General features: G+C 35.3%; 7 protein-coding genes and 1 long non-coding RNA gene across 14 annotated transcripts; 4 read left to right on the forward strand and 4 right to left on the reverse strand.

Moving 5' to 3' along the window:
- Positions 1–16,924: 16,924 nt before the first annotated feature.
- On the forward strand, positions 16,925–39,150 carry LOC127950532 (one cut domain family member 2-like). Its single transcript, XM_052547654.1, has 2 exons — positions 16,925–18,011; positions 38,098–39,150. The coding sequence occupies exons 1-2, from the start codon at positions 16,988–16,990 to the stop codon at positions 38,385–38,387; spliced, it is 1,314 nt and encodes a 437-aa protein (XP_052403614.1). The 5' UTR covers positions 16,925–16,987; the 3' UTR covers positions 38,388–39,150.
- A 10,159-nt stretch (positions 39,151–49,309) lies between these two features.
- Positions 49,310–81,749, reverse strand: LOC127950366 (leucine-rich repeat and immunoglobulin-like domain-containing nogo receptor-interacting protein 3). The gene is made up of 5 exons (XM_052547363.1): positions 81,512–81,749; positions 56,766–57,267; positions 56,253–56,668; positions 55,671–56,034; positions 49,310–54,996 (listed from the first exon to the last, which is right to left on the reverse strand). Exons 2-5 carry the CDS (start codon positions 57,237–57,239, stop codon positions 54,433–54,435), a joined length of 1,818 nt encoding a protein of 605 aa, XP_052403323.1. The 5' UTR covers positions 57,240–57,267; positions 81,512–81,749; the 3' UTR covers positions 49,310–54,432.
- A 16,963-nt stretch (positions 81,750–98,712) lies between these two features.
- On the reverse strand, positions 98,713–103,836 carry LOC127950937 (uncharacterized). 3 transcript variants are annotated; one of them, XR_008152560.1, is made up of 5 exons: positions 103,689–103,836; positions 102,593–102,678; positions 100,279–100,408; positions 99,595–99,627; positions 98,713–99,132 (listed from the first exon to the last, which is right to left on the reverse strand). It is a non-coding gene; the product is annotated as an uncharacterized LOC127950937 (long non-coding RNA). The 3 variants fall into 3 exon arrangements; XR_008152562.1 differs by having other exon boundaries at positions 98,713–99,164; XR_008152561.1 differs by having other exon boundaries at positions 98,713–99,253.
- On the forward strand, positions 100,191–105,310 carry LOC127950934 (uncharacterized). 2 transcript variants are annotated; one of them, XM_052548368.1, is made up of 7 exons: positions 100,191–100,343; positions 101,162–101,274; positions 102,499–102,526; positions 102,603–102,670; positions 103,711–103,848; positions 103,926–104,020; positions 104,734–105,310. In XM_052548368.1, the coding sequence occupies exons 2-7, from the start codon at positions 101,169–101,171 to the stop codon at positions 105,046–105,048; spliced, it is 750 nt and encodes a 249-aa protein (XP_052404328.1). In that variant the 5' UTR covers positions 100,191–100,343; positions 101,162–101,168; the 3' UTR covers positions 105,049–105,310. The 2 variants fall into 2 exon arrangements, with proteins under 2 accessions (XP_052404328.1, XP_052404329.1); XM_052548369.1 differs by having other exon boundaries at positions 100,192–100,343; positions 102,499–102,527; positions 102,607–102,670.
- Positions 105,311–105,694: 384 nt separating this feature from the next.
- On the reverse strand, positions 105,695–113,920 carry LOC127950933 (splicing factor 3A subunit 2). Of its 2 annotated transcripts, XM_052548366.1 has the most exons (10): positions 113,895–113,920; positions 108,647–108,716; positions 108,242–108,285; positions 107,929–108,158; positions 107,795–107,841; positions 107,607–107,716; positions 107,379–107,428; positions 107,145–107,285; positions 106,412–106,480; positions 105,695–106,331 (listed from the first exon to the last, which is right to left on the reverse strand). In XM_052548366.1, the coding sequence occupies exons 4-10, from the start codon at positions 108,124–108,126 to the stop codon at positions 106,083–106,085; spliced, it is 864 nt and encodes a 287-aa protein (XP_052404326.1). In that variant the 5' UTR covers positions 108,127–108,158; positions 108,242–108,285; positions 108,647–108,716; positions 113,895–113,920; the 3' UTR covers positions 105,695–106,082. The 2 variants fall into 2 exon arrangements, with proteins under 2 accessions (XP_052404326.1, XP_052404327.1); XM_052548367.1 differs by lacking the exons at positions 108,242–108,285; positions 113,895–113,920.
- On the forward strand, positions 108,758–113,028 carry LOC127950936 (pleckstrin homology domain-containing family J member 1-like). Its single transcript, XM_052548370.1, has 6 exons — positions 108,758–109,236; positions 110,368–110,435; positions 110,504–110,570; positions 111,565–111,655; positions 111,730–111,793; positions 112,808–113,028. Exons 1-6 carry the CDS (start codon positions 109,143–109,145, stop codon positions 112,883–112,885), a joined length of 462 nt encoding a protein of 153 aa, XP_052404330.1. The 5' UTR covers positions 108,758–109,142; the 3' UTR covers positions 112,886–113,028.
- A 1,006-nt stretch (positions 113,921–114,926) lies between the features above and the next one.
- LOC127950931 (inositol-3-phosphate synthase 1-A-like) lies at positions 114,927–123,452 on the reverse strand. Of its 2 annotated transcripts, XM_052548364.1 has the most exons (11): positions 123,292–123,452; positions 122,627–122,750; positions 122,288–122,449; positions 121,000–121,129; positions 120,727–120,920; positions 118,829–118,978; positions 118,528–118,743; positions 117,052–117,216; positions 116,770–116,883; positions 115,450–115,667; positions 114,927–115,300 (listed from the first exon to the last, which is right to left on the reverse strand). In XM_052548364.1, the coding sequence occupies exons 2-11, from the start codon at positions 122,738–122,740 to the stop codon at positions 115,105–115,107; spliced, it is 1,659 nt and encodes a 552-aa protein (XP_052404324.1). In that variant the 5' UTR covers positions 122,741–122,750; positions 123,292–123,452; the 3' UTR covers positions 114,927–115,104. The 2 variants fall into 2 exon arrangements, with proteins under 2 accessions (XP_052404324.1, XP_052404325.1); XM_052548365.1 differs by lacking the exon at positions 123,292–123,452 and having other exon boundaries at positions 122,627–123,210.
- A 48-nt stretch (positions 123,453–123,500) lies between these two features.
- On the forward strand, positions 123,501–128,698 carry LOC127950938 (ankyrin repeat domain-containing protein 34B). Of its 2 annotated transcripts, XM_052548373.1 has the most exons (5): positions 123,501–123,644; positions 124,612–124,724; positions 124,919–124,977; positions 126,694–127,468; positions 128,032–128,698. In XM_052548373.1, exons 4-5 carry the CDS (start codon positions 126,712–126,714, stop codon positions 128,463–128,465), a joined length of 1,191 nt encoding a protein of 396 aa, XP_052404333.1. In that variant the 5' UTR covers positions 123,501–123,644; positions 124,612–124,724; positions 124,919–124,977; positions 126,694–126,711; the 3' UTR covers positions 128,466–128,698. The 2 variants fall into 2 exon arrangements, with proteins under 2 accessions (XP_052404333.1, XP_052404332.1); XM_052548372.1 differs by lacking the exons at positions 123,501–123,644; positions 124,612–124,724 and having other exon boundaries at positions 124,827–124,977.
- Positions 128,699–139,117: the final 10,419 nt, after the last annotated feature.

The raw sequence follows: 139,117 nt of genomic DNA on the forward strand, positions 1-139,117 counted from the left end.
TAAATCTGGACTCTGACCAGGCCAATACGGCAGTCTGATTTAATTATTATGATTTTTACACTGTTAAAACAAATCCGGTAAATTTACAGTAAGAAAACGGCAGCTGTGGTTGCCAGAATTCTACCGTAAAAAATACAGTAACAACGTTTAAGGTTTTTACGGTTTTACCTTTAATTTACAGTTAAATACTGCAACTGCATTAACTGATATAATTTTACAACCTATTGAAGTACTTTACTCTGTTTTGTACTTTTTTAATACACGGATAACCACCAACGGCAGCAGGTGATGAGAAAGTCACAAATGTGATGAAAAAAATCCCATCACAAACAGCTTTTAAATAACAACATTCAGAGAAGGTGCACAGTGTGATTCACACAAGCACTAAACACCATCATGGTGAGACTCATTAAACTACATTAAACACTAAACAACATGCTATATAACATACAACCCTAATAAACATAACAGAAGAAAAAAAGGAAAAAAAAAACATCAAATTCAAACAAAATTTGTAAAGCAATGCAGAGAATTCTGGGAACGTCAGTTAACGGGTTTTCCTTGTAAATTTTACAGGAAATTACCGCTTTAACAAGTTTGTACTGTAGCATTTTTAATTTTTTTTATAGTGTATAAAATATTATTATATAAGATTATATAAGTGAATTTTAATGTTTCCAGTCTTTTACCAAACACAGCAGCAAAATGTAACAATGACCAACAATACAGTCACCTCAATATAAAGAGGAAAATTAATCTTACTAATTAAACTTACTGTGGCTGCCATAACATCTGAGGACATAATCACGCAGAATCAACAAACATAAATAACATGTTTAGAGTAAAGTTCACAGAAACGCTTGAATACAGTGACAAGTCTTTGATAACCCTCTCAGCTGTGATCATACGTCATCATCAAATCAAAGAGTCACATGACCAGGCACAGGGCTGTGTTCAGCCCCAACGAAAACTGTGCGAAATGTTTTTTAAACGGAAATGGTGGTGCGTTGAAACCCTGTTTTGATGACGCTAGAGTTAAGACTATGGCAGCTGAGAAGGCCATTCTTTGTGTTCTTTGGAAGAATTTTCGGAGCCTGATGATATCTTTATAAATACATGTGTAATACTGCAAAATATGCTCGATGTTACAGTCTCTGCCCTTGTGTCCAGAATAAAAGAGAACATCCCAATCAAGTAAAGGGATTGATGGAAACTGTGGTTCCTAATTATTGTTATACAACACTTGCCTCGCATTTCAGGATGAAAAGACAAACATTTCAGATGAAGGATTGTCCACTTTTTCCCTCGCACTGTGGTATGAATGTCCTTATTATTTTTATTGTGAGTATTATGCTTATCATTATTGCTGATCACTGTTGTTGTGCTATGATGTGTAATATTTTCCATTATGTAATAAAAGTATATGAAAGTGTCACTTTCTGAGCGAGCTGTCTCTGTAATACCACATGGTTTATATACATGTTGCTGCTGATTGTGCTGAGATGTTTGACACAGTCACCAAACAAGAGAAAACTCATCTCAAACCCCGTTGCACACTGTTTCCAGGAAACATGTCGTTCAAAACGGAAACTGTAGCACAACGCTGCACACCAGTTTGACCTTGAACTTGCCCCAGGGTTCAAATAAACGGTTTCCACAAAAACATTTTGGCATTACAGCTGTATTCAATAATAATGATCATTTCAATAATAATAATAATAATAATTGAGCAGTTAATTATCATATTAGAATGATTTCTGAAGATCATGTGACACTGAAGACTGGAGTAATGATGCTGAAAATACAGCTGCGCATCACAGAAATACATTACACTTTAAAATATATTTACATTTATTTTAAATTGTTATAATTTATATTTCACTATTTTACTGCATTTTAAAATTAAATAACTTAATATATTAAAATAAAAATATACCATTTTGTATGAGCAGAAGATTAGGATGAAGTGTTGTATACTGTTACATCACTAGAGGGCCATAACTCACCACGATGATGAATCTGAACACTGCAGATCTCAGCTGAGCAGAAAACTCTGAAGGAAAACACAAAGACATTCATTCACTTGACTTGTTTTTCATGCATTGGAGATGACAGCCTCAATCCTAGATTTCTGGTCTCAAATGAAAGGAAATGACATTAGAAAAGATGGATAGGCCAATGTGGAAACACAGCATTATACACTGTATGGAAAATTTCCTAAATTCTGCTTTAAAATATAAAAATGTCTAGACTGATTTTACATGCAGCAGACTGACACCAGATTGAGGTCATAAGGAACATCCCCAGCAGCTTCGGTTCTCTCTGAGCTGCAGCGCCTGTTTGTTGAGCTCCAGCAGAGGGAGTGGAAGGACTTCTCAGGAACCAGGGGTCGTCTCCATGACTCCCACTGTCTCTCTGTGGCCTGCGTTTCCATGGAGACGACTCTGTCCAGTGCAGTGGCCGGAGAAGGTTGACCTTAGGAGCTGACCTTTGACCTGAGGGTCACTCAGGGGGTCGCGGGGTCAGCAGTGGCCGGAGGGCTGGACAGCACTCACACTGATTGGTCGTCCTTTTAACCAACACAACCTTCATCAGGATGATTAGAATATTGACCAATCAGCTGGACATGTACATCACAGGGAACTATAGTACATACAAAAATACATATAGATTATAAGAATATATCTAAAAATATTGAAACAGGTTCTAGGTTAATTGGTTTAAAATAGTTCCTACTGAAAAAAGATTACAATGCACAAAAATTAAGAAAATTTTCTCTCAAATTCTAATTCTAATATATAATTTGTGCTTAGTATTGTTTTATTTATTTTTATATTATATCACGTGTTATTATGACATTCATTCAATTATTAATAATGATTTAGTCTCATTAGTTAGGTACTGTATAGTATTTTTTGTACAGTGAATATTGCATGTAGACGTAGTATAGTGTTTTTTTATTAAATCAGCATAAAAACAGTAAAACACAGATTCGTACATAAGCACCATTATGTGCAAATGCTTTACAATTTAAATAATATATTATTGTTTTTCCCCTTTTTTACATTACAGTAACAATAACTATGTTTTTATATTTCTGGCATAGTATAGTCATATTTTATTAAGTAAAGTATAGTATAGACTAACCATATAGTATAGTATATTGAAGTAGAGTACAGTATAGTCCTATAATGTAGTATAGCATTGTATAGCATAGTATAGTATAGTCTTATGGTATAGTATATTATAATACAGTATAGTCCTATGTTATAGTATGGTATAGTATAGTACAGTATAGTCCTATAATATAGATTAGTATAATACAGTATAGTCTTATGTTATAATATAGTATAGTTCTATGTTATAGTATAATATAATACAGTATAGTCCTATAATATAGATTAGTATAGTACAGTATAGTCCTATATTATAGTATAGTACAGTATAGTCCTACGGTATAGTACTGTATAGTACCATATAGAATAGTAAAGTATAGTCTTATAGTATAGTACAGTATAGTCCTATGTTTTAGTATAGTATAGTATGGTACAGTACAGTATAGTCCTATGGTATAGTATAGTACAGTATAATCCTAGGTTATAGTATAGTACATTATAGTCCGATGTTATAGTATAGTATAGTATAGTACAGGATAGTCCTATGGTATAGTATAGTACTGTATGGTCCTATAATATGAATTAGTATAGTATAGTACAGTAAAGTATAGTCCTATGTCATGGTATAGTATAGTACAGTACAATACAGTATAGTCCTATGTTATAGTATAGTATAGGACAGTATAGTCCCAAGGTATAGTATAGTACGGTACAGTTCAGTATAGTCCTATAATATAATTTAATATAGTATAGTATAGTACATTAGAGTCCCATGTTATAGTATAGTATGGTACAGTACAGTATAGTTCTATGGTATAGTATAGTACAGTATAATCCTAGGTTATAGTATAGTACATTATATTCCGATGTTATAGTATAGTAAAGTACAGTATAGTCCTATGGTATAGTATAGTACAGTATAGTCCTATAATATGAATTAGTAAAGTATAGTACAGTAAATTATAGTCCTATGTCATGGTATAGTATAGTACAATAATATAATTAATAATAGTATAATATAATAGTATAATATAATTTAATATAGTATAGTATAGTAGATTAGAGTCCTATGTTATATTGTAGTATAGTATAGTCCTATGTTATAGTATAGCACAGGAGAGTCCTAAGGTATAGTATAGTATGGTACAGTACCGTATAGTCCTATGGTATAGTATAGTACAGAATAATCCTATAATATAGATTTGTACAGTATAGTATAGTACAGTATATTCCTATGGCATAGCATGGTATATTATAGAATAGTACAGTACAATACAGTATACAGTACAGTTTAGTCCCATGGTAAAGTATAGTCCTTAGTGTAATATAGTCTAGTATAGTTTCTTTTGATGTTTAAGTGAAGTCTAACCTGAAACGGTTTGCAGAAACTAAAAAACATTGGTGTAGGATTTCAAAGATTTTTACTCAGAAACTGCTAGAAATTTGTGATATGTAGCCTGAAGTAGTGTTTTTTGTAAAACGTATTCCTTTAATCTTGATATAGAATTTAAATATTTTTTTTCAGTGTAAAATTTACGATCACAGTGTTACTTGCATAAATTCAAGTCACTTTGCATAAAAGCATGTGCGAAATGCACCAATGTAAATGTAGATTGTTAACGCGCCTGCTATTGAACACATTTCAAAATGGCACCAGAGGCGTTCCTCCCAGAGGGGGTGTATATGTCTTCATGACACGTGATCAAAGTCTTCTTTCTCCCAATAATTTATGCCCTGCAGCAGATGGCTTGTCAATATCAATATATTAATTTAGAAGCAGCGGCACGATCAGGACAGCTGTTTGTTAGAGTCCTGGGGTCGCTGCAAGAGAACAAGGGCAAAGAAAGGAGAAACACTAGCAGAGATTACAGTGAGAAATAAAGAATCTCCTGCAGATCAAATGAAAATGTAAAGCTATCAGGGGAGGATTCAGTCTGATTAAACTGAACAACATTGACAAAAAAGCTGCAGAGTTTTACATCAATGATCTGTAATGAGAAACACCAGGTTATGAAAAAGCTACATTCCCATTCCCTTCGCTCACAATGATATTTGTAATATTGTTACCATATAAAACAGACGTGCCATTACCTCCATATTCTTCACTTTTCTATTTGATAAAGATTTTTTTTCTCTTCTGCTCACTAAGGCTGGGTGAACAGAGGAGACTCTCTATTTGTAAGTGGTCAGTTTTCCAGTCAGGTGCTTTGAGTTCTCTGTATATCTGGTGGAGTCCGGCTGATTTTGCTGTGAAACTCTCATGCATTTTAAGCACTAGACATGAAGCACATGAGAGTTCTTGATAAGCACCTGTTATTTTAAAGGCGGTTAATGGCATCTGAACTCTCTTGACCTCTGAGCTTCTTCCTTTGAATGCCAATTAAACGTTTCCACCACGTGACACGTCATAAACGCTGCCACGTTACATAACATCTCTCCTGGAGAATTAACACAAACAGCTGACCTTTGACCTTCTCTGAACCCCCTGAACCTTTCTGAAGGAGGCTGAAAGTGAACTGGTTCAGTTCAGCCATTGATTTAGTGAAAAGTCTCTTTAGATTTTTAATAAGTCAATCTTTTTTAATGCTCTGATGTCTGTTTGTGGAAGAGAAAAGCAGGACAGGAAAACCAGACGAACAAACGGACTCCCTCACTGCATTAAATATGGGTAAGACTTGTCCAAAAAATTGTCCAATAAAATCTTCTGTAGATATTCATGCGCCCATAAAACCTGCCGCAGATGCTAAATCATTTGCAAACATGCAACATTGTTTTGCATCTCAGTAAATGTTTCTGGTCACTCAAGTGCCTTTATAGATCTGATTATGGTGATCAGAGCTACTGCACATGAGGGGTCACCTCTGCTGACCTTTGACCTCTGACATATGGCAACGAAGTGCACTAAAAATGTGCTCAGTAAAATTTGACCTGACATAAAGACACACTGACGTCCTTCAGTAAAAAACACATAAACACGTTTTATATGCATGTATTGTATGATAAAGATAGATTGTATACAAAGAAGCTAGTAAATGTATTTTTTAAGAAAACCAGGGTTATTATAATTAACTAAACTAAAACCATAAAAATATTACTTGAAATAAAATTTTTATTTAAATGAATACATTTTAACTGAAATAAACATAGAATATATAAAACAAACAAATATATAAAACCATAGATGTTTAAAAATAATAATAATTGCTATTACAAAACATAAATTAACTAAAACATTAACTGAAATGAAAATGTTAAGAATAAATATAAAAACCTATTCAAAATATTTATAAAAACAATAACAATATCTCAATGGTAAGTGAAAATCACTAAAAACATATCCATTATTTAAACTAAAATATTACCCTGAAATAAATAAATGAACTGAAATAAAAATGAAAACATAAAAACTTACAAAAACAACTTTTCTCATTTACATTTAGTTTAACATGATAAACTAAAAACAACCCAAACATTAAATAAATTACTAATTGCTTAAATTAAAAAAAAAAAATATATATATATATATATATACTCTAGAATCATATCTCAATTATAATAAAATTAGTAAATCATGTAAAACAGTTTGTTTGCATGTCATATGCATTAATTTAGTCTTTATTTTTATCTTTTTTTTTCACAATATTCGGAAAAACCAATAACAATATGCAATTTCCATTAGACCCGCGGTCCATATTACGGTAACCTGACCTTTAAAAGGTCTTCATTGTGTATTTGAGACAAGATTTAGAGGCTTCCACACATCTCATCCCGGAGAGGACAGCTCTCAAATAGTGAAAACAAAGCACACAGGCCTAATAATAGAGCACATTTTTACCACCTAAGTCAAGGATATGGATCAATACTAATAACAATGCAGCGTTGCAGCGTTCAGGGGCTGCGAACACACACACACACACACACACACACACACACCCTCTCTTCTGTAAGGGCTCTCCAATCAGTTTCTCAACTCTCATCCACGGTGTGTTTTTATAGAGCCTGATTGCACTCGTCGCATCGGCGCCGCAAGCCGTGACGAAACACAATGAAGATTTCTAATGCACTTCAGTGCAAAATGCCTGCAAGCAACAAATGCAGAAAACCTGACGAGTCTGTACGAGGAAAAAAGCATGTGTTGCATTTAAAACAATGAGTTGAATAGTATTCCTGTTCATCTCTGGGCTGGTACCTTTTCTAACTGCACAAATATGCATCGTTACTGAACTAATATGTACCTTTAGGGTTGCACGCTTTGGGGGTAAACAAGGTACAAAAGAGTCCCTTTTGAAAGGCAAATGCCTAATTGTTGTGTTAGCAATTTAACGATTTTCTTATTGTTGCTGCAACTTTTAGTAATGTTTTTGCAATATTTAAATAGTCTACATTTAAACACCAAAACAATAATATAAAATATCTGTGGTTTCTAAAATAGTTTATTGACAACAGAAATAGAAAGATAATGCAAACGAGAGCAGCTGTATTGGTAATTTGGCTGTATTAAAAAAGTAATAAGCTGTATAAAAAGGAAACTGATATGAGGAAACTGATATGCTAATTAGGATGTGACATCATCTAATGACGTTTAGCGACAGGCTTTGACTATGGAGGGTGGACAGGGCCAAAAGTGTTTAAACCGAACGTGTGAACTTTTACCCTGTCATCACGCACCGTTTGTCCACATTAATGCATCAGTTTTGAACACGTTTGTTTTGTATGTGTAGACAAGCACAGTCTGGCCATGTTAAATTTTACATGTTTAGTTTGAACACTTTTGGCCCTGTTTGCCTTCCATATTTAGCAACACTGCCCCAGTGACGGCTTTTGTAGATTTGATGTTGTTGTCTGTTTTGTTTTGAGAGTGTAACATCATTCACAAGTCTCTATAAACCACCTGAACATGTGAAAACCAGCTTCACTGTCTCACTGGAAATCAGAGTGTTTTCATGTTGCTTCCAATTCCGAGGATTATTTGTCATCTCCAGAGTAAAGGATTTTTAAAAGTCAACCTGCAGCCCTTCTCTCTCTCTCTCAATCCCCCTGATGCTCTGCGGCTTCGATCGATGCAGTATTGATCAACTCTCTCTATCGCTGGCCAACCAGACTAATCACCCAAACACAAGCTCAACACTCTCACATACAGTAAACCTGAGCAACACACACACACTCAGCATCACACACACTTCATCACGCACTTTCTTCTTCTTTGCATGCTCAGTGTGCAATATGAAGTCTCATAATGCTACTATGCTCATTTAATGTTAAATGTTATGCATAAGATTTATTATAGATGCATCCAGTGTGCTGTTTTCATCTCGATTTGCTTATTGTGAAGCAGAATCTCCGTTCCCAGAATAAATGACATGCTTTCCTCACACTCTATCTCCAGCGTTTTCCATCCTCCTTTGTTCCCTCGCAAAATCAATATTCCTGTGGAAGGGGAAAAATGAGGCTGCCATATTTCTCCTCTGGTTATGATCGGAGGTTTGAAAGGATCCAGGTGCAGATGAGAAGAACTAGGGCATCTTTGAATGCAAGCATCCAGTTTAATATGCTAAATTAATATGCTTTAAATACAGAATTCATCAGATCATTGTTGATATTCGTGGTGCTGATTTCCACTTCCTGATTATAGAAATGACTTCCTTTGGGTAAAAGAATAGTACAAAAGTCTATTCGGATGCATAAAGATATTGAGGACATGCGCGATGATCACTAACTACAATATTATTCACAATTAAATATATTTAGTATAAAAATGTTTTAATAGATTTTCAGGTGCAGAAGTTAATCTGCCACATAAAACAAAATGCAATGAAATTCACCCATGTCAACGTCATTGTGGCATAAAATAGAAATAAATGAAATATTTTATACAATATTTTGTCTGTGGCAACAATTAATCATAGTTCTTCTTTCATGACACTGAGCTCTCTTAATTAAAGTAATATTGCAAAAGCAAGAGCGCTGTTGTACTGAAAATTGTGAATGCTTATTTTTATTAAAAAAACATGCAAAAAAGTAAAATATTTTAATATGAATATTTAAAATATGCAAACAAAAGCTACTCAGAAAAATATTTAAAAAATTAAATAAAATATTAATAATAAGATAAAACATTTTAAAATATCTGATTAAATATAATTGCTGAATACACACACATAAAATAGATTTAAATTCACATACAGCAGAAATAGGATGTTAGTATGCCAGTGGGTTCACTGTAGTAATGCAAAGATTTACTTTGCTGCATCTAAGCACCTGAACTGAACAGAAAGCATTTTTACCAGATAATGATGAAGCTCCTGAACTCTTGACTAATGTTATTCTGATTGACTCACTGCCTCCACGCTCCTCTGTTCTCTGCTCCCATTGGCTGGCGGTGTGTGATGGGAGCCTCTCATTGGTCCACATTCAGGGTTTATCAGATGATATTAAGCGATCAATTAATCCCCGCAGTAATCCAGCTCTGATTACGTACAGCTCTGTCAACACAAGATAAGAGCACCGTATCATCCCTCAAACTGACCGGACCGACCCGACCCGATCAAATCAGCCTCGGGCCTGCAGTGGACACTGAGTGACCCTCGACCTCAGCAGACTTTAACATTCACCTGCTCAAACTTCAGAAAAGATGATTCAAGTTTTTATACTTAGTTCCTGTTTAAAAAAGCTCAACTGGGTTTTTTCTTTTTTCAGTTCTTAAATAATGAAAAGGGAGAGTTGAATGAATGTTGACATTTCATTTAGTGAATTCATCACTATTCATTAGATCATAGTAAAGTTCAAAATGTCTATTAACCTTTTCTTGGTTATATGAACATTCCATTTTACACACATGGGAATGTTACTTTTAAATGTTCCCTGGAAGTTCTGAAACAAGTAACATTTAAAAAAATGTTACAGTGAACATCCAACTAAAACATTTTAAAAGCAAAATGTTCCATGAGCGATGTATCAATAACATTTTGAGAACATTATTAAAGTCCAGATAACACTCTACAAACATGCGTTTAACTGTATGCTTTAAAACTGTTTCTTGGGAACATTCTGTTGTGTCATTTAGCAGACATTGTGGGAACGTTACTTTTGAATGTTCTCTGAACGTTCTGAAACAAATAGTAACATTGTTTTTTAAAGTTAGACAAACGTCAAAATAAAATGTTTCAGAATAAAAACATTCCTTGAGTGATGTATAAATATTTTTTTTTCTAATGTTTTGAGAACATTATTAAAGACCAGAGAACTTTGAACAAATGTTATTTTAACAATACTGGAGGAATGTTGGTTCATAACGTTGAGAGAACGTTGCCAGAACATTCTCTGTTAGCTGAGTGCTTGCCTTTAGTGGCTAATGAATCAAAAGTCTCACACATTTTCAGAAAACATCTTGCTTTGTGTTGCAAAACAAGGTAAGGTCAAGTCAAGTGCATTGCATTGTGGGATACAGTATTCACAGAGTGCTGTATTGATACATCATAAAACCCTGCATGTGCAGAAAGATGCTGCTCTGTGTGAAACTGGGCCAGAGCTTCTGACTTCATTGTGTTCCCAGAGAGATTTCAGATTTCTTTGTCTTAATAAATTCCTTCTCTCCTCTGTCAATGATCGAAACGCATCTCCTCTGCTGGAGGAAGAGAAAAACAGAGAGTTTGGCATTCAGCGCTACTGTAGAGTCCAGCACAGAATAGAGATGAGACAGAGCTGACTGCACGAGGAGATCAATATCTGTTCTTAATATGCTCTGCACAGCCATAACACAATGTATGTGTGTGTGTGTACACATGTGTGGGCTTTTTATTTTGGTGTCGTTTTGTGCAAACTAGTAGTTGTGTTGGCACATGAGAGGTCAAATTCATGATTTATGATTTAAGACAGAATTAAAAATATATCCTGTATCCTGAATCTGAATCATAAATGTTGACCCACTACATGCTCACATAACTATAGTTTGCACAAACAATAGACAATAACATTTCATTTTTATTATACTTTACCTCATTGCTATCGGATCCAGATAAATATCTTTATCTTTTTGGGGATGATGCGGTGTATAGACTATTTAAATGAAAATATTGTGGGGATGTGTATGTGTGTGTAAGGAAATATACAGCCCATAAAAGCATAAATATTAATGTTTAATTAGTAGATGCATAATGAAAAAGTGTGAATCTCTTCGCTTAAATAAATAATATTCATGCAAATATATATATAGCCCATATTTTATACTTATGTATACACACACACACTTTGAAAAAAAGAAAGAAACGAAAAGGGGAAAATAATGCTAAAAAGACCACTCTCTCTCTCTCTCTGTGTAGAATTTATCGACTTCTCCTTTTCAATCCATCTCTCTGTCTGTTTCCTAGCAACCGGTGCTCCAATGAATTTAAGGCCCGAGATGTTTTGTTATTTCATTTATTAATATATATTTTTATTAAAGATGCTTCCTGCATGTGTTAGAGTTGATCTGGTAATAATTATAAACGGAGCATGTTTGGACTCCTGTAGAACAGCTTTAGGTGCAGTTCAGGACAAAGTCATCGATCCCCAAACATACGTCATCATCTGCAGAGGAAAAGCTATCCTGTGTCGTTCTTCATCAGCACCTGTTCGACAGATGTCACACTACTGAAGAGCATCATGACCGAAAATGTAAAATCATATAAAAATACATAACAATCACGTTGCATGCATGCATTGAGCATGTGACAATAACACAAATCAAAACCAACAAACAAAAACACATAGGCATATTTATATGCTGGATCCGTTATATTTAATCTATATGGTGTGTGTGAACGCGTGCATGCATCTTTTAAAATGCAGCAATATACTTTTAGCATACTGCGTGGAAATAATAATTCCTGAGCTCATTCATAATGAAGTATTCTGATGCATGTCATGTGCATATATCCTGCAGGTACAGCTCCTGTGAGAGTTGAAGGCATTTGTCTCATCGATTGCTGCCACAGTCGTGTTTGAATTATGAATTTATCCAGATGCAGATTCGTCTTTAGGCCTGAAGACACATGATGCTGTTTTCATTACGAAAGCACAAGATACGCATACAGTGGAAAACACTTTGCATTTTATTTACAGCTTATAAAATTCATCAGGCCTTGACATAAAATAAAATCACATTCTCAAATGCACGGAACATGCAAAAAAGCAAGCATGCAAATAAATTGCATTTAAATGCAAACCTAATATTTTGACAAATATAAAATAAAAAGTAGGCCTATTAATAATGTATATTTGATTTTTTTTTAGATAAATGATAATAAGTACCTACTATTATTAGGCCTGTTAGTATTATTACACATTCCCGAATTCGATCTGCTGAAACTAACTTTTAGTTTTACTATCAATTATTAGATTTCATGAAGTCCTCTTTGAGAGTTCTACTAGGCCAATAGAAATATTTCGATTGGAGTTCAATTAAAATAGTTAAAGAATATCCTTTTAATGAAAATCGTAGCATGAGCACAGGACTCCTCCGTAGCCTACATGCAGCAAAAAAACAACTATTTTTATAGCCTAAATGTTTTATAATAAATAAAACTTTATTATGTAAAGGAATTAGGGCTGTTCATTTTCCTTTATTCTCCAATAATATAGGCCTGTAGGTTATATATATTTTATGTTTTGCAAATGTTTACATGCAAGGATGGTTTTAAAGCGCTCTTCGTGAAAAACTAAATTAGAGATGGCATCTGTTTAGATTAGCGTTCACACATCAATGCTAATGAGTTACAGGAGAGTGATAAATGTCCTTTATCTTGTGTTTCCGAGAGAAGCGCGCGCTCGCGTCGAGCAGCTTTCGCCTGATTTCGTGTTTCAAGAGCTGCATTTGCAGCGTAGACCCAAAAAGACCCAAATCTGTATATTTCCATTGACCTAAAGGCTATTGATTTCCGATCACATCGATACTTGCACACAGAAGATCTGAAAACACACACATCTGCGGCGCGCGATTCTGACAGAGAGAAAAAAGTGGAATGCGACAACATGAAAATAAAACTTTATCAAAAGCATATCGTCGGAAATATTAACTTCCACAAAATAAATAAATAAATTACTTGAAAATAAATGTGAATTAATTTAACAGAAGCTGAAATAGGCATTAATCAAATATTGTTATAAACATCTGACAAAAAAGCTTTGATTTAATATTTTTTTCACGTGTTCAAACTCGAAAAATATATATTTTGGACAATGTCAAAAACTTCGTAAAACGTTTTTAAAATGTAAATCATGAATAAAAATTAATAATAATGTTTTAAATGAAATAATCATGTCCATCCGACGTCCCTATTAAAATAGTTATTTATTAATAATAATGAAACCAATATTTAGCATTGCTATTTTTTACAATATAATATAGGCTAATAATAATTACTCGAGGTTTACACATAATTACGTTTTGAGCGATTGAAATAAGACTGTGAAAGTCATTCTTTGACTTTCTCTGGTTGTGTGTGTCTCCCGCTGATGTCTGATCAATTTCATCAATAACCGGGATAAACTCTCTTTTATCACATAAAAATAGACAAAGTTCCCTTCAAACAAGATTTGCAACAAAGATCCGATAAAGGAAAAGACAAACTGCAGGAAATTTGGGTCTAACATAACTTTTCTCGGTTAACTCAAACGTTTATTTGATAAATAAACCATTAGGTGTAACATGTAAACCACACAAGATTAAATGAGCAGAAATAGTGCGACGCAATTTAAAGCCACGTCGCTTTACATTTAAAAACAAATATTAAAAGAAAATAAAACTGGGTGTTAATGTTAATCATTTACTAATGGAGTAAATCTGTAAAATGCAAAAGAAAAAATATCCGAAACATGCTTTACATTAGGCTACATTTCTACAAAATATAATAGCAAAGGCTGAAAATCATATTGTAAGTAATTAACTACTAACAACAGACTACATAAAATAGGTTACAGATTGATGCTGATGACTTGCACATTATAGGTTCATAATAACAGACTAATTGTGGTCATATCAAATAAATCTTCAGCAAATAATAAACTTAGGACATTTTGACTTTTTACTGGATTAAAAAACCACATGCATTTAAATGCATGAAAAACTAGTGAAGTTTTACACACTCGTGCAGATAAAGACGCTTTCCTGTTTAGGCATACACATTTTAAAAGTGTGCATTTGCATTTAACATTTTATACATTTGTAAATTCAAACAAATTGCACATAACTGCAGTGCATAAGAGAGTCACACACGGGTGTCCTGTCAGAGTCTGTGCCGGTGCACGGGTGAATTACCGGCGAGCGCTCGCGCATCCATCACGCCGGTGCACAGGCAGCCGATATACTGAAGCTCCAGAGCCGCAGCGCGCGCACAGAAACACATTCACTGCCGGCTGCAGAAGCCTAATTCATTTCCAATAGAAGTGCTCATCAATAGAGGGACATTAAAGCGAGAAGACACAGAGCTCATTTGTGTAACGTTGACTAAGACAGTCTAAAGTGAGGCCATTACTTCTGCAGGCCTCTCTCAAAGATGTGCTCACATTAGAAGCATCCTAAACACAGCAACACCGATGGTGAGAATTAAAATAATGAATAATAATCTAACTACCGCAACTTTCGAAAACGAGGCAACTTTCATGATGTATATCTAATATTATTGGTATTATTTCATGTTTATTCATGCAAGTTAAAAAAAATGTGTTTCGTTTGGTTACATCTAAATAAAATCATATATCAAATATTATTTCATATTAATTAACCTTATGCATAATGTTGAAAAATACTAAAAAACCATATCAGGAAGAAATAACCGCTTAAAATAAATTGCAAATTTTTACAGCATGATAAATTACCGAAGGCCCATAAATAAGCAATTCGGTGACTTTTAGACATCCAAAATATTAAGCTTATATTAGGAGAAATGAAAATTAAACAAGCTATTCTCAAAATCAAGGAAAAAGCTAATAATAAAAATATTAATATGCCACTCCGAAGTGTATTTCTGCAGTTCCTGCAAGTTAAGATATAACAAGATTTTTACATGAATACTATTTTTATATGATATCATAATTATTTTATTTGTAATTATTACAGAAAATACCTGTGTTTTTAGGAAAGCGTCGACTGCGTCTCGCCGAACCTGCTGCTGCTCGCTTTGCGTTCATTCTTCTCTGCACCAAAACTTTCTGACCTATGTGGCCCCCCTCACCCCGGGTCAGAAAACATAATTAATCAGTGTCAGTCGATATATTGATCCGATTTATCAATGACCACCCAAAAGGAACTACATGCATTTCGTGCCAACGCAGGAGAGCTGAACAGTTACGCGACATGAGCATCCTCTCTTATGTTATAAATCTAAAACATGCTTTAGTTTGCATGCACAATTATGCTAGAAAATATCAATATAATATGATATTTTAAATAAAAATTATATTTTGACCAATTATATGTTTGTATATGGTCACGCGAGTGTTTTCAATACAATAATCAAGCATTAAGATATTTGCATTTTCAAAAAGAATAAAACAATTCTTGTTAGAGAAGAAGGCAATTATGCAAGCCTATATTTATGGTTATTAACATATATGAGAGGATAGCAGGCCACATATTTGCTGTTGTAGTAATAATATATTATGAAAGAGGCCACACTCTGTTTGGGTAATACTCTGGTAATGTACAAGCATGTTGTCCTGTAGATAATAATACAAATAATAAGAAAAAAAAACATTCAACCAACATACAAAACTACCAAATTTTGCTATAAATTTGATCGCAATATACAATCATTGCTGTTGATAGTGTTAAATACATGCCATTTACTAAATACCCTTACCGAGTCACCACTGATAAGATGCTCCTAAATATAAGAAGACTTTCACAGTAGTCTATAATTCTTCTGTGAAGCTGCTTTGCAACGATTTGGATCACGAGAGGAGTAACAAATAAACGGGAATTGAATTATGCAGCACAAAAGCAGTCATATACGTCACAGGTATATTTATAGCAATAGCCAACAATAGTATGGGGCAAAATTATACATTTTTCTTTTATGCCAAAAATCATTAAGATAATGTATTGTTACTATATAAAAAATATGATTAGTAAATTACATTGCTAAGAACATAATTTGGACAACTTTAAAAGCGAATTTCTTTATTATTATTATTATTATTATTATTATTATTATTATTATTATTATTATTTTGCACCCTCAGATTCCAGATTTTCAAATAGTTGTACCTCGGCCAAATATTGTCCTGTTATTTATTCATCTTTCAGATGATGTATACATAAAAATAAATAAATAAATAAATAACACCCTTATGACTGGTTTTGTGGTCCAGGGTCACATACATGAACACACACGCATACAGATATATATATATATTATTAATCCGAGATTTTATCATACAATATTAATTTTTTTAAGTATATATAATAGTATTCATAGGCTAAGTATATCCTAAACTAAAATAATTAAACAAAATATTTGTTCTAATTTAGTTGTTTTCTTTCTATAGAGAGAAAGCGAAACCACTCATATACAAAGACAGAACAGGCGAGACTTCAGCACCGCGGACAGCGCACGTCTCTCTCTCTCTCTCTCTCTCACACACACACACACACACACACACACACACACACACACGCTCTCTCTCTCTCTCACACACACACGCTCTCTCTAGTTCAAAGACAGACTCGAGTCCCGCCTCTCGGTAGAAGCGCTGTTGTGCTGCGAGCGAGCTGGACGCGATTTAACCAGGACAGAAGCTTCGGCGCGTCATGTTGGACAGACCAGCTTTGAGATCGATGGATTGGTTTTGAAATCGTTTTGGGGAAAACACGGTCTTTTGGCGCAGCTCTCGCGATGGAACTCACGATGGAGAACATGCACGGCGTTGCGTCGCACGCGGGGGACATGATGAATTCCTCGCACGGCAGACCCTCGTCGGCGTCCCACCGGGGCTTGGTGTCCCACGGGCGCTCGGCGATGGTGTCCAGCATGGCTTCGATCCTGGAGGGAGCCGGTGAGTACCGGAGCGACCCCGCGTTGTCGGGGCACCTGCATCCCGCTATGACCATGTGCGAGTCGGGCATGAGTTTGTCCAATACGTACACCACCCTCACGCCGCTTCAGCACCTGCCACCGATCTCTACAGTCTCAGATAAGTTCCACCACGCGCACACGCACCCGCATCACCACCACGCCGCGCACCAGCGCCTCGCCACCGGGAACGTCAGCGGGAGTTTCACCCTCATGCGCGACGAGCGCGGCCTGGCGTCCATGAGCAACTTATACAGCCACTATCCCAAAGAGATGTCCGGCATGGGCCAGCCGTTAACCCCGCTCTCCAACGGCCTCGGTCCTCTGCACAACTCCCAACAAGCGCTGTCTGCCTACGGCCCCGGCGCGCACCTCCCCAACGACAAGATGCTCTCTCCAAGCGGCTTCGAGTCGCACGCGGCGATGCTTTCCCGGAGCGAGGAGCATCTCGCGCGGAGTTTAGGCGGACACGGGCACGGCATGATCTCTAATCTCAATGGGATGCACCCACACAGCCACCTGCACTCGCAGGGGAACGGATCCATGCTGGCGGACAGAGAGCGGCACGGCGGCGGCGGGAGCGCGCACGCCGGAGGCACGGGGCAGGTGGACGAGATCAACACCAAAGAGGTAGCGCAGAGGATCACGGCCGAGCTCAAGCGATACAGCATACCTCAAGCCATCTTCGCGCAGAGGATCTTGTGTCGGTCCCAGGGAACTCTCTCGGATCTCCTGCGCAACCCGAAGCCCTGGAGTAAACTCAAGTCCGGGCGCGAGACTTTCAGACGCATGTGGAAATGGTTACAGGAACCAGAGTTTCAGAGGATGTCCGCCTTGAGGCTTGCAGGTAAGACATCATCACCTTCACACGGCCTTTAGGACATTTAATCCGGAAAAACAGTCAAAATATACACATTTCACACTCTTAAAACGCATGCGTCTGATGGGGACATGGGATTTTACGCATTCATCAAATTGATCCAAAATAACGCGTTGATTGAAACGTTCCAAACAAACTATAACATGCAAACATGGCAGTTTTCTTAGGAAGCTGAACTGTAAAATGTGCTAAATGTATACATTAAATAAATTTCCACCTGATTTAACACATAAAAATAGTTTTATTGGTGTAAATTAATGTAAAAAGGTCGTTTAAATAATATTTTTGACTTGAATAAAACCAGTTAATTTTAACGTTACCATTTTTAGGTTACATTTTTAAGTCTAGATCTAGAATTACTGTAATCGGTGTAACCTGTTTTATATATACTTCAACCTATCTTATAAATCCACACACACACACACACACACACATAGCTATGTTACAATGTATCATTCCTACTTTAACCTATTTTTGTTTTTATAATAAAGTTTTCAAAAGCGGAGTTTGACAGAAGAGAGACTTTTTGAAATCTTCCAGAGAAGCTTTCTTAAAAGAAAACCCTTAATATAAAGAACCTTTTCATTCTTATAAAAATAAATGCTTCAAAGATGATGTTTTCGCATCGATGAGAACCAGTTTTGTTTCATTAAGATCCTTTCAGTGAACTGTACATTTCAATGAGGTTCCATGGACCCGTTATTTCTAACTGTGCATAACAAAAAGATAAAGTATCTAGAAAAAGCACGAATTAGACTTACTGTAAATGCCATTTTAGAGGCTCCCTTAATCTGTTTTCGAATTTTATTGTAGTTCAATTGATAATCATTCAGTGTGTGTGTGTGTGTGTGTGTGTGTGTGTGTGTGTGTGTGTTGGATTAGGTTCATTACACTTTGGTAAAGGAACCTACAAATGCCATTTAACAGTAAAAGGCCTCTGATTTTAACACAAGACAAAGAGCCCTCGTCTGGTTCGCTTAAGAGCCATTTTTCTTTTAAGAGAGACGCCTTGGATTTAAAGAGTGTTGCGGACTGGATGAGCATCAAACATTACAGAACGATTAGCTGTCAGAGGCTGATAGACGACAGATGGAGGTCGCCGCTCGCGGGATTTCTCGCAAATGCTCATATTTGTGTGTTTTTCTGAGTGTCCCTCGTCCTCGGGGTCCATTTGATGCCCCTCGACTCTCACCGGGGCTCAGAAAGACCACCAGCTGATCGATAGCGCAGTTTCCCAGCGTGCTTTTGAAATGAAGCACCGATCGATGCTCGACCCGGGCCTGAGAGGCGGCTGCGCGCGCTTTGTTCTAACGCGCTGTTTACGCGTCCGTTTCCACGCACGCGCGTGACGCTGCATGCGTCTGATGGGGACCTCGGATTTTACGCACTCAATGTGTAGGCAAATTATCCCACTGATTAGAGTTTTCTTAGTAAACCTAGGGCTAACCTGCAATTATTACTTTAAAAAGCTACATGATTTAACACATAAGAATAGTTGCATTGGTCTAAATTAATATACATAGGTCGGTTAAATAATATTTATGTGCTGAATAAAACCAGTTAATATAAATGTTATTAATTTTAGGTTACCTTTTTAGGTCTAGATCTACTTGGAAATTACTGTAATTGCTGTAACCTGTTATTTTGTAAATCTATATATTAACTATACATTTGAACCTGTTAAACTCATATACACAATATTTATGCCTACTTTAACCTATTTTATGCTTTATAATATAAAAATATCTTCTAATAAAAAATATTAATTAGAAATAAATTTGAAATCTATATATCTATATAGAAATCCATTTGACAGTAGATATATTTCGACAGGTGCATGATCTCTGCAAGATCATCATAAAAATGCATGAAAGTAAACTGGTTACTTAGATTCAATTAAAGAAAACATTGTAGTGTGCACACAAATTTAATTAAATTGCATGAAAAAGCATGTAAACACACACATTACAAGAAACTCTTTCAATACTAAAAAAAAAGAAAAAAAAAAAAGGTAAAGAGCCTAATAAAAGCAAAAGTGTGGTAGCATTAGAGCTGTGAAATACTCGACCGCATCTATTCATCATATTGATATTCCAGATGTATTAGTTTCCTAATCAATATATATTCTCCGCTCAGTTTTAGGGGGTTGTGTGGACAGAGACTCATGAGACGTGTGTGGTTAGAGAGGGCAGCGTTAGTGACCTGCGCCGGACACACGTCCACTCTGTGTGCATCTGAATGTCTAATGGATCACATGACAACTCTGATTAATTACTGCCCAGCACAACTAAGACATCCTCTCTCTCTCTCTCTCTCTCTCTCTGAGGTTATTCTGACCAACACAGCATTCAGATCTGCATCAGAGGCATGTCACTCATCTCTTACTCATCTTTTCACAAAATTATACTTCCTGACACCTACATGCATGAGAAATAAAGACCACACAGTCTTTCTTTAATATCTCAATGATAGAAAATGCCCCGTAATCTCACGTTTCTCCTCTTACTGCAAACTGTAAAAAAATTTTTAAATTGTAGATATAGAAAAAGAAACCGATTTAGTTGCCAAAAGCATAAAAATACAGTAACAATGTTTTAAGTTTTACAGACTGAAATTAAATTTGCATTAAACAAAAAAAAAAAAAAAAACTTAAATCTTACTTAAATAATGTATTCATGTAAACAAATACAATTTAAATATAAATGAAATATATAAACAATATAATAATACAATAAACAATTTCACAACATAAAACCCTACATAACATAATTATTTCAGTGAAAACCATCAAATGTGAAAAGAGGATTCTGGGAATGTCAATTTATGGGTTTTCACTGTTAATTATAATATTTTTATAATATTATGTTTTTCACTTACAAAACTATATTTTGCTGAAAAATTACATTTAATGTCCCATTAGATCTATCACAGTTTACCATTAATCAATTAACATTTACCGTTAAATCAACAATAATTTAGTTTTAGAAGAGAGTGTTATGATGTCTGCAATCAAAAGTCAGAGATCTCAAATATTTCTTATTCATTTTATACCTGGATGACAACTAGTGACTTAAATGTGACATTTCAAATAGTATTATACTGAAAAACTGTAAATACTCTAACAATAAGTTTTATTTACAACTTTTAAATTTAGTATTTTTTTTATTTTGATATAGGAATGTGTAACCAAAAGATAATTGAAACAGGTTTAACGTTTAACTGGACTTATATTTAATGCACAAATATCCTTAATAAATATGAAAATGTTTTATGCTTTATATAGAATAACCTCAGACCATGAATTTGGTCTAGAAATAATTTTTATTCAGAAACTGCTAGCAAATTTCACAAATAGTAACACATAAAACTAAACGCAAATTTTTTAGTTTGGAGTATTTTATTCCAATAAACCTTTTAAGGGATTCAGCTCCATAAAAAACTGAGAACATTAGAGACTAAAAATGAATGGTCTTCCTTATAAACAAGACCATAAACCGCTGAGGTCTATTTAAGTATTTTATGCTCTGCAAACACTTTACAAGCGCAGAGATATTGATGCTCCGGAGGCTCTGGTGAATCCATCTTGAGAATAAGCTTCTAATAGAGCTCTTACACAGACACGAGAGGGTCATTGAGTGGTTTAATAACACGTAATCAACGTGAGGACAGTCTAATAAAGCTCTGTGCTTAAAGACACTGAATCAGAGACACAGCGGGAGACCAGAGCTACACTCAAATCCACAGCAGAAACACATGCATTGCTCACCGTTAGTTAATGCATGAGTCAATGTAAACGAATGAAACCTTACTGTAAAGTGTTACTGATAAGTCATAATGTTGTATAATGCACACTTAATATTTTCATAACTCATAATGCATTGCAATAATTATTTAGAACTTTAAAAAACACACTGAGAGAAAACTAAGCAAGCAAGTCGATTTCACACATAATTACAAAGAAACAGTAATGCATTGAAATAAACCATGCATCTTAAATAAAAGTAATGCATTGATCAGAACATTACATTTTAAAGATACATTTATTGTTGTTGTTTTTTTTTACAGTGTAATGCATGAATAATATAAAACAATGGGCATTAAAGAATGCATTACACATGCATTTTAAAGGTCTTAATTTTTATGTGTAATTTAAGTCATTATGAATACATTTTTAATGCATTATGATAGAAAGTGTTCACTTATGATTTAATTAAATCTTTAACCTGCATTTGAAACAGGAACACAGAGGTTTTCAGGTTTTATACGCAGATAATCAAACACAGCATTAGTGAACGATTCATAAAGAAAGCACAGATGATAAAACTACATACAATAATGTGTTTCATTATAGTCTAGAGAGCACAGAGATGAACCTAAAATCATTTCAGTGATTCCCAAATGAAAGCAGCCGCACATGGACATCGTAAGAACACAAGAATCTGATTTATACAGCATTTATACAAAAATGCTACACAAAGAGTTTATACACAAACAGTGCATCTATATCTATCGACATCTAAATCACAAATGCTACTGTAAGTGTTGATTTCTACAGCACAAGAAACAATCCATAAAAGTGACAGAGCATTAGAGCATTACAACAGCAAACGTCTCGGAAAAATCACAGCAGTCTCTCACAAAGCAGCTGTAAACATTAACGTCATTATTCTACTGGCACTTATGAAGCAAAAGCAGCTCGTCTGATGTTTTTAAAGCAGATTGTAAATGTCCAAAGCTGATGAGGACTGAATACAGTATACTACACACCTTACTGTACACTAGGATGATAATAGTGTACTTCAGTTAGTATGATATTCTGTCTCATTGCATCTCTACATTGAACATTGAATTTAATGGCATTCAGTTATCATTTATAAATAAGCAAAATCAAAAAGGAAGAGCCAAGATGATGCTAATATCTGAAGGTAATTTTATATTTGCAGTATTTTTTCAGTTTATTTATCAAACTAGAAAAGGAAGGTTGAGTCAAGCTATGCAGTGCATTAAAAAATAAATAATAAAATAAAAAATTATTACTTTAAACAAAATGTTTATGTTTATGAAAATGTTTAACTTAAATACTAAAATAAAAAACATATTTTTGTATCTTTGAAATCATATTATAGATTTTAATAAAATTCTTTAAAAAAAATCAATTTTCAAATTAATATATATTTATTAATTTATTTTGCTGGGCATTTCTGTCAGTATTCGTAGTCTAAATACTTTTATTTATTATTATTATTTTTATTTATTTATAATAGTACAAAGTGAATGTATGAAGTGAAACTTAACGAGCTGAAACTGTTTTAATTTACAATTTTCAACTTCAATTAAAATCTATTTTACTTCATGTAATGATTTTTTTTGTTTGTTTAATTTTAGTTTCAGATTAAGTTACTTATCTATAATAACCCTGAAACTGATAAATACAGTTTTATAAAAACTATACAGAACTGTTAAAAATAAACTAACTACAATACAATAAAATTAATAAAATGTAAAGTGAAAAAAAATAATATCAAACAAAATATTAACACAAATAAGTCAAAAGCATTGCATTCTGGGATACAGTACTCCATTTAGCATGCTGTTGCATACTACATATTTTGCTAAGATTGGCGTACTAGTACTTAATGCTATATATATAGCAAAAACAGTAAGCGTACGGTGAAATAATGAACAGTATTTGGCCATTTTGATATTCAGTCAGTGAAAAACCTGTATTGTTCAAACATCAATATTAGTGTTAAGTTCTGATCCATAACCAGTGGTTGGTGAATTCTGCCTAGCAACACATGACCACAGTAACTAGCCAATAAAAAACCTGTGCTATTGCTTGATTTTCCAGCTCTGAATCATCTCCAGACTGAACTGTGAATATCAGCACATGTATGTTTCTCTCGTTCATGTGTTAGATCGATAACACCCCCCCCCCTCCTCTCTTTCTCTGCAACACATCACAAAAAAATTAGCCTTTATTCATCCATTATGACTATTGGATTTTAACATTCACAACAGCAAACTACTCTGATATATCTGTGACCTAAACGTTCAGAGTTTCATCTCTGAGCCTCACAAACCTCTCTGTGCATCCATTATATGTGAGAACATCTACAGCACGAGCGCGGCAAAATCTGCAACTTTTAGTCCATTTTAAATTCAGGACGTAGTTGTAATTAAATACACAATAGCAATACTGTCAGATTTAATATTATGCTGTTTTTTTAAAACCAGTTGCACACATATTATCACACTGACTAAGAAGCAAATCACAGCAATACAAATAATAAACTTGCAATTTTATCTAGGTTTAAACATTTTACAGTTTACAGCCGTTTTATATTCACATCACACACACACACACACACGCTTCAGAAGAATCCAAAACAAACCAGTCTCTTCTTTCCCCGTCTCTCTCCTCAAAAGTGTGGAAATGATGGTTAGCATGTTTTAGAGGAGCATGAGATCTCAGAACATGAAGCAGATGATGTCTGACATGAAAGCAGACGGACATTGATTGAGAGAGCTTTGACTTTGTGAGGAGCGCAGGATGGAGGAGAGCTGCTGAAGTGATCGATCGAGGCTTTAATAATTGAGAAGCGTGAAGGAGGGAGACGTGGAGCTGCGTAACACACTCATTGCCATGAATACACACACAGATATTAACACTGAGGTGAGCAACGGCACAACGAGAAGAGAAGAGAAAGGAAAAACTGGAGCGAGATGCTCCACTGATTATCATTTGTGTCTGTCAGCAAATACAAGCAAGATCTGAAGGTTTGAGATGCACGTGCATTGTGTTCACACAAAATAACAGCATTTATCCAGCATGCATGCATCTGATGAATGAAACCAGCACTCATATATTCACATAAGATGCAATAAAAAAATTAAATAAGTGCATTTAATACAAATTGCATTAAATATATTCACATAACAAGATCATTAGGATATGATAGCTGCAATAAGATACACATGCAAATATTAAGATGCATTTTCATTAGCAAATTCAATTTGTGTAGAACAATGCAAAACAGGTGCATTTCCACTCTACAGCGCTCAGATATTTGGTGTCATTGTTTATGTAGGTGTGACTGTGCATGAAAATATGACGGTCTGGTCGCATGTTTAAACGCTTCTACCTGTGCATATGCAGGAAAACTGTGGTGTGTGTGTGTGTGTGTGTGTGTGTGAGGTTGGGTTACAGTGTGTGTCTGCACTACAAATTGTTAAGGCTTATCTGACTTGCGCTGAAACTGTATTGATTTCCTTTCCCCTGCTCGCTCTTACATCTCTGGGGCTCTCGCCAGCAGCAGGAACCAGCCGTGCAACACACACTCACACACACACACACACACACACGGTCGCGCAGACCCCTTCCCTGCAACACCACCAGCTTTCCCATTAACAGATCTGTCTCTGAAACACACACATGCAGAAACAAATGCACAAACACACACAAACACATGCAGCAACACGAAACAAACATGCACAGACACGCACAAATACACAAAAACATGCACACACACAAACATGAGCAATTACACAAAAACGTGCACAAACACACACGCACAACAAACACTAACATGAACAAAGACACACAAAATCACACGCACAACAAACACGTGCACAAACACACACACACAGACACAAGCATAAACACACACACAAACATGCACATAACAGTGTGTGGGATAGAGCTGAGTTCATAATAATATACTTTTTCTGCAGTATTGTATAAGCATTTTATTTTGCACATTGCACATTTCAGCATGTAAAATATGTATCTTAATTTTTTTTTATAAATGTAAATATTTTTATAATTTTTAAGTCTCATTTTAATTCACATTATAACCTAATACATATTTTTTGTATTTATTTTAATATTTATGAATTATTATTTTATTGTATTAATTACTTACCACTTTATTTTAATAGTTTATGCTATTCTTATATTGTATTATTTGTTAATTTCTATGAAGTTCAATTTACTTTAAGTAGCTAATATTAGAGCAAAACTAACTTATTTTATTTAGTAACTCTGACTGTATAGTTCATGTTACATTTACATGCGCAGTACATACTACTTCCGGTTTACTCATCAAACTGGAAAAAGAAAGTCGAGTCTAGCACATTGCATTTTGGGACACAGTGTTATGTTTAATGTGCTGTTGTAACCTTTCCATTCTAGTTTTCATACTTCATAATGCATTCGGTTCCACAAACTGTTTTTTTTTTATTAAACAGCAAATGATTGCAAACATCCTGGAATATACTCCACATGTCACCTGCTCTCAAACACAATCATGAACACATTTATCAAGATTCATTTCAGTGCAGAAAACATGCTTCACAAGTACTCCACTCTGCCATTGGCTGGACAATCACATAGTCCCGCCCCCAGAGCATGATTGACAGGAGCTCAACCAAACAGATCAATGTTCTGAATGCAACAGTGTTTCACTCTTCAGACATCAAACTAGCAAACTGATGTGAACAAAACATTTCAGCTTTAAATTCACATCTCCGAATACAATAATTATATATATGAAAACAAAGTTTTAATAGGACATATCTATATGGTACGAAATCCTTTAGACGTGTGTGTGTGTGTGTGTGTGAAATGTTCAGCATCAAAAACACACTTGAGAATAACACACAAACATAAAAGAAAGATCTTCAAGTGATGGTTTGCTCTTGCAATGACTTCTCTGCTTCCAGATCAATCAAACGGTCTATGAATGGCGTTTAATTGAGCTGCTGGGGATGGACCTGGTCTGTCAGATGTTTGTCCACTGACAAATTGATTTCGGAGACCAGTTAGGAAAGCCCCAAGACAAAGACGAACTCGTCCTGACCTGGACAAAGAGAAAACCTCGCTTATATTAGACAACAAACTCGCTCGCTGATATAGTTCATATTATCTGATCTAACTATAACCAGATTGGTTGAAGGGCCTTCTAATCTGTGTGAGATTTCATAAAGACATTCTTTCAGCACATTAATGCTAAAATAAAAAATTTAAATAAAAAAAAAAAGAATCTGTGTCTTTTAAAGCCAATATGAACCTCTATAAAGACTTCATAAAATCCCAGTCTCATTAAATAAAGTTGAAAAGTTCTAAATCAAGCTATCTGGAGGTATACATTCAGATTATTTAGAAATAATTCATCATATTATAAAATGCAATTGCCCTAGTAATGCATTTTTTTTGGGAAGTAGTTATTTAAAAAAAGATTTCTGTGCATGATATAGGCTTAATTAGTGGATTGGTTGATTATTTATAATTAGCCTAATTTTTAACTCTCTCTCTCTCTCTCTCTCTCACACACACACACACAGATGAGTAACTGAGGTCAAACTCTGTTTAAGTCGCATAGGATGCTGCACAGTAATAAATTCTCGACATGTTTCTTTGAATTATTCGAGCAGATCCACACGACAGATATTGACTACTGTCTGCATTCGTAAAAGTGCTATTTAATATCTAAACAAGCAATATAAATATGAATTCTTCTGAGGTGTTTGGGACTATGAGGCAGCCTGCATTAAAAAATAATCAATGCTTTATAGGCTAACTCACCTAATAATATTGTGATGCTGTTTTTTATCATTATTATTTGTTGACATAAATCTTACAGTAACAATACATTTTTAAACATAATATTAATTCCTGAAATAGGTCAGATAACCCGCTTTTATTTCATTTCACAGAAAACCGCTGGTCAAATTATTTCTTTCTTTATCGGATACTGTCATTTAATTTCATTATTATTTACTCATCGCGCGCGCTGATATGGATGGACTTTTTATAACAAACACGCAATTCATTAATAAACACATTTTTATGTGAGTGCTGATCGTATTAAAACGTGCATGGAAATTAATTATTAATCTTTTATTTTCACAATGAAAAGTCGTGAAAAAAAAAAGGATTTTAATTTGTGGTGCTTGCAGACAAAACACGAAGAACAGATTTTTTTTTTTTTTTAAACATCACATTAATTTTATTATTTCTTCTTTAGCATACATTACATAAAATGTATCAACAATTCATCTCGAAGAACAGATTTATGTGGCGCGTGCGCACGACATGATGCCAAACACACACACACACACACACACACACAGAAATAAAAATCGAATTAAATTATCCGCTTTAACCTTATTGTTGTCAAACGCTCAGTGCGTCAATGATGAACATTGACATCCTCTCAAAACCAGCACAGCTTCATTTTACCTTCACTCATACTGAACTCTTAAGATAAATATATATACAGTCTTGTTCAAAATAATAGCAGTACAATGTGACTAACCAGAATAATCAAGGTTTTTAGTATATTTTTTATTGCTACGTGGCAAACAAGTTACCAGTAGGTTCAGTAGATTGTCAGAAAACAAACAAGACCCAGCATTCATGATATGCACGCTGTTAAGGCTGTGCAATTGGGCAATTAGTTGAATTAGTTGAAAGGGGTGTGTTCAAAAAAATAGCAGTGTGGCATTCAATCACTGAGGTCATCAATTTTGTGAAGAAACGGGTGTGAATCAGGTGGCCCCTATTTAAGGATGAAGCCAACACTTGTTGAACATGCATTTGAAAGCTGAGGAAAATGGGTCGTTCAAGACATTGTTCAGAAGAACAGCGTACTTTGATTAAAAAGTTGATTAGAGAGGGGAAAACCTATAAAGAGGTGCAAAAAATGATAGGCTGTTCAGCTAAAATGATCTCCAATGCCTTAAAATGGAGAGCAAAACCAGAGAGACGTGGAAGAAAACGGAAGACAACCATCAAAATGGATAGAAGAATAACCAGAATGGCAAAGGCTCAGCCAATGATCACCTCCAGGATGATCAAAGACAGTCTGGAGTTACCTGTAAGTACTGTGACAGTTAGAAGACGTCTGTGTGAAGCTAATCTATTTTCAAGAATCCCCCGCAAAGTCCCTCTGTTAAAAAAAAGGCATGTGCAGAAGAGGTTACAATTTGCCAAAGAACACATCAACTGGCCTAAAGAGAAATGGAGGAACATTTTGTGGACTGATGAGAGTAAAATTGTTCTTTTTGGGTCCAAGGGCCACAGGCAGTTTGTGAGACGACCCCCAAACTCTGAATTCAAGCCACAGTACACAGTGAAGACAGTGAAGCATGGAGGTGCAAGCATCATGATATGGGCATGTTTCTCCTACTATGGTGTTGGGCCTATTTATCGCATACCAGGGATCATGGATCAGTTTGCATATGTTAAAATACTTGAAGAGGTCATGTTGCCCTATGCTGAAGAGGACATGCCCTTGAAATGGTTGTTTCAACAAGACAATGACCCAAAACACACTAGTAAACGGGCAAAGTCTTGGTTCCAAACCAACAAAATTAATGTTATGGAGTGGCCAGCCCAATCTCCAGACCTTAATCCAATTGAGAACTTGTGGGGTGATATCAAAAATGCTGTTTCTGAAGCAAAACCAAGAAATGTGAATGAATTGTGGAATGTTGTTAAAGAATCATGGAGTGGAATAACAGCTGAGAGGTGCCACAAGTTGGTTGACTCCATGCCACACAGATGTCAAGCAGTTTTAAAAAAACTGTGGTCATACAACTAAATATTAGTTTAGTGATTCACAGGATTGCTAAATCCCAGAAAAAAAAAATGTTTGTACAAAATAGTTTTGAGTTTGTACAGTCAAAGGTAGACACTGCTATTTTTTTGAACACACCCCTTTCAACTAATTGCCCAATTGCACAGCCTTAAGAGCGTGCATATCATGAATGCTGGGTCTTGTTTGTTTTCTGACAATCTACTGAACCTACTGGTAACTTGTTTGCCACGTAGCAATAAAAAATATACTAACAACCTTGATTATTCTGGTTAGTCACATTGTACTGCTATTATTTTGAACAAGACTGTATATATATATAATTTATCAAGGTATTCTACAGAATTTTAATATTGCATTTATTTTATTAAATCAAATAGCCTATATTGTTGATAAGATATTGTTGAACTCAGAATTTAAGCCAGTGAACAATTCACTTGAGGACACTTGGTTCCGTATTACGATTTTTTTAAATCAACATTGTTTGGCAAAAAAGAAAGAAAACACCTTTGCAGTGATATTTTAAAGGTGCTGTAGGGAACTTTTGTAAAAATATACTTTTTACATATTTGTTAAACCTGTCATTATGTCCTGACAGTAGAATATGAGACACATAATCTGTGAAAAAAATCAAGCTCCTCTGGTTCCTCCCAGTGTCCTATTGCCATTTGCAGAAACTCCATTGCTCCCGGTAAGAAACAACCAATCAGAGCTGCGGTCCGTGACTTTGTTTGTGTTCAAAATTTATAAAAATGTATATAATAAGCGAGAACACCATGAATCCATTTTCCAAACCGTGTTTTTGGCTTGTCCTGAATCACTAGGGTGCACCTATAATAAGTGTTTATATTCGGACTATTTTAGATTGCTTCGGGGGTACCGCGGCGGAGTAACCCAGTACCTTTGTGATTCTTCATAGACATAAACAGAGAGAAGTAGTTCCGGCTACGATGTTCTTCCGCAAGACGCAAGCAGTTCTGTTTATTAACCGCTAGAGCGTCAAAAGTTCCCTACCGCAGCTTTAAGCAGTAGAAAGGAGCCGCATTGATTAAATAACTGCAGCAACATGTACTGGGTGTGTATTGTTGATCTGGTTTGTGTTGACTGGGCTTTGATTGACATGATGTTTCTCGCCAGCAGTAGCCCGGCCTGCGCGGGAGAGGGTTCGTTTCACCGCTCCCAAAAACAGAACCGCGCCGCTCAAGCCATCGATCCCGAGCCGAGCTGTGAGCGGCCTGGTGCGGTTAGTTATCGACCCCGCCCCCCGCTACGCCCACACGCACACAGACCACACCCACCTCAGCAGACGGCATGCTCACATATGTACAATAACTGCAATGTTCATTTAATTGACCTTTTGAGGTTCAAGCCTACGGAAATAGGATTTATTTTGCACAAATGTTTTATTATTATTATTGTTGTTTACGTACTATTTATATATAGCTACACAGAAATGGACTTTAGCGTGCATTTTACATGCAATGGTTAGGTTTAGGGTATAGGTGCTTATTTGCCAATATACGCCAAAATGCGTATCATATGCACGCCAAAGTCCCCCCCCCCCAAAAAAACACACATTGAACGCACTATTTATGTCTACTGCAGCCTTGTTTTAACTCGTGTCAAAAATTCAATATAACGTCTAAATATATGACTAAAGTTTATTGTAATAAAGTAAATCTAATCCTAATCTGGCACCGTTGCTTTGGTATCAGTTTAAAACTGCCTACACATTAAAATGTACAATGGATCATTTTCTGTAACAATTAGGCTATAATCCAACCATTGCAGAAGCAAAACACCTTTTTAGTCACAAGAAGCATCTTCACAATTTTACACATATTAAACGACTGGTTGAGTCTACACAAACACTCACAGACACACACTAGAAAGTCTGTTTAGAAGAAAAAAATTTTAATTTTTAAATTAAAGAGTTAGCCTAAGCAAAAGAATACGAGATTGTGATGAATAGATTAGATGAATTAATGAATACTGATTTAGGCAACCCTCATATTCTATAAAAAACTGCCATATGAATTCAGAAGAACATAGGAAATATAAATAAAGGACAAACTGCAGCAGTATACTCATCCATCTGAGTGATAAGATATCAATATCAGCGCTTATTGGATTACAAAACTAAACAGACTCTGCCCATTAAAATGTCATCTGCAAACATCACACACACATCCCGAGTTCAATGTCTTTTCTGTGATTATGCGCCTTCCTTCACACGAGTCAACATGGATAATATTCGTATTTTATCAGTGCGGGTTTATATAGTCTTGATGTCACAGACAACCCTTAATATGCTGTCTGATATATTTTGTTTACAAATGGTTCCTTATTCTGGCGCAACTGAGTCTGATTTATTGCAACCGGTATTAAAAGGAATAACAACTAAACTGTTGAAAACCCAAAATGTTCAGCAAACTATGGCAGTATTAAGAGCTGCACACTGTATTATTATTGAGCTGGAGACGCAGAGTTATCAAAGCTGGCACGCGCTGCTGTGAGACACGGGCTATATATTAAATACATGTTTCATGGGAAGGTTTAAAAGCAAAGGTCAATCGATTCCTGGACTATTAACTTGTTAGGAAAAGGGTTAAAATGAAGCAACTGAATGCGGTTCTCATAATAAGCGACAATAAAAGGAATATACTGTCTAAAAGGATTTATGTGAACTCATTTGGACCTGGAGGAGCTAGAGGTCATTTTTTGCATTTACAGATATTAGTTAGCTATGCAACCAGATTCGCTTTAATAAGGTTATTTTGGTTCGTTTGCTGAAATGAAATGCATCTTCATTTGGTGTATAAAATAAAATAAAACAATTGGCAATCGGTTTCAGCTGATTCTTTTCATCTTAACAGATATACTAATAAAAAGTAAGCATTTCCCTGTTCGAGGCATATAGATCAGCATTTTATGGTGTTTTTGGTAATTATTAGCCTATTTTCCCACAGTCTTGCAATGCATTGCGTTCATTCACCAATGCTCCACGCTTGAGATCTGAATAAACTGTGCGTGAAATTATAGTGTTGTGCATTTTCAGTGTTTTAGGCTATATGCATTGTCTACTCGCCTGTTGCAGTTTCTGTTTTCCATAGAGGCACTGTAAGTGATCCGCATGGTTATGCGCAAAGTCCAAAGACATCTGAAGCCAAATGACAGTTTTGCATTAGGGAAACTCCTTCACATTTTCTGAAATCCCACCTGTACTATTCAAAATGGCGCCTGTAGACACGCGCCAATCACATGAAACATTATTGGCTCGTGCGTCTCTACACACGCACGTGGCGACGTGACGTTACACTGAATGCAAGCGACCGAATGAATGCATATTTAATTGCATCCTCATTTCTGTAGTGTTTTGCACGTGCACTTGCTCTGGCATTTTTATTATTCTTGCAGCTGCTTTTTTTAAAAAGCTTCTTGTAGTCTATTTTATATGCATTTGCTAAATGAACATGTGGCTAAATATTGAGTGAATAATATCAATTTTAGTACGATCATATTAGCTTATTATTCTTGCGGTATATCTCCTGAATGGTGATTCTGAATACATTCGGGTTCAAAATAATAGCCTATTTTTTTATCTTTAAGACCAACATTTGAGTGCAACCATGTTAGGCTATTATCATGGATGTATAAATAAATAAAGCAAGGTAGGACTGTACGGGCTGCTCGGTGTTTTGAACGGATCTGCTGGTTTTTGAATGTTAAAGTGCGTCTAATGTGCGTCTTTCTTCTTTCTGTCTGCGCTCTGCTGTTGCCCTAAAAGCTGCAATGATCGATTTTCCTCTGTTTTCTCTTGCGCACGTGGTCCAGTAATCAGGGCCCCTTCCCGGGCGATCGATCCGTATTGATCCCCCACGGAGCGCGTGACACCGGGAGGAGGCTGGTGGGGAAGAGCCGAGATGATGCTCGATACAGAAACAGCAGACAATCGGACAAAAGAGCTGTACATATTGGTCAGAGAAAAGGAGAGTCTATATCTTATTCTCCATCATTCTCCATGTATGATTTTGTTTTGTCTTCACATCTGTCCAGCAAAGACAGCTACGATGTTCTTATGAATCAAAATACCGAACAAACCCTAACCTAAAATATTCAGAATGTTCCTAAACGTCTCTCAATAAAGTTTAAGTGATGTATATAGCCTACATCTCTAAAATAATTTAAATAATATAGTGTATTAGTCAAGGGTGGTTCTAGGGTGAGTGGAGATTCGGGGCTTAGCCCAGAAAAATCCATGTATGTGACTTTTTATTTTAATAAATCAGAAAGATTTACCTTGTTTAAAATATACAAAAGCAATAAAACAAATTTAAAACATTTTATTTAAAGTATTGAGAAAATAAATTTGCTTTTTGCTAACAAAAATTAAGAATTGCAAAACAAATGAAACAGAGGAAAGCAATGATTTTGCAATATATATTTTCCATGGTCATATCTATTAATTTATTTGCAAGGCTGCTTTTATTTTGCATGTCAGTCTAGTTTGAGCATGCTATACCATTTTTCCTTTGCGCTTCACTTTTCTGCACGTCTCTCTTTGTGGCAATGTTTTGACGTGGGGGCGGAGTTAATGGACGGGGGGCGTGTACAACATGCCTCCATGGAAGTGACGTCATCGGCCGGAGACGGCCCGAGATCCAGGTCCTGTCATGAGCAGAGACTTTCCAGTGGATCGTTTATTTTTATTCAGTAGCATTATGTTCATGTTTTCGTTTTATTTACTTTATTAACAAATGTATGTGTATTAGCAGCGTTTGCTCAAGTTAAATAAGTTGTTAACATGAACATCTGCTGTTTATTTCTCTCCATGTGCACACTTTTATAGCATTATGTGTATTAAGATCGCAAATCTTTTGAGTCAGTTCGGGAGTTCGGATCAGGATCGCGAATCATTTGAGTCAGTTCGGGAGTTCGGAGCGGGATCGCGAATCATTTTAGTCAATTTGGAGATCGCGAATCATTTGAATAAGTTCGGGAGTTCGTAGCGGGATCGCGAGTCAGTTTGGGGTTTGCAAATCATTTGAAGCAGTTCGGGAGTTCGTAGCGGGATCGCGAATCATTTGAGTCATCTGACTCCAGTTTGGGAGTTGGAGCGGGATCGCGAATCATTTGAATCCATTTGGGGATCGCGAATCATTTGAATCAGTTCGGGAGTTCGTAGCGGGATCGCGAATCAATTGAGTCAATTTGGGGATCGCGAATCATTTGAATCAGTTCGGGAGTTCGTAGCGGGATCGCGAATCATTTGAATAAGTTCGGGAGTTCGTGGCGGGATCGCGAATCATTTGAGTCATCTGACTCCAGTTTGGGAGTTGGAGCGGGATCGCGAATCATTTGAGTCAGTTTGGGGATCGCAAATCATTTGAATCAGTTCGGGAGTTCGTAGGGGTTTCGCGAATAATTTGAGTCAGTTTGGGGTTCGCAAATCATAGCTGTATATGGATTGGCATTTTTAACTAATTTAGTAGCTAGTTTAGTATTTATTTAGTAATACGTTTTCCACGCTTATTAAGGTGTGAAATGTGAACTCGTATTTTGGTTTTAATGATGTGCCTTTTAACAGTATCAAGTATATTCTAAAACTAAACAAATCGTGCCTAAAAAGTGCATGCATCTAGGCTAATGTAAAGTTACATGATTAAATCATACTAGTGCGCGTGTGCATTTTGAGTGCGTTCTTTCACTGCATTATTCGGTGTATTCAAATGCATTTATGAATGCATGTGAATGATCACAAAATTCAAGATATGAACCCTTTGTGCTAAAAGGGTTCTTTCAATTAAATGATTGGTGCATGGATGGATAGATAAAATGATGGATAGATAGATAGATGCATGAACTGCTGTAGAGTCAGTATTCTGATTGAGTGATTCTGCATGTGTGTATGTGTATGGTATAGTAGTGTGTGTGTGTGTGTGGTGGTATGAATATGATGGATGAGTGAGCTGCAGCTTTAGAAGGCAGCAGTAAACAGATTTGACTGTGTAGGGTAGATCGATTGGCTCATGGCTCTCTGTAATTAGACATACAGCGCTTGGCCTGGCATCAGCCTCCTCAGCACAATCTCACCGGGAGAACCCTCACACCGCAAGAGTGTGTGTGTGTGTGTGTGTGTGTGAGAGAGAAATACAGACACATGCAAGAGAAGGAATATCAGAATTCTACAGTAAGAAACAGAGAGGGATGTTCCGTGCATTAGCAGACGATTAGGTTATGTTTTAATGAATGATAAGATGCAGGACTGTGAAACGCTGACATCATGGATTGTGTTGCACGGACAGATCCTGCTCTCTGTGGTGCTTGATGCTAAAAAGTGGAAATTGCTTGGGATTTGGCAGTGTTTTATAGAATCAGCTGTGAGCACGAACACATGAATAAAAATCCTCTGGATGACTGCAAACAGCTCACAGAGGAAGAGTGGATTTTGCCTGAGGGTCCTCAAACATGAGTCCCACACTAAACACACACACACAAACACACACACACAGAGTCACTGAATGTACTGGTTTGTGCTTAACTACAACAAATATTGGTCAAATATACGTCAAAAGCAAATTAAATGCATAGACCTGCAAAATGCACACTCTTAAAAATAAACATATTTATTGGCATCAATAGTTCCATGAGGAACCATTGATTTTTAGAACTGTTCACTGAAAGCTTCTTTGGGGAACCAAAATATTTTAGTTTATTTTCTTTTAAGTTAAACACAAAACAGAATTATCTGATTGCAATGAGACCCTTAGGGACTTTTTCTCAGACAGAATAGCCTCAAGAGGTGAAAGAGGAAGTGTAGATAAACGAACATCTTGCTGGGTCTGAATGTGATAATGTCTAATTTAAAGATAAATGTAGTGGGAAGGATGTTTGAATGCCTCGACCATTGTTCATCTATGCCATCTTCGAGAGCAGGGAGTAGAGAAGGACAGCAATAAAAAGCACTAAATAGTTTTTCTATAAAACCACATTTGCAAACTTTATTTTATAAAGTGTAACATGGATTTTATGCAGTAATTTGGCCTTCACTGTCTGATTTGTGTTATTATTGGTTGTGTATTGCACATTTAAACATATCTGGGGACAGTATGCATGCAATATACTCCAGGAATTATAATCATTACAAATAACTATTCTGTAAGTAGCAGAAATTATTTCCTGTGCATTATATCATTTAATGTGGGTGTTCTATTCTTCTGGGGTTTACAAGCTCAGAGACATAAACTGTTTTGATAAATAAAAATTATATATATATATAGATTTAAATATGAATCAGATGTCTGACTTTGAAACCGAGTATGTTTCCTGTAAAGATAACTGGCTTATACTAATAGTGGAATGTTTATTTTTACCCAGGAGCTTGACTTTTTGAAGCTCCGCCCTTTTCTGAAAAAGGGGCTGGAGCACCAGCTCATTTGCATTTAAAGGAACAAACTCCGAAACAGTGCGTTTTGGGTCATTCCCTAAAGTGGCAAATTTAACAAGCTAAACAAAACTTCATGTATACACTCTGGGGACAACAGAGACTTCTTTTACATCTTCTAAAATACATTCCCTTTAATGTTATGATCAAATGTTCTTCCAGTAATATTCAAAAGAACATTTATTCAAAGGTCTCTGGTCTGTAATAAAGTTCTCAAAACGTTAGCATAAAATGATCATGTATACATCGTTCATATAACTTTTTTTTTACTTTTGATGCTTGTCTGACATTTTTTTGTTAGTCTACTACTTGTTACAGAACGTTCCAAAAACATTCAAAAGTAACATTTCGATAATGTTTGCAAAACGATAAAATGGAATGTTCCGTTAACACTCAAATATCCAAGAAAAACATTAACGGAATGTTTGTTTAAAAAGTTCTCTTGACTTTAACAACATTCTCAAAACGTCAGCACAAAAACATTATTTATACTGTACATCACTCATGGAACGTTTTTCTTCGAATATTTTAGTTGGACGTTCATCACTTTTTTTTATTATTATTACGTGTTTCAAAATGTTCAGGTAACATTCAAAAGCAACTTTACTATATAAAATCATAAAATGCAATCTTCGCTAACAATTTTTTATGTTTTTTTTACATTTTAAAAACTGGATGATTTAAATTTTTCGAGAACATTCCAAGAGAGACAAAAAAATTCCCAACATATTTTTGTGAGCTGGATATAAATGTATTAAATATAAATTGAAATCTAAATCACACTATCACGGTGTTAGATATTTTTAACTAGTATTTCTGACTAGCTATATGCATATAGTGCTTTAAACCCATTTTTTGTTTACCACGTTTGCAATCAATTCTGAAAACTAGCAGACAGAAATCACACTCTATTGAATTTCTTCATCAGTTTTCTACTGGATGCATGATTTTCTGGACGTTGACTTCTTGTATTTTCACTCGTCTCTTTCTCTGTTTCTCCTCCTGGCAGCCTGCAAAAGAAAGGAACAGGAGCAGCACAAAGACAGAAACATGGTTCCCAAGAAGCAGCGCCTGGTCTTCACCGACCTCCAGCGGCGAACGCTCATCGCCATCTTCAAGGAGAACAAGCGTCCCAGCAAAGAGATGCAGATCACCATCTCGCAGCAGCTGGGGCTGGAGCTCTCCACCGTCAGCAACTTCTTCATGAACGCTCGCCGCAGATGCGTGGACCGCTGGCAGGACGAGCACGCGGTCAGTCCCGGGCCCGGCCCCTCGGGGAACACTTTCTCCAAGGCTTGAGCGTCTCGGATGCGGAGAAACCCGGTCCAGATGCAACATCTGAGCAGCAGCTGATGATGATGATCTACGGCGCACATCAAATCTCACAAACCTCTTCGGTGCACGGCGGATGTGGATGAATCATTTGCATTACTTATTTTAATTCATTAGTCCTGTGTCTTTCTCCTCGTGGATACTTCAGTCGTTCCCCACCTGTGCTTGATATTTGAGCTAAGACATCTCTCATCTCAGTCTCTGGATTGGCCGAGCAGAATATTCTCTCTCTCATAGAGCAGCAGAAAGAAGGAAAAGAAGGCAATACGTATTTTAGCACACGACCCTTGGTTCTCGACTCCTTGACCTTTGACCTGTCCTTGACACATCAGGATGTTTAAACATGTATCGCGGTAGCTCCTCGCCGTCTCAGTCTGTACTTTCACTGCCAGCGTGGCGCCTTGTTCTTGCTCCAGCACAATGATAAAGGGATGCAAAAATCAATCAGTCCTCTGTTTCGGCCCCTAAAGAATCATGTTACCGTGGGGGTCCTACAGAGGGCTTCATCTGCACAGAGCAATGGCGCCACCTCCTGGAAGACCCCAGAAACACACGCTTCGTCTGCTGCAGGACATGCTTGCTGCCTTCAAGTCTGCTGTTTTAGCATTACTCATATACTATTATAGTTTTTTATTTAAATTAGTTTTTAAAACTAAAGTTCTGTTTTAAAATTTGTTGTGGTTTTGCTATTTTAATTATTTTTAAAACGTATGCGTATATAGTTTTTATTAATTTTATTTCAGTTTGTTTAAGTATCATTGCTATCATTTTATTTATATTTTAAATATTTTTATTTTTATATAGGTTTAAGCAATTTTGTTGCATTGTAATTGTATTCCTTTAAAAAAATATCTAAATATTAGTTATTTAAATATTTAAAGTTGAAATGTTGCCTTGGCGAGTAAGTTTTAATATTTAATTTCCATTAAAATTTATTAATTTATTTAAAGTGCTGAATTTTTATTTTTATGTATATGTATAGTTTTTAGTTTTAGTTACCATTAATAACCCTGAATCAAGTCAATTTACAATGATACCATTTACCATTTTCCCATTATTTTTATTGCAATTTGCACAATCTCAAGGAGGAACGACCCAGAAAGACTTGAAGGCAGCATGAATCTGTCTTTTTCTCATACATTTGCTTTTTTTATCCATTCATGTCTTACATCCAAAAGGTATTTTCCGTTACCAAAGATGAAACAATCAGTAACCAAACAAACGCAGAGTAAAAGCTGTTGATTATTTTCCTCCTGTTCGTGGAGACCTGCAGCTTTAGTGGCCAAACCTAAAGGTAAAATGTCACTGTATGATAACTGAGTGCCAACGACAGATGCCTTAACGATAATCATAAAGGAAGACTCCCTTCTTTCCCATGAGTCTGTGCGGGAGAATCTGACAAATCATGTGAAATCCTTCCCACAGCGGCTGAGAAACACTCATCCACTCAAGCCAAATCGTTCCATATACCAATACATACTGATAATGAAACTGTAAATATCTTTCCTCCTTGTTTTCCTTCCCTCTCTCTCTCTCTCTCTCTGTTCCTCTATAATAACGATGCGGGTAAAAATAGTTACATAGACACAAAGTTTGTATTAAACCTCTTGACTCTTTGTGCTCTGTTGTGCATAAACTAAGTGTAAAGAAGCACCTTGTGACGACGGGAAATGAAGAAAAAAAGGGATTGTTGTGAATAACGAACAGACTCCTGAACTCTGGACTCTCGCAGCTGTAGAGATGTCTTCAATCCAAAGGCTCCTGCTGGAGAAAAAGACCGTTCGCCAAGTGATGGTCATCTTTGCTCACTTTCTGTCTCGCTGTCCGGACAGGTAAGACAGCAGACGTCTGTAGCATTTCCACAGAGAGCTTTGAGCCACGGCCAGGCGAAGAGCGAGGTTTTCTTAAACGGTGTCATTGCAAACTCTGATGTGAAGCAAAAATGTGGAAAGAAGCGAACACACACCTCGTTTGTAGTGAGAATCAATGTGGCTACCTCACAGAAACACAGTGGTGTGTGTGAAACAGCCACTGATACCAAAGATTCTTCTTCAGCCTGCCAGTGTAACCATCATCATCATCATCATCATCATCATCAGCCAACTATTGCTTACAAACACACAATCACATATGCATAGCTGTCTAATTGGGGACATGCAGGAATAGTTCAACCAAAAATTTAAATTTGAGAATTATGTGCTCACACTACAGCCATCTGAGATGTGGATGAGTTTGTGTCTTCATCAGATTTGGAGAAATGCATCAGTGTCTCATCAATGGATGCTCTGCAGTGAATGGGTGCCGTCAGAATGAGAGTCTGATAAAAACATCACAATAATCCACAGCACTCCAGTCCATCAGTGAACATCTGGAGAAGACAAAAGATGAAACACATCCAGCATTAAGATGATTTTAACTCAAACACATAGAGTCTATAATCCAGAATAACATTTCCTCCAGTGAAAAAGTGTTCTGGTCTGAATCAGGAGAGAAATCTGCACAGATCGAGCAGTGTTTAAACAGGAGATGCACAATATTTGGCCAGAAGTGAAGGTTTGACGTCTCTTGTCTTCTCCAGATGTTCACTGATGGACTGGAGTGCTGTAGATTATTGGGATGTTTTTATCAGACTCTCATTCTGACGGCACCCATTCACTGCAGAGCATCCATTGATGAGACTCTGATGCATTTCTCCAAACCTGATGAAGAAACAAACTCATCCTTATCTTAGATGCCCTTAGTGTGAGTGCCTTTTCTACACATTTTCACTTTTGGTGAACTGTTCATAACCTAAACTCACAAGCTAAACACACACACACACACACACACACACACACACACACACACACACAGAGTAGTCAGACTGCATTATGCCACGGTGAAGGATGTGGCAACTATGCAGGACAAGTTGAGTGCCTTTTTCCTTCAACCACGGGTGGAATTGCTCTGGACACACTCTCAAACACACACACACACACACACACACACTTTTTAAAACATGTATTTTGCATAGCTGCATATCTTGCATAAAAACAAGGGACTTCGTTTCCATTCAGACAAAGAAGCACTTTGTTTTTTATTTTAATGAAAGTAGTTGTTTTTCTATTTGCTGCATTTATTTAAGTGTATTTATTCATCTATGAAGTGTGCAGGAGTCACAGACGAGCAGTTAGTGATGCTTAACACGTGATATTACTGTAAACGTGTGCCGTCGCCTCTGGATTCACACACACACACACACACACACACACACTTCCAACAGAGCTATTTTTGTGTAACTTACAGTATTCTGGAAGTGTGTGCTTGAGATAATCGTGTAAAACTGAGGTACACCCGCACTGTCAGAGGTCGTCCAATCATATGCCTCCATCGATCATGCACACAGACATTCGACCAATCACGTCATCTCACGCTGGCAGGCACGTGTTGACAATGAGAATTCTGATATACCTCAAACACTTGTAATGTAAAGGTAACCTGATGAAACAATAACGATGATAGTAGAAGATAATGTTGCTAAACAATAGTTTTGGAAATATTGTGACTTGAAGCTTTTTATTACTGTTCTGTACTGTCTTGTTGAGTTGAGTAACTTCCCTGTTCGTTTTTGGCATGCTCCCTCAAAATCAGCCATTTTTAAGTGCGAACTTAACATTTAAGTGGCGTCAGATCAACTAGAAAACATTCTTGCGTCGCCACATGAAACCTTTGACCACGGGAGTCAAGATTGCCTGAAATTATCCAAAGCTTGTGTAGTAGTTAGTTCTTTTGAATGATGAGAAACACCAAAATGAGCTTTAGAGACCAAAGTTATATCATGGGACAAATTGCTGTATACTTTTTTGTTTCATTTTAATGTTCTGTTTCTTTTTCTCTCTCTTATTTAGTTTATTGACCAATGTTTCTGTCCACAGGGAAAAGCATTTCAGTTGAATTCGTGTTTGTTGTGCGTGTTCAAGTGATCCTGATATTTAAAGACACACACACTAAAAAAAGAAAAGAAAAGAAAAAAAAAGATAATGAAACCAGCTCTTCTGTCGCTGGTGATTGTTTTATGCATGGCTATTAATCTAACTGTTCAGAGACGAGACGACTCTTACGTCAAGGTCTGGGAGAGGCAGGAGGAACGTGGATTTGTCCAACGGGGGGACGGAAGTGGAACGATTCAATTTTTTATTCTATTATTTATTTATTTGCTTTGACAATATTGTGTTCTCCTTCCATCCCACCTATATAAATTAAATTTCAATGAAGTTAAATCAAGGTTTGGGGGGTTTTAACTAGACTGTCTGTTATATATATATGGTGCATCTCAATTAATTAGAATGTTGTGGAAAAGTTCATTTATTTCCGTAACTATTAAATAAATTAAATGCACACAGAATGAAGTAGTTTAATTGTGATGATTTTGGCTCACATTTAACAAAACCCACCAAATCACGATCTCAACAAATCAGAATACTTTACAAGACCAATAAAAAATATTTTCCTTTTAGTGAATTGTTGGCCTTCTGGAAAGTATGTTCATTTACTGTACATGTACTCAATATTTGGTAGGGTCTCCTTTTGCTTTAATTACTGCCTCAATTCGGCTTGGCATGGAGGTGATCAGTTTGTGGCTCTGCTGAGATAGAAGACCAGGTTTCTTTGACAGTGGTCTTCAGCTCATCTGCATTGTTTGGTCTCTTGTTTCTCATCTTCCTCTTGACGATAGCCCATAGATTCTCTCTGGGGTTCAGGTCTGGTGAGTTTGCTGGTCAGTCAAGCACACCAACACCATGGTCATTTAACCAACTTTTGGTGCTTTTGGCAGTGTGGGCAGGTGCCAAATCCTGCTGGAAAATGAAATCGGTATCTTCAGAAAGCTGATCCGCAGAAGGAAGCATGAAGTGCTCCAAGATTTCTTGGTAAATGGCTGCAGTGACTTTGGTTTTCAAAAAACACAATGGACCAACACCAGCAGATGACATTGACCCCAAATCATCACAGACTGTGGAAACTTAACACTGGACTTCAAGCAACTTTGGCTATGAGCTTCTCCACCCTTCCTCCAGACTCTAGGACCTTGGTTTCCAAATGAAATACAAAACTTGCTCTCATCTGAAAAGAAGACTTTGGACCACTGAGGAACAATCCAGTTCTTCTCTTAGCCCAGGTTAGACGCCTCTGATGTTGTCTGTTGTTCAGCAAATTCCTCAACACGTCTGTGTGTAGTGACTCTTGATGCCTTGACCCCAGCATCAGTCCATTCCTTGTGAAGTTCACTCAAATTCTTGAATCGATTTTGCTTGACAATCCTCATAAGCCTGTTGTTCTCTCGGTTGGTTGTGCATCTTTTTCTTCTACACTTTTTCCTTCCTGTCAACTTTCTGTTAACATGCTTGGATACAGCACTCTGTGAACAGCCAGCTTCTTTGGCAATGAATGTTTGTGTCTTCCCCTCCTTGTGAATGGTGTCAATGATTGTCTTTTGCACAACTGTCAGATCAGCAGTCTTCCCCATGATTGTGTAGCCTAATGAAACAAACTGAGAGACCATTCTGAAGGCTCAGGAAACCTTTGCAGGTGTTTTGAGTCGATTAACTGATTTTCATGTCACCATATTCAAATTTTATATTGGTCTTATGAAGTATTCTAATTTCTTGAGAAATAATTGGTGGGTTTTTGTTAAATGTGAGCCAAAAGCATAAAAATTTAAAGTACAAAAGACTTAAACTACTTCAGTCTGTTTGCATTGAATTTATTTAATATACGAGTTTCACAATTTGAGTTGAATTACGGTAATAAATGAAGTTGTCCACGACATTCTAATTTATAGAGAAGCACATGTATACAAACACAAACACTTGTACATATGGCCATTTTCATGTCAGGTTTTGTGAGTATCACTCTTTCGTCGTATGAACAATAGTCTGTTTCCAGTCTCGCTGTGTGTTTAGCTCCGAGCCCCCTGCGGACGAATCCTCCTCCTTCCTCTGCTACCAGAGAATCAATCAGAACCATGTGTCTTTGTGATGGTAGAAGACAATCAATTTCCAATAAGGAGAAGAACAAAAGACGAGAAAGAACGCTTGAGAGATAGTCGCTGTTAAGACTGGAGACTGGGAAAGAAACGCTGTGAGCGATGAGTGCAGCTGTGCGTTTAAACCATCCACCCATCAAGAAGGCATAATATAGATTTTTTAGAAGATTGCCATGGTAACTGTATTTCAGAACAGCTCTAATTTTAGTCATTTTCCAGAGAGGCTTTTAGACAGAAGATCTTATGTTTTTCAGCTGCTTTTCACCACAATATGTCATCATTTACTCTCCCTCGCGTCCTTCCAAATGCTTATGATTCCTTTCATTGTGTGAAAAAGAACATTCTAAATGTTTTTAATGGAAGAGAGAAACAGGTTTTGACTGACATGAGGATAAGAGTCCATTTAACAGGGAACTTTGGCTTTTTTTTCTTTTTTTACATTTTAGTGCCTCTGATGTTTTTCAGAATGTTTAGAGAACATTTAAAAGTAATGTTTGCGAAAAATGTTTCTATAACATTATTTGTAAACATTTTAGATCCCTTAGTGAAAAGCCACATTCATTTCACGTTAAAATCACATGTGAAATTCATGGGAAATGTGATTTTAGAACATTTTAATTTGTGAAAAGCAAATTCCTTTCGGATCTCACACGTTGGTTTTCTGTAATTGTTCATAACTCAATGGGAACAATTAGCAAAACATTTTGGAAGACTTCTTGTTAGCTATTTGGATGAACTGTCCCTTTAAAATAAGATTCTGTGTTCGGATAAAAGTGTGAACAATTTTACATGTGAGACGGTGAGATATTATTTACCTGCCGTTTCTAAAAGATTACGATCCATCTGGACAGATATTTGATGAAGAGCTCTGGACTGAAAGCTATGCAAGAACCTTCTCAAAACCCGCCATTTCTCTCTCATATTCCCGCCAACTTCCCCTCGATTGACGTCATCCTCACGTGACTCAGGGTATTGTTATTGAATGCCCGATGAGGACACACAGAACACACGAATCCCATATCAAATATAGTATCTCTACGATTCTCCAAAAAAGTGCCTACGCTCAACTCACCAGTAAACTGTTCTTCTGCCCTGATTTTTGTTCATGTGTATCCTTCTAAATACTCTATACCTGATCTCATGAAAGTGCGTATCGATGGCACGATTTTCTTTTTATGCACAGAAACTGATTTTGTCATGCATTCGCAATGGTTAGGTTTGAGGTGTGGGGTGTGTGCGTATTATATGTAATCCAAAATGCGCATCATATGCACGCAAAAACTGCGTAGGCTATTATATGCACGTTAAACACATGCATATCAAATTCACGCCAAAGTCTGTATCTGCCTATAAATAGCACACAATAAATAAATAAAAATTAGGACGAAATCATGCATCTTTATTATTACTAAGGGAGCTGTGAGAATAAAGAAGCGGTAGGCTACCATTCAGGCAAAATTCCAACATTCCAACAAATTCGAATTCCAACCAATCGAATTCCAAAATCCGACTGTGAATGCAGCGCTGAATCACTTTAGTTTTACATTAGGGATTTAGTCAAACATAATTTCAAATGATGGCATTAAAGCCGTTTCATCTACCGCATATTCAGATTTGGACCTGTTCGGTCTCCGTCATTCTCTGAGCGTTTTGTTTCCCAGTCTTGATCTCGATGGTTATGAACGCCTGTGACTTACCTACAGTATGTTCATATGTTGAGTCGTTTAAAGATGGTTAAATCTGAGTGAGAAATGTTACAGAACATCAGTGGACTAAAAAGACCAGTATGGGTAAATACAATTGTGTGTTTTGAATAATTAAGAAAATAAAAAATAAAAAAATGGAAAGAAAACACTTGTTTCATCTTTTGAGTGGATCAACAGAAACATTGTGGTGCTACAGTGAAACCTAGCGGTGAAACCGCCACAGTACACACACACACACACACACACACACACACACACACACACACACACCATCACGTTCAGGACATGGAACGTCTTTATACAAAGTGACACAATTTTTTATAAGGGGGAAACATGCATCACATTGGGAAATTAAGCAATTGTCTTTTTTTCAATTATCTTTTTAATTAAATCAATGTTTATGGCTCTTACAAACTCAAATGAATTCAACTATTACTTATATTTTATTGGTCTAGAAATCAAATCACTAATTGTTACTTAATTATTATGTGCACATAAACATATTATAAATGTTTATATTACTATAAACACTTCGAAATAAACAAAAGCAGTAACTGAAAATCTCCAGTAATGAAATGCATTAATGCAATTCCATTGTGGTACAAAATTGCATTCATATCTTTAACTCATCAAAAATCCTGATGTAGCAGAAAAGTACAGACGCGGAAGCTCGATTTGAACACTTCAGAATGTGGAGAAGTGAAGAAAAGAATGTAATTTTGCTTTAAAACACATTATTGACTTTAAAATCTATCCCTTTAAAAGCACACATTTTAGAATAGTGAGACAAAAAGGAAAGAAGGAAAGAAAAGGATATTGCTATAGGGCCAAACCTTACAGGTTAAAGATGAATAACTGTCCTCTTTATTAATGTACTGTGGAACAGATATATGAGCAGAAACATACGCTAACAGACAAGAAACACTCAAGACAGTGAACAGGGAACAGCATGCTTTTATGAATAAAAGTTCTTTGCTCTCTCTCTCTTTTTACAAGACAAACAGTATTAAACAAACACATGCATAAAAATAACAAACATCATCCATACTCGGTATAATGGACGAGACGGGTGCTGTGAGATTGGATGGAAAAAGACAAATCGAGTGTAAAACTGCACTTTCATTCATCATGTGTAATTATGAACCTCCCGGATGATTTAGCAAAGGTTAAACAAGCAAATAAAAGTGACGTGCATAAAAATGGCACACCAGAAGCTCAATCGTTTCACATGAAATATCAATGATATGCCAATGATATCTAGGGCTGAGCTCAATAGCTCTTCATTAATGCCACTGAATGCCCACAAATCTTGAAGACAAACGTCCCTCTGCCACTAAACCATAGACAGATGAAGAGAAATCACATCTCACTGCAAAATACAATAATATATTCCTTTACATTAAAAAACTATGCATGATTAGGCTTCGTATACGTCTTCCATGTAATACGTGAAATATTCACAAACTCAGTCTGAATGTTGTGAAACGTCTCTAGATTATGGCTCATCTTCAGACAGTGAGTTCAAATGATCCAAATAGTGTTTTCATCCAATCTCACTGCGAACAATAAAGACATCCGATGGATTTTCCTCAAGTACAGGGATGCATTCGGCACATTCAAGGATCAAAAGGTCATAAAATGTAAAGAAGGCATGCAGAAATCCCAAATGGATTCTTTCTGAAGAACACCATTCCTGAACCTAATTAATTGCGAAAGAAACATTAACATTTGGTGTGTTTAAGACAGGACCCCTTTTCCTTTACACACAAATTTAACTAGTCAGATTGAATCTTATTCAACTCTAAAAAAGGCTGCATTGTACACCACAAACACTAATTTAGTTTTCTGTGTACCAACACATATTTTGACAAATCTTATCTCAATACAGAGCCACAGAAATATAGATCATGAGAGTTTTATGACCATAAAAGGTAGAAAAACACTTTCTGTCATGTATTATGAGACTAACAGTCATGCTAATATCGGCTTAAACTTATTCTTGATCATACGGCAGGTGAAGAGCTTCAAAACTGAGAACCTGAGAAAAACGTGGATGGATTCTCAATGGTTTGGCTTCAGCACTAGATGGCAGTGAAGTCACATGACAAAATCACCTCAGCTCACATCTGTTCATATTATCCAAAATCCGTTCAGAGCAAATCAAATACCAATATTTCGAGTTACAATAGGCTACAGCTCTCTTATGCGCGTTTTAGGGGAGTCTTACAAGTTGATGGTTTAATAGTAGCTTTGTAGTGGGAAACATTTTAATTTTCTGCAACAGTTCTATTGTTTGTTTTTTTTAGCAGGGTTTTCATTTGACACGTGGGAAATGTTTCAAGTACGATGTTAAAACTGAACCTTAAAACCTCCATTCCAGACGAACATATCAATAGCTCTCTTCAGCATAACACAGATATTTTCATCAGCAGCTGTCGAGTACAACTTATAGTGTAGGCTACATAATATGACTTTTTAGGTAAATGCTAAAATAAAATAAAATTTATATCATTTTAATAAACAAATAGGCTACTAAACACGCGTCCTTGATTTAGCCGCGATTAGCATAAACATGTTTATGCTAATCGCCAGGACGTCCGAGTAGTTGTTTATTTTAATAGGCTAATGTGGTGACATGGCAAACACTACTAATAATTACAAAATAATAATAAAAAAGAGAAATGTCCTCATGAAATGGATACCAAACAGCAACGTCTTAGCGCAAACCTTTTTTTTTACTTTAACTCGTGTTAACAGTACTAATTATGATAGCCTACAAGAGAAATGTTGTCATGTAATGGATACACACGTGGGTTATGTGGGTCAGAACTATTGCTGTAATGAGAGCATGAAACATTTTGTGAACTTCAGATGTTTTATTAAAAGGAGCGTTTTTCCACAAGAGACACTCTAAATTAGAGTGTAATGGGGTCCGGTGGATGTGAATGAGGATTTTCTGTAATATAAAGCATGTGTGATAAGCGTTTGTGTGCGAGAATCAATAGGAGACGGTGGAGGAGACCAAACTGACGAGGGGCCCAGGGACCATAAGACCTAGTTTCTAGAAAAGAGAAGGGCATTTGCTCCGTCGCTTGGGCTAATGAGAGAACAGACTCTCGGCTTGAACACCACAACATGAATGAATCACAAAGAAGATCATGTTTGTGAGCTGCTGAGCTTTTATTGGACATGCTATCTCTGTTATGAAGAGATGACATGATGCTAGAGGATGTGTGAAAGCGGCAGTGTTCAGAATGACATACTACTCTATATACAGTATTTCTGCAGTAGGCTATACAACACTGTTTCTCAAATACAAAGAACCCAGACGACCTACTGCATTTACTCAAATGTACAGCTAAGCACACAGTGCAAAGATGCATCCCACATTGACAATGTAGCACCATTTAAAACGTTTATCATTGCACACTGCATACATTTCCATATACTATTCAAATAGCGCAGTATGCTAAGATTTCATTCTGAACACAGCCAGTATAACTGACCACAAACTGGTTTAGAGAAAATTAAACCTCCTGATAAAAGAAGACCATTTGCCAGCGTCTCCATTTATCTTGGTGCTTGAATGTTGGCAGATGGGAGGAAAGATGGAAGAGATTGTGATCTGTTGCTGTTCTCACTGCTTCAGAATCATCAGACTGAATAAAAGCACATAACTGAATCACACACAATCATAGATTCTTAAGGAAATGCCTGATGCTGTGAGTTTCTTGTATTGGATTGAGATGCTTTAATAACCAAACCCAATTCCTGAATTTGAACTGCTGTTGCAAACAGGATGCAAAATTGTAATGTAGAATTCAATGTTTAAAAGTTTCAGCATGAATTAACATCATAAACATCATATGAACAACATACAGTTTATTTTCTGAAACATCAGATGAACAATGTTTCAAATGCCACAAATTATTTTTTAATTTTCATTTACAGTCAATATGTTTAAAAATGGACTTTCATTTTATTGCAGGGTATTATTAAAAGCTAAAAATAAATATAAACCCATTACTTAAAAATAAAAGAAACATTAACTTAGAAATAAATAGCTTATTTTATTTCAGCTAGTTGCCGAAATACATTTCTAATTGCATTTGGTTTAAACTGAAGTAAAACATGATAAAGAAAATCACTCAAAAGTAATAAATACATATGAAAAAATAACACACATATATATATATAGCCTATATTAAAAAATATCAACACATGATGCTATGATTTACTAAATAAATAATATATTCTAATTAGTTTAGATGGTTTTCTTCCAGCATTTTCTACATATTAAATAGACTTAATAATTCAAACCTGGTGAATTTCTTTGAAATGCAATTCAAGTTGCAAATAAATCAAGGTAAATTCAAAATTCCAATTCAGCATCCTGTGATGCAATTCAACTCAAATTCACACCCGATTCCTAAAAATCTGAAGTTTGCTCAACCTGCATCAGGCATTTTGCAAACAATGTTGATTAAATTCAGAAAAGTGGACGAATGCATTGAATGTGCTCCGGGACACTTTACAAATCCTCTCTGACTGAAACAGCAGAGAATAATCCAGTTCATGAACAGTGTCTGCAGTTCATTTCAGTTCATGAAGGAATAAGAGGAGGAAAGGAAAGTTTTATTTGTGGGATGGATCCCAGCTGAGTCTTCGATCTCTCGTTCTATCATCACCACACATAAACACAGAGACTGACTGCACGGCTAGAGGCTAACGCTAAAAGAAAGAGCTAACTGTTCAACCCATCAACAACATCCAATCACAGGCCACTTTAGACAACATCTACTGTATTCACCCGACCACGACTCCAGCCTTCGGACTGTGGAGGATGTCAGTGAGGACAGCGAGCGAACGAAACAGTGAAGGGTCACAAAACATGATGTGTTCGCTTGTCCCTGTTTCAAAAGATGAAACCCAGTCAAACCGGCTGGACGTCACACTCCATTTATCACATGAGTGGGAACACTGCTCTTATTTCACTTAACTGATGAGATAATGTTATAATGCTCAGTCCTTACAAGATGAAATTAAGCACTTACTGTTATCAGAGATTACACTAATAATTAGAGAGTGATGAGTCTGTTCCAGTCAACCTACTGACTACATAGACAGCCCTTATTAGGGAACATCAGAAATGGAATCTCATTAAGGGTATGATGATTTAAAACGCTCTATTAAAAGTAAATATCAATGCACTCTAAAGAGATGTTACCAAAACATATTGAAATTACATTTACATTTCCATATTAAATATGATATGTTGATGATATGTGAGGGTTATTCTCATGAACTGGGCTAAAACCAAAATTATTTTATTTTTATAATGAAATGAAACAATCAAAAAATGTACTGATTTCATTGCATTTGCAAACGTTTCTCTTTTACAATTTAGTGTATTTGATGTACTATAATAACATTAACCTAGATAAAAATGGATTAAAATAAATAAATACATAAAAAGACAAAAAAATATAAAATTACTAAAACTTTCAAATGAAAAGTTTAATATATATTAAATTTCAGAATCCCAATTTTATGTGTATTAAAATCAGCAAATCATGTATATATATATATATATATAAACTAGCCTTGGCAGCTAATTAAATTTTTTTTAAAAATGTAATTCATGTTTATTTTAAGTAACAAAATGATTTTTAATGGTTTCAGTTTATAATATACCAGTGGCGACTAGTTAATGGCCTCATGAAGGTGATATCCAGCAGATTTGACTCTATTTGTCTTATTGCACACACACACATACTCCAGGACAGGTGAGTTTAGGTTAGAACATTCTTCATTTATGGCTCTTGTTGCTTATTGGTTAACTAATCTGTTTTCAACACCAGCGGCCGTGCAATAGACGTGCATGATGCACAGAACAAGTGTGTCCCAATCATTCTGGTTCTCAGTCTGATCAATTTAACAATGCATCCTCTCAGAAACACGTTGAGCGGCTGTGGCGTTGAGAACAGATTCTGTTGTTTCTGTTTAAAACTTTAAAGAAAGAAACGATTAAAAGAAGTACAAAAACACATTATAAACAAATGATGCAAATATCATGAACACAGAATACCCTCTACAGTCAAAGACACGAGGAGTACATGATTTCATGTCCATCTGTGGTCACCAGCCAGGAACCCTCCCTCATTGAGACCCAGTCGAGGGGGGGGGGGGGGATGGGAAATGACATGGGGGTTTGGACTGGGCAGGAGAAGCAGAGACGTTCACACACTGGCCGCAAAAAGCAAAGAGCATCAGGACGAGAGAAAACCATGCATCATATCAGTGTGTGCATTAATGATATCAATGATAATGTGCAGTTCCACTGTATAGCAATTAATGCATGTGAAATTTTTTTATTAATTCACAGTGAAGCCAATGAATAAACAAATGCATCTTAATTGTGCATAAATGAGTAGAAAAATTAAACATGCAGTTATTGCAAAACAAAGATGATGCACTATTGCTGTAAACCTCGTGTAAATTTATGGCTCTAGTTAGTGTGTGTGTGTGTGTGTGTGTTTCTCAGCGTTTCTGACGTCTAGCAGATCCGACACTGATGCAGCCTCCCCCCATGAAGGCCAGCGGGTTGTCGGCGTGTGCATGGACCGAGGCTGACCAGGGGGATTGTGGGTAAGCGACCCCTCGTCAGTCCGGTCCTGGCTCGTTAAACACAGAAAGCGTTTCTGACGGCGGTGCGGCCGGTGCATTTGTCCCAACTCACACAGCTGCTCATCGCAGATCCAGTAATGCTGGAATGACTCGTTTTATGGTGCATGTTTGTTTGATCGATGCAGAACAAATGGAATTTGGTGGAAGTGGTCTTTGCATTAAAATGCATTATGGAAATCTAAATTATTATGCTGATTAGCAACTCTAAAGAGCAAATTTACATGCCATTAATTTTTATAAGTCATCCGAAGATGACATTATGTCTGTATCTCGAATTGTACCTCGGTTTTCTGTGAACCAGTCGACTGTGCATAAACCTATTGAAAGGTAAATAATTATTAAATACAGATCTGAGATTTCTTAATTGACGAAAAGTGCAAGAAAGTCCTTATTTGTTACTGTATTGTTCAAGCAGCAGCTGCAGCAGAAAGGTTGTGAGAACAAAGTCGCAGTGTTATTATCCTTAACTACGATTATTTAATGAAGTACATTAACTGAAACAAACATTTCTCATTTTTGTTTACTTCAAGTGAAAATAAACTAAAAATTAAATACACATATTTAAAAAAGAAAAATACAAATAAAAAGCATTAAATAGAACTTGAAAATTACTAAAATGAACAAAAAATCTATATAATTGTTGTTGTTGTTTTTAATAATAATAATATTGATAATAAAGAGATACAATATAGACAACAGTGATAACTAACTCACTATATTAATAATAAAAAAACATTAAAAAGCGGGTTTATTAAATCTTGAACTAAAATCAAAATTCCAATTCAGTTTAAGCAGTTTAATAATTTCAACTGGAAAAAAATATATCAAAATAATAATCAAAATTTTGTCCAGTTGAAACCTAAACTTAAAAAAAAATTACTTGAGTGAAAAATATGTATAATGGAAATAAAAAATAATTCTCTCTCTCTCTCTCTCTCTTTAATATTAATAATAGAAAACTGATTAATAAATAAATAAAACTGAAAAAAACGTAAAGCAAAATCACTATGACAAAAATTAATATAAAACAAAAATATAAAAATCAAGTAAAAAGCAAAATGAAAACAGAATAATAAAAAAACTGTTCATGAATATATAAAATTCTATATTACCATATTTTTCTGACTATAAGTCGCACCTAAATACAAGTCGCATCAGTCCAAAAATACGTCATGACGAGGAAAAAGCATATATAAGTCGCACTGGACTATAAGTCGCATTTATTTAGAACCAAGAAGCAAGAGAAAACATTACCGTCTCCAGCCACAGGGGGCGCTCTATGTCTTCAGTGTAGACTACAGGAGCAGAGCAGCATAGAGCGCCCTCTGGCGGCTGGAGACGGTAATGTTTTCTCTTGGTTCATTTCAAATTAATTTTGATAAATAAGTCGCACCTGACTATAAGTCGCAGGACCAGCCAAACTATGAAAAAAATTGCGACTTATAGTCCGGAAAATACGGTAATAGTAGAGAAATAACACTGCAAGGTCGTCACGTATCTGCAGTCATACGGTGTGTGTATTTCTGCGATTCAGCACTGTGTGTGTGTTAGTGTTGGGTGTCTATGCTTCTCCCCGAGGGCACCTGGCTGCGTGGTTTCATATCATCTTCATGTTGAACTTGCGCGTGGCTCCGGATGCACTGGTGGTCACGGGTCCCTCGGTCTTCCTGAAGGAGTACTCCATGGTGAAGTTGTTCTTGCGCTGTCCTCGTCCTCGGCTCCACACGAACAGCAGCAGGAAGCAGAAGAGCACCACGCCCAGGAACGTGATGCAGCCCATGGCCGTGGACATGATGATGGTGGTTAAATCCAGCGTGAACTTGAGGAAAACACGGGTGCTGTTGAGCCCGGTGTCGTTGAAGTCCACCGCGTACAGCGAGCGGTTGGCGAGGAGCGCCGGGTCCGAAGGCTGGCTCTTGACGGTCAGTGTGGCGAAGTAGGTGTCGTTTCCACCGGCGTTGCTGGCGATGCAGATGTACGTGCCGCTGTCCGTGACCTGCGCGTAACGGATCTCTAGCGTCCCGCCGGGGAGGACCGTAATCCTGCCGTGGCTTTTGGAAGTGATCCTCCGTCTCTGTGGGGAAATCCAGATGATGGCCGGCGTCGGTTCACCTTCGGCGCGGCACAGGAACGACACCAGCTGGCCTTCGTGAGCCGTCACCTGTAGGTATGGGTACCAAAACCGGTATTACCGTTTTTTTTTTCAACTGTTTACATGCAAGTCCTGCACAATAAATCGCCATTGCAAAACTTTTTGGTTCTTCAGATTTGGTGTGTGCTAAACTGTGGGTCCTGGGTTTAAATTATGAAAGACCGGTGTATATTGATAAACTCGGATGTTAAAGGGGTCATCAGATGCAAAATTCACTTTTACATGTTGTTTGGACATGTGTGTTGGCAGTGTTTGTACACAACCACCCTGTAATCATAAAAAACATCCACCGTGTTTTTTTAAATCCTCAAAAATAATAACCCATTTCTCATTCACAGATTCTGGCCTGATGTACATCACACAGAACCAGGCCCCGCCCACTTCTGTTGATTGACAGTGGCGTTTTAGCATAGATCCGCCCTGAGTGCACTGTAAGCAGTCCACCATTGTTTCAATGTCAAGTAAATGCATCTTGATTCAATAATGTTTAGATAATTAAAGTGTTCCTGTAGCTCAAGTGGTAGAGCATTGCGTTAACAAGCGCAATGTTGGGGGTTCAAATCCCAGGGAACACATGATATAAGAAAATTGTTAGCCTGAATGCAATGCAAGTTGCATCTGCTAAATGCAAAAAATTTAATTACATTTTAATTTAAACCTTAATGATACTCATCACTGCTCACCTGCTGCAGCTTCCGGTTGCGGATCTTAGGCTTCTGGCAGGTGAAGTAGTCGAATAACGCCGAATCGGTGAACATGCTAATCAGGTATCCCTGCACCTCCGGGGGTCCGGCACACACCGGCATCTTCCCGTCGAAGTTTAAGGTGCGCCTGCGCTGCAGGATCCACAGCAGACGACAGTCGCAGGACAGCGGGTTCCCGTCCACACGGAGCGTCTCCAGGCTGTTGACCGAGTGGAAGGAGCTCTCCTCCAGAGTCACCAGGTCATTGTTGGACAAGTTCAGGACTCGAATCTGACGCAGACCCCCCAGAGCATGAGGCTCCACGGTGAGCAGGTTGGTGCTGACCATGTGCAGCTCCTTCAGTCTGAAGAACAAGGACAGAATTATCACGATTTACAAACCATACATCAATGGAAAGTTAATTCAGACCGGAACTAACTGTTGATGAATTTGACACGTTAAAGTTATGTAATCCTGACAAACACTCTTTCCCCATTTAAGCAGATGAAGCCGTACTTGCATCTTTAGAGATTTGCAAACTCTAAAGATGCAGTTAAACAAATAAACCAGACGTAAACCGGCCTGATGAGGTCGTGAAAGGCCCAGGACTCGAGCGTGGAGATAGGGTTGTAAGAGAGGTTCAGGGCCGTCAGGTAAGCCAGGTTCCTGAAGGAGGCCGACGGCACCGAGCTGATGTTGGTGTTGGTGATGAAGAGCCAGGACAGATTGAGACCCTGGAAGCTCAGCGGAGAGATGTACTCCAGGTACGGCCAGCTGTCGATCTCCAGGCCTCTCAGCGCAGACAGCTTGCGGAAGTTCTGGTCCTCGAGGGCCGAGATGCTGAGGTGCCGCAGTCGCAGGGTCACGAGGTTACGCAGGTAAGACAGAGTCTGGCCGGATACAGACGTCAGGTTGCATCTCTCGATGGTCAGATCTTCCAGACCGATCAGTCCGGAGAAAGCCTTGTGAGAGATGTAGACCAGATCATTGTCACCCACCTGGAAAACGAAGACAGAATCATTGTTATGACTGCAATCAATAGGATTTATATTTTAGATTTCTACTTGGGGGAAGTATCCCTTTAAAGGTACTAACCTCTAAGTTCTTGAGACTGCGCAGATCCTGGAAGGTGTAGTCCAGCAGGATGACGATCTTGTTCTCACTCAGGTCCAGTGTGGTGAGGTTGGCCAGCCGTGCGAAGGCTCCCATGGGCACGAGCTTCAGCTGGTTTCCTCTGAGTCTCAGCGTCCGCAGGGCTTGCAGGCTGGCGAAAGCGTTGGGCTCCAGCGTGTTGATCAGGTTCTCGCTCAGATCCAGCTCCTCCAGATGCGGGTACGGAGCCAGGTCTCCCGGAGCCACCCAACGCAAGCGGTTCCGGCTCAGATCCAGCTGTCTGGTCTCTGTCGGGATGCCCTCTGGGACGCCGGATAGACGCTTGCGCTGGCAGGACACGGAGCGGAGCTGTGCTGCACAGTCACAGCGAGGAGGGCAGCCTGCGCACAGGACGGCCGTCAGGGCCAGAACCAGAACCAGCCACTGAAGCCGGCCCAGGCCCCATAATGAAGCCATGAGCCTCCCTCCACTTCACTCTACACACCTGACAATGAGAGAGAGAGAGAGAGAGAGAGAGAGAGAGAGAGAGAGAGAAAATAAGGACAGAGAGAGACAGAGAGAGAGAGATTGTTATTTTTATTTAATTAAATTAAATAATTTAATTTATTTATAACTAAATAACTTTCTCCTTTGTTACATTAGTGGTGTAATTTTATTGTGTATTTTACACGTCTAAAATGCTTTGGCAATAATGTAACACAAATGCATGCCAATAAAGCAAGTAGAGAGAGTGAGAAAGATGAAAATGCTATAACAACTAACAGTAACAACATGCTAATCATGTTATAAATAGGCTAGCAGCACGCTAATCATGGCAAAAACATCCTAATCATCCTTCCAACATGTAAAAAATTGATAGCCTGAATGCATTGTAAGTCGCTTTGGATAAAACATCTGCTAAATGCATAGATTTAATTTAACAACATGCTTATCATGCTAGCAACTTGCTAATCATGCCAAAAACATCCTTATCATGCTACCAACATATTAACAACATGCTTATCATGCTAACAATGCACTAATCATGCTACCAACATGTTAACAACATGTTTATCATGCTAACAACACACTAATCATGACAAAAACATCCTAATCATGCTACCAACATGTTAACAACATGTTTATCATGCTAACAATGCGCTAATCATGCTACCAACATGTTAACAACATGTTTATCATGCTAACAACATGTTTATCATGCTAACAACACACTAATCATGACAAAAACATCCTAATCATTCTACCAACATGTTAACAACATGCTAATCATGCTAACAATGCACTAATCATGCTACCAACATGTTAACAACATGTTTATCATGCTAACAACACACTAATCATGACAAAAACATCCTAATCATGCTACCAACATATTAACAACATGCTTATCATGCTAACAATGCACTAATCATGCTAACAACATGTTAACAACATGTTTATCATGCTAACAACACACTAATCATGACAAAAACATCCTAATCATGCTACCAACATGTTAACAACATGCTAATCATGCTAACAATGCGCTAATCATTCTACCAACATGTTAACAACATGTTTATCATGTTAACAATGCACTAATCATGACAAAAACAAACTAATGATGCTACCAACATGTTAACAACATGCTAATCATGCCAAAGACATCCTAATCATGCTACCAATATTTACAAAATGCTTATTATGCTAGCAACGCGTTTATAATGTAAAAAATAATTCTAATCATGCTAGCAACATGTTAACAACATGCTCATCATGCTAGCCACATGCTTATCACGTTAAAACATGCTGGCAACATGGTAACAACATGTTAAATCATGGTAGTAATATCTAAACCTCCTTCAACCCTTCAAGCTAGGCTTTCTCAAGGCAACGACAAAGTTTGTTCACAAACTTTACTCATCTACAGTAGTTGCATATGACTGTCTAATGCAATGACATTCAGACTTTTTTAATAAGTACGCCTGAAGTGTCTAAATGATTTCCAATGATGCCAACCTAAAAACACACAAATGTTGTTTTGAATAGCCTCAAGTTGTGTTGTGCACAACATGCTAATTTCTCGGCTTGCTGCACTCGTTCGTTAATCTGATCACATAATCGCAGCAGGCCTGAGGATGTGCCTAGAAACCCGTCCCTGAAATGCCCATAAAAACTCAGTGAGGCCAAGCACCAACTGAATGCAAGTGGATGATTATACATGACCTCGATTACATAAAAGTGGTTAATATATGGCATGCCAGCAGTTTTTCATTTCCATATAGAGACGAATTGACGCAACTGACTGTAAAAGCCAACAGCGCATACTAATACAGTGTTTATAATCCTCACTTGTTCTGATAATAGGACAGACTGCTGATGAACTGCACTTGGCTAGTTATATAACACTAATGCAAGGGTGAAAAACGCCACAAGAAGAAGTAAGTAAAGACTCACAACAATGACTGTGTCACAGGTTAGTATAAACGGAGTCATTCAGATCCCAATACAGTCTGGAACATGTTTCTTATTTTCTAGGTCGCACAGTGTCAGTTTCAGGCACAGGCTTCAAAATCAAAACTTAGTTCATTTACATCCTGGTCTTTTATTTCCTATGAATCACTTACAGTATGTTCGCTTTCATAGTTCACCTCTAAAATGACCTTCCTTTTAGATGAAATCATCAAAACCTCTCCGTCTTCAAAACTCAGTTCTGTGATATTCACATCTTTCATGAGTGCATCGACACAGCAAATCAAAAACATTCATAAAATGCATTCATAAATCAAACACATTTATAAATCAATATATATATTTACTTTATGAGTTACATGACTTGAGACATTAAGTTTTGTTTTAATGAAAAAAAGAGATTGAAATTAATTGGCTTTACACATAGAAGAAGAAATAAATACCAGTGGGGTCAGAAAATATCATCTTAATTTAAAGCAAAATATTACTTTTTCTTGTTTTAACCATAAACTAGGAACATTATTCAGAAAGCAAGACTTAACATTTTCATTCATTTTGCTTTTGAATTAAATCCAACATCATTTTTTTATCATAACATAAACGTCAACTGAAATACACACACACACACACACACACTTAAATTTTACTATATTTTACAAAAGCACAAACATTTCACCTTTAGTTAAAATTAAAACAGAAAATATAGAAATAAAACTGATTCAAAATATTAATATAAATTAGTACCCCTCTATTGAAAAGACTGATTTTGCTGTAAGTGAGATAAATTCCCGAGTGAACAAGGTGTATATATCAGCTGTCTGTATTTCATCAGGTTATTTGGTATCAGCCGGAGTGTGTGCTAATAAATGACATGACTGCAGTTTGTTTTTCGGCACTGGCATGCACTTAAAGGTTGAGTCAGTGGGCGCAGAGCCACTGCGCTTGGATTACGAAGTCAGGATTTCAGCCAAGAACATCTCATCTTCACGCCGGCCAAAGACAAACAGTGTGTGGGTCTGGACGGAGCTCAGCAGGTCTTTCAATCGCATTAAACCTCCATCTGATGCACTTACAGAGGATACAGGGCGGAGGGAGATATTCCTCTGATGCCATAATAGATGTTAACAAAATCATAAATCAAATAATGGAAAAGAAAATCTAGTATTTACAGTAACTGGTTGTTTGGAATGAAATACCGGCTTTAGACGTACCTGGAAAAAATTAAGCCCGCTCCAAATTGTATTTACTTTTTGTACGTAATAATGATTTATTTCTACATTCAATAATGATTTTGTCAGTGTATATGAAAGATTAAGCATTAGATGCATGCATAATTCAATGCAATTATTATTTGAGAAATAATGTTCGGATTTTTTTATTTAATTGTGTTGGGGGGGGGGGATTGTCACATTTTTAACAGTTAAAAAGTACAAAAAAACACTCAAGGTTTATTTTTCAGACTGGAACAGAAGGTCAAATCAAGCTCGCTGCATCGTGGGATGAAATACTGCAGCAAAAAAAAAAAAAAAATATATATATATATATATATATATATATATATATATATATATATCTTATACAAAATCAATGCAGGGTTATAAAGATATGTCTTCTAATGCAAACACACACAGAGCAGCTGATGGTGGTTTTATCAATGACACAAATGCAGATCTAATGCATTGCATTATCAGCGCTTTGATTTATTTTTTATAGAAAACCAAACCACCAATCCATCTGATGCCTTTAATTCAGCAGTATATTAAACTCATGTATATATATAGACATAGATACACACACACACACGCACACACACACACATTCATATATACATATACATAATAATAGAGTCATAAATGCTAATTCAATAATATAATAATTTTACATTACTAATTAAATTTTTTTACATTAAGATCAAGTTCAGCCAAAAATGTTTCCTTAAAAAAAAAAAAAAAAAAATTGAGAAGTCTGTTATGTGATGACTGCCCACATGCACGACTTCTGACCAGAGCAAAGTCTTGGAGAAACAGATGGAAAAGCGTTCGTGAAAGAAACGCTGATCCTGTCGGTGGAGTTCAGTTCTCTGGACGTTTAGAGAAATGTTTTTCTTAACTCTGTTCACGTCCTAAGAATAGAGCGGTTTATCAGAGTCTCGCAGCTTCAGCGAATGTGTTTACAAGCCCAGAAACACACGCTTCAGTTTGTTCATTAGTCGAACTCAGAACAAAGTCTCACGACTAATGAATTCACTGCAGACAATGGGGAGGAGTTTGTGTTAACAGAGGAGATAATAAAGCTTAGTTAGATCGAGAAACACTAACTTTGGACTGACATGGAACTGAATGTTTGCATTGAGAGGGATTTTCTGGACGTATGAAGGACTTTTGGTGTGATGTGACTGATATCTGAGTGAGTGGGGTCAAAGGTTAAAGAGCTTTAGAGAGTGAGACAGTACATTCAGTGTTGAGGCAATAAAAAAAAAAAGATAAAATAAATATAAACCAAATAGAATAAATAAAACAAATGTAAATAACACACACACACACACACACACATATATATATTTATATAAAATAAATAAAAAATACAATAAATGAAAATAAAAAAAAAACATTTATAAAATATAATTTTAAAATAAATATAAAAAACAAATAAAATCAAAATTAATATCAAACAATGAAAATTAACTAATTAAAACAAAACAATTACTTTACAAATATGAATGAAAATAAAAATAAAAAATGAATAAAAATATAACAACATAATAAAAAAACAATTATATAGAAAATATAAAAATAAATAAATATAATACATATTGTTATAATAAGTTAAACACACCATTAGTGTAATGAGAGAACACATTTCAGTGTTTTTCAGTGATTTCAGAGCTGGCCATTAAGTGTTTTTCACAGGACTTCACAACCTGATATACAGCTCAAGCAATATGAACATCTGTTATGATCCACAATATGTTTCTCACAATAAATCGCTGGTTTAAATGATTTTAGGGTGAGCATGTGACTGAATTTCGTAGTTTTGTTCCTAAAAAACTGATCCGAAAGCAGTCCTCTTCCTCAGACGGTGGATCAGCGGAGGAGAGTGTGTCTCACCGCTCATAACACACGGCCCCGGGGCCCGGAGCCCATGACCACACACACAGAGAGCCATCAGTCTCAGAGAAACACGAGATGCCAAACAAGCAGAAACAGAGTGAGCCGTGTTTCTGCTGACATTACCATAGCTCTGATGCTGATATAATGAAAAAATAATAAACAAATAAATAATAAAATATTCAAAAAGTAAAGAAAATAATAATTTAAAATTAACAAATAAATCATAAAATATTAACAAATTTAAACATAAAATGAAAAAATATATTTAATGAAAAAATAATAAACAAATAAATCATAAAATATTAACAAATAAAAAAAAACATATATATAATTTAAAAATAATAAACAAAGTTAAAAATAAAAATGAAAAATATAAATATAATTTAAAAATAATAAACAAATAAATAATAAAATATTTAAAAAGTAAAAAAAATTATTTAAAATTAACAAATAAATCATAAAATATTAACAAAGTTAAAAATAAAAATGAAAAATAGATATAATTTTAAAATAATAAACAAATAAAACAAAATATTAACAGTTAAAATAAAAATAAAAAAGTATATACAATTTCAATAGAATAAACAGATAAATTATAAAATATTAACAAAAGTTTAAAATAAAAATGAAAAAGTATACATAATTTAAAAATAATAAACCAATAAATTATAAAATATTAAAATAGATAACAATAAATACATACAGATATTTAAAAATAATAATAAATAAATAATGATAAATAATGTCATCATTTAAATAGTGTAATAATAATAATAATAAATGTAAAAAATTTAAACCATTTGAAAATAAAAATTATGGGATAAAACAATAGAAAAATACATATAAATACATATAAATATAAAATAAAAATTAATGTCCAGAAATTTTTTTCCCCACAAAAATATTGAGCAGCACAACTGTGTTCAACACTGATGATAATAATAAATGTTTCTTGAGCAGTAAATCATCATATTTTCATGATTTCTGAAGATCATGTGACACTGAAGACTGGAGGAATGATGCTGAAAATACAGCGGAGCATCACAGAAATACATTACACTTTAACACAGATTCACACAGAAAACAGCAAGTTTAAGTATGTATAATATGAAACATTTTGTCCTGTATTTTTTCCACTCATCTTTCTCTGTTAAAGATTTCTATCCAGCTCGTGTCACAGATACTGAATCTCTCTGAGCAGAGTCACTATTGCAGCACAAGATGAATAAAATAATAATCCGGCAGAAGCAAACAGAATCTGTAACCATCTGAACACAGTCTTCACGAGACGGCACGACTGAGCTCGCTCTGTTTGGGGGAAATAAATCGCGTTCAGATCCAGTTTCTCCTGCAGGTCTCTAATGGATTGTGACAAGCTCTTCCCTGAGAGCGTCCTGTGCTCCCTAAAGAGACAAATAACCCTCTGTGTGTTCACTGTGCAGGTTAGTGCACTTCAAAGGGAACATGATGTCCTTACGGGACCTTACCACACACACACACACACACACACACACACACACACACACACACACACCTGTCCTTGGTTTAGTCAAACAAACCTAATTTCACAGAAGGAATTTTTCTTTCACTTCAGTTCATGAAGTGATACTAGAATAAACAACTATTTTAAATAAAAGTCATATTTTGTACTGAATATAGGTCTGTGATAGATTAATACTCAATCAGTTTAAATAAAAAATAAATGCATGCACTATATAATAATTATAATTAAATTAATTATCAATAAAAATATTAAATAAAAAAATTAAGTATTCCAAAGTTACAAATTAATAATAAATATATAAAAAAAGAAATGACACGTAAAAATTGCAAACTAATAAAAAAAAATATTTTTAAAATACAACAAATTTTTGTATAAATTAACTGTTATTAATTAAATATTAATAACAATACAATTAGCATAAAAAAAATGTATATACCTTTTTCATGTAATAATTAGGCAATTAAAAAAAGTAATAATTAGAAATTAATAATCAATAAGAATATTTTAACTGCAAATATTAAAAATAATAAAAAATTATATATATACGTTGTAAAAACTGCAAATACAAAACAAATATTTTTAAATAACAATTTGTACAAAATAAACACACTAATATTAAATAAAAAAATGTAATATTAATAAAAATACAAAATATTAATACCCCCAAACACCCCCCCCCCCCCCACACACACACACAAACACACAAATGACATATCATACCATTTTTTGTTTTGTTGTTTTATTTGATTGCACATTAGGCATTCAGGACTCGGTTCTGTTGTTAGTTTTGTGTATGGTATTTGTATGAATTAGACTAGACTGTGAAAACACACTCTTCTTAATTATGAATCTGTGTATGTGCGTCAGACATACTGTGCTGCTGCAAAAGACTACAAGTGTTTCGTCAGTAGTCTCAGTAGAAAATGCACACACACACACACACACACACACTTTCACATGTTTCACTGCAGGCCTCCTGCGCTCTGCATGGTTTGTGAAGATGTTTGAATGGATTCATTGATTCTGGACTGCAGCGTTTCTACAGTCACTTCCTGTCTGTGTGGAATCAGCAGCACGCTCACTTCACATTCACTCCACAGATTCATAAACGCTCGTCCTCTGCTGACCTGCTTCGATTAGTGCGCATGTGTGCAAACAACACAACATCTGTGCATCATTAGGATGGGAACTTTAGCACCTTACATTACAGTTCTGGGGAACACAAGTCACCACCCAAATGTAAAACAATTCTCGATCTTGCTTTTTTTCTGGATGATAAATGACTTTACTGAATTTGAATAGCAAAATTATTTGGATTTTTTATTAAAATTGTTTAAATAATTGAAAATTATTTTTTAAATAAATAAATAAATAATCAATAAAAAAATTTAAACCATAATTTCAAATAAATCAATAAATATATTCTTAAAATTAATTACAAATATATACATTAAAAATAAAATATTTATTGCGTTTGTACAGTTTCACAAATCTGAAAACTGAAAACACCTACTAAAAATGAAGTTTTTAGTAATTTAGTAAAATGAAAATTTAATTACAAATAAAAAACTTAAAAAAAACCCGAAGTCAAATAAAAATTAAGTCAATGTAAAATTAGAACAAATTTATAAATAAAAACACCTGCTAAAATTATCTAAACAAAATTAAATTATTTTAAAATAAAATAAAAAATGGTAAATTAAATAAATACAATAAATAAATAAATACACCACAGTAAAGTCAAATTATTTTTAGTAATAAGAAGTATAAATTTACTTGGAAATGAGGATTCTATAATTCTGCTGCATTATAAATAAACAAGAAAGAAAATAATTAGATCTAAAAAAAAAATCTCAATTCAAGATGTACGCTGAAATGTATGTTTATAAAGTTGCTTCTCATTTTGTTTTAAGCAGGTTTCGATATTTTAACTAAGAAACAAGACAAAAGGACTGATTCAGAAACTGATTTTAAATGAGTCTATTATAGAAACATTATAATGTCTGAAAACATCAAACGGTTGCTCACCAAAACTGCATTCACTGCATCAAATATAGTGTAAAAATAGTGAAATATTATCACAATTTAAATCTGCTTTTTCTGTGTGAATCTGTGTTAAAATATAATTTATTTCTGTGATGCTCCGCTGTATTTTCAGCATCATTCCTCCAGTCTTCAGAGTCACATGATCTTCAGAAATCAGAATAATATGATGATTTACTGCTCAAGAAACATCTCTGATTATTATCAATGTTGGAAACAGTCGTGCTAGATGATATTTTTGTGGAAACCGTGATGCATTTTCTTTTTCAGGTTTCACAGATGAACAGAAAGTCCAAAAGAACAGCATTTATTAGAAATAGAAATGTTGTGTAAGATTATAAAATGTCTTTACTGTCAATGATTTAAGATGCACTTTGTCAGGCTCTTACAGACCCCAAACCTTTCTAAATTACATTTTAAAATATATTCAGATCCAGTTATCTGAAATTGAGATAATGTACTGTATTTTTGATCAAATAAATACAGACACCTGATTAACAATTATCAACATTATTCATTCATCTGTTTGTATGCATTTGACACTTTCTGAATGTTTATGTTATTTTTATTTTTATACATTCACACAGTTTTTGTGCTTTAGAATTGCATTGTGTTTCCACTTAAATTTTAGTTAAAGTTTTAGTTATTTTTCATTAGCTTTAAGTTTATCAATTATATACATTTTGTTTTGTTTGTTTGTTTACTTTTACTTATTTTAGCACTCCGCATTAAACTAAAACAAAGTGAGAAATGTCTTGGCAACCAGACTTAATAAAATGCATGTATATTATATTTTTTTTCAAGTAACAATGTCTTAAAGGGTTCTTATTGAATATAATCACTCAGAACTCCAGCATTATTCAATTATTATTATTCAAGGCATGCAGACGCTTCTTCATCAGACCAAACTAACACAAGATGCAGACTCCCAAAGCTATTTCTTTGAATAAACTCTCATAAATATTTCAGCGTGCCGACACACTTTAAATAAAGAGTGAGTTTGGATAAATAACGCTGGTGTCTCTTTACTATAATTGAGTGGTCAGGCGGATAAAAGAGAGAAAACCCTGAAGTCAGAGAGACAGAGACTGTGTGTTTGGAGGAGAAGAGAAAACACACTTCTGCATGAAGCGTTCGTTTCTGAATCATGTGCTCGACTGTGCATTAAAGCAGTCAAAGACTCTCACTCACATCTGATCAGAAACTATACTCCAGCACAGATTCAATGCACCTGCTCCGAAGAAAACAAAAAGTGTTGAAACTTTTCTCTTAGAAACTGCTGACAGATTTCACAAATGGTAACATGTTGAATTGTTGAAATAGTACTAATATTTTCTTGCACTTACTCCAGAAATCAATAATAAACAGTGCTATTTCAATATCACTGGGATATTGTTATGGTTTTTAATCAGATATTAAATTAGTTTTGGTTTTTATATTTTCAGTTATTTTAAATTTAAGTGTGAATAATTGTATTTTTTTATGAATTTATTACTGTATTGCATTGACATCAAGTTATAATGCTTTTGGAAAATGGGATATATATTATAGTAAATTTTAGGTCAACAATTAGTTGTGAGCATATAATTTTGTATTATTTTTAGCCTATTTTTTTATCCATTTGTCTTTTTTTTCCATTAATTTCTATATCCGTTTTAGTTATTTTTGTACATCTGGTTATTTGAATGAAAATGTGAAATGTTGTATATGAAATAAAGTTACATTTTTTAATTTTATTTGAGTTAAAAGTTACTGAAATATACTCTGAAATACACAGACAATATAAAACAAATCATTATATCACAAAACAATTGAAAATATAATGAAATGTCATGTTGTTATCAATAAACGCAAACCTAATGAAAAGGGAGCACAGTTACATGAACTGAATGTGAAATGTATTTATGTATGTAATATGAAAAATATGAAATATGAAAACAAACAAACAAACTTCACAGAAAGAGTTAAAGGAAGAAAAATGCAATGGAAAATAAAATAAATGCATTTTATCCCTAATTTATGATAATTCATTATACTCTTTTCAACATTTCATTATGTATTCAGTTTCTTTTTTTTTTTGTTGCATAAAAATATATTTATTCATTCTTACATTTTGTGCACTTTCACTTATTGCAAAATTGCATCATGCATGAAATGATTTCATATATTGATTTATTTTATATTGTTTTCAAGGTGCATTTCATTTCACATTTTATTAGGTTTGCCATTTTGATGAGTATTTTTCCTGTATTCAATTATTCCTGAGCTAAAAATAAATCTGATCACTATAAGAATCAAAATGTTCAAATGTAACAAATACAGTAAAATACATTTTAAAATGTTTGAAACAAGTTTCCCGCACCGTTCTGAGAGGGGGTTCAGCGAAAAATCGGCAGCTGTCAGCAGGAAGTGGCTGTCACTGGCAGCAGGAAGTGGCTGCCAATAAAACCGGATGGCAGCTGTCGCTAATACCCGGAAATTGGAGGAGGCTGCCAGCCGCAACAAGACAAATAAATAATTATATACACTTACGATTATGTTTAATACTTTTTAAAATAAGTATAAATGTCAGTATTGTATATTATTTGATTTAAAATATTGATCAAATATAAACAAAGAAATAAGATCATTTTGCTAAACGTTAATTTCCAGCTGAACGTTTATGCATGCATGTATCATTGTTTGTGTGAAATAAAACAATTTATATACGAGAGTGGCACTTACTGGGTGTATGTTGTATATTTATTATAGGCTATATACACAAATGACTGAAAAGAGAGAAGTCTCAGAGACCTTTATTTAAAATCATAATTTGCGGTTATATTTGTAGTATTTCAAGAAACAACTATATATATGTAGTATAAAGTAGCTGTTAAATTTGTAACTGGGTTAGTAAGTTGTCAAAGTCAGTGCTTTACAATGTAAACAGTACAAAATATATCCAGTAAGCAAGCAGACTAAAATATCAATCAGAATCACTAACAACAATCCAGAGGTATTTTCAAGACTCTTAGATCAGAACTGATGAGGTATACAGAGTTATTTCTCCAGCATCTTGCACCAATCACTGTAAAACCCAGGGTGGATGTGCATCTCCCCTCATTTTCCTCTTGCAACATGGTCAAGTCAAGCATCGTTTATTTATATAGTGCTTTTAATAATACAGATCAAAGCAAAGCAACTTTACAATATTAAATAGAAAAATAGTGTGTCAGTCAATAACGCAGAAGGACATTAGTAAACTCAGTTTGTAGTCAGTTTAAAAGACAGTTTATCATTCAATTCAGTGATGTCATCCTTCAGCTCGGTTCAGTTTAAATAGTATCTGTGGAATCGTTTGCAATCATGTCAATGATATCACTGTAAATGAAGTGACCACAACGAAGCAAGCCAGAGGCGACAAGGAACCAAAACTCCACCGGTGACAAAATGGAGAAAAAAAACAAGGTCTTTACAGGGGATCTGTATCTGGGGCTCTAGTTGTCCTGGTCTTCGCTGTCTTTCAGGGCTGTAGAGGTCCTTTCTAGGTGCGATCCACCATCTGGTCTGGATACGTACTCTATCCGGGTGACTGCAGTGACCTTCGAATAAGAAAGGAACAGATTAATATAATTGAAGATGTTAATATCTATACGATGTTTGATAGGGAGCCAGTACAGGGTTTACAGAACTGGGCTAATCCAGTCATACTTCCTGAACTCTAGCTGCTGCATTTTATTATTCATAAGAAAATGGTGACTTTAATACCTAAATTGCTTTATTAACAGTAGACATGCATGCACAGCCATATTAATGATTATTCCCATTGCATCTTGTCATGTACAGAGCAGTGATTACATTTTCATGCATAATTTGCACACCTGGTAAGCAGTTGTTGTAAACCTCGTCGCAGTGTCTGCAGGGTGTACATTTTGTTGAATTCCTGACATGGCTCAGACTTGTTCTCCATTTTGTTCCACCTGTATATTGAGATGAGGAGCATGAAAACAGCATTATTACAAAAGATAAACATTCAGACATGGCAACTGAGAAATGTAATGTTATGGCACCTTTTTAAACCTCTAATCAAATATGTAAAAGAAAATACACTGTCAAGCTAGCTGAATTCTGCCCTCTTTCGAAAGGAGTCTGTATACAGTACAGCAGACTTCTGAATTTGGAACAAACCAAAGACAGACTTAGTAATGTAGCATCACCCCTCCTCCAGGATCACGTAAAGAAGAATTTCCAACAGGACAGCATCTGGCAACTATTGGGTATTACAAAAAAAAAAAAAAAAGGTGTCAGTGCCATGGTTTTGTCTCAAGATGCACATCAGTAATGTTTTTTGTTTTTTTTTCTAAATGCATGTTTACAAAAGCTACTTCAATGTTCTAAATTTAACTACAGCCTAATCCTGGCTTAATCCAAGCCCTGTCTATGAAACTAGACCTAAAAGTTATAAGGAATTATGAACTGGTCCATTATATTTTGTATAGATAATAAAAAATAAAAATTGTTTTGCATTCACATGCTTACAACTTCAACTGGTACACAGAACAGTTCTGCACATGCATAGTATTAGAGAAAACACACCTCAATAGTGCAAAAAAAAAAAAAAACTCTTAAGTTAATGTATTTCACACAATCTCCTGAAAGACTTAACATGCAAAAATATATGGTTAGTGTTGCACATTTATCTTCTATCATTCCAGTCAAACAACATTCTTTTATATTATTCAATAGACTGTTAACACGCTAACAAACGTTAATATTTAATGGTACCTCAAACGTAATTTGAAGTTAATGGTAGGCCCCTAACGAGGTACACAAACAACGTTGCTACCACTAATTAGATTTCATTGAACAATTAAACCAAAGTAGGCACCAAGTCTACCAAGTCGTTCACCAAGATAACAATTAAAATCAAACTTACAACGCAAAAAAACATTAATTACTCCGATGACCAATTTCTGAACTTACCATTTGATCAATCGCAACCATTACTGAAGCGTTTGGGTGCAGTTATATCTGATTGGTTGCGCCCACGTTGGTCGATACTGATTGGCTCCCACCGAATGGCAGGTCCCGCCTACCATCCGGCTGTCAGTTACTGCCTTCCGGCTGCCAGTTACTGCCTTCCGGCTGTCAATGGCAGCCACTTCCTGCTGCCAGCTGCCGATTTTTTATCTGAACCCCTGCTGACCGTTCTTCACTAAATGAACACTAAAAGATTTAATGATGATAATCCTCTTTCTATATTTTATTTAAAGTAAGTTTTGTGTGGTTTTGGTTTGTGAGGAACAGGCTGAAGTGTAAGGCACATGAGGGTGAGTAAGTGTGTACTGTCTCTTTAAGAAAGCCTGTTTGTGTGTTACTGTCACTTTTCTCTTTCCCAGACTGCTCCAGATCCTCTTCTCCTTCATCTGTGACTCATGAATTTATGATGGGACTCAAAACCCAGCTCTGATTCTACTTCTTTGTCCCCTTCACACATGCCGGTGGTCCCCAATAAATAATTCAACACTTTTTTACTCAAAAATTATGAACACGGAGTCTGTTGATTGTGCTTTTTGAGCTATTTTAACTTGTTGTTTTGCAAACCAAGGCTGCATTTATTTGATAAAAAATTCAGTAAAATCAGTAATATTATGAAATAGTATTACAATTTAAAAAACATTCTTTCAATGTGAATAAATTGTAACAATTAATTTATTTCTGTGATGCAAATCTGATTTTTCAGCATCGTTCCTCCAGTGTACAGTGTCACATGATCTTCAGAAATCATTAAAATATATTAACACTACCACGTCCAATAAATAAGACATGCAATAAATTTGCATTTGCATTTATTTGTCATTAAAAACATTATAAGTGACTGAAATACCATCGAAAGTAGGCCTTAAAATTAAGAAAAATAATAATAACTCATGAGATAATAAAACAAATCAATATAATCACAAAACAATTGAATGGATGTTGAAATCAATAAAAATAAACTTAATGAAAATGGATTTTAGATCAATAAATTGGATGTTAAATGTATTCATTTATGTAACATAAAAAAATTATAAACGCCTTGAAATGAAAAAAAAAAAAAGTCACTGCCTCGAGGGATATAAAGATATAAAAAGCATGCATTTAAATGGTTAAAGGGAAGAAAACTTGAATGGAAAATAAAATAAATGCATTTGATGCCAAATGTAAAATGATTCATTGTATTCTTTTCAACATTTCATTATGCATTCATTTATTTTGTGATATATTTATTTGTTTCGTATTATTTTAAGGTGTATTTCTTTTTCAGATTCGTTTCATGTTGCATAAAAATTAATCTATTTGTTTATTCATTCTTAAAATCCTTGCACTTTCTTTTATTTCAAAACTTCATCATGCATTTAATTATTTAATATATTGATTTATTTTTAAACTGTTTTTAAGGTGCATTTCACTTCATATTTTATTAGGTGTGCCATTTTGAAAAGTATCTTAAGTTGTATTTCACATCCTTTTTCATGTTAGATGAACAAATAAATGTATTTCATCATGTCTTATGTATGCTGACATTCATTGTATATTTTTAAATGTATTGCACCATTCCATGATGTGTATGTCCTCTTTCGTTTCACCCAAAACTCCTGTTGCCATAGTAATTCACTGTAGCACCGTCTTTGATGAATCTCTGTCAAAACGACACGCAAATGCTCAACGTTACAACATGTGCAACACACACACACACACACACACTCATCTACAGCTTAGTTGAGAGTTTGACCCTCATTTGCATTTCTCAGAGCGCATTAGAGATTGCTTCAGAAAATCAGAAATATTCGTGACAGTGTTTTGCTCCGCTTTGAGTGACAGAGATTAATTAGCCAAACAATGACTGTTAGAATATCACCATCTGCTTCCTCGAGCAAGAACTGTAGAGGACCAGCGTGTGCAGAGTCTCTTCTGCTCATCGAAGCTGCATTTATTTGACCCAAAATACTGTAAACCAGCTGTTTTCTGTGTGAATCTGTGTTAAAGTGTAATGTATTTCTGTGATGCTCCGCTGTATTTCCAGCATCATTCCTCCAGTCTTCAGTGTCACATGATCTTCAGAAATCAGAATAATGATTCAAGAAACATTTCTGGTTATTAGCAATGTTAAACACACTCGTGCTGCACAATATTTTTGTGGCTAAAGGTACAAAACAGGCCTATATTGACATTATATCAGTTAATTATATTAGTATAATTCTGACAAACACGTTGTTTTTTACCATATATTTTACAGATTTATTTTTTTACAGTATGCTGATTCCAAAAACAGTGTCTGTTTTGCTGGAGCACATCACACTTTCTCACTAAATATGATGCATTTCATTGTTTTTGCATTTACAGTCAAGTGCGGACGGATGAAGTCTTGTATTCTCCCTAATTTTCTTAAGGGATTTGTATTTGTTTATATTTTGTTTCCTTATTCTTTTTATAACCGTATTCTCTTCATTATTTGATTTTTGTAGGGTTTAATAAAGAAAAATAGATAAGTGATATCTGTTTCTTAGTCGAGGTCTGAATCAAATGATTCACGATTCGCGATCTGCGCTTCAAAGTCCCATCGGAATAATGATTCGCAAATAATAGTTTTAGATCGGGACATCGGGTCATCAAGCATACAGTTAGCGAAAAGATTCGCAAACCCGATCTGAAGAGCCGAACTAAATCAAATGATTCGCTGTTCTGAATCAAATGATTCGCGATCCGACTGGAGCGAATCGAAACAGTGAATCTTTTTGCGAGTTTCATTTGGGAGTTTCGAAAAGCTCAGTTTCACCCATTACTATACGTGCATGTTAAAATCATTACAGGCAATCTCGACATCTGCTCTTCTTCTTTTTTTTTTTTGATAGTGAATCACTTTAACTGAATGATCGAAGTCACGAGTTTGAATCAATAGGAGCGCTTCCAGCATGAATGACTCACTCAAATTGAATCGGTTTGAATCGGAGTTCACATCTTCTGTGGGTTTTTTTTTTTTTTTTTGCACATCGAAATAAAAATAAAAATAATATTTCTGACTTTTTCCTCTCACAATTCTTTTTTCTCATTAATGTATTTTGTTAATGAGTTTCGAGATTTAAACTCACAATTCTAAAATTCTCAAATGTATTACAGAATTGCTAGAAACATTTTTTATTTATTTTTGCTATTACTTTTTTTAATCCCATGACATAAATAAGCTTCCATTTAGCTATTCATAATTAAACGACACATCTTAAATTCTTATTTTTGTATACTTTTTTAAACTTTTGACATTTCACTGCTTTTGTTACTTTGATAGGTGCATTAAAGCAGATACATGCATATAGTGTGAGGTATTTTGTGAAAAGACTATGTGATGAAAACTTTTTATTGATTTTATAAACTCAACATCAAATTAGGTAACATTATGCCTCATTAGCAAAACTTAGAAAAATTGTGAAACAAGTTTGTCACATGACCTCATCACGTTCAATACAGATGTTTAAAGGAAGCTTGTGTACACACACACACAAACAATTCAGTTTTTTCTTGAGTCCAAATAGCTTGCAAGCTCAACATCATCATCATCAGCTGCAATATTTACAATCAAATCAATCACAGCATCCAAAAAATAACACAAAGTCTCGAGTTTCATGAAAGAATGGCAAGTCATTTTGATAAGAGGCCAGAATATCAGCCTTTCTAACACTGGCCGAGCTATTTCAGGGCAGTAATCAAACTTTAATCAATTTAATAAATCTTTCAGACATAAACCCTGGATTCGAGCCGTAACATGAACATGGCTCTGTAATTTCCTCTGCATCGATCGAGTCCCACACAGAAGCTGCCTGCTTGATCTGGAAATCATTCATTAAAATATTGATAAGAGTCATATGACAGAGTGAGATTGTGTTCAGATTGACGGCCGAGCAGAGGACGAGGGTCATTTACGCCTCACATCTGTTTCAGAATCAAAAAGAAAAAAACCCTCATGTCTAATAAATGAGACACAGAATCTCTAAGAATATAAAACTTCATCTGCCAAACGCATCTTTAAATAGATGTAAGAACTGTGCAGGGACTGGTTTAATGGAGAGAAGCATTGGATTCTGTGAGGAAATGTGTTTGATCTGAATCAGACGCTCTGGGTTAAAGCAGGTTCAGATGAGGTTTAGAGAGCAGCTTTCTCTCATCAGGACCGGCTCAGTCCTGCAGAACACAGAGCTGAAGAACCGGAACCGGAACTACAGAAGTTACTGCTGTTCAGAGAATTCAACACACGCACTGCATCCTGGGAAATGAAGTCTATCCATTCTATCATCCATCAGTCATTCTATCCATCCATCCATCTAACCTTCCATCCATCATTCTATCATCTATCTATCCATCCATCCATCCATTTATCGTTCTATCATTTATCCATTCATCATTTTATCTATCATCGCTTTATCCATTTATCCATCTATTCATCTGTCATTTTATCCATCCATCGTTTTATCATCTATCTTTCTCTCTATCCATCTATCCATCCCACTTTCTATCTATCCATTCATCGTTCTATCATTTCTCCATCCATCCGTCCATCCATCTTTCTATCTATCCATCCATTGCTCTATCCATCCATCATTCTATCCATCATCCATCTATCCATCCATCCAACTTTCTATCTATCTATCCAGTCATCATTCTATTATTTATCCATCCATCCACTCATCTTTCTATCTATCCATTCATCGTTCTATCATTTATGTATTCATCCATCCATCTTCTATCTATCATTCATCGTTCTATCATTTCTCCATCCATCTGTCCATCCATCTTTCTATCTATCCATCAATTGCTCTATCCATCCATCATTCTATCCATCATCCATCTATCCATCCACCCAACTTTCTATCTATCCATCCATTCATCGTTCTATTATTCATCCATCCATCCACTTATCTTTCTATCTATCCATTCATCGTTCTATCATTTATATATGCATCCATCCATCTTCTATCTATCATCCATTGTTCTATCCATTTATCCACCTATCATTCTATCATCATCCATCTTTCTATCTATCCATCCATCACCCACCATTCTGTCCATTTATCCATCCATCAATTGTTTTATCCATTTACCATCTATTGTTCTATCACTCATCATTCTATCCATCTATCTATCTATCTATCTATCTCCTTACACTGCAATCTCAGATTCAGTTTTCTACGTCAAATCAAATTCACGTTATACTCAGGAATTGAGCTTTAATTTACAAAGTTTTCTCAATTCAGTTCTGCATTTCGAGGCAAACTCATGTAACTCATGAAAACTGATGTAAGCGGATCCGAAGCGGATCCAATCACCAATCACTGATGTAATTATCTGCTAAACGAGTACAGCCGTCCTCCACCACGTCCAGAAGAGATGAACCGTGATTACAGTTTCCACCACAAGGTCAGTTTATATTTGTCTTTGGCTTGAGCGGGAAACCTGCAGGACTTCCTGTGTTGAACGGACATGCAATCTTTCTTCTTAATGAAGTTAAGAGGCTTTGGGCTTCACTGATATGACTGCAATTCAATTAATCCTTCAGTATTAAATCTGGCTTCCTCGTTGTTCATCATTCATGTCTGCGGTGTTGAGCAAAAGATTGGGAAAAAACTCTCCTCAAGTTCATCAAAGATGCATTTATTTGATGAAAAAAAAGCAGCTGTTTTCTGATTATTATCAATGTTGAACACAGTTGTGCTGACCAGTATTTATGTTGAAACTGTCATGCATTTTATTTTTCAGGATTCACAGATGAACAGAAAGTCAAACTCTTTAACAAGCACACTTTTAAACTGGCTAATATTCCTCTCTTGTGGTCTATTAGTCTGAGTTTTTACAAAATGACTCATGATTCATAAAGCCGCTCTCTCTTCATCTCATCAGTCAGATATCAGACCGTCTCTGTCTTATAATAGAAATCTCATAATTCTACATGTCAGTTCTATTATTCTGGCATGAATTCTAATGAGACGAGGGTGTCAGAGGAGCCGCTACAGAATCACACTGTTGTTCATGCATTTCTATAAATACACATAAAACTGTTTTATCATAAACAACAGCAGCTCAGATTTCAGCGGCATGAGATTCAGCTCTTTTTTGGTGAAAAGGGATTAGAGAAAACAGTTGAAAACGCTTAAATTAAAATGTTACTTTTAAATGTTACATTTTTTATTTGTGTAATGCTTGTTAAATGAGCTTAAATGTTAATATTGAGCTCTAATAGTAAATATTGTAAATTATGCTGTTTTCACCCATGGGTGTTCTTGCATCGTAATAAATGTATATATTTTGATTTCTGTTGCCTCAAGTAATTCTGTGTGGGATTTTTTTTATCTCCAGCCTTTTTTAAGACAACAATAACTAGACTAAAATATTTGTTAAAAATAAGTTTTTAAATATTTAAAACCAAAAATGTAAATAAAATATAAAATAAATAAAAGAAATTATTAATTAATTAAAATTAAACTTACTTTTTAAACTTAAAAATATATTTTTTATATATATTTCATTATTATTATTATAAAAAATATTTGATTTGTTTACATGCATGCCATCTGACATAACAGAAATATTAACATGTGAAAATTATATTCAATTAATTAAATCATAAAACAATAAATTAACTAAATTTTCTTTAAATATCTAAATATTCTATAAATATTCTAAAAAATATTTTTTTTTTTTGTTAACATGCACATTATATGAGAACAACTGACATTAGACAAATAGGGAAATTCCGTGTCAATTTTTCTAACAGTTTTTATTTTTTATTTTACATAGTGATGATAGCCAAAATATTAAATGTGACGGGTGAATATTTACGGAGTAATCCTCTATTCTGTAGATGGGAGTTGTTTTTAAAATGAGATAATTAAATAAATTATAAAATTGAAATAAATGTGCCTAGACAGGAAATGCATCAAACATGCTAAAGGCAAAAAGCAAAAACATGCATCTTTTTACCTATTTAAGGAATCAATGATGGTGTCGTTTAGAGTTAAAGGATGTTTGTTCAAGCTCAATAATAACACAGCTCATTTAAAATTCAATATATGTCTAATGTATGCAAATGAGTGCTTAATCACAAGCAAGCAACCTGCATAAAAACCTCTGCAGTCTAATCAGCACAAGCAATGCATTTATTCTAATTCACTAGTTTAATTATAATCATCAACCCAGTGGACCGGCTCATTCAGACATAATCAAGATGATTTTGTCTGATTCCTTTGGTCTTTCGCTTGATTAGGGCATAAATTAACTGGGCAGTGTGAAGGAGCAATACGGTTTGATTCAAAAGGACACGGAAACAGACATGCTAACATGCACGTCATGTATCTTATCATAGCTGGATTTCTCTTTCTATCTCTCCATCCCCCATCTTTCTCGCCGTTGTGGCCGGTTTAAACCCCTCATTGCCCTGGGCAACACGATAACGCGCCTGTCAAAAACACTTTCCGTTATAATGGCCTGGCTTGTGAACGAGGAAGAGGCAGAAAACACGCTGTGCATGCACACACACACACACACACACACGCTCATATCTCGCATACTGTGTTTGCATGATTTCAATGCACAGAATATAAATGCATATATTTCTGATTTGATATGTGCAAGCTATGTTCCTAAACCTAACAATGCACACATCCTTCACAGAGAACTTAAATCATGTTTGATAAAACAGAGTTGTTTGCTTTTTCTGACTTTAGAAAATACTCAGACTCCAGTAAATAAAAAATATATACATTTTGACGATTTACGCCATATTGAAATTCCAATATCTCTGGAACTGAACCATATGGGGCTGTGAAAATAAAGATATCCAAAGAAAAGTTTGTTCAGACCCAATGTCTAAAAGGGCTTTAAGATATCTTTAATACTTCTTGAGTTACAAGCATGCAAACTTTGGAGAAAAAACTTGAAAAGTGCTCTTTCCTCATTTTTGGATGGTCACCATTGGCATATAACACAACAAAGATTGCTGAAGTCAACAGATTTTACTAACAGATCTAACAATCTCTGTGTAAAAGTAAGATTACAATTCTGCCATCTTTCTGAAGTCTTTTTTAACCCTGTGTAATCTGACTCTGACCCCCATCTACAAAACAGTGGATTACTCAGTACATATTCATCCAAGACATTTAATATTTTGGCTTTCATCACTATACAAGTTTATCTTTCTTTTTTTTTTTAAATGAGTAAAATCTAAAATGTGAGTGGGGAAAGTTTCTGAAATTTGGTTGATTTGACCCAGAATGACCCAATAGTGTATTAAGTCATTTTTGCTGGATCTGTGTGAAAAGGGATTGTTGCAAACTTTTCTAAAACGCAGTTTAGCACATTGTTGTCATGTAAAAGCACTCTGCTGCAAACAACGACTGCATGCCAGAAAACAGACTGCTTTTCTTTTTATTTGAGCAGAATATCTCAATAGAGATCATATATTTTTTTCAGGTCAACAGCATTTTTTCCATAATACAGAGAGAGCGAGTGCATGCTTGGCAAAGTAAACCACTGGCAACAAAATCTATCAATTTATGAAAAAAGAAATCTGAAATCTGGCAACCACAACCTTGAAATCTTGTAGAAGATTCACGCCAATGCAAGATGCCAAAGTCTGATTAAAATGAAACTTTATCAGGATAAATAACCAGCAGAAGAGCCGAGTGTGTTTAATAATTCAACAGAAGGAGAACTAGCCTTAACATGCATCTCCAGAAGAGATCTCAACAATATCTCACATGGTGCTGAACATCTCAAAAATATCTCAACATGAACTCTAACGTTTCTCATCAGATGATCAGAGCAGCTACTCCTTCTGAATAACAACTATCAACAGCACAAAGAGAAATATTAGGAAATATGAGACTGAATAGTTCTTAAAGCACTCATTTTACTTGACTGAGCTCATTGTGTAGTCATCGTAAATCATGCTGTTAATGCCAAGTTGATTTTATTGATATATATATTTGTGCAAATGCTTTAAATTCAGTTCCACTGACTGATAACACAACGGTAAATCCAGAGGAACCGGACGGACTCAATTAAAACTTTAAAAGTAAAAAGAAAAGAGAAAATATACAAATATGTCTAACATAAAATATCAACACTATCAAAGATCAAAAACACACAACAAAATAATTCAAACTGAAGCGAAAACAGAAAATAGACATTCAAAATATTGATAAATATAATATACATATTTAAAAATATATAAAATACTACAAAATCACTACGAATACATTTAATTAGAAACAGAAAATATGAAAATAAAACTAATTTAAATAATAGATATTAAATAATACTTAATAAAATGACAAAAACAACAAAATTAGTCATCTAAATAAATTAACTATATATAAATAAATAAAAAAACTGAAACTAAAATCTTAACTAAAATTAAATTTCTGGAAACTATGAATATTTGAATAAACTTTGATATATAAACTGGACTTTAAAAAAAACACACAAGACATTTTCAGGCACTTTTAGTCTTTTTAATGTTCATATTTCATCTTTTTGAAGTACTTTACTTTTTATTGTTTGCAAATCAGTTCTCTGTTGATATCAGTGCATTGCCATGTCAAGCGAGTGTAGGAATTAATTTGAAATAAAATCTGGTCTTAAAATATGCAAATGGCGATGATTTCTGTCGTGTGGTGTGTGTTTTCTTTTGTTCAGATTTCTAGAAACATTATTTTTTCTTTATCTGTTCATGCCAACTGAGTCAACCTGATACAACTGGTGTTTATCTTTTATTTTTCTTGGCAAATTCGTGCAAAATGATGCAAACCCTTCCTCCACATTATTTGTTGCTGTCAATGCATTGCCATTTACACGAGTTTGTGTAAAAATTCATTTTGAGTCAATCTGTTCATGAAACATGCTCCAAGCGACCACCTTCTGTCTTGGAGCATGCATTTGCTTTTATTCAGTTTTCTAGAAATCAGAATTTTTCCAGAATAAGCCGATTGAGTCAAAATGTGATACAAACATTTAGAAAACTATTTTAAACACATTTACTGGCGCGCTTTCTGATTTCTATTCAGAACTACAATAAAGATGGCAGAAGTGCAGACAAAAACAATAATGATTTTTCTACTTAGTATTTTTGTCTTGTTTTGTAGAACAATTATCTAAACATTCTTGAATCAAGATCTTTAGTTTTACAATACTTCACAGGTAAAACGACTTAAGATTTTAACTGTTTCTTTAAAAAAAAGAGATCAAAATGTTTTAAGATTTACTTTAGCCTTTGAATAAAGATTACTTTCCCTACCACATGAACAGATATTCATGCTCATTTCAGGCAAAAACTAACAAGACTTTGGTCGTTTTACCTGTCACTTAAATGCATCTTGATTCAGAAATGTTTCGATATTTGCATTAGAAAACAAGACTAGTGCAGGTCAGGATGAGCCACACTAAACTTTCAGTGAGTGCTCCTCGACACGTGCACGCGCAGAGCAAAACCTCAACTAGTGATGCATGAGCGTAGTGTTCGCATCCCACGCGCTCCACAGGTCTCGCGACTCCAGGGTTCACCTGTGTGTGTGTGTGTGTGTGTGTGTGTGTGTGTGTGTGTGTGGTACACTCACCCAGGTCTGGAGTGTGTCCTCATCTGTCTCCTGTCTCCGTCTCCTCGCGTCTGTCCATAAGTCACACGGACGCGTCCATACGTGTCCTCAAGCCCGAGTGTGTGTGTGTGTGTGTGTGTGTTTGCCTCTCAGGCATCAGAAACGCCGACACACACACAGTCTCTCTCTCCTCCTTGCGCGCACGATCAGAGATGCTCTTCCAGAGAGAGCTCTCACGCGCGCGCGTGCATGTGTCTTTGTGTGTGTGTCTGAGAGAGAGAGAGAGAGAGAGACAGAACACACACTAGCGCTGTCTCGACTCTCTCTGTCTCTGTCTCGGTCTCTATCTGCTGCTCAGGGCTCAGGGAGCGACGCGCAAGTGCAACACTGGAGCAAAAACGCAGCGCGGATAAGGGATTGTGGACAAATGATAGCTTATTTCTTACAATTTGTTCTACTCCAGGACCATAACCACTATAGGCACTGAGGGGGACAAGTTCCCCCTAATAATTAGAAATGGCCAATCTGTCACTTTATTGCTGAAAGAGAACAAGATAAGATGCAAATCATTTAATATTAGTGCCTCTAGCAGCCTAGTGCCTAAACAAATTCAATAACAAAAAAAACAACAACAAAAAATCAAATCATTTCTAATTTCTCTCTCTTTTTTTAAGTAGAAAATCTAATGTCCAGAAGGCCGTCACCCTCATTTTCACAATTCATGCTTTTCTACTGGACATTTTCACAAGATATATTTTTAATGTTTTGATAACATGTCATAAAAAACATTTCCACTTGCATCACTTTGAATGGTGCATGGTGGGAAAGGATATGCATGTTTCTGCTGTTACTGTAATAATTAATCATTAGTGCACATTATTTTAAAGTAAATGATATGTCATCAAAATATAATATCTCTAAAGTCAGATTTCAGAGGTTTGTTTTTGGATTGATAAAATGTCCATTTCCATTGTGATCTTTATCCATATAATGACAGTCCAAACTAAACAGTTTGGTTACCAACATTCTTCAAAATATCTTCTTTTATGTTCCACAAAGGAAAAAAAAGTCATGTTTAAAAAAAACAAAAAAAAAACGAAATAATGCAGAATTAAAAAAAAAATAATATTCCTTTAATGTTAACTATTAGTCATATAGTGGTCAAATATTTAATATTTAGCCATTGTTTTAGGCCACTTTTATGCAACTTTTTACCAAAAGTTAACAGCAATTTAATGCTGACTAACTTTATTCATTCAATAAATAATACTAAACATTTAATAAATAAATAAATAAATTAGTGTAAAAAAAAACTAACTTTTGGGGGTTCGATTCCCCGGGAACACATGATATGTAAAAATTGATAGCCTGAATGCACTGTAAGTTGCTTTGGATGAAAGCGTCTGCTAAATGCATACATTTAAATTTAAAAAAGAAAGAAGCTTTACTACTGGCGACGTTTCCTTCAGATGATGTGGGTTGCAAATGTTTTTTAATGCTGAATTTAAAACAACATAAATGCATGTTTGGAAGAGCTCATAACGTCTCAGATTTTGTGTATGTAACAGAGGCACACAATGAGTCTGTGAGGGAGTTTCGCTGAGTTAACATTGTAACTGGATTTCACTTCAGCAGTCACTAAAAGCATCCAGGTCCTCGTCTGTAAATCCATTCAAATCATTTCAAAAGGCAAACTGAAGTAAAAGCTTTAGCACCGTCTTCAGCTCTTACTGACCAGACTGAGCAAAGGAAAAGGTCTTGCAAACCATAAAATGTGTTAACCTTCATTCCCTTCCTTCAGTGTGTCGGTATGGTTTTCAAATTTAGAAAACATTTCTGTTTAAAAAATATCTACCCTTAAATCAAGATACATTTACTGAAGATGCAAAATGAACATGAAGTCTTGTTTTCTGAGAAAGGGATCAAAATGAAGTGAGTTTCTGATTAAAACCAGATAAAATATCTAAGGGTAGAAGAATAGATGCTGTTTGTTTTTTCACAGTGCATGCAATGTTTAGTGCCACGTTTATGAATTTAAAAGCACTTTTAAGGACTTAATTTGTAAAAGCATGAAACATGACATTTTAAGAACTCCAGAAACCCTGAGTTCAATTCACGTTTGCCAAACTTTAAGTGCATTTAAGTCAAAAGCAGCTTAAATGGTATACAGTAATGTGCTTGCAACGCCATGTCTTGGGTTCAAACTCACAAATACAGATGGTGACCAGGCTGTGAAACTCAAAAAAGGCAGCATAAAAGTACAATAAAACTAGCCCATGATTTTGTGTTCAACAGGAGAAACTGAAGGTTTGGGCTGTCATGACAGATTGATCATTATTCTTATTCCTAAATAACTCATGTGATTTATTTAAACATCTTTATTTTCCTGGTGCTTTATGAAGTGGACATCATGCACATCATTCATCTTCTGTGCAGCTTCGCTAGTCTGATATTATTGTTTTATCATATAATTTGCAATTGCATGGTTTAGATTTGCAATTGATTTTTAAAAGCCAAAACATTGTTTGTCATGCACTAGTCAGTTTTGGTATTTTGAGTTTTTGGCTTTTCATAAAGTTTATGTTTCAAACTATATTGGAAAGAAAACAAGCAAGATACATTTGAAGTGTTTATTTTATTGCGCTTTGTAAATTTAGGAGTTTTTTTCTCTTACATATACGATAACTATATTCCGAAGGTTTGGTCATATATCATTCACACTGATTTATTTATAACATTTTATTCCTAAAAATGCATTAAAGCTGTTTTTTTTTTGTTTGTTTGTTTGTTTGTTTTTTGTAATTCATCCAGTTATTTAAATGTTTTTGGGAAAGTTTTTTTCAAACGTTAAGGAAACATTCAATTGTATCATTTTATAAACATTACGGGAATGTTACTTTTGAATGTTCTAAAACAAAAAAGTTAGATTTAAACAAATGTTTCAGGGGAAAAAAAACATTCCATAGATGATGTAAGCCTATAAATAATGTTTTTGGGCCAGAACATTATTACAGACTAATGAACTTTATAAAAAAAAAAATTCTATTCATATTACTATTTTGTTCATATCTTTGAGAGGACCTTTCCAGAATATTCTGAGAACGTTTCCTGTCAGATGGATTTCACAAAATCAAACGTTTTCTTTTAAACACACATCTTTTGTCTTCTCCAGATGTTCACTGATGGACTGGAGTGTTGTGGATGATTGTGATGTTTTTATCAGACTCTCATTCTGACGGCACCCATTCACTGCAAAGCATCCACTGATGAGACACTGATGCATTTCTCCAAACCTGATGAAGAAACAAACTCATCCTATATTTGGATTTTCTGAGATCTGAGCTGATTTTTAGATGTACTGTTCCTTTAAATGTTTGACCCTCTTCACCTGTGCATGGTGTTTTGTCTTCACTAGGTTGATATAAGGTGTGTGTCCTGGAGGTGAAGCCTGCGGTTTACCAGATGGCTCTCTCTCTCTCCTTCTTTCATCCCGTGTCTCTCCGTAACAGGAGCGAACGCACTCGAGCAGTAAATGTAGGTCACGGTGGCATTGAAGCTTCTCTCTCAGCGCTGACACACAATAACAGCCGCACTATTGACTCCTCATCCAGCGCTGCTTTCATCCGTGTGCTCAGACTTCAACATGTTCTCCTGAGGCTGCGAGAGAATACTCCAGAGTAATCCAGTGCTGCAGACTGGTGTTACGGGTTTGAAAGATACAGGACATCATTACAGAAACCTGGATTTGACACTTAAAGAGTTGGCATAAATTTAAGATCTATGCATTTGTGAATTGCATGTAAAAATCCCATGCATTTGGATCTCAGACTCAAACTAACACACTTAATGTGATGCATATTTGTCAGTCATGCATAAATGAAAATGCACTCATGGCATCATTTAATATATTGTTAACTATTTGTGTCCATTTTATGCATTTATTCAGATGGCTTAGAATCAGCATAAATTGTAAAAATAAAAAAACAGTATGTCAAATGATTTTTTTAGAAAAAAGCAAATGAAAAAGCTATCTGGATAATGTGCATTTATATTTATCATTATCATTTATTGGCTTCAGTGTTATTTTAGTAATAGTATCTCTGAGATACTATTATAGTTGTCAATAATATTTTACATTTTTATTATATTATATTTTATTTGTATTTATGGTTTTATTTTAATATTTTCCATTTTTGTAATTTTATTGCATGGCATTTTTTGTCATTTTTTAAATTTTTATATTTATATGTCTATATAATTTTATAAATTTTCATTTCAGTCTCTTTTTGTGCATCAAGTGATACTGAATTAAAATTGTAGGACGGATCTTGACAAACACAGCTCTTAAAGACATGTTTCACATTATTTCTTCTATATGTATTGATAAAGTATTATATATATTTTTTCATATATTTAAATTTTATATTTATTCTATATGTATTCATAACGTTTTATGTTTTATATTTTAATTTTATATTAATATTAAGTATTAGATTTAATTTTTTATATATTTTAATTTTATATTTCTTCTATATGTATAAATATCAAGTATTAGATTTTATTTTTATATTTTAATTTATATGCTCAATGACACAAAATCTGCTCAAACATCTCTAAACACGGTCTTATATTTCAGTCCAGTTTCAGAGAACAATATTTCATATTTCTTCTAATCTAAACCACCAGACAAAGAGAAATCCTGCAATGTTTATGGTGCATTATTATTTATAATATTGGCTGAAACCCAAACAGATTCACAGCAGGTCGGTGTGAAACTCGTGCATTATATGAGCAGATTATTCTCATTGTTCATCTCATGCATATTAATTATGTATATAGGCTTGTGAAAAGCAGTCTCCATGGAGTCCTTCGTTATGTAATGAACTATAATTATATGTTTGAATTTCCCATTCCTCTTCCTGCAATGCCTTCAAAGACGAGAGCGTTTCTAAGAGAAGAACATTTACTGTCACATTAATATTAATAACGTGTCATACTTCATGCTAAAAATTGCTAATTTGCATTTGCAAAAATAAAATGATAGCTATTTTAGAATAATTTTTTGTGTATTAATTAAACACGTTTAACCACAAATTCTCATTACTGTATAATGCAAAACAATTTTATAGTCTAATTAAATAATAATAATATGTATAAAATATTTATAAATTATGATACTATTTGTTGAACTGCCTTTAAATATATAGAAAACATAATGAGAATCATCTTTGAAAATAATGAAAACACCTTCAGAAAAACATTAATATTAATGAGAATTTGAACAATTTAATTGTTATTAAAATTGTCAAAAGACTAAATGGTCCTAAAATAAACTTCTTTATAAAGAGGCAAAATATAATATATTTTAGTATGTATTGAACAAAAAACTAATTAAATGACAAAATGCATAAAACCATTTATAAAGATTTAACTAGAATAAAAATAAATGAAACCTAAACAGACATATTTAAAATAAACAGCAATTATTATTGTATTTTTTTAGTTGAAGCATGACTAATTGGAAGTAAAATAAATGATTAAAGCTGAAAAAAATATATACATTATAAATAAAAAAATAATAATTATTATTATATTATTTTTTTGGATATTCTTTCCCAGTCAGTTTAAGTTGAAACAGTAAAATTATAACAATAAATAAAATAAAAACTAAAACTGAAATAAAAATAACCCTAAATATTATTTAAAAAGCACAAAAATTTTACATTTAAATGAAAACTGAAAATATAAACACTAATTCAAAATATTCATAAAACTCTAAGAGTTTATAAATAACACTAAACTGACCCTGGTGCACATGCAGGACACTTACAAAGCAGACTCGTCTCTCATTGGTGGACGAAGCAGCCAATCAATCTTCAGCTGTGACAGGCTTTGATTGGCCGATGATGACATTTGCTGGAAGCTGAAAGAGAAAAATGTCCTTTTCACGGCCTCCCCGTCTCTGAGGGACAGAGGCATTATGGGAAATAACTTCTATGGAGACAGATGGGCTTGAGGCTTCAGTGAGGACAGCCGCCATCATTTCTAATGAAGAACCTGCGAGCAGAGATCAATGAAAGAGGACAGAAATACACACTATACAGTGAAAAGTGAAGGTCAGATTACTGATTTTATTGCAATTAAACTAATGTACTGTAGTTCGATTATGTTTTTTATTTAATGTTTGTATTTTTAGGGGATTTTATGCTACTAAATACTATATTTGGAAAAGTTATGATCCATTTATTACTTGCCAACTACTTTTTCAGTGTACTTTTATACATTTTCCAACTTAAGCTGTTGTAAATCTCGAATGCTTTTCAAATAGTTATTTTTCAAAAAGACACTTGGCAAGTGATACATTTAAAAATTGGCGGGAAAAGCAGAAAATGAGCGAAATACTATTTTAAAATGTTTAATGAAATATAACCCCCATCAGAATGATGCTAAAAATTCAGCTATGCATCACAGAAATAAATTAGTTTACCAGATATTCACAAAGAAAACAGCTATTTTAAATTATAATATTATTTCATATTTTGATCTTAAATAAGTGCATCTTATATAAATTACATAACTCCAAATGTCATCTTATGAATTCAAACCAAATCAACCAAGAAAACACCCTAAAATATTACCCCTTCTCATTTAACCATTTTTCATTTTGCTATGATAGCATCTCAATCTATTTCTGTTTCATTTCTACGACTACTACGTTTAATTATGTAGTCTGTATGTCCATGTGCTCTTGTGCAAAAGTGTTCATATATTAAACACTATTCATTTACATTTGAGGGAATTTAAAGATTGGCTTTTTATAGAAACTGATGTGATTTTAAGCCTTTTCTCATTGGATGGGGATCAATATCTAGTGTTTATTTTAGATGTTTATTGTAATTGCTATTTTATATTCATAAAGTCACATGGGAAGGGAAAAAATTGCCAATGTATATATATATAAAATGAAAATTAAAATATTTCTGGTAACAGTGTCTAAAGGTAAAAACTAGACTGCGATATGTACACTGAAAAATGCAGATTTTTAGGAAAAATTTACACATTAACACATGACATGACATACAGAATATTCACAAAACATTTCTAATAAATGTATTTTTGGTGAAAGGTAAAGTATTCATTTAAATGTTAATATTTTTAAGCTTCAAAATAACTAATACCATTAAAAACATGTTTGTTACTTGAATTAAAATTAAAATGAGAGTAGTGCATTTATTGATTACACTGCTGCACTGTATATTACACAGTTCTAGAATAAACATGTGATTTCTTTCTCAACTGATAAACTTCACAGACAAAACTGACTGTGTTTGTGTAACTTATGTGTTTTTACTATAAACGTCTGTACTTGTCAGTTTAAGCGCAATAAGACATAAAAGAGAACTTAGTTTATTCCTCAAATGACAGACACACATTCTGGGGACACCTGAGACTTACATTAAAAAGAGGAGCATAATAAGTCTCATTTAACTAAAAAAAAAAAACATAAATCTGATGAAATGATATGGGAAAAAAAAGATTTAATGTTTCAAATTATTAGTGAAAATTATAATAGTATCTTAACACTAATATGACACTGGTGCAGTTTGTCATACACATGTAGCTGGTTGGTCTTTAATTTTTTGCTAAAATGTTCTGTATATAACAGAGAGCACAGCATGTGTAATTCTCTGCATCCCATAATACAATGTCCTCAGTTTGACCTTCAGTTTCCAGAGTAACAAAGTTATATTAGCTTCATAGTAAAAAAAAAAAAAATAATAATAATATATATATATATATATATATATATAGCAATTTATATAAATGTAGGCTACTTAAAAATATTAAGTACAGTAATATTAAAGATAGTTACAGCTAAAGGGTTTATTAGAAATGACATACAGCCATGTTCAAAATATATAATGAATATATAAAGTCTTATTTCTTATTAAAAAGCATAAGAAAGTATTCTACTTAATTGTTTGTTTGAATACTAGACTGCCCAATCTGAAGAAAGCGAAGCTATTTAATTTATTTATTATAGTATTATATTGTATATTATTTCTGTTTATTCATTTAGTTACATTTTTATAATGTAAGATTAATAAATATGCACCAAATAAAATATATTTAGCTGATGGAATAGTTTTAGAGTCTGAGAGATGTCATGTGTTTCAGCACACGTCTGTAGAAAGCGTGTTCGGTGTCGAAGTGGAAATGTCTCCTGCTTTTCACAGAAAATCAATGCAAATGGCCTGAACACACAAGAAATCACCCACGAGTGTTTGTCCTACATACGACTGGCAACACAAACATACAGACGCTCACAGTCCTGCGTTTACACTCGACAGCAGCGGATCCAGATCCTCTCTGAAGAAACCTCACATCACGTCTGACTAAAGGATGTCACAGAAAAGCCCAGAGGACTCGGATTGAGTCATGAAAGGCCAGAAATAGCAGCGTACAGACACTGAGACTTCCTAAATGACAACAAATCTGTGCTGGACTCACAGCCAGAATCCCCAGTTAGTGTCCGTCGATCCACATTAAGAGCTGTGAATGTTCACACAATGTTAATCAGCACATAAATCACACGTCGTGCACAAGTTCATCTTCTGCTCTTCCAGCAGATCTGACGCTGTGTGTGTGTGTGTGTGTGCCTGTGAGAGGGAGATAAAGAGGTGTGTGTGTGTGTGTGTGTTTATTACTATCAACTGGCGATTAATCACAGCGGGTGAAGCTTGGCAGAGAGATGAAGAAAACACAGACATTATATCTGAGACACAACTCACTGAGAGAGATTCAGAAGCAGACAGATGGACGGAGACAATATCTTAACAATTTTCTTATTTCTTGTTTATTTAAAAATGTATCCATTAGGGCTGGGCAAGTTAATGCGTTATTATCGCAGATTTTTATTATTATTATGAAAGTCCCATGCTCACTGGCTCTGAATACACATACAGACAGATCATGGGTCACAGGAGGGGATGCTCCAGATCCAATTATTTAGGCACTTCATAAATGGGAAATTGGAAGTTTCCGATAACATGTGAAGACAGCAGAGAAGCGATTGCTCATCACAGTGGAGTGCATTGTTTTGTTTTCTTTGTTGTTATAATGTTATGATCAATGCAAAAGAAAGCCTTGCCCAGTTGGTAGCAATGAATTAAAGGTTATGGCCAATTTGAAAATTTACGAGAGCGAATCTTTCGTGATTCGTGATCCCGCTCCGAACTCTCGAATTGATTCAAATGATTCGCGATCCCCAAACTGACTCAAATGATTCGCGAACACGCTTTGAACTCCTGAACTGACTCAAATGATTCGCGAACCCGCTCCGAACTCTCGAATTGATTCAAATGATTCGCGATCCCCAAACTGACTCAAATGATTCGCGAACACGCTTTGAACTCCTGAACTGACTCAAATGATTCGCGAACCCGCTCCGAACTCTCGAATTGATTCAAATGATTCGTGATCCCGCTCCGAACTCTCGAATTGATTCAAATGATTCGCGATCCCCAAACTGACTCAAATGATTCGCGAACACGCTTTGAACTCCTGAACTGACTCAAATGATTCGCGAACCCGCTCTGAACTCTCGAATTGATTCAAATGATTCGTGATCCCGCTCCGAACTCTCGAATTGATTCAAATGATTCGCGATCCCCAAACTGACTCAAATGATTAGCGATCCCGCTCCGAACTCCAGAACTGACTCAAATGCTTCGCGAACCCGCTCCGAACTCTCGAATTGATTCAAATGATTCGCGATCCCCAAACTGACTCAAATGATTCGAGAAGCCGCTTTGAACTCCCGATCTGACTCAAATGATTCGCGAACCCGCTCTGAACTCTCGAATTGATTCAAATGATTTGCGTGCGATCCCCAAACTGACTCAAATGATTCGCGAATCCGCGGCTTTGAACTCCCGAACTGACTCAAATGATTCGCGACCCCGCTCTGAACTCTCGAATTGATTCAAATGATTTGCGTGCGATCCCCAAACTGACTCAAATGATTCGCGAATCCGCGGCTTTGAACTCCCGAACTGACTCAAATGATTCGCGACCCCGCTCCGAACTCTCGAATTGATTCAAATGATTCGCGATCCCCAAACTGACTCAAATGATTCGAGAAGCCGCTTTGAACTCCCGATCTGACTCAAATGATTCGCGAACCCGCTCTGAACTCTCGAATTGATTCAAATGATTTGCGTGCGATCCCCAAACTGACTCAAATGATTCGCGAATCCGCGGCTTTGAACTCCCGAACTGACTCAAATGATTCGCGACCCCGCTCTGAACTCTCGAATTGATTCAAATGATTTGCGTGCGATCCCCAAACTGACTCAAATGATTCGCGAATCCGCTCCCAACTCTCGAATTGATTCAAATGATTCGCGATCCCGCTCCCAACTCTCGAATTGATTCAAATGATTCGCGATCCCGCTCCGAATTTCCGAACTGACTCAAATGATTCGCGAACCCGCTCCGAACTATCGAATTGATTCAAATGATTCGCGATCCCCAAACTGACTCAAATGATTCGCGAATTCCGCTTTGAACTCTCGAATTGATTCAAATGATCCGCGAAGCCGCTCCGAACACCCGAACTGATTCAAATGATTAGCTAGCTATCCCCAAACTGACTCAAATGATTCACGATCTCGCTCCGAACTCCTAAACTGATTCAAATGATTCGCGATCCCCAAACTGACTCAAATGATTCGCGATCCCGCACCGAACTCCCGAACTGACTCAGTCTGCCTAGGGCACCAATTCCCAGAAGGGGCATCCCAGTTGCTTCAAAAAAAAAAAAAACTTCCTCCATTCTCCCATCCGCGCTCGCGACCGCTCGCACCTCATGTTTGCGGCTGAATGTTCATAATTGATGGATGAATCCAATCCAGCAAAGAGAAAAGAAAACTAAAAGTAAAAAAACAGACATAAAGTTGGCTTGACGTTGGACGAGTCTCAAATTTAGGGACCGTCTCTAAAGTTACATGCGATATTGGTATACAATTTTCTAACGTCAGTAGCATTTGAGGAGAATGACTTATAGTCATTAAAACAACTGTAATTGTTCATCTAGGTGTCAGCTATAATGCACAATTGAATTAAATGTCTGATATTTATTAAAATAATCTGTAAATCATATGTAAATTATGCCACTCTTTCACATGGGCTCAAACGCAAATTTAAAGCTCAATAGCATTTGAGGAGAAAGACATGCAGTCATAAAACAATTGTAATGTGTTCATTTAGGTGTCAGGTACAATGCACACCTCATACATTTTTAATATATATTAAAATAAAGTCTAAATCATATAGGTAAAAATGAGGCCCGTTTATCATTCCTGTGAAAGATTTTATTTTTTTTCAGGTTTCCTTACGAAAAATTACCCATGGTTTTAACAACAACACCACAAATCATAGTTCTTGTAGCCATGGTAACTGCAAATTAGCCATGGTTTGGTTACTTCAAATAATAATTTACAAAGTATTCATATACTGTATTTTTATTTATTTATTTATTTTTTGTCGCTATAAAAACAGACCTAAGCCATCAATAGTCTTTAAAATGACTTAAAATGCTTTATTTAAAAATAATGAGGCAATAATGATTGGTTAATAATAAAACTGTTACAATACATAAATATTTAGAATTAGCTTTTTTTCATTTTGTTATGTGAATTTGTCATTTTAATTACTATTATTTTTTAAATATTACTATTCGGGCTTTGATATGACAACAACAGCAATAATTTTATTTTACAATGCATAAATAAAATTACAATACTAATATAAAAATCTCTTAATCTCAAAAAGATTTACTCTGCTTGTTTTATTTTGTCCAAAAATTGTGAGGGCATATATAGCAACGACTATAAATAACAATAAAAAAAAACATTATTATTATACTAAGATATACATAAGTATTAATATTATATAATGTTTACTAATAACATTATACTAAGTTATATTACTATTTCATTCTTATTTTATGTGTTTCATCAAATCGAAATTAAGTCTTGCCTTGGTAACTAGCTGAAATATGTTAGTTTTTCCATCTAAAAACACTCCATTTGCACTATACTTCTGTCTAGGAGAAGCAGCGGAGATCTCATTTGTGATCAAAAGAACCAATTTGTGAATTAGAAATGAATAGATTTAATTTGTGATTATTCTGCGTTCGCTGCAGGTCAATCCTCCATCAGGTGAGTGATCTAAGCTCAGATACGGATGGGATTCACAGCACAATCACTCAAACTGGGAGAAAGAGAGATGCTTTATCTCAGAAACACACACACACACACACACGGTCAACAAATCTGAGCCGAGCACACAGCAGAGAGCTGCAGTCCATTGATTTACAGAGACGTACTGAAGATATCGGACGTCTTGTGCAGAAATACACCGCTGATTAATTCAGCAGACGAGGACAGACCTGGAACAAACAACAGATTTCTGAATAATGATTGACACACGTCCAAACACACAGACGCCGTGCATTATTAACATTCTGTTGTGCTTTCTTATTCTTCTCATGATTGCTGCATTAACAAACAAACAAAAACAAAAAAAAATCACAAAAAAAAAACAATTCTATTTTGACAATATTTTAATATATTGGTAATATTTTATTGTATTTTAAAATTAAATATATATATATATATATATAACATTGTATTTTAGGTCAGTTAAAAAATATAAATAATAAATTAAATAAATAAAAAAAGTTAATATATGTACATTAATCAATACCAATAAAATAAAATAATAGCATGAAAATGGATTAGAAATAAAAAATAATAATACCACCAAGTCTTTCCTCAGATATATCACAAAAAGATTATAGTTATTGATGCTCCAAGCTACTGCAAATAAATATAAAATGAAATGCACCAACAGCCTGAAGAAATGAACTACATTTGACCTTTTTAATAGAGTTTGTAAAGAATAATGCAATGAATGCTGAATTAATTCTGCTCGGCAAGAACAATTAGAGAGAACATTACCACATAATCCAAAACACGAGCTAATGATTGATTTAATTAAAGAGCGCAGGATGGTAATAGTCTTAGCAGCTCGTGAATGTTCACATCTGCTTCATCTGCAGTTTTATGATGTTCACAGGGTAAAATGAGGATATTGTCATTATCTGAGCTGGTATTAGTGAAGGTCACAGAAGTACCTTATATACAGTCATCTCATTAGTGTGTGCAGTATGTTTTTACACAAAAACAATGTTATGATTAACTAATAAAAAAATAATAATAATTGTTTCGTTTAATTGAAATAAAATATCAATTTTAGATGAAAACCTAAAAAAGAAAAAAAGGGGGAAACAATGTTGCACTGGCCACTGACATAAAACAAACAAACAATTAAATTCAGGTGAAAGTGATAAAATTAAAAAACTAACTGATGGACTGGAGTGCTGTAGACTCTCATTCTGACGGCACCCATTCACTGCAGAGCATCCATTGATGAGACACTGATGCAATGCTACACTTCTCCAAACCTGATGAAGACACAAACTCATCCTGATCTCATATGAGCTAATGGCAGCTCACTAGAACCAGAGCGATGTATACAGTCACAGTTAACTAAATAAAGGACATTAAACCTGTTCTTGTGCTTCTCCTGCATGTGAAGATCATAGTCGGTCCCTCACCTCTCTTCACTCACACCGGCTGCTGGATTTAATCAATTATTTCCCAAAGATATTTATTGATCGTCTTCCTCCTCCTGTCAGCGCTAAACGATTTCAGGTGAGTCTCCGGTCTGAATGTGTCTGGAGGTTCAGCCAGATAATCATCTCCTGAAGTGAGATTAACGTCAGACTCACGCCGCTGCACATCAGAGACTTCAGCCGTCTCCGTCTGAGAGACACACACACACACACACACACGCGCACACACACACGCACACAGACACAATCAGGTGAAAGCAGAAGTTTTTTGCAGAATAACAACATCACAACAAAGTATTGAAAATAATTTGATCTCTCTTATATAAAATCTCTTCTAGAGATCTAATGGAGATCTCAAACCTCACTTACTGTATCTCTGTCATCTTACATTTCTTTCTTTCTGTAAAAGAACTCGAGTGCCAAAGATGCCTATAGATCCATTATGAGTGTTAGAAACAGAAACAAATCATTCCTGGGGCTGGGAACAAAAACATGGTTTCTGAAAGTGACGGCACCCAATTGAATTACAAAACTGAATGAAAAATGCTAAATGATATATTCCTAAAATATGCTGCTTGCTGAATAAAACATCCTTTGGGAATCTAGCTGAATTATTTACCTGAAGAAGAGAGACATCCTGCCTTTCACAGCTGAACCTGACAAAAACAAACATCTAAAGAAATATTAATTTAAAACTACATTAATCACATTACACACGAGATTTTTCAGGAGAAATGTGCAAAGATAAAAAAAATCTATATTTTGCATATAATTTCAATTAAATTTTTTAATTCTAATGCACAATATTTATTTCTTTTGGTTTTACGGAGAAATGTGGACATGCAACACAGGATGATGCAACATGCATAAGCATCTGAATAAAACTGCATTTTAACATCAATCTGAACATTTTCTGATATAAGATGTTTCTTTGCACCAAGTCAATCTCGGATTGTCACTGGCAGTGGTAAAGATGCACATCTTATTTTTATTTGCAAAAAAAAAATCATAGCATGCACTTTTAGAAAAAAAAGATAGAAAAAAAATCTGTCAATAAGACGATACCTTTTTCAAAATATACTAATATGGAAACTTTAGCAACTAATATATCTTTAAGCTATTAATATGCACCCTTTAGCTATGAATAAGGTACAAAAGCTCAACTTTTAGAAAAGGTGCCACCCCAGTGACAGTTTTTGTACCTTTTTTTTCTGAGACAGTGTAGAACATTACACATCCCGAAAAGACACATTTTGTGTGTCCATGTTTTATGCACAGTGCGACAACATCTCAAATGATTAAACAAGTCCAAACACATCGATGGGCCTCAGACTCGTGCTGCCTGTAAACAGACCGCCACAGATGCCCTGAATCAGAAGTCAGGCCGAGGTCCAAGCAGTGAAACACACAAGGATGTATTAATGACCATCTCTTCATCTGTGGCCTGCCCTGCGTCCATGAATCAGAAGACTGTCAGGACGGTGAATGCTGGTGATTGACTGGTCTCACGCTCTGCCTGCATCTGACACAGACACTCGGACCCGCCGATGAACTTAAAATGCACGACCCCGGAGAGATTTAGCCGACCGACAAGGTCACGGAGAGTAGCTCAGCCTGAAATCCTCTCTTACACACATCAAAGGGCACTTTGAAGGGACAAAGACATGTCAGCTGAACTGGGATTGGGCTCGACTTCAGAACTGAAATGTGACAAATGCTTGAGCTCCACATAAAGGGATTAGAGACGCTTCGTGCTGTAAGATTATGATTAAGTCATTTCAAAGTCAAAGCAATTTAGAAGTTATTAGTAAAAATAAATATTCATCATTATCAGAGCAGTGTTAAGAATTTGGCTCTTTACTGTTATTTATTTCATCTTTTCTGAGGTGAACTGGGTACCAGTCAACTTTCTCTGAATTTAATTTGATACAGCACTCTGTGAACAGCCATCCCTTTCAGCGATGACCCTCTGTAGCTTAAACCTCCTTGAGGAAGGTGTTGGTGATCGTCTGTAGTCAGTAGTCTTTCCCATAATTGTGGTTGCATGTTCTAAACTAGCCCAAGAGAGCTACCCAGTATTTATATTCAAAATTAACCAAACTAATCAAGCTCAAAATGGAATATTAAATTTTTTTGAGATACTGAATAAAATTTTCCTAAGCTGTAAGTCATAATTAAATTTAAAACTAATTTTAGGCTTGTGTGCAATGAATCTAGAATATAAGAAAGTTAGCATTTTTGAATTAATTACAAAAAGTAAGACCTTTTCCATGATATCCAATTTTATTTTTAGATGCACCTGTATTTTCTAGTTTGTGAAAGCTCATGATGGGATGTGGGTCAGACTGTAAATGTCACTGCATCACCTGTTCGACAGGTTAATAACAGCATTGCATTTATTTTTACAGCAGGCATGCATTTCTAAATCAGTTTATTATCATCCTTTGTACCAATAATATTCTTCTCACAGCGGGCTGAAGAGCGCCCAGCGAGGTGCCTGACGATGTAATCTATGATTTGGAGCAAATCCACTGATAGCAACACGATCAAACTCCCACCGGTCCAGATGCAATTTAAAATCTGCCAACCAAAGTCAAACCGTCAGGAGCCCACTTCAGTGTGTTTAACGCCTGATTTCCTCACTTCATGCGTGTGTGCTGTAGATGCGTTCGTAAAACAGTCACGTCTCGTGCACGTTTAACCTCATCACTCCAGCACTGCTGTGAACTCTGAGACACCCACAAGACCGTTTCATCGCCCCCGCAGCTGAATTTCTCTCCTACAATCTAAAATAAACACAGTATGCTTGTGGCTTCTGGCAATATATACACTTCAGGAGCATAGCGTGCTACAAAAGCCAAATATTGCAACTACAACTTGATTTTTGTCATGCAGCATAATAGTTATTCTCCCTAATGTTTCAAAACACCATATAAAGATTCATGTGTGCCTGTGCAAAACTCACCAGCATGATGCTGCGGCATTCTGGGTAATCTCTGTGATCTTCTGGTCTGTAGATGTTTTTTAAACCTGTTTTATTGTTGAAAATGGTGCATCTGATCACTTAAAGCGTCTGTATTAAAGGTGCTTCACGAGAAGAACCAGTTTTGTCTAAATGCGTCCATGAAGAATTCTTCAGATTATTAAAGGTAAGAAAGAGATGGCTCTTTACACAACCTTTGACTGAATGGTTCTTTGTGGAACCTCTAATGCTTCTTCTATACAACACGCTGAAGTGTAATAAAAGTTCAGAGTGTGAGAAATGCAGCTAATTATTTTCCATTAGTGTAATCCATTAGTAAAGGTAAGGTAGCACTCGGACACTGAAGATAAATCACTCGTCTTGTTCAATAAAGCATGCATGTGCATCTTTAAAGCACAGAATGGTGTTTGTTCCACATGAAGCAGTGGATCTATAATGAACCTGCAAATTATCAGTGATGTCAATTTCTGAACAGGCTACAGAGGGCCAAAACATATTTGGATGCTTCAGTCACACTTATCGTGTTAGACACCAAAGTATCAAAGCAATTGTGATTTAATGCACAGCAAAATGATTCAAAAACAAGACGGTGGTTTGGTCGTAGATGATAAAACAATAGATCTAGTGTTAAAAATGAAGACTGATAGTATTGTGGTTCTAACAATCTGCTAAAAAGCGGAGTAGAAAAAAAAAAAGCAAAGCAAAGCCATGCATTTCTGAGTCCAGCTGAAGTGTTGAATGATGAGAAAGGTTATTATATCACTCAAATGTCACGTTTGCTTTGTGTGTCCAGAAAGTGTCCGGAGCGGCTCGGTCTCGTAGGAATAGTGAATAAAGCGGGACGTGTGTTAGAGTATCAGGAGCATGGAGAGGAGCAGATGAGAAGTATCTGTGAAATGTTGAGTAACTACTGAACATTCGTTGTTCTTGAAGACTTCACGCCGTGATGATGCAACTCTTGATATCCGAGGAATAGCAGACATTTCAGTCTGTTAATATACACAACACATTCAGCTCATGCTTTGTTATATTTCAGTAACTGCTGAATCTGCTTCTCTTACAGTTGCTGTAAATGAGACTAAAGAGAAATCAGAGATAAATTCAGCTCAGATCTGTTGATTTAATGCTTCTGTGTTTTGCAAACCCACTATCATTTACAGGAGTTTATAGAGTTACAGCGTCCTCTAGTGTTCATCTCTGAACGACGCTCAGTAAATCAAGTGATTTTCACATTTTAAAACTATTACAATTAATTTTAAAACTATTACAATTAAGCAACAGATGCATTAAATATGTATGTGTTTATTATTATCCCATTACACTGGCAGCTAGGGCTATTAACATGGCAGACTCAGTCATATATTTTAAAATAATCAAAACTAAATAAAATCTTTAATACATTTATTAAAAAATACTTACTGATGTTTGAGCTGCTGTGTTTCTTCCAAAACCCTGAAGTAGGATGAAATTTAAATAAATGTTGCAAAATACATATAATTTTTTTTCTTTTGAATTTGTAGCCAAACACAACATGCAGCTGATATTGACAGGTTTTTTCTGAACTCTTAAGACTTTTAAAATATTTAGAAAATAGAAACAAATATTAACACCATATTAGAAGTAAAGGTTATTTATATGTCAGACTAAAATTAGTATAAATAAAAAAATTAATATCAATAAAACTTGTATTTTTTTATATTCGACAGAAAAATCAAACATTCCTAAGAAGTCATTTTACAAAATGTAATTCCTAAATATAATCTTAAATAACACAAAATACACTAAATAGAGTCGAATCCTGGTGTTATTTTTAGTAACGGTTTACATGACGCTATAAATCAGCATAATTTGACCAAACTGCTCAATCACAAGAGCTTACTGTGTTCACTTCACAGTCTCCGTTTCAGTAGTTTCTTTCCCTGTTGATTGTAGTATTATGGGATGCATGTTTCAGATGCTCAGAGACCCCTGACTGGCAGCCTTCACCTCCGAAATAAATCTCACTTCACCCCAGGGACTTATGAGTGTCCCGTTACAACACGGCTTCATTCTGCTGCACCTGTGCATGGCTGTCATGTGTGTGTGTGTGTGTGTGTGTCCTACACATGCTCCAGCGCTCTCACACCGCCGTCCTCTCCGTCTCAGGACTCCCGCTCACCTCAGTGCAGGTAAGCCGCGCTGTTACAGGGGTCAAAGGTGACGTCTGTGATCCTCACTGCTGTCTGAATGGAGTCTGTAGATATTTAGGGACTGTTATTGTTTGGACACTGTGAGATAAAGATCATTTGCATAATGTTTAGGATATAACAAAGTAATCTGGTAAACTTAATGCTGTGATTGTTGAATTTTTTAATATTCTGCAGATATGTAGCTCTCATAAGATTGATTTCTGTCTGATTAAATATATTAGAATACAGCGTTATTTATTTATTTTTAAGTCAATTTTAAAATTTAAATATTTTGTTTTAAAATATTTACAATTGTAAATTATGATTTACAGAGCTGGAATGCGTTTTAACATTATGCTATGTTTAAAATATTTAATCTGAAATTTGTAAATGACGATTTTAAAATGTACAATGTTTTAAAACAAAAGATTTGAACTTTAAAAGTATGATTTTCCCAGTTTGGATTTATTTTTATTTTTACAATTATGCTGTGCTCTGAAATATCTGTAAATCACAATTTTAAAACGTAAATATATTAAAACATTTTTTTTTAATGCTTACCCCTAGAAATGTTCTCATAATGCACGAATCTTAAACATGGAAATACATTTTTGCGTTTGATTGCTTATGTTTAAAACATTTCAAGACAATTACAAGACACAATGTAAACTCAAATCCAACAACGCATTTAATTCATTTCCGTTCTTATTGTCTGGGACGTTTAATGTGACATGAACGTGTCGAAGCTCTGAAAGGATCAAGTATTATAACACAGATTTATGCGACACCAGCTTTTAGGAATTCTCTTTGTTTCTCAGGTGAGTGATGGACGAAAGCACCTTCGAGACATTTGAGGAAGAGCTCGGTAAACCACTGCAAGTGTTTCCTCCTCAGAAACCTGTCAAGCAAACGCGAACAGAAGCCAGAGCAGGTACGAAGGAGATCTTACTGTACTTCTGTTTCAAACATGAATATGAAAGCCCGAGGAGTCAAGATGTCTTGGAAACAAAGTGCTCTTTCTAAATTAAGATCAGGGCTGGAAGCATCCACAGTATTTGTGATGTTATAGTGAACAGTGAGTCTAATAATACATCACAATAACCTTGACATGACACCGAACACCAGACACACCACAGCTCTCTTTAAAGCAATGGACTTTAAATAACAGTGACCAGCAGTTTTTACTCTAAACACACAGTGCATGCATGTTGTGCATAAATCTTTACCGTAAATAAGGCTTTTTTTTGTGCATACATTACATGGTGCACCTGCATTGTTTGTTAACCAATCAACAGGTTAACTAGCATTTATATTATATATTATGTTGAAAAGAGGTGGAAAATTTTTGGTACATTTCCAGAAACTTTCCAAAAATATCTGGAATATATATATTAAAAAAAAAAAAAAAAAAAAAAAAAAAATCTTTTTGCAAACCTAGAGACAAGACACTGTTGAAATACTATTATAGTCTGCATTCATTTTTAATCAGTTTTTATTTTCAGCTTCTCCATTTTCATTTTAAAATGACTATTTTTGTTTTTAATTCATATCATTTCTAGTTTTTTTTTCCATGTCTGTACAGTTTTTAGTAAACTTTTATTCCAGTTTAAGATATTTTACAACATCAAGGTAAACTAAAAGTGAGAAATGTGGCCTAAGCCTCGATTTCATTTCAGATGACATTCATTTTATCTCAAGAATCACAATTTTTTTCTTCATAATTTTAATTATAGATTCAGTTTTAGATTTAAGTTAATCTTTTTTTTTATGTAAATAAATAAAAAACTATACATAAAACAGCACATATAAAAAAAAGTTTATTTCTTTTTGATAAATCTAAAACTAAATCGAATCCCCTAAAATATTTTCATTAGAACTCTAAGTTTAAGTGGATTCTAAAGAAGTTCTTTAAAGCTATAAATTGTGACAAAAACAAAAAAACAAAACATAACTTTGATGATATTTCTGTAAAAAAAACATGCAATTTCTTGCTGCGTGTAGGTTTTTACAGTAAACAAGGCGATTAATTATTCCAATTTTGCACTTTACAACAACATCACCATCCTATTTTTTCGGAGTAAAGGTAACAGATCTTTAGCTTAACTAGCATGTTTAATCATTTGACTGTCTGATGTGCTGCTGTTGTTGTTTATAGAGCTGTACGCTCAGAGGAGGGTGCGAGAGGTGAGTCTGAGAGCACACATCTGAACATGACGTCTGACACACACATTAAACACTGCATTAATAACCTTCTGTCCGGCAGGAAGCTCCAATCGTCCAGCAGGTCCCAAAGATGATCGCACGGGAACACCGGGTCTCCAGCACCAGTACGAGCCTGAAAAACACAGATTCATGTGTTCATCATCTCACGACTAAAAACATCCTAGAAAATTACGTAAATGTAACGGTGTGAACTAAACCACATCAGACCCGACTTCATTCTGAATCAATTTAATCAACTGAGTTTCCATCTGAAGCCTTCATTCTAGCATTTAAAAGACATCGGTTTCATGTATAAAGACCACATTTATACAATGAAAAAATAAATAAATAACATTATAGATGTGTAAAATATTTTGTTTCTACCATTATCAAATCTTTTCATATTAACTACTTGAAGATGCTTTAAATCATATTTCATCCTATTTTATTTGATTTAATATTATTTGACTATTTATTAAATGTTAGTTATTGGTATTTAATAAAAAAAATATATAATGAAATTGGATTTAACGCATCTTCAAGTAGTTATTATTTTAAAAAATATTCTATTTAACTCTGTAGTAAGTCTGCTAATTAAAGAAAATGAACATAAGTGTTTTGTAGTAAAGGGACATGCTGGTGTAAAAAATAAATAAATAAATAATGACAGAAAGTGCGATTGGGGGGGGGGGGGGGGGGGGTGTAAAAGCATTGAAATTGAGATTTTTCACCCCCATGATATTTTTTTATTCATTCACAAATCTTTTCTGTGTTAGAAATAATATGATGTGGAAGAAACCTATTTTTTGTAATTTTGTTGATCACCGGTAACGCAATACTTTCACACAAATGTTTTGAAAAATAAATGTTTTTTTTTTTTGCAGCAAAGTAATGAAAGTCAATGAAAAATTTGTCATCAGATTTTTTTTTAAAATGAATGAAAGTTTTCTCGTAATGTAACTTAATAGAGATTGCGAGAGAACGCAAAGTTTTGAAAGCGAACGAAAATAGGAACCCAACAATTTTGCGCGCCAAACCAGAGTTTATCGTCAGAACGCATTTAACGTTACGTGTTGTTGTTCCTTCTATCACGATGTCGAAACCTACATTTAGATCGAAACGTGGAACAGTTGAGCGACTCACCTGTGTTTTATCACCTGTCCAGCGACGTCGTTACGCCACGCGCTCTCCGTCCAGAGTCTGACGCAGCTCGAGACGCCGTGGGAAGGAGTGACGCTGAACCGCTGTCTGATCGCAGCCATAACCCTCCTCCTCCTGAGCTCCGCGTTACAGAGAATACACGGCAAGTGTACTTATCCCAAATAACATCTAAACACATCAAACTCTCCAGTGACTGACAGATGTTTTCTCCTTGTGTAGAAGCCGTAAGAGGCCGCAGAGACGTCAGTGAAGAGCTCACAGCACTAAACGAGAGACACACTCTGATTAAAAGAGGAAAAATAACACCACATGAGGTGAGAACAACACCAAACACACGGTATATGAAGGTAAAGATATCACTTTTGCAAATAAAAGGGTTGTTTTCTATGTAAAGACGCGTAAGACAGACGTTTTTGACCGTTGCGCTAGCACATAAAAAACGCGCCGCTTAAGTTTAAATTGCTTCATTCTGATTGGCCAACCGGATTACCGCAACTGGCGCTACTTTCAAGCTTCTCGTATCACTCCGCGTACTCCCGCTTTTATCTTTCACACAATTAATTATTAGCTTAGTTTTTAATAACATAGCAAAAAGGAACTGAGAATACTCTGTATTAATATTACTGGAATGTTGTTGCAATTTCTATCTTGTTTTATACAATGAAATTTAGTTTTTTTTTTCTTAGCGGCGGAAGCTTCACGATAATACACAGATACAATTATTTAAATAATTAAATTCAAATCAATATTTCATATTAAAATTTATTTATTTGATGATCGATACATAAAGCATGTATACATTTAAGAAAAATATGCTATGTTTATATATTAAATATATGTATCTATAATATAATAATATAAATATGTAAATATTTTCAAAATATAAATTGTATTTGTGTGTATTTATATATGCACTCATATGTTATGTAAAAAAAAAAACTTTTATTTTGGATGCGATTAATCGTGATTAATCATTTGACGGCTCTTAAGAAATAGTAATCATTCACATCTGAATTAATACTCTTAGACAGACACATCCTTATGGGAAAAGTTTTTCTGGTGGATTGATGATGATGATGATGAAGGCAAACATAAGAGAGTGACTGGCGGGAAAGTTTCCAGGGGCCTCCGGCACCGGGCCCTTACAGACCTCAGGCTCCTGAAGAAAAGAGACACAGAGTTCACCGAGCGCAGAAGAAGAGGAAGACACGGAGAAGATGAGACTGAAGAGAAAGAGATGAAAGTCAAGAAGAAAGCCAAGGAAGTGGAAGAAGAGGAAAAAGACATAAAGAAGATGAAGAAACAGAGCAAAAAAACACTTAAGAAGAAAGAGAATCAGTGATGTGCCAATGCATAAAGAAAATAGGGCTGAAGACTTATGTGCTTAAATGATCATGAAAATAACGCTAAATAATCTTAATGGTCCTAAAATTATTCATTTTCTTTAGCATGTTTTCTTTTGATTACAGGGTGAAATATTCAGTTGATGATCATGTGCATAATTTGGTGCTATTTTTTTTTCGTGTCAATGCAAGTTTATTTAAAACAGTAGTTAAGTGACATTATAAAGTAATGCAATGCAAAAGTAAAGCTTTTTAAAAAGATTTAACCGTGTTTCGTGACTTTTCTTGAGTTCTTTTTAAACTTGCTTAAAGAAATAGTTATCCTTAAAATGTATATTAGCTGAAAATGTGCTCACCTCATGACCCAGTCGAGATGTATAGAAGTTTGTTTCTTCCGATTTGGAGAAATGTGTCAACTACACCCACACACACCCACACATATATATATATAATTTATGTGTGTGCACATTTTTTTCTTTTTAATTCATGTGCCCTCAAAATATAATAAAAAACCTTAATGTTATCTCCCCCTCGTTAGTAGCAAGCAAAAACCATCTAATCAATTTCCAATGGATTAATTCAAGTGCATTCAAGACATTTCATTCAGAAGTAATAGTATAGAAGACAAGACAATCCCAACTTCAATTTCATGTCAACTTTAAAGGTTTTAATAATAAAAAGAGCATAAAAACAGAACTGTCAAATCAGAGACTTGTGCTCATGAAAACTAAATTAACATCAATATGTCTAGAAAGATCAACTGTCAACACTTGAAGCCTTCACATAGAATGCATTATAAAAATATTCATGATGCATTATATTTATCATAAACAACTGCAACCGTAGTTCAAATGCATTACAATACTTGAAGTTAGGTTTGTGTTTTAATGCATTACACTTTCTACAGTTGTAATAAATGAATAGAAACGTATTATAACTGTGGTTGCAATTATTCATGAGGTCATATACATGCATTATAAGGTGAAATGGTTTATTAATGCATTATCTATGAAAGCTTCAAGCAGAGCGTCCCTCAGAGGTCGCGGGGCATCGGGGGCCTCATGTGAGGAGGCAGGGCTCCTGGGGGGGGCATGTGTGGGGGCATGTGGGCTCCGGGGGGCATGCCATGTATTCCTCCTGGGGGGGGCGGCATGGAGTCACTGTGTGGATGCAGACCGAGTCCAGAGATGATGGAAGGTGGACGCTTCACACCGAGCGACGGCGTCTGACCCGGAGGAGCGGCCAGAGACTTCTCCATCTTAAAGTGAAACTGCAGGAAAAACTGGAGCAGAGTGAGAGCGAGAGGTCAGCACGAGAGAAGCTCCAGAAACACACATGACTTTTATCTCTCTCTTTATTTACTTGTTTCGTTTCCCTGTTCCAGTGTGTCCAAAAACGAGTCTCTGCCTTATCGATCTCACGACTGGGAACCTGAAAATATGACAGAAACAATATCATCAAATCTCAGATGTAATAAAACCTGACGACTATTTGCTTTTAAAATAAAGGTCTGTTTACATACTATGTGTGTGTACTTATAATTATTTTATTTTATTATTATATATATTAAATTTAGGCAAAATGTTAGATTTATATATAAAATAATTATATATACAAGTATAAATATATGCACTGGTCAAAGACAAAAAAGGTATAAGCTATAAAATTAAAATAAGTATTATAATTTTCATTATACTTTTTTAAAAACTCATTTGAAAAACAATCAAATTTAATATTCTCACTTATTTTATATATTTTAATATGTACACGTCAGAATAAGCATGTTGTTAGAATTTTCACATAAATATTGTGTCACACTGAATGACAACATAACATTTCAACCAAATTCTGACATTTTATTCTCTAAAAACGTATTTGAAACCTTAAAATGGACATAAAATCACTTTTGTAAATTTCTTATTGTCTTTGACCCACTTTCAAATATCGATTTTTTTTTTTTTAATATACAACTTGGTATGTTTACACACACACACAAACACACACACACAGAGTACACAATATCCACTGAGGATCAGTGAAAGTAAAGCTCCTGGAGACAAACGCTGGACTTGTTTGAAGCATGCGATCCACAGACCTTGAAGGAGATGGTTTCGTACGGTTCGGCTGCGAACAGCAGATACTGCCAGCGGCGGTCCGGAGGCTCGATCCTCTGCTCATACGCCGACATGAAGCGATGCCTCGGCCCGATACCTTCTGCTATCTCTGGGTAATCAATCTGGAACATGAGGACAGCGTTTATTATGTAAGCGAAGGTTCAGATGGATGTAAGATCAGAGCTTTAACCCTGAACAGACACAACTGGGTTTACCTGGAAAAGCAGACTCTGCTGTCCACACTCTGGATCTCTTTGTTTCGTTACTGCAGGCGAAATAAAACAAGTACATCTGTTAATCAATGACTTTTAGACCCTTACTGCTTCGGATAAATGCATTCTCATGACTGTCCAGTCATTGGTGATTACTGAATTTTGAAAGCAAAAACACAATACAATGCATTGTGTGACGTACTCCAGGTTTCATTCATTACAGGCTCTCACCTTTATAACCCGGTCTCCCGATCTTCACAAACTTCTTCACTTCAACCTTGACTTTCTCTGGAGCGGGTTGAGCTGGCGCTTCCTTCGCCTCTTTCGCAGCTCGTCTTGCTCTAAAACAGGTAAGTGCACAACACAATGAACTCCAGGTCTACACTGAACCCCATCCTGATCATCAGAAGTGCACTCACAAGTTGGTCTGATGCTTTTTGCCCTGCGTGTGAGCGAGGTAACTTCCCTAGAAGAGGAACAGGACAGACAGGATGAGAGTTATGTTCGAGGACGAGTGTGTGTGAAGTGTGTGAGAGTCTCTCGGAGCGCACACCTCGTTGTTGTGCAGCGTGAGACACAGTTTACACTCGTAGGAGCCCAGGTGGTTCTTCATGAAGTACGGGTCTTTGTTGATGTCTATGGTCTCTAAGGCCAGCTGTCGAAGGCGTTCACGCCGGTCTCGGTTGCTTTCGGACGACGAGGCGACGCCGCCGCTGCCGGTTTTCCCTCCGGCTCTGTGCTGGAAATCCATGATGACAGATCCCTCGCTTCACACAGATGCTCCTGGAACCACAGAAGAGGAAAACACACTCAAACACGACTGAAGATCATCTGAAATCATCTTAAAGATTGATGGGTGAACTTACAGAACTCAAAACGACCCGCCAGCACACTCTTGTTACAAAACTGACTGAAAATATAGAGTACAGAAATCAGCAAAGATGTGGAAAATAGCCGAGAGAGAGCTTGATCGTTTAATATTCACATATAGAAGTCTGAAACCTACAACAAACAGCCTCTGGAAACAAATGCAATTATGTGAAGGATAAACAGACATCAAAATAAATTATATATAAAACAGTAACGTTACATAAAGCACTGAATCGAATCGGACCGTCTTCAAAGCGGCATTTTAACGAACCATAACAAATGCAGAAAGCTCATTAAAATACCAGAGATTAGTTTAGCGGTATGATTCATTTCATTCTTTTAAAAAAAACATAATTAAATGCTATTTTAATTGGAAAATTCTTTGTAAAAACACTTTTTACCTCAAGGCCGGATCACGCTTGCCGCCGCTGTAATGCGTAGTCGCGGCGATGAGTGATGAACTTCCGCTTCCTGTTTTAATAAAAGTCACACATTGTCGGGATTTACTAAAACAAAACTGTAAATGACAAGACGTCGCATAATAAACATAAAAAAAATCTGTTTTAAATTCACAAAATATTTTTAGTCAAATTAAAAATGTCCAAATAGTTTGATCTGAATTGTTTTTTCAGCGGTAACCCAGCAGCGCCCTCTTCCGGTCGCTCGTGTTCAGTTCCTGTCGCACTCTGTCTGCGTGTGTGTTTGTTTTGGGTGTGTGTGTGTGTGTTTAGGACGCTTAAACATTCGATCAGATGAGATTCTGACCACAGCAGCAGACTCTGTCTGATATTCTGGAGGAGGAGTATCCGATCTCACACTGATGCTGGTACGAAAACCGCTGTTTAATGACACAACAATGCGCTTTAATGGGACGAAAGTGCTGTCAGAGAGCTGAAGATGCGATTCAACGAGAAAGAGCTGGTGTTCCTGAGCCGCCAGCCGTCAGAGAGAGCGGCCGAGCTGGGCATGAGAGGCCCGAGAAGGGGAGACGGTAAGCGGGGACGTTTCTATTCGAGCACCAAGGTGATCGGAATCGCATACAGCGTACTATTCGTACTATTTTCTGATAGCAGTTGTTAGGTAGTACGCGTACAGCTGTTTAGTCTCTAGTGTTCGTCACACAGCTGCAGTATCCAATCGCGTTAGGAGGCGGGTCCCGTCGCCTCCACTACGCGCTCTGTGATTGGTAGATTGATTTCAGTGAAATTAGCGTTAATCGCATCGTGTCAGTTCGCCGTTATTAACGGTAATTTTTTTTAAATAAAAAAGCGGTTATGGCGCGACATTCGAAGTAATTTAATTAATCAGTCACATAACTTGTATACTGCCATTAAAATAAACCAAACAAGAAATGGAGCGTTTCTGTGGAAGCTGTTGAAAACAAAAGCGCTCAGATTGGAGTCTTTAAAGCGACGTTGACATGACATTTTAAAAAGAATAATAAATAAGTAAAAATATATGCCTTTTTTCTGTAACAACTTTAAAAGTTACGACTTATAATCTCACGGTTCTGACTTTTTTTCCTTTTCGGAGAATTGTGAAATGTAAACTCAGAATTGCAATCTGTTAACTTACTCATAATACTGAGGTAAAAAAGTTTGAGATTAAAAGTTGCAACTGTGAGAAAAAAAGTTAGTGTTATGAGATAAAAAGTTGCAATTTGCTTTTTTATTTTTTATTCTCTTGATGAAAAAAAATTGCGAAATGTAAACTCATAACTATGAGCGGAAAAAAAGGTCAGAATTGTGAGTTTTTTCTCGCAATTCAAAGTTATCTCACAGTTCTTACTTTTTTTATTATAATCTTCTTATAAGAATTGTGAGTGGAAAGTCAGAATTGTTATATAAAATGTTCCTATTTTTTTTTTTAAACATAGAAAGTAATAATAGTATATTTTACAATACAAACTAATAAAATACACAAACCAGGAGAGAATAAAAATGCATTATATATACTAATTGTAAACGAAAGTGACATAAAGGCACTAAAAAAAAATAAGTTTTTAGACTAGATTTAAATTTAGATCTGGTTTAGCCTTGTGGAGACGATACAGTCTTATAAACCAAAATTCTTAACCCTCAATAGAGTTTAACTTTTATTCCTACTCTGTTTCCCACTACAGTTGTGAAGAGGCGTCTAGTGAAACTGATCGTTAATTTCCTGTTTTACTTTCGGACCGATGAGGACGAGGTGAGTGTGAATCAGCATCCTAGTTATCATTATCGTTATCGTTATCGTTGAATTGGTTTGTGTTTCAGCCCATCGGCGCTCTGCTGCTGGAACAGTGTCGTGTCGAGAAAGAAGACGATCGCGTTTTCTCCATCGGTAAGAGCTAAACATTTAAAATATAATAAATAAACACGAATAAACAACGCACATCTGTATTTTCAATAACTAACATTAACATAGTAATAAATGGACTGTTCATTGTTTGTTAATGTTAGGTTATACATTAATTTAACAAATTACATCTTATTTTTAAGTGTTATCCATTTAAATTATGTGTTAACTGAAGTAAAATAAAATATTAACGAAAATTAAATTTACTTTATTTCATGTAGTTGCCAAGGAAACATTTCTTATTTTCATTTAGTGGATATAACTTGATGTACTAAAATGTAAATAAAGTTACAAAGACGTATTGTTTTTTAAATTCAAAATGAACAAAACTAAATTGCGGGGGAAAAAAGAAGGAATTACTTTGGAATTTTTTTATTTTTATTTTATTTTTTACTTTTTGGTTATTGTTACCTAAAACTAAAATTATATATATATATATATATATATATATATATATATATGAAAAAAACATATTAACTGAAATAAAACAAAAACCTAATTTATTTTATTTCAGGCAGTTGCCAAGTAAAGATTGCTCATTTTTTGTTTAGTTTAACTTTGATTTCCTAAAATAACTAGAATTATATAGATAAACTAAATTATAGATAACCTAAATTATATAGACATATTGTTATTTTTTTATTAAAAACTAACAAAACTGACAAAAACAGGCAACTAAATTGCAAGAAAAAAGAGCAATAAAATACTTTAAAAAATTACTTTAAAATAGAAAATGTAAAAAAAAAAACTTATTTTTGGGGATTTTAAGAAGAGTTTTTGTTAACTAAAACAAAAATAATATTAAAAAACATTATTTGAAATAAAATAAATATTAACTGTAATAAAACAAAAACTTAATTTACTTTATTAATATAAATTATATAAAAACCTATAATAGTGTATCAGTTATACTACAATGACTGGTTATTCTTTATGTGAGGCTCTTTAAGAGAGAAGTGTGACTCTTGTTTGTTCTCAGTGTTTCTGGACGAAGCCGAGAGGAAGTATCTGTTCGAATGTGATTCTCAGGAGCAGTGTGTGGAGTGGATCGATGCCATCGTTAAAGCCAGGTGTGTGTCACAGACGTTTCCCATCATGCATTGCGTCTCCAGCTTTATAACTCTGATCTGCTTCTGTCTCACAGTTATGAATCCATGCGCAAGAACCTGATCTACTATCGCACGGAAATCCATCGGCTCACCGGCAAGGTGAAGGAATCTCTGTTAATTACTGTTTATTACTGCAGCTAATGCCTCTCAGAGATCAGTGTCTGTATTCACAAAACAACTCCTTTGTTTTCATTAAGCTGTAATAAAGCTATTTCAGGCAGTTGCCAAGTAAAGATTTGTTTAGTTTAACTTGATTTCCTAAAATAACTAGAATTGAAATAAAAATGATATAGACATATTGTTTTTTTTTTTCTTAAAAACTAACAAAACTGACAAAAAGACGCAACTTATATTGCGATAAAAAGAGAAAGGGATTACTTTAAAAATGACTTTAAAATATATATATATATATATATTAATTATTTGAAATAAAATAAATATTAACTGAAATAAAACAAAAACTTAATTTACTTTATTTCATGTAGTTGCCAAGGAAACATTTCTTATTTTCATTTAGTTGGTATAACTTGATGTACTAAAATAAATCAAATTAAAATAAAAATTGCATAGACATTTTATTTGTTTTTAAATTAAACAAAACTGACAAAAACACGCAACTAAATTGCGAAAAAAAAAGAGAAAGGAATTACTTTAAAAAATTTAAAAAATGTAACTTTAAAATAGAAAAATATTTTTTCAGACTTATTTTTTGGGTTGTTAACTAAAACTAAAATTATATTAAAATTTAAATATTATTTGAAATAAAATAAATATTAACTGAAATAGTGAACTGTTTGCATGTCTATTCATTATTTATATGCATTTTTGCTAATTGCTTTTGAGAAGTTTAATTAATTTATTAATAAGTGACATCTTTATTTGAATGTAGCAGTTAAGTTTCATTTTTAAACCTTTATTTGAATGCTGCAACATAGTATCCAGCTCTAGAATAAATCAGCCAATCACTGTGTGCATAGTTAATGAGCTTGCTGAGAAGGTAAGCCCCGCCCCCTTCCCTCTGTGCCTCAGGAAGAGTTTGTCTCAGCAGCTTTGTGAATAGAGAAAACCTCTACTGTTGATTGAATGTTTTGTAATGAAGATGATCTGGTGCAGGACCCGCTGGTGCAGTATGGGATATCAGACGAAACACGCTTTCAGGTCAACAGTGGTCTTCCTCCGCCGTCCACATAAACACACACTTTCTCAGCTGTTCGGGGTCTTGGGGTTTTTCAGTCTGCCAGTATCTGTACATTCTCTAATGTTTCATTTCATGTGAGTTATGGGGGAAATATGTCATATTACTGTAATAAACTGGGACGCCTTTTAAAAGCTGATTCTGGCACCTGTCTTTCATAACTGTGATGTGAAAAGTGCACTGAAGAGGTTTCGTAGCATCTAAAGCATTAAAGCTCAGTCAATCCGAGCAGACTCAGTCCAAACATTTCACCTGAAGCTGTGTCTTAGTCTTATTTCACCACAAAATCAAAGAAAAAAGGTAGAATTATAATATAGCACACAAAAAAGTCTTAATGTTATTATTTTCATGAGAAGTGCATTGTTTGCTGCTAGAAAATGCAATATACAAATTTAAGTTGTTTAATAAATTGTATATAATTTTATATAAAAAATATAATTATCATCATAAATTACAAATGCACTACATAATTTTAATATATATGATAAAATTGTAATTATTTATTTAATTATTCAGTTTAAAATCAGCATTAATGACAAATACGCTGCACAATTAATTTAATAAATAATAAGTAATTTAATACATAGTATATATTACTATATTGTGCACAATTATTATTATTTTTTTAATAAAAATAATATTTATAATACAGCCTAAAATGTATTAACTCTACACAGGCTGTAATTTCTTTTTTCTTTTTTTGATTTTGTGGTGACCTATATTTCATTAAAACAAAAACGTGGCATTTGCAAGATCTTTTTGTTTGGTCGTTGGTATTCGTCACCGTCTTGTGCTCATGAACAGCATCGAACGGCAAAACAAAAGGAAACAACTTGAACTTCCTTCCTGTAATTTTGGACACAGCTTTTTGAAGCCACTTCGATGGGATCAAACAAATGTGATTTTAGGATATTTATAGTGAACACAAGTGTTTCTAGCTGTTAGCTTCACACGTTTAAAACTTTACATGAAGCAAAACCAAATCAGGTACATTAATATACTCACTGATGTTTGTGCTGCTGGTTTCCCGCCAGTAAATGATGTCACTTCCTGCAGGATGATGTCATCAAGGAAGTGTTTTTTTTTTTTTTTTTTTTTGGTAGTTAAAGGTTTTATAAATTTTTTTAATATATAAATGACTAATAAAATGGAAATCATATTAAAAGAATTCAGCCAAAAATGAAAATGTCTCCTCAATGGATGCTCTGCAGTGAATGGGTGCCGTCACCCAAAACGAGAGTCCAAACAGCTTCAAAAGTTTCACAGTTTTAGGATTTATAAACATGTAAAACAAGGGATCATTAAGACATTAAATTACATTTTATGTTGAATTAAATGCACGTAAATGTATGTCGCTGATCATGTGACTCCAAATATGCACTCATTCTCAAATTCACTTTTAATCTTAAAAGCCCAAGTTGTAATGCTAAAGTCATTTGTAATTAATGTTTTTGTAAATTAGAAAAACATGCAAAAATAAAATAAAATAAAAACGGTGATCTCTTAGAGAAATCTGTGTAAAAGTCACTGAAATGATGGTGAAATTAAAACAAATAAAAAACATCCAAGACATGTCTCAATCCTGTGTGTAATTGTTAATAAGCTGATTAATCAATAAATGTCAGTAATGTTTCTGAATTGTACAAGCAAAGCTGTAAAGATGATATATTATATATTTACAAATTCAGTCACTTTATGATTCATGTTCCTGCTCTTTGTTCTAATTAAAATGCAAATGCAACCGATCGAGGAGTAAATGAAAGTGTTTTTATTTTGTTTTCCAGTGCTCTTAAATAAAGACACATTTACTGGAGAAGCAAAATGAATGAATGAAGCATTTACATAATATAAAGTCAGAGTTTTGTATTCTGAGAAACTGATCCAAATGAGTTTATGAGATAAAATCAGTTATCAATGTATATATATATATATATAATTGATTATATTTGCTATTATTTATATTACATTCAAAAACATTATTTTTCTTACTTTTTATATATATTTATATAAATATTTTTACATTTGACAAATGCAACAACAATTTGAGAATTAATTATTTTATTCAACAAACAAAAACTATGTTTTTCCTCAGTGTATTCATGTAAAAAATCTAGGAATGTGTAGATGAATATTCATCCACACTCACTAAACGAGAAGAAGCACGATTGCTGGACTGGACTTGAGTGCACTCAGTAGTACACATCTAGCTGGGTGTTTATGTGATCGTGTGCTGCAGATTCTGGTGGCCGTCGGTGTGGATGTATTTGGTAGACTGAAAGCCTCTTGTGTGCTCCATCTTTCCGTTCATGAGGACGGGATGAAGGATGGGGTTTTCCTCTGAATGCAGGAAGCTCCTGGTCATCTTGTGCTCCAGCTGCATGTGATTCTGTGGAGGCAGTCCCAGACACGCTCTGCAGATCCACACACAAACACATTCAACAAACAGAGCTGACAACAAGAAAGCTGCTAATCTGCTGCAGAGAGTTACTGAACATGATGCATTATTAATAACTAAATAAACTATATCAATCAGAATATCTCCTGAGTGAAGGTGTGTGACCTCATGACGTTCTCGATGCACGCCCGCTGGCGGGAGAAGGCGTTGACCACCGGCGCCCCCTGCGGGACGAGAGGCGCTTTACACAGGAAGCTGAGCAGCGACAGGACGCTGTGGAAACCCTGGAAAACCGGATCGTCCTGAGTGCGGAAGGAGATTCTCTGACACAGCTCTGTCAGGATCACCAGGTCCAGAATAATGGGACTGGCCAGAAGAGAGTCCTGGACACAAGCATCAGACTGGGACTTAAATATCATAATCAGTATTTCAACAGCCAGCAATCAATTTTCTATTCATTGGACATGCCTTTTGATTAACATTTAATTTAACCATTAAAATAAAATCCAGGACATTTTTATTTAAACTGTGGTTTTTTTTTATAAAGCCCTAAAAAAATTTAACTTAATAAACATGATTTTGGTTTCATGATTTTAATTAATTATAGACATGAATTTTGATTCTTTACATTAAAACAGAATCCAGAAACCAATTAATTGTTTTGTTTAACCTCTAGTAATTCTGTTCAATTGTGTAAACTTCATGATTTCAATTAATCAGAGAAGCTTTTTGACTGCGACTATATAATTTAACTATTAAAACAGAATCTAGAAAAAAATTAATTGCAAAAAAAAAAAAAAGTAATAAAAGAAATTAAAACAGGAAAGACAAATGAGTTTAAATAAAGCAAAATAAAATGGATTACATTATACAGAACCCTACCTTTTTTTTTTATATATAAATTATTGTTAAATTGTATGATTTCAATTAGCTACACATGCTTTTTGATTAACATTTAATTTAATCATTAAAACAAAATCCAGAAAAAATGGAATTAAAAGAACTATTTTTTTTATTATTCAATTTTTTTTTTTTTTTACACTGAAGGCAGAAAAATAGTTCAAAGGAAAACAATAACTTGGGGGAGGTGTTAATTAATTTCATAAAGCCCTAAAATTTTATAATATTTTTTTTTAATTAATTGTTGTTAAATGCATAGGTGTCATAATTTTATTTAATTAAAGACATGCTTTTTGATAATTAACATTAAGACAGAATCCAGAAAAATTCAAACTGGAATTAATTAAAAATACAACATTTCATAAGGGCCTAAAAATGTAATTTGTATTCAACCTTTAGTAAATTACTGTTCATTTATGTAACTTCATGATTTCGATTAATCTTTAAAGTCAATCATTGACTACCAACATAATTTAACCATAAAAAAATCTAGAAAATTATAAAAAGTAAAAAAAAAATTTTTCAAACAGTAAAAAATGTAATCCATAAAAATGAAAAGGTATTTTAGGAGGAGTTTGCTCTCACCTCACAGGTGTTGTGCAGAGCGATGGTGTTCGTTCCTCCCATCAAGATCTCAGACGTGTACTCATCCATCGCACGCTTGCTGTCGCCCACATAGGGCACATATTTAATAACCACCTGCGCAGAAACACACCCGGACGTTATTTATGCACTGCAGCAATCGTCAGTTTGCATTTACAAACTGCTCAAGAAAACTGTGTGTGTGTGTGTGTGTGTGTGTGTGTGTGTGTGTGTGTGTGTGTGTGTGTGTGTGTGTGTGTGTGTGTAAAACAGCGTCAGACTCACGCAGTGGTCAGGTTTCTCTCCGGCTCGGTACAGCACAGGGTGCGACTGCACCATGTCATCCACCACGTTACTCTTGGAGACTTCTTTAGAGAGAAACTGCTGCGGAGCCGACAGATTCAGACCGTCGTTGTTGCCCAGATGATTATAACTCACTATCGAAGTCGGCTGGAAAGGGGCATTTTATTTTTTAAGTAATATGCAATATAGAATATTCCACTTAATATAAAGTACATACTTTAAATAACACCATAATAATATAGAATTTATATTATAAAATATGGAATATTTTATGTAATAAAATAACAAGAAATATTTTATATTGCAGTATACTGATGTTTTTCCAGAATACTTTTCCTTTGGCACTTTTTATTAAAATATTGTACGAAAAATGAATTATTAAAAAAATAAAAAAATAATCAGTGAAATTATGTGCATAAGCTTAAAAATTTAATGTTTGTCAATCAAGAGGACAAAATACTTGTATATTCATGCAAAAAACAACAACAATTTGATTAAAATTGTACTGAATTAATAGTATTTAAAAGTAATGTGATAATTTACTGTAAAGAAAATTATGGTAAAATGTTACAAGCTTCCATTTTTTAACATTAGCAACAATATTAATAATTCTAAAGCATTAAAATACCCTAGTTCATGTTAATTTTAAATTTTACTAATAAATTGTTAAAATCAAATGCTGAATCTGTTATAATTTAATGGACCTGAACTAACATGAACTAACGATGAACAGTTATATTTTTAACAAAGATGAATAAAAAGACATTTAAACTAACCATGAAAACAGAATCCAGAAAAATTCTAACAGATAAAATGGAACCCAGAAAAATTTAAAATTGGAAAATATATAATGCTTAAAAATGTAAATGTAATTTTAATAATAAAAAAAAATAAAAAAATAAATTAAACTAAAATTGGGGGGAAATATAATGGATTTCATGGGATCCTGAAATTATAAAAAAAAAAAATGTATGTGTAAAAGTTGAAATGTTCTTTGTTTCATAATTATAAATTATATAAATTATATTTGCCATTTTATTGCTTAAAACAACATAATAGGACCCTAAAAATTAACACAGATATAATGAAACCCAGAAAAATTTGGATGGGAAACATATTTAATGCTTAAATTTCAAACGTAATTTTAATAAAAAAAAACGTAAACAGTAAATGGGAAAAAATAAAATGGTTTCATGGGATCCTGAATTTCCCCTTTAAGACAGAATCCAGAAAAATTCAAACGGGGAAAAAATGTGACGTGGAAAAGTAAAAATGCAAAAAACGGAATTAGAAAAAAAATGTTGTTCTTTGTTTGCTAATTTTAGTCAATGCATTAATCACTGTATGTTTATAGTTAAATGTTGCCTACATTCTATCTGCATTTTTAGTGCTTAAAACTAAATGACAGGACGCTTCCACACGTGTTCCTGTTTCAGAAGTGCACTGGTTCTCTCTCACCTTGATCCCGGCGCTGATCAGGAAGTCCACCAGCACAGACTTGAGTTTGGTCTGTCCAGATTTGAAGTCGTCTCCTCCGATGAAGACGCCGCGCTGGACGGCCAGATCCACGGCTCCGGGGACAAACGTGTTCTGTGGCGAGCCGTTAATGTAGGCACAGCCCTCCAGAAGACTGGCCACCGCAAACATGGTGGAGGGAGACACTTCCCCTCCCGTCTGAGACACACACCCCACCGAAACCATCAATACCAGCGATCCTGACCGGGTCTGATCCATGCATTACCACTACCACTACGCTCACCTGGATGCTGTGGAGCAGGTTCTCCGCCGTGTCGTTGACTCCAGGAATCACGTCACAGAATCGCTCGGTGTTCGCCGTCCACAGAACGATGACTTTATCCACGCCGCTCTTCTCTCGGAAATCACAGATATCTCTGCGGATCTGAGCCACCTAAAACAAGACAAGAAGATTAAAAACATCCTGATTTATATATTATATATACTTCACATCTGTGTCCCTGCAGTCATCAGTAGCACAGGGATACAATACATTGTCAAAATTATACATTTCTCTTTTATGCCAAAAATCATTAGGATATTAAGATCACCATACCCAGTACATTCATTTGGACATCTGTTTTAATAGAGAGTTTAATCCTTTGCCTTCACTGCCGCTTTTCAGAGCGCCCTTCACAATGCACACTTCCTAATTCTTCCTAGTTCGGAGTATGGAGCGTGAATCATTTGAACCAGTTTGGGAGTTCGGAGCAGCTTCGCGGATTATTTGAATCAGTTCGAGAAATCGTTTGCGAATCATTTGAGTCAGTTTGGGGATCACAAATCATTTGAATCAATTCGGGAGTTCGGAGCGGCTTCGTGGATCATTTGAATCAATTCGAGAATTTGGAGCGGGTTCGCGAATCATTGAGTCAGTTTGGGGATCACAAATCATTTAAATCAATTCGGGAGTTCGGAGCGGCTTCGTGGATCATTTGAATCAATTTGGAGAGTTCGTATAGGGTTCGCGAATCATTTGAGTCAGTTCGGGAGTTCAAAGCGGGTTCGCGAATCATTTGAATCAATTCGAGAGTTCGGAGCGGGTTCTCGAATCATTTGACTCAGTTTGGGAGTTCGGAGCGGGTTCTCGAATCATTTGAGTCAGTTTGGGAATTCAGAGCGGGTTCGCGAATCATTTGAATCAATTCGAAGCGGGTTCTCGAATCATTTGACTCAGTTTGGGAGTTCAGAGCGGGTTCGCGAATCATGAGTCAGTTTGGGGATCGCAAATCATTTAAATCAATTCGGGAGTTCTTATAGGGTTCGCAAATCATTTAAATAAGTTCGGGAGTTCAAAGTGGGTTCGCGAATCATTTGAGTCAGTTTGGGGATCGCGAATCATTTGAATCAGTTCGGGAGTTCGGAGCAGGTTCGTGAATCATTTGAGTCAGTTTGGAAGTTTGAATGCAGTAATGCAGTAACTCTTTCTAAGGGTATTTTTTCAAAATCCTTTTGCACATTTTATTTATGTTCAGTTGTTCTTTCTATCTCAAGCAAATCCACAAACTAATAAAAGGTTTAATTATTAAGGTTGCCTGTTGACTGCTGTATATAAAAGCCCTTCAATATAGTTGTTGTTACCTCAGGGGATGAGGCGAATCATAAAAAAAAAAAACAGAAAATATTTTTTTTTGGCTATAATAGAGTACCGGCACCTCTTTTGGGCCACTTAAAGCACTGACCATACCGTAAATATATCAAAACTTAATTTTTGATTAGTAATTTGCACAACTATATGTATGTAAAATAATACCTATTAAAAAAATTCAGCAACTTATCAATGCAAGGAGATGCTTAAGCTTCACAATCTGATGTTCATCAATCAAAAGGTCAAAGTAAATAGTTTATGAGTGCAGAACCTTTTAATGTTAATTTGATGATAATTTGTCTTAACATATGTAATAGAGATAGAAGGTTCCATTAACATGAACAAACAATGAAAAATAATTAAATTAAATATATTTTAGTAATTTAGTTAAACTGTCCATGCAAAGTACTTTCAAATGTTGTGTGCATGTATGCAAGTATCCAAAAAGGAAGAAAATGCAATGCAACTTCATGATTCAGGCTGAAAAAAATTAAAATTTTAATGAAAACAAATAAATTGGCATTGCATTGTAAATCTTAATACACAGTGCTCACCTGCTCTGCTTTGCTTCCTCTGATGAGGTTGTCCGCCCGTTGCTCCTGGTTAGCTGCAATGAATTCTGGGATGTAGACGGAGGGTCTGGGTTTGAGCTGGCTCATGTGTGGGCGGAGCTTCTCCTGCAGACTCCAGTCCAGAACCTGAGCGCGCTCCATGGCTCTGCCGAGGTCCAGAGACGAGATATCCCAGCCTGCGCAGACATCACAGCTTCAGTCATTACTGCACAGCCACTAACAGAGCGTCAGATCCATGAGAGATGATGCTTTTACCATCAAACACGATGTCATTGGGATGCACCATCGGCAGCAGATCTCTGAAGGGAACGTAGACCTCTCCATCCGGACCGGACCCCAGACACACCGTAGACGACTGGAGCAAAGAGCCGTAGTAATTGGCTGTCTGAAAGAAGATGATGCAAACATTCTCAGAACGTTCTGGCAAGGTTCTCTGGACATTAATAGTAACATTCATTCAATGTTTTCTGGTCTTTGTCCATTTTTTTCAAATGTTAAAACTATACATTGTTATGTTGTTTTTTAAACATTTTAGATGGATGTTTCATGTTTTTTTTTTTTTAATGTTACTATGTTTCAGAACGTTCAAAAGTAACACTCCCATGATGTTTGCAAAGTGATACAATGGAATGTTTTATTGATGTGTGTATGTTAAACAAGGATATAAGACAGTTTTAAGACCAAAAACAAACGTTTTTAAATAAAAAAAACATTCAAAAATATCTTTTGGTAACATTAGCAAAACGTTCTGGGAAAAAAATTCTTTTGCTGGGTTATTTCAATGGGCCTCACTTATAATGCACAGGTCTAAAAGAATGGATGGGCTGAAATCATATATATTAAAATGATAAAAATCATGTTTTTCACTGGTTAGGCAAAATGGAAAAATATGCTAAATAAAAAACTAAATAAATAAATAAATGCAGAGCTATTTTTATATACTCATGCATAATCATGCAAAATAAATTAGCTTTTTTGTGCATTTACAAATATTAAACAATACATCTACATTTATACAATAGAAAATTAATACTACATAATAATATATATTTTTTTTATAAAAACATAACAATTAATATGCATAATCGTATTTCTTAGATTATTTTATATGCATTTAGTGTTTTATTATTAATATGTATTATTGATAGTAGCTATTTAGAAATTTTCCTGCTTAATTCTAAGACTGTATTATTTTTTTGTACTGTATTTAGTCGCTACTTTACGTCTAATTTAATTAGTCTGATGTTTTTATGCATTTAAAATATGTGTATTATACAGTAGGTTTATTTTATTGCATTACATTACAATAAATGTTGACGTTTGATTTTAAGGACATTTACACTGTATTTTGTGTTCCTGTGTCTCAGTGGTAGAACATTGCATTAGCAGCGCAAAAGGTTGTGGGTTCAATTCCCAGGGAACACACAGACAGATAAAAATAATGCATAGCCTGAAAGCCACATTAGAAAGTGTCTGCTGAATGCATAAATGTGAATTTGGGTCACTATGCAATGAGCTTACAAAACATTTTCAAAAGCTGTACCTTCAGACCGGTCTTGGTTCTCCAGGTCAGACCCAGTTTATTGGCCAGAACCGCAGCTGTGACCGTGGTCCCGTTATTCCCACCCCATCCCACCAGCATCACACCCAGCCTGGGCACCTTCCTCTCGGTGCGGAAGGTGAACTCTGTGCTGGACGGCGTCACCTTATTAACATAAAACATGCTAAACACTTGTTTACCAGTACAGTTGCATCATACTCAACTACACAGAGGAAGAAAACGCAATGCAACTTTCTGATTCAGACTCTGAAATAAAAAGTTGCATAGTCTTCAGCAATGCACAAAGCAGAAATGCATGAGTGTAAAGGTTGAGAGACTCACAGTGAACGCGTCTCCATCTCTGCGCACAGAGGCAGTGTGGTAACAGTACCGTGACTCGATGTGTTTCTCAGTGTATTTCACATCTGCACTGTTGATGCAAACTTTCTCAGGCATGATGACCAACCTGCAACAACAGGAGAGACGATGCTAACTAATTCAAGAAACATTTGTGACCCTAAAACCAGTCATCAGTGTCACAGGTATATTGGTAGCAATAGACAACAATACATTGCATGAGTCACAATTAGACATTTTTATTTTATGTCAAAAATCATTAGGATATTAAATAAAGATCATGTTCCATGAAGATATTTTGTACATTTCCTGTCGTAAATATATCAAAACTTAATTTGTGTTCAGTAATATGCATTGCTAACAACTTCATTTGAACAACTTTTAAGATGATTTTCTTAATATTTCGATTTTTTTTTTGTCCTCCCAACATACCATACATCAATAGAAATATTATTTATTCAGCTTTTAGGTGCATGCATAAATTTCAATTTCATAAAATTGTCCCTTATGACTGGTTTTGTGATCCAGGGTCACATTTGTGCAATATGCATTAATGAAATACAGCCTATTGCATTTAAAATATTATTAAATAAAAGCCTACTATAAGACAATAGGTAGACTACAACAAAATATAAATGCACCAGACATACCATTAACGATATTCTCCGAGCCGAGGGAAATGATAAGGGTTTCAAGAGTAAGACTTTGAATTAAAAGACTGAGAGTTATCTCAAACGTAAAGCACCTCCTCCCGCGGTTTCGGTTCCGTCTGCCGGTGCGTCGCGCGCGCTCTCGCTTTTATCCGCTGGAGGCGGTGTTTCCGACGCATTCTCGATTTTTCCAAAAAAAAAAAAGCTGAGCGACTCCGTGCGTGCAGTGAACCGATATCAGAGAACAATCTGAACTCTACTGTAGATGCACGGACTGGATGAAACCAATCACATTTCATTTAATGCTGCACAGATGCAACAAGAAATCCAGTTTCTTAATCAGAACGCTTTGTGTAAGTTTAACCCCTTTAAATTAAAAAAATAAATATTTGAATTCAATATTTTTTTTTACTAATGTTTAATATTTTTTACATTAATAATTAATAATGAAAAAGTAAACAATTTATTTAGAACAAACATTAATTTCTCAGCAGAATTTGAAATCCTTGAATTTTGATATTAGGCTATTCTTATAATATTAAACATTTAATAGTATTTAATGCATTTATGTATTTTATTTTATTTTATTTATTGCATAGTAGAAAATACAAGCAGATATTAATTATGAGAGGACATATCCTAATATTCTAAGCAAGTCTGAGGAAAACATTAAAACAGTAAATTCTCAGCAACATTTCTTTGTATAGGGCAGAGTTTGCAAATAAATAAATACATTCATTTCCAAACAGCATTTGTAATCCAATGGCAGAATTCCAGTGCATTGTTTCTCATGTCTTTATCACATGATATCTGGCCGTCCAGCCCTAGACAGGAATCGTGTGAAGGATCAGGCATGTAAACACATTTCAACACAGCTACGAGAAATGTTGTGACTTCGAGACAGTGTTAGTGAAGGACGGTCAGACGCTTCTAGAAACTCAAGCAGTGGAAAAATACTGACAGTGTTGAGAAAGTCCCTTCCACTTCCACTCATATGATGAACTGCTTTTGTTTCTGTAATCATATGTTAACAGTACTGTGTTATTAAAGATGCATGCAGAGCGAGAGTTAGAGCTCAAGACATGCACTATATTACCTCACGTACATGCATATACTTTTTGTGCATAAGTTGCGACAAAACGATCCGATTCACAAATGTCTTTTTTTTTTTAATCTAGTTTTTAGCAATTATAGACTAGAATCTTTTACTTTGCATCAGCAACTGATTCAGCAAACAAATCCAGACGTTCATTCAATAAACAGTGATAATGTGGAGGTGAAAATGTACCAATTTGCAATGTTTTGTGATGTTTTTATCAGACTCTCATTCTGACGGCACCCATCCACTGCAGAGCATCCATTGATGAGACACTGATGCAATGCTACATTTCTACAAACCTGATGAAGAAACACACTCATCTTATGTTTGGATGGTAGAGTAATTCTACATTTTTGGCTGAACTATTCCCTTAAATTATTTGAAAATGTCTATGACCGCTGACCAATAAAGAACGGTATTCTTCAGTGTGAGTGACTGAAGTTCAGTCTGATATGTGTGTTCATCCACACACACACACACACACACACACACATTCATCTGTTCGTTGGGTTTCTCTCTTCACTTCAGCAGCGGCTCCAGATCAAGGTGCAGCTCGTTTCGGAGGATCGTCTCAGCCAAATCTGCAGGTACATTACATTATAATTAATTTAATAAACTATTACATATAAAATATCTTTACTTTAAAAATTAAACAGTGCATATTATAGTAAATACATGCAATTATGGACACACAATGTGCTAAAAAGTAGCAACGATTCTCAAGGACAGTAAAGATTTAAACTAATGTGCAACGTGGATGAGAATGTGTACAAACTATATATTTGCATGTTGTGCATGTTCAATCAAACTAACAAAGATACTGAAGATTGGAAGTGATCATAAACTCAAATCTGTCCGTTCCGGAGCGTCAGAAGCCACTTTCAAGCCCTGTCCTGTTTTAAAATAGAGCGCACACCTATAGAGATGAAGGCATTTCAAAGCTGCGGTCGGATGCTTTTGTTGTGCAGCCCTTCAACATTTCAGCCAGAGATCATTTAACCCTTTCAACACACTGCTGCTTTCATACGTGTTTCCATTTGTGTCTGATGAGCAGAAAAATGTTTCATATGCGCTGGGATAATAACAAATATAGTCAAATTAAACATTATTTTTACAACGTAAGCAAATTGAAATATATGGAAGGCCATTTCCACCAGATAAGATTTTTGTTTTTGTTGTTGTAGTTTTTTTGCCGTAGTAAAAAAAAAAAAAACATCTAAATGATGATATATTCAAGTATGAGATAAAAAGAAAATTATTGCATATTAAGTCATAAATATTACAAGAAATCAAATGTCAACATTAAGTCATAATTTGTCATAATAAAGTCCTAACTGACTTAGTATGACATTTTTATCTCAATTATGAGATAAAAGGTTGAAATGATTACATATCACATAAGTTTTACTTTCTTATAATTATGAATTTTACTCATAATTATGAATTTATCACAATTTTGACATTTTTATCATAATGTATTTTTATTTCAGTTTTTTTTTACAATCGACATCCTCATAATTTCATATTTTTGTCAATTATTACTTATTTTTGACACCTTTTCATAATTTTGACATTTCACTCTAATCATTTTCACTTTTATGTGATAAGTATTACAATGTGTCATAAGCTTGACCTTTGATTTTTTACTCTAATATTTACTTTTTACTCTCATGATCTCAAATCAGAGATGTAAATTCAGAAAAAAAGGTCAGAATTACGGCAAAATTGCAATTATCTCAATTTCAACTTTATAAATCTCATAATACGGACTTTATACTCACTTCTTATGTCAGTTATACAATTTTTGTCAGAATTTTGACTTTTTAATATACATTTTTATTTATCTCAAAGATCTGAGTTCGTCACAATTTAGACATTGTTCCTCAAACATTTTTTTTAAGTTTTATGTCAATTATGACATTGTTATCTCATTTTTGACATAATTTTGATATTTTCTCATAATCACGATTTAGCTTTTTACTATAATTTACGATTTACATAATTTTTGTCAATTATATAAAATGTTACATTTTTTGACGTTTTGTCATAATATCGACATTTTAATATAAAAATTACTGTAATCTAATAATTCTGACTTTATCATTCTCATATTATTCACCTGTCTCAAATATGACATTATGAGATTTTCAGTTTCCCCCTTTGAACTCTATAAATATCATATTTTGACTTTATCTCATAATTAAAACTTTTTTCCCCCTTTTTTCAGTTAATGTTTTTTTTATGTGTTTTACATCATAATACATCACCTCTCATAATTGAAATGTTTTATGTCTTAATCTAAGCTGAAGTTGAGCTCGGTCATGACAGAGTCACCTGATTCCCCGCCGGATGGCAGTCCGCTCATCAGCGCCGCTCGGCTGGGAAAACTGCGCTTGGTTCGTCTCCTGGTGGAGGGAGGAGCGCAGGTCAACGAGAGGAACCAGCGAGGAGAGACGCCTCTGCTGGCCGCCTGCCGAGCTCTGCGGGGCGATCAGTCTGGATCCAGCATGCTCAGACTCATCCAGTATCTCCTTCACCACCAGGCCGACCCCAGTGTCCAGGACAAGACGGGCCGCACGGCTCTGATGTACGCCTGTATGGAGCGGGCCGGGCCGGGTGTGGCGTCGGCTCTGACCGCGGCGGGCGCAGATCCCAGCACGGAGGACTACGCCGGAGGCTCGGCGCTCGTTTACGCCATCAACGCCCACGATCAGGACACACTCACAGTGCTGCTGGACGCCTGCAAAGCCCAGGGACGAGACATCATCATTATATCCACCGATCTGAGCTGCGACCCGCATGTCCCTCCGTCGCCCGACAGCTCGCCCGTCTCCTGCATGTCGCCCTCGGACATCGAGCTCAAGACCAGCTCTCCCAACTCTGAAGGCGAGAACATTTTTAACTTTCGAGGAGGCGGTGAGGTTTCTCCCGAACTTTCGAGGAGCGAGACTCGCGGTCGGCAGCGTTTGCGCTCGGAGCCGTGGCTGGGCGTCGAAAACCTGGGCAATCTCAGCCAGCGCTGCGAGAAAAACACAGAAGAGGAGGAGAACCAAGAGCACGGGCTTTATCTTCCCACCGGTGAGTTACTCAAATAGATTTCTTCTTTGGGTCACATCAAGTGTAGCTACTGCAAGTGGTCACTAAATGCATCCTCGGTTTCACAGACTAAACGTCCAAAATGCATATTTGAGTCATCTCAACTAAAAAATATCTTGCTCTGACATTTCTTGAAATATGTCAGTGACATCTGTAGCATTTCCTTCTAAAGCATTTTTATAAAAGCTGCTTAAATGTCTTAATTTGTGTTCCTGTAGCTCAAGTGGTAGAGCATTGTGTTATCAAGCGCAAGGTTGTGGGTTCGAGTCCCCGGGAACACATGATAGGTAAAAATTGATAGCCTGAATGCACAGCAAGTCGCTTTGGATAAAAGCATCTTCTTAATGCATGAATTAAAATTTTAAAGTGAAATTTAATGTTAATTGAACTACGACCTAATCCTGGTTTAAAATAAGCCCTGTCTGTGAAACCGGGCAAGAATGTTAAAAGTGTGCACTTTTTTTAACCTTGGAGGCTATTGCTCACAAAGTGGCATTCGGTACTGAGTTTGTTCCACGTTAACCCTTCCCGTTTCCTTAAAACAGATTTGAAGTTTAAATCAGAGCAGCTCCAGAGCAGAAGAAACACACTTCCAGATCTTCTTCAGCCGCCGGTCCTTAAACTCACTCCGTCCAGATCCGACACTCACTTGCACCGGGATCCGTGCGCTCCGAGGTTCCCCTCCATCTACAGGAGCAGTTCTCTGCTGCTGGCTCCTCCTGACGCGCTTCACGAGCTCCACACGGCGAACAGAAAGAAGACGAGAGAGCAGATGAGAGATCACGGTGGATTCTTGCCTCCTCTTCCTGGTGTTTCTGTGAGGAACGTGTGCAGAGATCCGACCCCAGCCCCGGCTCCTTTCCGACGGGAAGCTCACGGTACGAGGAAGGAAAGCTCGGAGATGCTCTCCTGTTGTGAAATGTCTTCTAATAAAACCGAGACTATTACATTATACCAGTCAAAGGTTTTCCAACAGTAAGATGTTTGTATGGTTTTAAAGAAGTCTCTTCTGTTCACCAAGCCTGCATTTATTTATTTGTACAACAAAACAGTAAAATTGTAAATATTTTTGCTATTTAAAATAACTATTTTCTGTTTAATTTAATTTTAAAACGTAATTTTTGTCCCCGTTTTCAAAGCTACATTTTTAGCATCATTACTCCAGTCACACGATCCTTCAGAAATCATTCTAATATTCTGATTAAGAAACATTTATTAGGGGTTCAAGCACGCAGTGCTGAAACCCTATTGTATTTGTTAGGATTTTTATTAGGGGTTCAAGCACGTAGTGCTGAAACCCTATTGTATCTGTTAGGATTTTTAGGGGTTCAAGCACGCAGTGCTGAAACCCTATTGTAATTGTTAGGATTTTTAGGGGTTCAAGCACGCAGTGCTGAAACCCTATTGTATCTGTTAGGATTTTTATTATTATTATTATTATTATTCTCCACTCAAACTGATCGTGCAGCCCAAACCGTAAGGCCTAGAGAGCTGAAACTTGGTCAGATGGTAGAAGTCCGGCCTTCTTGTCAGATCCAAAGGCTCACCCCAATCGGCCTAAAGGGGGCGCTACAGTGATCAAAAATGCGTTAGTGCTAATAACTCCTAAACCGCTTATCATAGAGCCAAAAATTTTACATTTCCGGAATCCGTGGGTCATGCGAAATTAAAAACGGTCACTCTGATTTTGGGTCTAGGAGGCCTCGTTTTTTCGCAAATTTGACGTATGTCCAAAACCTACTTTTGCGAACTAGTCCTAGGTTTTTCGCCCAATCTGAACCAAACCACTGCAGAAATGTTCTCTGGCCAGGGAATATCAATAATTATCAAAAAAAAGTTGAAATTTCGACTCGCTGTCGTAATGGGATGCCAAAACGTTCGAAAGTCGAGGAGCAATTTTACGCAACAGGCTATAACTCGTGAAAGAAATAAGATATCTTAACCAAACTTGCTACACATTTGTAAGACCTAAAACTTTGGTCAAATAAAAAAAATTGCACACCTCTGCCACTTGGGGGCGCTATAAAAAGAAAAAACACATAAATGGCTATAACTAGGCTACCGTTGGCTCGATCGACCTAAAAATTGGTATGCAGTGTCTTTGATTGAAGGGGCACAAGTACCTATGAGGACATTTGCATATCTCAAAAAACATGGCCGCCATTGGCCAAACAAATTTAAGCACCTATTTGAAAGGGTTAACGGATGTTGATCGGAACGAAACTCACTGGGTGCGTTCGACTCATGAACCTTAAGGTCTGTAAGAATTTTGAAAGAAATCGTCCACTAGTTGGCGCTAACGAGTTTATTGGCTCTGTAATCACGTGGTGTTTCACTTATCAACACAATATGCATATCATTTGATAGATCTCCTCATAATGCACAACTTTGCCTCAAGAACCATTGCTGTCAATCAAATCGTTCAAATGTTATTCACAAATATGTTAAAAACCTACTTTTACGAACTAGTCCTAGGTTTTGTGTCCGATCGGAACCAAACCACTGCAGTAATATTCTGTGTACTCTCTAGATCAATAATTATCAAAAAAATGTTGAATTTTGTCCTTTGGTTAGCTGTAAAGGGGTAATTTAGTAAAAGGGGTGTGGCCAAACATACCCCAAAGCCTATAAAACCTAAACGAAAACTCAAAACTTTATGAAACTTTGTGGAATCATGTATCAGGTGACTCTTAACAAGCATGCAAAGTTTCATGGAGATCGGATCATAGGTGGCGCTATAACAGTTGAAAAAGCCTCAAAAACACACATTTTCAATAGAAAATGATCACAATTTGTAGGACATGTTCATACATTCACACAAACACTAGATCTTCATATCATATGATAGATCTCCTCTTTGTGAACAACTTTGCCTCAAGGAGCGAAGATGTCAATCAAATCGTTCAATTGTTATTCACAAATATGTTAAAAACTTACTTTTGCGAACTAGTCCCAGATTTTTTACCCGATCGAAACCAAACCACTGCAGTAATTTTCTCTGGACTCTCTAGATCAATAATTATCAAAAAAATGTTGAATTTTGTCCTTTGGTTAGCTTTAACTGGCTAAATTAGAAAAGGGGCGTGACCAAAATACCCAAAAGCATATAAAACCTAAACGAAAACTCAAAACTTTATGAAACTCGGTGAAATCCTGTAACAGATGACTCTTAACAAGCATGCAAAGTTTCATGGAGATCAGGCCATAGGTGGCGCTATAACAGTAGAAAAGGTTTTAAAACACAAGATTTATATGGTAAATGGCCACAAATTGTTTGAAAATGCTCATATATTCACTCAAAAACACTAAATCTTCATATCATATGATAGATCTCCTCATTCTGAACAACTTTGCCTCTGGGACCAATGTTGTCAATAAAGCTGTTAATTAAATATTCAAGATTATTTTAAAAAGTTACTTTGGCATACTTGTGATACGGTTTAAGATGAAAATCAATAAAACCACTGAAGTACAATTCTCTAGACTCTGAAGGTCAATAATTATCAAAAACATGTTGAACAATTGCATTTGGACAACTATAAACCAGTCATTTTATAATATGTTATTTGCATAGTGTACACAAAGGACTATTAATACAAACAGAAAGCCCACAAATTATCAAAACTGTGTAAAATAATGCATGATTTCATTCTAAACAAGCATGCAAAATTTAAGAGAGATTGGGCAAAAAAACACTAAGAGTTATAAAGGATTAACACATTGATGTATGAGAAATTGCCATCTATAACCACTAGATGGCAGCGGAAAACCACTAATGGGCTCATTCAGCTAACTTAAACAGTACAGTTGAAAGGATGTATGAATTAATGGCTAAACAATAAAAAAAACACTCTTACAACATTTCAAATCTCATTGAGTTAAAGTTTTCCATTTTGTTCATTCAGACATATCAGTTTTTAAAATTTTGCCACATTATGATTACAGTGAAACCTGAAAATGACATCTAAAATCTTAAAAACGAGTTTAATCATTTAATTTCAGTGTGTTTGTCTGTCTGTTAGCCTATTCTCCATTTTGGATGTGTTTAACGGTCATCCATACGTCCAGGTTGGCTCTGACCACCTAAGATGCCTTAAATGCTTGAACCCCGTAAATGCTGCTTGCAGCTTTAATTAGGGGTTCAAGCACGCAGTGCTGAAACCCTATTGTAATTGTTAGGATTTTTATTATTATTATTATTATTATTATTCTTCTGCCCTAGAACTGAACGTGCAGCCCAAACCGTAAGGCCTAGAGAGCTGAAATTTGGACAGATCGTAGAGCTCAATTTGGGGAGAACTTATCAAAGTCTCAGCCCAATCGGCCTAACGGGGGCGCTACAGCGCAAAAAGCAAAAATTTTGGACATTTTTGGCCGTAAATCGTATACCGTAAGCCGTAGACTCAAAAACATGGCATTCTTGCAATCCTTGGGTTAGCCCGAACAAAAGTGTACGGCGCCTTTTTGGGGTCTACGACGCACCGTTTTCTCGCAAAATCGAGCTATATCCGAAACCTACTTTTGCGAACTAGTCCTAGGATTTTCAACCAATCAGAACCAAACCACTTCAGAAATATTCCCTGGACACTCAATATCAATAATTATCAAAAAAAAGTTGAAATTTCAATTCTTACGCGAAACAGTACGCCAAAAAGCGTCTATGCTAACGTTAGCCAAATGCTATTTTGACTATAACTCTTGAACGGAATGAGATATCTTCACCAAACTCGGTACACATATGTACGAGCTCAATCTTTGGTCAAATCAAAAAAATTGCGCATCTCTGCCACTTGGGGGCGCTATAAGATAGAAAAAACACATAAATTGCTATAACTAGGCAACCGTTGGCTCGATCAACTTGAAAATCGGTATGCAGTGTCTTGGTCTGAAGGGGCACAAGTACTTATGAGGACATTTGCATATCTCAAAAAACATGGCCGTCATTGGCCAAACAAATTTAAGCACCTATTTGAAAGGGTTAACGGATGTTGATCGGAACGAAACTCGCTGGGTACGTTCGACTCATGAACCTTAAGGTCTGTAAGAATTTTGAAAGAAATCGGCCACTAGTTGGCGCTAACGAGTTTTATGGCTCTGTAATCACGTGGTGTTTCACATATCAACACAATATGCATATCATTTGATAGATCTCCTCGTAATGCACAACTTTGCCTCAAGAACCATTGCTGTCAATCAAATCGTTCAATTGTTATTCACAAATATGTTAAAAACCTACTTTTGCGAACTAGTCCTAGGTTTTTTGCCCGATCGGAACCAAACCACTGCAGTAATATTCTGTGGACTCTCTAGATCAATAATTATTAAAAAAATGTTGAATTTTGTCTTTTGGTTAGCTGTAACCGGGTAATTTAGAAAAAGGGGTATGGCCAAACATACCCCAAAGCCTATAAAACCTAAAGGAAAACTCAAAACTGTATGAAACTCAGTGAAATCATGTATCAGGTGACTCTTAACAAGCATGCAAAGTTTCATGGAGATCAGACCATAGGTGGCGCTATAACAGTAGAAAAGGTCTCAAAACACAAGATTTATATGGTAAATGGCCTCAAATTGTTTGAAAATGCTCATATATTCACTCAAAAACACTAAATCTTCATATCATATGATAGATCTCCTCATTCTGAACAACTTTGCCTCTGGGACCAATGTTGTCAATAAAGCTGTTAATTAAATATTCAAGATTATTTTAAAAAGTTACTTTGGCATACTTGTGATACGGTTTAAGATGAAAATCAATAAAACCACTGAAGTACAATTCTGTAGACTCTGAAGGTCAATAATTATCAAAAACATGTTGAACAATTGCATTTGGACAACTATAAACCAGTAATTTTATAATATGTTCTTTTCATAGTGTACACAAAGGCCTATTAATACAAACAGAAAGCCCACACATTATCAAAACTGTGTAAAATAATGCATAATTTCATTCTAAACAAGCATGCAAAATTTAAGAGAGATTGGGCAAAAAAAAAAAAAAAAACACTATAACAGTTATGTTTAAAAACAGTGTTGCTTGAGTAAATGCAATTTATAACCTCTAGATGGCAGTGGAAGACCACTAATGGGCTCATTCAGTTAAGTTGAACAGTACTGTTGAAAGGATTCATGAATTCATCCCAAAACATTAAAAATGTAACTGTTATAACATTTTAAATCTCATTGAGTCAATGTTTTCCATTTTGTTCTTACAGATATATCAGTTTTTACTATTTTGCCACATTGTGATTACAGTTTAACCTGAAAATGACATCTAAACTCTTAAAAAGAGAAGACTTGCAATAAGTTTATTGTCACCTATCACTTATTTCAAATACCTATATCTGCAACAAAATGTTTGTGCATGTATATGTGTGTCTTTCTGTGTGTGTGTGTGTGCATATGCTTATAGAGTATACATATATTAGTCTAATCATTTAGTTTCAGTGTGTGTGTCTGTCTGTTAGCCTGTTCTCCATTTTGGATGTGTTTAAATGTCATCCATGCATCCAGGTTGGCTCAGACCACCTCAGAGGCCTTAATGTGCTTGAACCCCGGTAAATGCTGCTTGCAGCTTTAATTATTATTATTATTATTATTTTTCCGCCTTAAAACTGAACGGGCAGCCCAAACCGTAAGGCCTAGAGAGCTGAAACTTGGTCAAAAGGTAGTAGTCTTGCTCGCTACTCAGGCGCAAAGATCCGGCCCAATCGGCCAGTGGGGGGCGCTACAGTGATCAAAAATGCGTTTTTGCTAATAGCTCCTAAACCGCTTGTGATAGAGCCAAAAATTTAACATTTCTGGAATCCGTGGGTCATGCGAAATTATAAACGGTCACTCTGATTTTGGGTCTAGGAGGCCTCGTTTTTTCGCAAATTTGACGTATGTCCAAAACCTACTTTTGCGAACTAGTCCTAGGTTTTTCACCCAATCTGAACCAAACCACTGCAGAAATGTTCTCTGTCCAGTGAATATCAATAATTATCAAAAAAAAGTAGAAATTTCGACTCACTGTCGTAATGGGATGCCAAAACATTCGAAAGTCGAGGACCAATTTTACGCAACAGGCTATAACTCATTAATGAAATGAGATATCTTCACCAAACATGGTACACATATGTATGAGCTCAATCTTTGGTCAAATAAAAAAAATTGCGCATCTCTGCCACTTGGGGGTGCAATAAGATAGAAAAAACACATAGATGTCTATAACTAGGCAACCGTTGGCTCGATCGACTTGAAAATTGGTATGCAGTGTCTTGGTCTGAAGGGGCACAAGTACCTATGAGGACATTTGCATATCTCAAAAAACATGGCCGCCATTGGCCAAACAATTTTAAGCACCTATTTGAAAGGGTTAACGGATGTTGATCGGAACGAAACTCACTGGGTACGTTCGACTCAAGAACCTTAAGGTCTGTAAGAATTTTGAAAGAAATCGGACACTAGTTGGCGCTAACGAGTTTTATGGCTCTGTAATCACGTGGTGTTTCACATATCAACACAATATCCATATCATTTGATAGATCTCCTCATAATGCACAACTTTGCCTCAAGAACCATTGCTGTCAATCAAATCGTTCATTAATTATTCACAAATATGTTAAAAACCTACTTTTGCGAACTAGTCCTAGGTTTTTTGTCCGATCGGAACCAAACCACTGCAGTAATAATCTGTGGACTCTCTAGATCAATAATTATCAAAAAAATGTTGAATTTTGTACTTTGGTTAGCGTTAAAGGGGTAATTAAGAAAAGGGGTGTGGCCAAACATACCCCAAAGCCTATAAAACCTAAAGGAAAACTCAAAACTTTATGAAACTTGGTGAAAACATGTAACAGGTGACTCTTAACAAGCATGCAATGTTTCATGGAGATCGGACCATAGATGGCGCTATAACAGTTGAAAAAGCCTCAAAAACACACATTTTCAATAGAAAATGATCACAATTTGTAGGACATGTTCATACATTCAAACAAACACTAGATCGTAATATCATATGATAGATCTCCTCATAATGCACAACTTCGCCTCAAGAACCATTGCTGTCAATCAAATCGTTCAATTGTTATTCACAAATATGTTAAAAAGCTACTTTTGCGAACTAGTCCTAGGTTTTTTGTCTGATCGGAACCAAACTACTGCAGTAATATTCTGTGGACTCTCTAGATCAATAATTATCAAAAAAATGTTGAATTTTGTACTTTGGTTAGCTGTAAAGGGGTAATTAAGAAAAGGGGTGTGGCCAAACATACCCCAAAGCCTATAAAACGTAAACGAAAACTCTAAACTTTATGAAAATTGGTGAAATCATGTAAAAGGTGACTCTTAACAAGCATGCAAAGTTTCATGGAGATCAGACTATAGGTGGCGCTATAACAGTAGAAAAGGTCTCAAAAGACAAGATTTATATGGTAAATGGCCTCAAATTGTTTGAAAATGCTCATATATTCACTCAAAAACACTAAATCTTCATATCATATGATAGATCTCCTCATTCTGAAAAACTTTGCCTCTGGGACCAATTTTGTCAATAAATCTGTTAATTAAATATTCAAGATTATTTAAAAAAGTTACTTTGGCAAAGTATTCCAAGGCTTTAAGCTGAAAATCAATAAAACCACTGAAGTACAATTCTCTAGACTCTGAAGGTCAATAATTATCAAAAACGTTGAACAATTGCATTTGGACAACTATAAACCACTGATTTTATAATATGTTATTTGCATAGTGTACACAAAGGCCTATTAATACAAACAGAAAGCCCACAAATTATCAAAACTGTGTAAAATAATGCATAATTTCATTCTTAACAAGCATGCAAAATTTAAGAGAGATTGGGCAAAAAAAAATAACACATGTTCTCCATTTTGGATGTGTTTAACTGTCATCCATGCATCCAGCTTGGCTCAGACCACCTCAGATGCCTTAAATGCTTGAACCCCGTAAATGCTGCTTGCAGCTTTAATTAGGGGTTCAAGCACGCAGTGCTGAAACCCTATTGTAATTGTTAGGATTTTTATTATTATTATTATTATTCTTCTGCCCTAGAACTGAACGTGCAGCCCAAACCGTAAGGCCTAGAGACTTGAAACTTGGTCAGATGATAGAGCTCAATTTGGGGAGAACCTATCAAAGTCTCAGCCCAATTGGCCAATAGGGGGCGCTACAGTGATCGAAAATGCGTTTTTGCTAATAGCTCCTAAACCGCTTGTGATAGAGCCAAAAATTTTACATTTCTGGAATCCGTGGGTCATGCGAAATTAAAAACGGTCACTCTGAATTTGGGTCTAGGAGGCCTCGTTTTTTCGCAAACTTGACGTATGTCCAAAACCTACTTTTGCGAACTAGTCCTAGGTTTTTCACCCAATCTGAACCAAACCACTGCAGAAATGTTCTCTGTCCAGTGAATATCAATAATTATCAAAAAAAAGTAGAAATTTCGACTCACTGTCGTAATGGGATGCCAAAATGTTCGAAAGTCGAGGACCAATTTTACGCAACAGGCTATAACTCATGAATGAAATGAGATATCTTAACCAAACTCGGTATACATATCTATGACCTCAATCTGTGGTCAAATAAAAAAAATTGCACACCTCTGCCACTTGGGGGCGCTATAAAAAGAAAAAACACATAAATGGCTATAACTAGGCAACCGTTGACTCGATCGACTTGAAAATTGGTATGCAGTGTCTTGGTCTGAAGGGGCACAAGTACCTATGAGGACATTTGCATATCTCAAAAAACATGGCTGCCATTGGCTAAACAATTTTAAGCACCTATTTGAAAGGGTTAACGGATGTTGATCGGAACGAAACTCACTGGGTACGTTCGACTCATGAACCCTAAGGTCTGTAAGAATTTTGAAAGAAATTGGCCACTAGTTGGCGCTAACGAGTTTTATGGCTCTGTAATCACGTGGTGTTTCACATATCAACACAATATGCATATCATTTGATAGATCTCCTCATAATGCACAACTTTGCCTCAAGAACCATTGCTGTCAATCAAATCGTTCAATTGTTATTCACAAATATGTTAAAAACCTACTTTTGCGAACTAGTCCTAGGTTTTTTGTCCAATCGGAACCAAACCACTGCAGAAATATTCTGTGGACTCTCTAGATCAATAATTATTAAAAAAATGTTGAATTTTGTCCTTTGGTTAGCTGTTACAGGGTAATTTAGAAAAAGGGGTGTGGCCAAACATACCCCAAAGCCTATAAAACCTAAAGGAAAACTCAAAACTTTATGAAACTAAGTGAAATCATGTAACCAGTGACTCTTAACAAGCATGCGAAGTTTCATGGAGATCGGACCATAGGTGGCGCTATAACAGTAGAAAAGGTCTCAAAACACAAGATTTATATGGTAAATGGCCTCAAATTGTTTGAAAATGTTCATATATTCACTCAAAAACACTAAATCTTCATATCATATGATACATCTCCTCATTCTGAACAACTTTGCCTCTGGGACCAATGTTGTCAATAAAGCTGTTAATTAAATATTCAAGATTATTTTAAAAAGTTACTTTGGCATACTTGTGATACGGTTTAAGCTGAAAATCAATAAAACCACTGAAGTACAATTCTCTAGACTCTGAAGGTCAATAATTATCAAAAACATGTTGAACAATTGCATTTGGGCAACTATAAACCAGTCATTTTATAATATGTTCTTTTCATAGTGCACACAAAGGCCTATTAATACAAACAGAAAGCCCACAAATTATCAAAACTGTGTAAAATAATGCATAATTTCATTCTAAACAAGCATGCAAAATTTAAGAGAGATTGGGCAAAAAAAAATAACACTATAACAGTTATGTTTAAAAACACAGTGTTGTTGGAGTAAATGCAATTTATAACCACTAGATGGCAGCGGAAGACCACTAATGGGCTCATTCAGTAAAGTTGAACAGTACTGTTGAAAGGATTCATGAATTCATGCCAAAACATTAAAAAATGAACTGTTATAACATTTTAAATCTCATTGAGTCAATGTTTTCCATTTTGATCATACAGATATATCAGTTTTTAAAATTTTGCCACATTATGATTACAGTTTAACCTGAAAATGACATCTAAACTCTTAAAAAGAAAAGACTTGCAATAAGTTTATTATCACCTATCACTTATTTCAAATACCTATATCTGCAACAAAATGTTTGTGCATGTATATGTGTGTCTTTGTTTGTGTGTGTGTGTGTGTGTGTGTGTGTGTGTGAGAGCATATGCTTATAGAGTATACATATATTAGTCTAATCATTTACTTTCAGTGTGTGTGTCTGTCTGTTAGCCTGTTCTCCATTTTGGATGTGTTTAACTGTCATCCATGCATCCAGGTTGGCTCAGACCACCTCAGAGGCCTTAATGTGCTTGAACCCCGGTAAATGCTGCTTGCAGCTTTAATTAGGGGTTCAAGCACGCAGTGCTGAAACCCTATTGTAATTGTTAGGATTTTTAGGGGTTCAAGCACGCAGTGCTGAAACCCTATTGTATTTGTTAGGATTTTTATTATTATTATTAGGGGTTCAAGCACGCAGTGCTGAAACCCTATTGTAATTGTTAGGATTTTTATTATTATTATTATTATTCTTCTGCCCTAGAACTGAACGTGCAGCCCA

This window comes from Carassius gibelio, chromosome B2 (assembly GCF_023724105.1).
Source record: "Carassius gibelio isolate Cgi1373 ecotype wild population from Czech Republic chromosome B2, carGib1.2-hapl.c, whole genome shotgun sequence".
In the NCBI taxonomy this organism is placed as follows: domain Eukaryota; kingdom Metazoa; phylum Chordata; class Actinopteri; order Cypriniformes; family Cyprinidae; genus Carassius; species Carassius gibelio.

What these genes read in the sequence shown, in the direction of transcription:
- LOC127950931 (XM_052548364.1), bottom strand. Translation starts at nt 122,740, where the DNA reads ATGCCTGAGAAAGTTTGCATCAACAGTGCAGATGTGAAATACACTGAG. An exon ending in TGATCAGCGCCGGGATCAAG is followed by an intron (nt 117,217 to 118,527) that starts GTGAGAGAGAAC and finishes GCCCCTTTCCAG; the next exon opens with CCGACTTCGATAGTGAGTTA. An exon ending in CTCTGCACAACACCTGTGAG is followed by an intron (nt 115,668 to 116,769) that starts GTGAGAGCAAAC and finishes GCTTGTGTCCAG; the next exon opens with GACTCTCTTCTGGCCAGTCC.
- LOC127950938 (XM_052548372.1), top strand. Translation starts at nt 124,843, where the DNA reads ATGTGTGTTCATCCACACACACACACACACACACACACACATTCATCT. An exon ending in CGTCTCAGCCAAATCTGCAG is followed by an intron (nt 124,978 to 126,693) that starts GTACATTACATT and finishes TCTTAATCTAAG; the next exon opens with CTGAAGTTGAGCTCGGTCAT. An exon ending in CGGGCTTTATCTTCCCACCG is followed by an intron (nt 127,469 to 128,031) that starts GTGAGTTACTCA and finishes TCCTTAAAACAG; the next exon opens with ATTTGAAGTTTAAATCAGAG.
- LOC127950934 (XM_052548368.1), top strand. Translation starts at nt 101,169, where the DNA reads ATGGACGAAAGCACCTTCGAGACATTTGAGGAAGAGCTCGGTAAACCA. An exon ending in GCGAACAGAAGCCAGAGCAG is followed by an intron (nt 101,275 to 102,498) that starts GTACGAAGGAGA and finishes TGTTGTTTATAG; the next exon opens with AGCTGTACGCTCAGAGGAGG. An exon ending in GAAAAATAACACCACATGAG is followed by an intron (nt 104,021 to 104,733) that starts GTGAGAACAACA and finishes TAATACTCTTAG; the next exon opens with ACAGACACATCCTTATGGGA.
- LOC127950933 (XM_052548366.1), bottom strand. Translation starts at nt 108,126, where the DNA reads ATGGATTTCCAGCACAGAGCCGGAGGGAAAACCGGCAGCGGCGGCGTC. An exon ending in TCACGCTGCACAACAACGAG is followed by an intron (nt 107,842 to 107,928) that starts GTGTGCGCTCCG and finishes TTCCTCTTCTAG; the next exon opens with GGAAGTTACCTCGCTCACAC. An exon ending in ACGAAACCATCTCCTTCAAG is followed by an intron (nt 106,481 to 107,144) that starts GTCTGTGGATCG and finishes TCATATTTTCAG; the next exon opens with GTTCCCAGTCGTGAGATCGA.
- LOC127950532 (XM_052547654.1), top strand. Translation starts at nt 16,988, where the DNA reads ATGGAACTCACGATGGAGAACATGCACGGCGTTGCGTCGCACGCGGGG. An exon ending in GTCCGCCTTGAGGCTTGCAG is followed by an intron (nt 18,012 to 38,097) that starts GTAAGACATCAT and finishes TCCTCCTGGCAG; the next exon opens with CCTGCAAAAGAAAGGAACAG.
- LOC127950936 (XM_052548370.1), top strand. Translation starts at nt 109,143, where the DNA reads ATGCGATTCAACGAGAAAGAGCTGGTGTTCCTGAGCCGCCAGCCGTCA. An exon ending in CGATCGCGTTTTCTCCATCG is followed by an intron (nt 110,571 to 111,564) that starts GTAAGAGCTAAA and finishes GTTTGTTCTCAG; the next exon opens with TGTTTCTGGACGAAGCCGAG. An exon ending in GATGCCATCGTTAAAGCCAG is followed by an intron (nt 111,656 to 111,729) that starts GTGTGTGTCACA and finishes TCTGTCTCACAG; the next exon opens with TTATGAATCCATGCGCAAGA.
- LOC127950366 (XM_052547363.1), bottom strand. Translation starts at nt 57,239, where the DNA reads ATGGCTTCATTATGGGGCCTGGGCCGGCTTCAGTGGCTGGTTCTGGTT. An exon ending in GCAGTCTCAAGAACTTAGAG is followed by an intron (nt 56,669 to 56,765) that starts GTTAGTACCTTT and finishes TTCGTTTTCCAG; the next exon opens with GTGGGTGACAATGATCTGGT. An exon ending in GCCTTTCACGACCTCATCAG is followed by an intron (nt 56,035 to 56,252) that starts GCCGGTTTACGT and finishes CTTGTTCTTCAG; the next exon opens with ACTGAAGGAGCTGCACATGG.